This window comes from Apodemus sylvaticus, chromosome X (genome assembly GCF_947179515.1).
Source record: "Apodemus sylvaticus chromosome X, mApoSyl1.1, whole genome shotgun sequence".
Classification (NCBI taxonomy): Eukaryota; Metazoa; Chordata; class Mammalia; order Rodentia; family Muridae; genus Apodemus; species Apodemus sylvaticus.
Window position 1 is genome coordinate 62380739 of NC_067495.1, and position 142965 is coordinate 62523703.

A 142965-nucleotide genomic window follows, 5' to 3' on the forward strand; every position below is an offset into this window, starting at 1 on the left:
TTATGACAATCCTCCTGCCTTAGCCTCCAAGTACGTGAGCCACTACACACAGCTGAGGTTTCCTTATAAGAGATATTCTCCTTGTAAATGGTCTCATTAGTCTGTGCCTATGAATTCCAGACTGCCCTTTTCACACCCTGCCCAGTGCACTTGGAAATTGCTCTGCTAGCCCCTACACACACACACACACACACACACACACACACACAGAGAGAGAGAGAGAGAGAGAGAGAGAGAGAGAGAGAGAGAGAGAGAGAGAGAGAGGACACAATCTTCAATGCAGAGGTATTCCAAGTACCTGTGGATGCTGACCTCAAGGAGGTGGACATTACTCTCTAATATTTAGGTGTGTGCTGCATACAGTGACTTCCTTTAAAATAGCACTCTGGAAGGGGAGTATTTCATTTCATGGCAGAGAAACTTTCCTTCATTAAATATTTTGGGGGTTAGAGAGATGACCCAGCACCGGCTTTTCTTGAAGAAGATCTGGGTTTGGTTCCCAACACCTACATGGTGTTAACTCCAGTCCCAATGGATGTGACACGCTCTTCTGACCTCCTCCTGGCATGCATCCAGTAAGCAAAACATCCATCATACACACAAACTGTTTATTTAGTGTGGTGGGGCATGCATGCCACAATGTGAGGGAGAGGTTAGAGATCAGCGCTCTCCTTTGGACATGTGAATTCCAGGGTTTGAACTCAGGGCACCAGGCTTGGCAGCATGTGTATTTACCCACGGAGCCATCCGTAGCCATCCCTCTAGCACCTGAATAATTTTTGAAAAGTATATCAATTCATTTTTTTCAATAAGGTACGGTTTATTGAATGCTGCGTTTTGTAGTCACCTCAATAGAAAAACTTCATCTGCAAATAGAAGGTAGAGGGTTTTTTTTTCCCTCACATCTATAGGCTGTAGCATGGATTTCTCCAGATATCATTGGAGAACACAAAATATGTCACTCAATTCCAGATTCTTTTTTTTCCCCAAGACAGGATTTCATACTCCCTAGGAGTATTAAGATTCTAATTAGGGTTTGCTAGCTCATAAAGCCTACCTTTTCTTCTGTAATCATATGAATGGTGGCCCAACAGGAAACAGTAATCAAAAGAAATTAGAAACTAGAATAAATTATGTATGTATTATCGTGTTGCCTTACAGTATTGGTTTTTTTTTTAAACTAAGAGATAAATTAACATTTCAAAAGGCTTAGTTAGCCCTGGCTGTCCTGGAACTCAGTCTGTAGACCAGGCTGGCCTCGAACTCAGAAATCCGCCTGCCTCTGCCTCCCAAGTACTGGGATTAAAGGCCTGCGCCACCACTGCCCAGCCCTCAATTCCAGATTCTAAGAAAATAGTCCCAGGAGCCTGTAGCCACAGCCATGCCATCATCAGTCACACCCAAGCAGCTAACTCGGTTGTCATAACCAGCAAGGACACCTGCCTGGCCTCCTTTCAGAGCATCCCACACACTGCAGTTGAAGTCGCCATAGCTGGCTAGCAGGAGGCGCCCACTCTTTGAGAGGGCCAAGGAACTGATGCTACAGATGATACTGTCATGAGTGTGCAGCAGGAGCTCCTGGTCTGCACGGAGGTCAAAGAGTCAGCAGGTGGCATCATCAGAACCAGTGGCAAAGACATATCCACTCGGGCAAAGTATATCAATGCTAGTGGTTATAAAGTTGTGTTTCATTGTGAATTTGGATTATGTTTCTCTAATAACCAAAGATAATGACTGATTTTCTCTTTTTCTTTTCCCTTTCTCCCCCCTCCTCCCTCCCTCCTTTTGAGACAGTATCTCACTATGTATTCCCGACTGGCCTGGAACCCTCTATAGAGACTGCACTTGCCTCAGACTCACAAAGATTTACCTGCCTCTGCTTCCTGAAGGTTTGGATTAAAGGAGTGCAGTAACACACCTGTCCCCAGGGACAGCGTGTTTGTTTTGTTTCTCTAGGTTTTGAGATGGGGTTTTATTCCATAGCCAACATTGGTCTGGAACTCAATTTTAGCCTAAATAGCTCTTGAATTTGAAACAAGACCAGGCAGTGGTGGCACACCCGTGTAATACCAGCACTCAGGACACAGAGGCAGGCAGACGTCTGAGTTCAAGGCCAGCCTGGTCTACAGTGAGATCCAGGACAGCCAGGGCTACACAGAGAAACCCTCTGAGCCACCATGACAGATGTATGTGTATGTATCTATTTGTATGTGTGCACATGTTTTTAATTTTAAAAGAGATTTATTTATTTATTTATTTATTTATGTGTGGGTTTCTGTCTACATGTGTCCCTCTGTACTATATGTGTGCAGTGCTCACACAGAAGTTCCCCTAGAACTGGAGTTACAGATAGTTGTGAGCCAACATGTGGGTTCCAAACCATTCCTCCAGCCCTAATAACTTGTGTTTGTTTGTTTGTTTGGCTTTTTGGTTTTTGAGACAGGGTTTCCCTGTGTAGCCTTGGCTGTCCTGGAACTCACTCTGTAGACCAGGCTGGCCTCAACTCAGAAATCCACCTGCCTCTGCCTCCCAAGTGCTGGGACTACAGGCGTGTGCCACCACCGCCTGGATTTGTGTTTGTTTTTATGAATGTCTCTTTTAATGAAAGAGAGTTTCTCTGGCATAGACTGCCTCTCTTGCTCCATACTGTACTATTTGGGTCTACTGAAGTGTATATAATATTGTTATTCTGTAAGTCTAAAACTACTCATTATTCTATAAGTCTAACACTTTGCTTTAAAAATTAAATCTGGGGCTGGAGAGATGGCTCAGCAGTTAAGAGCACTGACTGCTCTTCCAGAGGCCCTGAGTTCAAATCCCAGCAACCACATGGTGGCTCACAGCCATATGTAATGAGATCTGACGCCCTCTTCTGCAGTGTCTGAAAACAGCTACAGTATACTTACATATAATAAATAAATACATCTTTTAAAAAAATAAAAATAAGATAAAAATGAAATCTATTAAAATAGATAGACAAAGGACTAACTAGATATTTCTCCAAAGAAGACAGACAGATGATTAACATGAAAACATACTTAACCTTTCTGAATTGGGCATGGTGGTATAGGCCTAAAGCCCAGCTATTCAAAGGACAAAGGCAGGAGGATTACTTGAGCCTAGGAGTTTGAGACCAAATTGAACAACAAAATGAGATGCCAATCTCGGAACAAACAAAACAAGAGCAATAAGAACTAAACAACTGGGGCTGGAGAGATGGCTCAGGGGTTAGGAACACTGCTCTTCCAGAGGTCCTGGCTTCAGTGCACAGCAACCACGTGGTGGCTCACAACCATCTGTAATGGGATCCGATGCTCTCTTCTGGTGTGTCTGAAAACAGTGACAGTGGACTCACATAAATAAAAATAAATGCAAAAGGAGAGATCTGTGGAAATTGCTTAGTGGTAGAGAACTTTCTTAGCTTGTCTAATGACCTACATCAGTCCCCAGTACTAAGGAAACTGGAAGGGAAGTGGTAATTGGCATAAACAGGAAGGATAAGAATCAAATGATTGGAAAATAAAAATAACAGGACTCGGACTCACTGGTTATATGTGTCCCTGGAGAGTCTGGAATGAGTCCAGATTCCTGTTTCATGATGAGATCTACATTTGTCACAGCTATTTGTTAACAGCGACAAAGACAAAGGCTGACTAAGCAGGAAAGACATTATTTTTAAAGAGCATGAGTGGGCTCCCAGAATGCAGGGAGCTGTGGAGAACCACGTTAGAGACTCAGCTTCCAGGAAGAATGCTCTCAAGCACTGCAGAAGCTGCAGAATGAATGACACCCATTTGCCCACACAACAGAAGTCAGCCTTGAAAAGACTTAAAATTTCCTCACTGAAGAAGGGGAAGGATAAGGAGGACAGAAGTTCCCCCTGCACAGGGTATTGTTCTTGTATTGGTTTGTGTGTGTCTTTGTGCCTCTGTGTGTGTGTGTGTGTGTGTGTGTGTGTGTGTGTGTGTGTGTGTAGAGTTCCATTTGAAGCATGTACTCTTTCCAGTGTCTGAAGAACCTAATACAGATGTCTAGCAGATGGTAGTATATTCGAAGTTCTTAGTATTCAGGTAGCACTTAAGAGAAGAATGTGGGGTGAGTCAGGGCTAGGATGACAAGTGAGATGGGAAGACAGAAAAGAGAATCCCGAATTTGGGAAGAAAACTTGCCTGGAATTCTCTGTGCCTGTGTAAAAAGCCTCAGTTGCTTACATGCCTAATCTAGCAAATGTTTTCGTTCATGTCAAGTAGGTACATTTCACTATTTATACACCATAAGAACAGGATCTCTAGTTCTATTTCACATTCACTGACCAAAGGAACAACATCTCTAGCCCTGTTTCTATCGATTTGTCTAGATCTAAAGGGATAGCTGTGATGGTTAACCTTTATTGTCAACTTGACTGGATTGAGATTCCCTAGGTGGGGGTGGAGAGGTGGCTTGGCAGCTAAGAGTACTTAGTGCTTTTACAGAGGACTCAATTTGGGTTTACAGCTTCCTGTAATTCCAACTCAAGTTTCCTCTGCTGGATTCCTGGGCAGCTGTATTCACAACATGCACATACTCACAGACACAGATACAGACACAGGCACAAAATTATATATAAAATAATTTTCTAAAAAAGAATCACCTACGGGGGGTGGGGGGGCTGGAGAGACGGCTCAGCAGTTAAGAGCACTGATTGCTCTCCCAAAGGTCCTGAGTTCAAATCCCAGCAACCACATGGTGGCTCACAACCATCTGTAATGAGATCTGATGCCCTCTTCTGGTGTGTCTGAAGACAGCTACAACATACTTACATATAATACATAAATCTTAAAAAAAAAAAAAAAAAGAATCACCTAGGAGACACACTTCTGGGCCTGCCATGAATTTGTTTCCAGAGATATTTAACTGAGACAGAAAAGACCCTTTATGAACATGGGCATTCCATGGACATCCCTTGGGATGGGATTAGAGAGACCCAGGAAGGAAGAATCTCAAGTGAGAAATTGCCCCAATTGGATTGGCTTATGGGCATGTCCGTGGTGCATTTTCTTGACTAATGACTGATGTGGAAGGGCTCAGTCTACTGTAGGCGGTATCATCCCTGGGGAAGTGGTACTTGAGTACTTAAGAAAGCAAACAGAGGCTGGGCAGTGGTGGCGCACACCTGTAATCCCAGCACTCTGGGAGGCAGAGGCAGGCAGATTTCTGAGTTCGAGGCCAGCCTGGTCTACACAGTGAGTTCCAGGACAGCCAGGACTATACAGAGTAACCCTGTCTTGAAAAAAACAAATCCAAAACACCAAAAAGAAGAAAGAGAGAGAGAGAGAGAAAGAAAGAAAGAAAGAAAGAAAGAAAGAAAGAAAGAAAGAAAGAAAGAAAGAAAGAAAGAAAGAAAGAAAGAAAGAAAGAAAGAAAGAAAGAAAGAAAGAAAGAAAGAGCAAACAGAGGGTCTGGAGAGATGGCTCAGTGATTAATAGCACTGACTCCTCTTCCAGAGGTCCTGAGTTCAATTCCCAGTGACTGCATGGTGGCTCACGCCATCTGTGATGACATCTGAGGCCCTTTGCGGGTGTGTCTGAAGACAGCTACAGTGTACTCACATATAACAGTAAGTCTTTGAAAAAGAAAAAAAGCAAACAGAGCAAACCATGGTGAGCAGCACTCACTCGCTCCGCCATGGTTTCTACTTCAGGCCCTGCCTCTGGGTTCCTGGTTTGAATTCCTGTCCTGGTTTCCCTTGATGACAGACAGTAATCATGGGCTAAAATAAACTCTTCCCTCTCCGACTCAGTGTTCTATCACTTAGAATACACACACAGAAAAGAAAGGGCTGGGCAGATGTTTCCAGTCCAGGAAGTGCTTGCTATGTGTGAGAACATGACTCAGATCCCCTGCAGCCATGCAAAAGCCAGATCCTGAGTGAGCTCCGGTAACTTCAGCCCTGAGGAGATGGAAACAGGAAGATTCCCAGGGCTTGTTGTCCATCCAGTTTGGCTGAATGGGTGAGTTCCTGGTTCACTGAAAGACCCTGTCTCAAAAGAACTGAATGAATAAACAAATGAGGGGAGAACAATTGAAAAGGGTATCTGATATGGACCTCCAGCCCTCCACCATCACCCCCACACATATGCACCCCACACACACAAACTCATGCAGACACATACATACAAAAAAAAAAGAAAGAAAGAAAGAAAAGGAAAAGAAAGAAAGGAAAGGAAACAAGAAGCCAGAGCAGCAGCGCCCAGCTCTCTGCTTCCTGACTGTGGAAACTTCCTGAAAGCCTGAAGCTACTGTAGCCCTGGCTAGCCTGTTCCCACGACCCATCTCCTTAGCACGAAGGGGCCTTATCTTCAAACTGTGAGCCAAGCAGACTTTTCTTTCTTTACGTTGCTTTTGTTGGGAATTTTTGTTGAAGCAACAAGAAAACTGACTACTACAACAGGAAAAAAATTGCCAGGTGTGGTCACATACACGTTTCACCCCAGCACCTAGGTGGCACAGGCAGGCAGACCTCTTAAATTCCAGGCCAGCCTCGTCTACATAGCTACTTCTAAGCTACCCATGGCTACACAGTAAGACCCTGTATCAAAACAAAGTGAACCAAAGGAAAAATATCCCACCATGAAACAGCAAAGCTTTCCAAATATTACAGTGAGTTCCAGGTCCTCACATGCCAGAAAGGCTTCAGCACTGTGTCCTTAGGTGTTCACGCTCTAGGAAGACTGAAGCCTCACCATGGGGACATCTCCAGTTGGAAAATCCTGAGTCCTAAGGCCTCTGAAATGGTGTGTTTTTTAAATAAAAAAAGAAAGAACTGGGCGGTGGTGGCGCATGCCTTTAATCCCAGCACTGGGGAGGCAGAGTCAGGTGGATTTCTGAGTTCGAGGCTAGCCTGGTCTATAGAGTGAGTTCCAGGACAGCCAGGGCTACACAGAGAAACCCAGTTTTGAAAAACCAAGAGAGGGGGGCGGGATCCGCTCAGTCCCATCTCTAAGGATCAAAATATTTCCTCTCCTTTTCCCTAAGGGATGGGGGTGGCTGTCTTTCCTATAAAACTGAGAAAAATTGTCCTTTATCTCTCATAGGAGCTAAAATTTGGCACTGAGAAAGTTTTCCATCATCGCTGCCTTTAATCCCAGCATTCAGGAGGCAGAGGCAGGTGAATCTCTGAGAGTTTGAGAACAGCCTGGTCTACAAGGCAAGTTCCAGGATAGCTAGGGCTACACAGAGAAAACTTGTCTCAAAAATATAAAATAAAATAAAATAAAAGGCATGTTATTTCTTCTTTAAATGTTCAATGTTCCAGGACAGCCAGAACTACACAGAGAAACCCTGTCTCGAAAAACCAAAAAAAAAAAAAATGTTCAACGTGCATACTTGCATGCACACGCTTGTGCTATTGTGGGAATATCCCTGAGTCCTTGCTTGTGTGCCTGCGTGCGTGCTTGCGTGCGTGCATGCGTGCCTGCATGCGTGCTTGCTTGCGCGCCTGCGCGTGCACCTGCGTGTGCGCCTGCGTGCGTGCTTACATGCATGCCTGTGTGCGTGCCTGCGTGCGTGTGTGTATGTACGTACATACGTATGTACTTGTGCACGTACGAACATGTATAAGTGTGTGTGTGTGTGTGTGTAAGGTATGTACGAACATACATGCAGATGCCCAAGGAGGCCAAAAGACAGCATCAGAGCTCCTGGAGCTGGGGTTTCATGCTGTTGTGGGTGCTGGGAACTGGACTCCGGTCCTCTGCAAGAACAGAATTTGCTCTTAACCACTGAGCTCTCTCCCCCCCACCTCGTGCCTTGGCTGAATATAAATGTAAATGTAAATGTAAAGCATCTCCCACATTCTTCAGAGATGAACAATGTTTTGCTTTTAGAATCATCAATGCTGAAAGCACTGTTTATATAAATAATCGCATAGTACAAAATGGCAGCAGTATGTTTAGGGCAGTTTGAGAAATTGTTAGAAATTCTACCCTAAGCTAAAATTCATTTCACAATATGCTTATGAAACTTAGATTAGCAACTCAAAAAGTAGTTATTAAAACCAAACTTTCTAACATTACAAACCAAGGATATGCTAATCTGATATATGCTGAGGAATAATAAAAATAGTAAAGGTAATTGTTTCCTATAATGAAACCATTGTTTCATTATATAAGACCAGAAAATGTTGTACATACAGTTAAAACACTGCCGTTCATAGATCTTGGGGGGGGGGGTTGTTTTGGAGAGGGGCTTTAAACAAGGGTTCTCTGTGCAGCCCGGGCTGTCCTGGAACTCACTCTGCAGACCAGACTGGCCTCAACTCAGAAATCCGCCTGCCTCTGTCTCCCAAGTGCTGGGATTACAGGCGTGTGCCACCACCACGAAGCATGATAGTCTTGACTCTGGGTTGAGGGGCTTCTGGGAGCATTTGTTGCCTTTGCTTGGTGTGAAGGCATGCACAGTGTATTCAGAACCAAGAATGTAGAGAAATCTCAGTTAACCTTTGGTCATGAAAAGCTGTGACTTTTTTTTTTTTTGTTACCATTGCTAATTTTTTTTTTTTTTTTGTGACCCACACTCTGGGTTTAAGAGGCTATGATTTGAAGATAGTCAAGATGGGATGGTAAGGAAAGCAATTTATCACAATAAAGATTCAGGATCATGGGGGTGTTTTGAGTTTGGGGTAAGCCATCACAGGTGGAAACAAGAGAGGGCAAGGATACCTAACAGAGCAGGGTTCTGAGGAGATACAGCATGAAAGGCTCGGGTAAATGGGTGGACTTGAACAGGAAGATAACACAGACAATAGGATGGACACATATGCAAGACTATTTATAGAGGATATTCAGGTGAGGTTTGTGACCAAGTATTTGGCCTGGGTTTGTGACTTAACAGGTTTTGGAGTACTCAGAGCGGAACCTGGGGGCTTATGCAAGCTAGGAAAGTTCCCTGTCACTCTAGGCTGTGGTGAATTTTTTTCTCTAGTGGGATCTAAGGATTCAGATGAAGATAGGATTTGTTTTGTGGATCCCGGGTTTGATGTTTGTGGGCTGCACAGAGACACAGAAGGAACTGGAGAGAGTAGTCGAGGTAATCAAGCATGGGGTTAGCTAGAAGGTGTCACAGGCCTGCAATCCCAGCTACTTGGGGACTTCGAGTTTAGGGTCTGTCTGGGCTGTAAGGCAAATTTCAATCTATCCTGGGTGATTTACCTAGACTTAGTCTTAGAGATGAGGGTGTGGTTCAGCTGTAGAGATGTCTTAAATTCAATCCCTAGCATCAGAGGGGGCTGGAGAGATGGCTCAGTAGTTAAGAACATGTACAGCTATTGGAGAGGACTAGAGTTCAGATACCACATCAGGTACTCAGAATTGCCTATAACTCCAGTCTCAAGGGATCCAGCACCCTCTTGCCTTGGAGGGCATCTGCACGCCAATGCACAGACAAGTATACACATGTGCAAAGGAGAAGAGACAGGTCAGATGGCATGCTGGAGTTGGGAGGTGTTAGAGGAAACTGCAAGATCTAGTGCTTTGGGTATGTGTAAAATAGGACTGAGAAATTCTCCATGAATAATGAGATCCATAGTTCTAAATCCATGACCTTGGATTAGAGTGAAGAGACTGTGGGTCAGGTCCACTCCCTTAGGAGCAGGAAGTGGTGAATATATGACTTCCTTCAGTAGGGCTAGGAGCACAGGAAGCCTGGGGACATTCTCACTGGAGAGCGATAGGTCCTGGCCTTTGAGCCTGTGGGCTGCAGGAGCAAGAGGTGAGGAGTCACTTTGAATGGCTGTGAACTTACTGAACAAATGAATATCCTGCTGGCTCTCTTGCATACCAGGCAAGTGTTGCAGATCACTCACACTGGAGAACAGAACAGTTATTCTTACAAACCCACCTTCTTTCTTTCTTTCTTTCTTTCTTTCTTTCTTTCTTTCTTTCTTTCTTTCTTTCTTTCTTTCTCCTTTTATTTGTTTACATTTCAAATGTTGTCCCCCCCCCTTCCCAGTCCCTTCTTCCCATCCTCTAGAGTACCTCTAGAGGGTGCTACCCCACCCACCTACTCCCACCTCACTGCCCTAGCATCCCCCTATGCTGGGATATCAAGCTTCCACAGGACAAAACTCCTCCCCTCCCACTGATGCCAGAAAAGGCCATCCTCTGCTACATATGCAGCTGGAGCCATGGTCCCTCCATGTGTACTTTTTGGTTGGTGGTTTAGTCCCTGGGAGCTCTGGGGTAGGGGGTCTGGTTGGTTAATAGTGTTGTTCTTCCTATGGTGTTGCAATTCCCTTCAGCTCCTTCAGTCCTTTCTCTAACTCCTCCATTGGGTTCTCCGTGCTCAGTACAATGGTTGGCTGTGAGTATCTGCCTCTGTCTTAGCCAGGTGCTGTCAGAGCCTCTCAGAGGACAGCCATACCAGGCTCCTGTCAGCAAGCACATCTTGGCATCAGCAATAGTGTCTGGGTTTGGTGTCTGCAGACGGAATGGATTGCATGATGGGGCAGTCTCTGGATGGCCTTACCTTCAGTCTCTGCTGCATTTTTAAAAGATTTATTTATTTTATGTATATGAGTTCACCATTGCTCTCTTCACACACTCCAGAAGAGGACATCAGATCCTATTACAGATAGTTGTGAGCCACAATGTGGTTGCTAGGAATTGAACTCAGGACCTCTGGAAGAACAGTTGCTACTCTTAACCACTGAGCCATCTCTTCAGCCCCGCTGCTCCATTTTTGTCCCTGCATTTCCATGTATGTCCTCTTGGGTCTGGGTTACCTCACTCAGGATGATATTTTCTAGTTCCATCTCATGAAGTCTTTTTTGTTTGTTTTGTTTTGTTTTGTTTTTCAAGACAGGGTTTCTCTGTGTAGCCCTGGCTGTCCTGAAACTCACTCTGTAGACCAGGCTGGCCTTGAACCAGAAAAAAATCCACCTGCCTCTGCCTCCCAAGTGCTGGGATTACAGGCATGTGCCACCACTGCCCGGCTCCAAATGTTGTCCTTTTTAAGACTTGCCATAGTCATAGTATCTGTTCACAGGAGTAAACCCTAAGACATGGAGTTAAAGATGGTTGTCAGCCACCATGTGTGTTCTCGGAAAAAAGCTAGGTCCTTCAGAAGAGCAAGTCATTTTGACCACTGAGCCCTCTAGTCCTCAATATCATCTTTTTTTCAGAGACAGGGTCTTTCTGCTATGTAGCTCTGACTGTTCTAGAACTCTATATAGACAGGCTAGCCTCGAACTCACAGAGATCTGCTAGCCTCTGCCTCCTGAATGTGGGGTTTAAAGGTGGGAATCTAAGGCATTTGCCACACCTATAAAAAAAACCCAAAAAACTATCACACACAATATATTTTTCATTAAGTGTAAACTATGGATATTTATGTCCAAAATTGGCAAATTCCATTCTGAAATGTAAAAAGTACTGCATGAGCTGACATTAAGGAACAGAGGATGGCCGGGCGGTGGTGGCGCACGCCTGTAATCCTAGCACTCTGGGAGGCAGAGGCAGGTGGATTTCTGAGTTCGAGGCCAGCCTGGTCTACAGAGTGAGTTCCAGGACAGCTAGGGCTACACAGAGAAACCCTGTCTCAAAAAAACAAAAAACAAAACAAAAAACAAAACAAAAAACAAAACAAAACAAAAAACAGAGGAGGGGGCCGGAAAAATGATTAAGGGCACTGACTGCTCTTCCAGAGGTTCCAAGTTCAATTCCCAGCAACCACATGGTGGCTCACAACCATCTGGTGTGTCTCAAGACAGCTACAGTGTACTCATATAAATAAAAACATCTTTGAAGGAAAGAAAGAAACTGAGGAGGGCCAGGCCATGGTGGTGCACAACTTTAGTCCCAGCACTTGGGAAGCAGAGGTAGGTGGATCTCTGAAGCCAGTTTTGAAAGCCAGGACAACCAGAGTTATACAGAGAAACCCTATTGAGAGAGAGAGAGAGAGAGAGAGAGAGAGAGAGAGAGAGAGAGAGAGAGAGAGATTGAGAGAGAGAGAGAGAGAGAGAGAGAGATATTACTCAGTGGTTAGAGCAGCACTGGCTGCTCTTCCATCCACGTGGCAGCTCACAACTGTCTGTAACTCTAGCTTCAGGGTAGGTGTGAAGGTTTGTATAAGCTTAGACAAGGAAGTAGCAAGATTAGAAATTGTGGCCCTGTTTGAGTAGGTGTGTCACTGGATTTGGGCTTTAAGACCCTCATCCTAGCTGACTTCTGGGTTATAAGTCTCTCACCCTAGCTGCCTGGAAGCCAGTATTCTGTTAGCAGCCTTCAGATGAAGATGTAGAGCTCTCAGCTCCTCCGGCACCACGCCTGCCTGGAAGCTGCCATGCTCCTGCCTTGATGATAATGGACTGAACCTCTGAACCTGGAAGGCAGCGCCAATTAAATGTTGTCCTTGTAAGAGTTGCCTTTGTCATGGTGTCTGTTTACAGCAGTAAAACCCTAAGATAGATAATATGTGGTGCTCATTTCTGGCATCCAGGGACATTGCATGCATATGGTGTTATACATATACATGCAGGCAAAGCACCCATACATACAAAATAATAAATACAACTTAAAAAGAAAATAAAAAGATTAGGTATGGTTGTCCAAACTTATAAAAATCCAAGAACTAGGGAGGTAAAGACAGAAGAATCAGAAGTTCGAAGCCATCAAGTTTGAGGCTAGCTTGGGGTGCATGGAAACCACGTGTCAAAAAAGAAATTAAAGAATTTGTCAAGCAGTCTAGGATGGAAGGGATGGGCATTCTGGCTTGAGGAGAAGGGAGGGAAAAGTAGCCCTATCTTTTTAGGGAGATGCAATGTGTATGAGTGAGGCTAAGTGTCAGCACAAGGACGTGTGGCAGCAGATGTGGCTACATAAGTAGGAGGGCTGACATCTGCGCATGAAGTAGATGATATATGACCACCCAGCACTTCTACACAGGGTATTGACTTCATTCTGGTTCGCACTTTAAGTGGCCTAAGGTCAAGTGTGGAAGAGCAGACAGGTAGTACTAGAGCTCAGAGATAGAGAGCACTTGTAGTTGATGAAGACCACAGGGAGCAGCACTGAACTGGAAGCCCAGGCTGAATTCCAGAGCTATTTTATACACCACATGTGTTCTTCTGGCTCCACACCCTTTCACCTATTTCCAGCATGCAATGGGAGGCCTGGTATGCTTTTCCTTCTCATTGATGCTATTTTATGGTCCCACTCTTTACTCCAGAAGCAGCTGCTAGGATCTTTAGGAATTGGCTATTACTGACATCTCTGTACTCCTGTTAAGGCCAGAGAATCAAGGATCTTCAAGTGCTAGCTAGGCCCAAGTTTAGTTCCCAGCATGTACATGGTAGCTCACAACCATTTGTAACTCCAGTTTTGAAGGATCTGATACCTTCTTTTGGCTTCCATAGGCACCAGGTGCATACAGACATACATGCAGAGAAAACTCCCACACGTGTAGAAAAAAAAATGTGATTAAGAAAAACTTCTAGGGCTGGGCAGTGCTGGCGCACAGCTTTAACCCCAACACTCAAGAGACAGAGGCAGCCAACTCTCTTGAGTTGGAGGCAAGCCTGACTTGCATAGTGAGTTCCAGGACAGCCAGGGCTATGCAGAGAGACCCTGTCTTGAAAGTGAATGAATAAATAAGTAAAAGTACCATATGTGGAGAGTAGTTTACTGGGCACATGTGCTTGGGACATGTAGATTCACATGGTGGAAGGAGCGGACTGACTGCCTCAGGTTGTCCTTTGACCTCCACAATTATTGCCTGGCATGCACGTGTTCCCTGTCCCGCCTCAGCCCCACCCCCACACATGCAGGTGCCTGTGATCACCATAAAAATCCATAAAATGTAATAAAAAAAGAAAGTTGAACTTAGTATATAACACTGCCTGGCAGCCTCTCTCCACTCAGTACTCTCCCTCTGTTTTCAGGGTTATTTATTGCCATTTATGGCTGAATTCTAGGACAGTACCAATATTCCTACCCAGCATAGACACATGTTCTTCAGTTACTTGCAACACTGGTGAAGGAACTGTTGTGAAGAGATGGTGCAGAAGTCATCAAGAAAAAGCTGACTTTTTTTTTTTTTTACTGTGTACCGTGTATTTTGCCTGCATGTATGTTTGTGCACTCTGTGTGTGTCTGATACCTGCTGAGGCCAGAAGAAATTATATGTCCAAGAACTGGAGAGATTGATGATTGCAAGCTGCCAGGGTTGCTGGGAATGGAATCGTGTGTCCCCTGGAAAAGCAGCCCATGCTTTTAACTGTTACACTGTTTGTCCAGCCCCAACTTGGGTTATGTATAGGACAAGACCATAAAGACATAAACATATAAATACTGGGGGTGGAATAGTTCATTTGTTAAGAGTTTGTACTTAGCATTCAATCCCTGGACCACATAAAGCCAAGCATAGAAATAAGTGCCTGTAAAATAAGGAAGCAGGAGGGCCAGAAAACACTACCCCTCCCCAACATCCAACATGTGAATGGTTTTTTTTTTTTTTTTTTTTTTTGAGACAGGGTTTCTCTGTGTAGCCCCGGTTGTCCTGGAAGTCACTCTGTAGACCAGGATGGCCTCGAACTCAGAAATTCGCCTGCCTCTGCCTCCCAAGTGCTGGGCTTACAGGCATGCGCTACCACTGCTTAGCAACCTTGGACTTCTGATACTCGATTTTTCTTCTCCTGAATGCTGGGCTTACAGGCGTGCCCCGCCTTTGTTTGATGCAGTGCATGAATGGAAAGCAGAACTCTACATTCAGCAAGCACTCACCAACCGAGCCACACCCTCATCCCTTAGAGCTGATCTGTAAATGGGTTAGAGTTTCCATTTCTTCTGGAGATCTGATGTATAACAATATGAACACATCTAACACATGTTTTAAATTTAAATGTTTTATTTATTGCTGATTTTAGTATGTGTATGTATGTATGTATGTATGTATGTATGACAGATGAGGCAGGCGAGCTTGTGAGCCCAATTTGGGGCCCAATTTGGTTTTTGTTTTGCACACCTGCCTTGTTCTAATGCACTTGGCAATCTGACTCTCACCAGTGCATGTTAATCATATACACACCTCCAAACAACGCACCTAGCAACTTTAGAACTCTTTGAACCCTGTCCCTCATTAGGCTACTAACACTCCAAGTCTCTAAACAATAGCTTTTTTTTTTTTTTTTAATATTTAAGCCGGGCAGTGGTGTGGCAGGCCTTTAAGCCCAGCACTTGGGAGGCAGAGGCGAGTAGGTCTTGAGGATTTCCAGGTGGATTTCTCTGGTCTACAGAATGAGTTCCAGGACATCCAGGGCTATACAGAGAAACCCTGTCTTGAAAAAGAAAAGCAAAACAGTCGGGCGGTGGTGGCGCAGGCCTTTTTAATCTCAGCACTTGTGAGGCAGAGGCAGGTGGATTTCTGAGTTTAAGGCCAGCCTGGTCTACAAAGTGAGTTCCAGGACAGCCAGGGCTACACAGAGAAACCCTGTCTTGAAAAAACCAAAACCAGGGCTGGAGAGATGGCTCAGTGGTTAAGAGCACTGACTATTCTTCTGAAGGTCCTGAGTTCAAATCCTAGCAACTACATGGTGGCTCACAACCATCCTTAATGAGATCTGACGCCTTCTTCTGGGGTGTCTGAAGACAGCTACAGTGTACTTACATATAATAAATAAATAAATATTAAAAAAAACCCAAAAACAAAAAATGAAAAAAACAACAAAAAAGAATATTTATTTATTTATTTTAGTTTTTTGAGACAGGGTTTCTCTGTGTAGACTAGGCTGTCCTGGAATTTGTTCTGTATGTAGACCAGGCTTGCTTCAAATGCAGCTATCTGCCTGCCTCTGCCTCCTGAGTGCTGGGACTAAAGGTACCACCATACCTGGCTGAAATTTAGGTAGTCTCTATTGAAATGCATTCCCAAATATCCAGGCAGGAAGAATAAAAAGGGTGTTCCAACTTGAGCTAGTTTTATGTGCTTGTGTAGTAATATAAAACCATGTCCTTTAAGAACTATTTAAGAGAGAAGCCTCTGTTTACCATCTGTTCTAGTTCATTTCTGTTGCTGTAACAGATTTTTTTTAAAAGCCAGGCTAATTCCAGCACTCCAGAGGCAGAGACAGGCAGATCTCTGTAAGTTCAAGGCCAGCCTGATCATCGGATTTACATAGCAACTGCTTTTGTCCAATTGAGCCATCTCTCAGGACCTGTACACTTAAAAGGGTTAAGATGTCAGGGATGGTAGTACATACCTTTTATCCCAGCACTTGGAAGGCAGAGTCAGGCAGACCCTTTGTGTGTTCTAGGCCAGCATGGTCTATGTAGAGAGCTCTAAGCCAGTCAAGACTATAATGAGACCCTATCTCAAAATACAAACAAAAATAGGTTAAGATGGTCTGGTAAAATGGCTCAGGTAGTAAAAGGCTGTTTCAGCTAAACCCGTAGGTAGCTTGAGTTTGATTCCCTGGGATCCACTTGGAGAAGGGAGAACCAACTTCCCAAAGTTGTCCTCTGACCTCCACAGGCATGCTGTGGCCCATGTCCCTCTGCCCTCATAAATAAGTAAGTAGATATAATTAAAAATGGCTAAGCCAGGTGTAATGGCTATACCTGGCTGTCAACTTGGCTATATCCAGAATGAACTACAATCCAGAATTGGAAGGCTCACCTGTGATCCATATCTTGAGACTGGGAGATACAAGTTTCTGACCTGGATTTTGGCATGGAGATCTTGAGGCAGAGTGACTATGAATCCCAGGAGACTAAGGCAAGGAAATCTGAGTTCAAAGTCAGCCAGGGACAAAACAAGTCCCAGATCCAGGCGTTGTGGTATACACTTTTAATCTGGGACACACCTTCTGCTGGAGACCTACACAAAGACATTGGAATAAGGAAGATTCCATCTTCATCACCTGCTTGCATTTACTTACCAGCACATCTGTTGGAATCTACTTGCCTTGTGGGACTGAGCAACTACTAGATCCTTGGACTTCCCATTCACAGTTGACCGTTGCTGGGGAGTTGGACTACAGATTGTAAGTCACCATAACAAATTCCCTAGCTATATAGAGACTATCTGTAAGTTTTGTGATTTTAGAGAACCCTGACATCTCTGATACACCCCTTTAATCCCAGCACTCAGGAAGGTGAAGCACGATGATGACTATGAGTTCTAGGACAGCCTGGTCTGCATAGTGAGTTCTAGGACAGCCAGGCTTACAAGGTAAGACACTGCCTCAAAAAAAAAAAAAGATGTTGTTTTGGGTGTGGAAAGATACTCAGCAGTTAATAGAGAGAACAAACTGTCCTTGAGAGGACTGGAGTTTGGAGGACCCAGGTTTGATTCCCAGTACCCTAATATGACTCATAAGCACCTGTAACTTGAGCTCTAAGGGAATCTGACACAGACACACAGACACACAGACACACACACACACACACACACACACACACAGAGAGAGAGAGAGAGAGAGAGAGAGAGAGAGAGAATTACACACACACACACAGAATTGAATTAAAACTACAACTAAATCTTAAAAAAATAATTAAAAAGTGTGTAGGTTTTTCTGTTTTTTTATTATTTTATTTTTAGTTTGCATGGACCTCTCTGAAGAGGTGATAAGATTGTGGGCTTTTTTTTTTTTTTTTTTTTTTTTGGCAATCAGACCAAAAGAATGAGCATCTGAATTTCCAAGACACTCTGAAAATTAGAAGTTAGAAATACACCAAAGACAGAACTGGACATTTTTGTTTAAATCACCAGAGATTAACAGTAAGAGACATTTAATCAACTCCTTTTTTTTCTAGCTGAAGTGTGGAAAGTGTAAATATAGGAGAACTAAAATTCACAATTGTTTTTAAAACTGGAATTCAAGTTTGGCTATTCAAACTTAATTTGTAAGTGGATTAATTTCCGAGCACAACATAAAAGAGGCAGTATTGTCAGATGTATAATTAAAGTCTTATAACAGACCTTCAACAAAGAATGGAGAAGTAGGCTTCTGGTTGAAAATTCCTTTTGTTGCCAGTAAATAGGACCACCTGAGTGTTTTTCCGACTCTTCACTTAAGGGCTATCCAGATTAATTGCTAGGAATACTAAATAGCTTTTGGGAAACTCAGCAAGGGCCATGCAGCTGTAGTATCTGCTTGTGAGGACATCATTACAGCAGATCCCAGAGTTATAGTTTTTTCTTGGTTTTTCTTTTTTGTTTTTAATTATTTTTCTAATCCCATTTCATGGAAGCCAGCTTCTTAGCAGTCTTTTTTGTTGGGATTTGGGAGTGAGGGGGTGGGAGGGATTGGACACGGAGAAGAAAGGAAAGAAGTATCTCAGAGTTATGGTTTCCATCTGAAAAGGAAACATTTTCCTTTGAAGCTGTGCAACTAGAACCGTTTCTGGACAAGGCCTCCTGCAGTGCTACATTGCAAGGCTGTGCTTTTGAAAATAGCAACTGATTGTCCTCCTGAAGAATGATTCAGAGGGAATAAATGACCTCAAATTACTAAATTAAAAAAAATAGGAACTATTTTTAAATTTTTTTATCTCTGTATGTATTTACACTTAAAACAATCTTATGTGCACGTGAGTGTGCCTGTGAGTGTGCCTGTGAGTGCAGGTGTTCATGAAGGCCCATGGAGCAGGAGCTATGCAGATAGTTGTGAGCCACCTGATACGGGTGCTGGCAATTGAGTTCTGGTGCCCTGGAAAAGCAGTGCATGCCCTTAACCACCAAGCCGTCTCTTCCATGCCACTCTTACACCCCCCACCCTTTTTTGAAACACTCTCATTGTGTGTAGCCCAGGCTTACCTGAAACTTGCTATATAGACCAGGTTACCCTTGAACTCTCAGAGCCTGCCTTTGCCTCTGTGTGTAGGGACTAAAGGCATGCACCGTAGCTCAGGCTATCCTGAAATCCCCCTCCATGGTTGTCTCAGCCTGTAGAGTGGCTGGGCTACAGGCATGCTCTACTGAACCCCCTATCTAGTTTCTTGGGAGGTAATTCATGTTGTTTTTCTGTGTTGGGCTCATTTGTTTTAGTTTAACAGCAGAAAAGGCATCATTTGCTACTTTGTTGGCATACATTTATGATATCTCTTGAGGTGAGGTCTTACAGTGTACCTGGGCTGGCCTGTAACTCGCTAGAAGGCCAGGCTGGCCTTGAACTTGCAACTCTTGCTGCCTTTGTCTTTCACTGCTGCAATCACTGATCCTTCTTATACTGGCAAGATTTAACAATGCACAAAGCATAGATGAAAATGTAAGCACAGAAAAATTCAACTTCTCAAAGTGGGTTATTTTTGAGACTGGATCTGTCTGCATAGCCCAGGCTGGCTTCCATCTCTGCATAGATAAAGACCTTGAACTCCTTACCCTCCTGCCCTGTCTCTGGGATTACAAGTAGGTACTAATATTCTCTGTTTATTTTTAAATTTAGTTAATGAATTAATTAATATTTGTTTTTTCAAGACAGGGTTTCTCTGTGTAGCCTTGGCTGTCCTGGAACTCACTCTGTAGACCAGGCTGGCCTCGAACTCAGAAATCCACCTGCCTCTGCCTCCTGAGTGCTTGCATCAAAAGTGTGTGCTACCACCGCCCAGCTATGCTGTGTTTATTATAAACACTCAGGAGGCAGAGTCAGACAGATCTTTGAGTTCGAGGCCAGCCTGATCTACAGAGTGAGTTCCAGGACAGCCAGGGCTACACAGAGAAACCCTGTCTCAACAAACAAACAAACAAACAAACCCCAACAAAACTAAACAAAACAAAAACAAGTGATAGCCTGTTGTTGATAGCACGAGTCTTTAACCTCAGGATCTCTTTGAGTTTGAGGTAAATCAGGGCTACACAGCAAGGATTACATAGAAAAACCCTGTCTCAAAATACATAAATAGATATGGCTACCTAAAAGAGACAATGTTTAGTTTAAAATTTTTATTTAACTTCTTGTTGGATACCCATGAAATGTGCTTCCAACAAATTAAAAAAATCATAATAGAGGAGCAAAGGACTAGGAGGAATAAAGTAGAATATAGTGATCTGTATTGTTTGTTCTGCACATTCCAAAATGATAGTTCATACTTCAAATATCATAAGATTTTCCTTCTTAAAGAGACAAAACAGCTGGCTGGGTATGGTGGCACATACCTTTATTCCCAGCACTTGGGAGACAGAGGTAGTTGGAGTTCAAGGCTAGCCTGGTCTACAGAGTGAGTTCCAGGACAGCCAGAGCTACACAGGTCTCAGAAAAAAAAAATAGCCAAAAACAACATCAAAACGATGTGTCTCTCAGGACAGTGATTAAAATTTCATATGTGTATATATATATATATATATATATATATATATATACATCTGAAATAGTTCCAGCAGCAAAAGATTTCTAGAGCACTGAAAGTTCATTACCTCTGCTTCAATCTCTTTTTCTTAATCACAAAGTGAAAGGTGCAGGGTTTTTTTCCTACAATCATTCAGCAGTACTAGAAAGTCCTTCACTTTGGTAAGGTAGATTTGTAAATAAGTCTATTAGGATGTGTTGACATTATGCAAATGGCACACGAATGGTGATATTGCATTGGCCAATCTAAGAGGAAATTGTACATTCAGACAAAGTAGGTCCTGAATAACAAAAAGCTCTATTTCTAGAGCCCCTTGTTGAATGTTCAATTAGACCAACCAATTGTCCTTCTACATCTGGTTGTTCATGAAAGCCCAATCTGCCTTTTGAGTGTTCCATTCTACTGTGAAGTGTTTCCCATGGACATGAAAGTTCAAGCTTAAAAAAAAAAAATCAATGCTCATCAGAGCCACCCAGAAAGAACAACAAAAGAACTGTCTAGCACCTGTGCTATTGTCTGCCTTCTAGTGCGATCTGCCCCCACTCCTATCCTTTTCTTTGCAAGTTTCTTTCAGCCCCTCAGGAAGGTTTCTCAGTGTCATATGATCATCCCTCCACTGAAATCACAGGAAGAGAGTCAGGATCAAAACCAGAAGGATAGCACCTACTTTCAGACATACAGATTCTGGGCTGGAGAACTCTCAGAGCTCCTTTGGATTTGCTTGGAGGTAGTGGGAGGTAAGATTAGTGGGACAGCATGACTCATTTCAGGGCTCTGCAATAAAAATCTTGGTGCAAATAAATATACCATGATTCTCTTTTTGAGAGAAGAGTTACTCCCACTTGAGATGAATCAGGAAGATAGCCGAGCGGACAATAGCCTCTCATCCATAAGCACAGAAAATACTGCCACAGGCACATCGCCATAAGAAGACTCAAGTCTCTGTTTTGAGATCCTGAGCTCTTTAGTGGATTTATTTAGTGTTCCTCGGTTGGTTCCCCTTTGTAAACAGTTTCAGGCTGTAGACCGTGAACATCTTTTTTGGACAACATTACATGATAGACCGGAATTGGAAGGACCAATCAAGGTTTTGACTTCTCACTTTTTGTTTTGTTCTCTTTTTGAAGCGGATCCCACATTGTAATCCGGTCTAATCTGGAACTCATTTATGTAGCCCTGGGTAGAGACGGTAGGATCCCTTCAACCTCCTAAGTGCTGGAATTCCAGGCCCGAAGGAATTTTCAGCTTTGCCTTATCATAGAGGTTATAGATCAAGGAAGCAAGTGATGATTGAAGAGGGAGGTGGACCTTAACTGGCCTTTGAGTCCTGACATCTTTATTTTTCTCAAATCTTTAAAGCCTACTGGCGCCTGAGAGAAGTACTCCCCTTGATTAGAGCACAGGAGGGTGCCTTCCCAGGCCTCTTCTCTTTTGTTTTGCAGAAAGGTACCTTTCCTAATGTATCTCTAAGCCTTTAGAAGTTACAGCTGTGTTGTTTTTTTCCTACGTTTTCACTGTTGTTTTTCCAGGTGGCTACTGTTTTCAGCACAGCAGCCACCAAATAAGAAATTCTCATTTCCCAAGTTCACTGGCTATGTTGGTTATACTATCATAAACCAGTTTAGTTTTCTTTAATCTTATTCCAAGTTGAAAAAAAATGGGGGAGGCCAGTGAGATGGTTCAGCAGGCAAAGGAGCTTGCTGTGTAAGGCTGGTTGGTGGCCTGCGTTCAATCCCCAAATGCAGAGTGAATGTCACAAAGTTTTCCTTTGACTTCCGCGCCCATACCTTCGCATATACACTGTGGCACCCTCGCCCCGCCCCCATAACAATAATAAATACACTAAAATATTTTGGAAGCTTTTTTCTTTCTTTCTGGAAGGTTTCAAGACCAGTTTTCTTTTTTTGTGAGTAGTTACCAAATCCTAGGGGCTCTAGAATGGTACCCCACGCATCTGGAGAGCCCGGGGCGCTGTGCCAGTGGATTCTGTTCAGCTTCCTCTATCCTCTGGGGCAATCTTCCAGTGACTGCAACTAGATGCACATCTCCAGCGCTCATGGTATTGCTGCAAAAAGTGCGCTTTAAATTAGCAGACTTCTGGGGGATGCTACAAAGGCTAGGGAACTGTTGCACAGGAAATGGTGTTAGAATATTGGAGTTTGGAACTAGCATGGAAGCAGTTGATGTATTTTACAAAGGACTCCAAATTTCAACTTGCTGCATAAAAAAGGAAAAGAAGAAAAGAGTAACTAGAATAAAAAAAATTGAAAGGAGTACAGAAGCACCACATTCCCAGCAATACCCAGTGCCAGCCTCCGTTGTCAGACCCTCTCTAGTCTGAGATTCCCTTTCCAGACAACAGAGTCAAATGGACTTCATTAAAATAATCCTCAGTATTATTCTTAAGCAACATTTTGGGTCTACTTAAGCAGACTTGAAATTCCTTGAGGGCAAAGAGTTTGTCTTTTTCATTTTATGTTTGTCACAGTGCCTTGAATATAGAGATTTTAGTAAATGTTGATTTACTGACTGAAGAATGTATGCTTGCCTGGTGAATCCCTGGAACCAAATCACCAAGGTACTATTATTGGAGGCTCCTGGACCAATTCTTTGAAGGAGTTTTTCTTCCTGAGTTACATAAGCGTCACAATCCACTTTTTCATAGCAGCATGAGACTCCTTTTTCAGATGAGGGAACCCCAGACCAGTTTTCTATGAGTCAAATAGCTATCTGACTGGGAGCATGACCTGACATTTAACGACTTTTACTTAATTAACTATTATGCACTCATCAAGAAGGCCTAAACATCTGCTTGAAGAATCTGAGATGCCTGTACTTAATGCAGGAAAGCTGAGTGCATTCACCAAAGGTGAAGCACTTGGTGGGAGAGGGGCTTGTCAGGTATAGCAAATGAAAAGATAAGGTCAATCAATGTCCAGGAGAGTTTGTATGGCAAACTTTCTTTTTCACTACATGTTGTGATTCTGTGGGGCAGAAGAAATTAACAATATTATCAACTTTCTCTGCACTCAGAATCCCATAGTTCATAGGTTGTTTGGTGATTTCAAGGAATTGAAGCAACTTTTGAATATTTTTTCTTATTTCACCAAGGAACTAGACAGCAAACATTTTTACACAAGCTCACTAATTTTTCCTACATCAGAGTTTTGAAACAGAAAGGCTCTAAGAGATCTAACTATAGTCCCTAGTGGCTTGTAATAATCACTTAGTGACATGATGAGCTATCTTAAAATTTTCAAGGAACAAGACAGGAAATATAAATTAATAACAATGTGACAAAAATGTCCACAGCTGGGCTTGAAACCACAAGAGGATCCTAAGAGCTGTTTTGTTAAAGGAAGGGAATTCGAAATTCAGTGTAGATGTGTGGTTTAGGCAGAAGGCAAAGGAACACATTTAGCATTGTTGAATTGCTTTAATTTAAGTTCAGACCTTAATGATTTGGGTGAAATGAAGTCACAATTCAGAATCAGGAATTTAGAGGAAAACGAATCCTCTTTAACATTTCTGTGGTTGCTTTTGGCATGCAAACGTGTAGTAGGTCCCTGAATAATTGAACATTCACCTTGTTACTAAACCGAATCTCACAAACGATTTAGAATTTTTGGGCTCTATGGTTCAAATCGAACAGGTTTGGGTTCACTCAGCTCATGGAGAGTATCTGTTTTTCTCATCAAAGTACTTAAATTCACGGGTGGAGTCTGAATCAAAAAGCATTCAAATCAGAACCGGCTCCCCCATCGTTTTGAACAGCTCTGTCTTTGAAACGCAAATATTCGCATTTACTTTCTTAGAACTAACACGTTGGACGTGTAAACTACCCATTTTCTTTCGAGTGGATATATTAAACTTTTCTAGACGCTCTGACATTCTAACTAACATCGACATCATTGACCAGGTAGTAGACTCCTACTTTAGCGCTTGCCAAAAAAAAAAAAAAAAAAAAAAAAAAAATGTAATCGACGGGCATTTTTTTGCGCTTCCGCCTTACTCTTAAAAACTTGCAGGCTCTTGCCCCACAGGGAGCCCTTAACCCGGAGTTGCCTAGATAGGGTTGTCGCATGCGCTCTTTATAGTCATGTTTGTCGCAATGGACCTTGGGCGGAAGGTTACGTAAGAGCAAATGACTTTGATCACAGTCACTTTGTCGGTAGTCTCGTTACGCGCTACCTCCGCGGGGTACTTGATTGTAACAGAAAGTAGTTCCGGCCGGCCTGTGTTGTTTCGGTCGAGGAGCCGTCGCCGCCATTTCAAGACAGTGAGAGGTAGATGTCTAACAAGAGTTCCTAAGATTCGAGTTCAGTATATTCTGCCGCCCCCTAAGACTTCCAAAACACTGATACGGCTGCTGCCCTTTTTCTGCTACCTCTAGAACCATTCTTGTCAGTAGTGGCGGCAGTAGAAGTAAATTACCCCCTTGTTCTATCTCAAGAAGCTCCAGATGGCGTCTTCCGTGGGCAACGTGGCCGACAGCACAGGTACCAGTGTCCCGTTCTACTCTGGCAGACGTCCCTTTGGGGTCTGGTGCCGTCTTGTATCTCTCATTACTTCCCTCTAACCATCCCCATTACATCAGTGGCGTTATTGAGCTCTCTTGAGTTCTACCGCGATCTGATCGGGGTTGGTGCTGCCGTCCGTTCCGTAAACATTCCCTAGTTGCTTGCTTACATTTTGTTTGCTTGGGGGCTTTTTCGTTGTTGCTTTATCCCATCAGTGTTGTAGCCTTCTCTCTCGGGACGATTCTGTAGCACACGTGCGCGCTTAGTGTGTCTTGGAATGGGCTGCATTGGAATCCCTGCTCTTTCTGTCTCCATCGCAACTGCTTTCTCCCTCAATTTCAGCTGGTCGCTCCCTCCCGTGCACTTCCATCTCCCCAAAGCCCCTCTCCCTTGACCACATTTGGTCCCCCTCTGCCAGTCTAGGGCGGGGATGCTATTTCGGTGTAATTCTAGCCTCACTTTGCATCAGGCAATGACTAGCGAAAGCTCCTCGATGTGCTTCCAAGTATCATCAAGAAGAGCTACTTGAGCTCGCACCCCGCCGGGGCAGCGCCTTCTGGTGTTCTTGGGTTGAGCGGCCCCGATTTAGGTTGGAAATTTCCAGGGGTTCTCTTAGCCATCACCCGATTGCACCCGCTGCCCCAGTCCCGAGTTTCCTACCCCGTCAGCCCTCCCTGCTTGTTGCAACCACACCCTTCCCCTGCGAACGTGCCAGCCCGACGGTCGTTTCTTATCCTTAGGGAAGAAACCACCTCGGTGCGTTGCTTGGCGTTGACCACCCTGCCCGCCCCCCTAATTCTCTCTTTGTGTTACTTTCTCCATGTATTCCTCCGCCGCAGCCTCTGGGTTTTCATCCCTATTCTTTAGCCCAGTATCTCTTTATTCATAGGGTGTGCTTTTTTTTTTTTTTTTTTAAGTTTCCATCCTTGCTTGAAGAGTTTGTAAAGCAACTGGAGTGTAGCTGCACAAGTGCAAAGCGGTTGCCCCTTTTCGACGATTCATTCCCAAGCCTGTGCTACAGAAAATAAGAAAACAACCAAATTGTAGGAGTGTCCTTCAACTGCCTTTCCAGATTGAGGCTGTTTGGGGCGGGAGGGAGTGGGGAACCAGACTACAGTTCTAAGGTTCCCGAGAGGTTATTGTTTTTATTGTTTAGCAGTGTCTATGTTTTAGTTGACGATTTTGAACATTGTGCGATAAATAGATGACTCTAAAATAGTATCTCATCCATAATTGACGGGAATGGGATCAATAATAGTCCGATTTTCACCTTTCCATTTTCCCATCGTGATTTTCAAAAATTTAAGATTCTGTGTTAGGTTTTTGTAAGAGTTTGCCCTTTTCTGACTGTTAACTTTATTTGAAGAAATGGTCATTTCCAGTATTAAAAGAGCAGATAAGCTACTTTGAAAAGTGACAGATAATGTGCTAAATTTAGGAGCTAGAAAGTACTATGTTCTTGTCTAAAATGTAATTTTCTAGTTGATCTTCTAGCTCCAGCCTCAGATTTGACACAAATCTTTCTGGTCTTTGTTTTTGCGGTTAGATGTGCATTCTGTTAGGAAATTGCTCTGGTAGTATGGGAGAGTTTGGCTCAAATTTGAGCTTGTCCCCTTGACCTTGGTTAAAATTAAGTATTAGATCTGTGGTTTCCCATTCTAACCATCTAGACTAGAGAGAGTTATCCTTCAATTCCTAATAATGTATTATTGTGGAGATAAATGTTTACAGCTGAGCCTTAGACATGCACCTGAATTTTGGCTTTTATTATGTTAACTAAACCAAGTCCCTCAGAACAAAAGCATTTTTATTATTTATTATGTTATATTTTATCCCGTGTTTTATATTGCAGAATTTTAAAGCTATTCCAATTGTAGATTGTTGCCTGGTTATTGAATAGAGTTGTTTTCAATGTCTTAATCCTCCAGTGAGAGCCATGAACACAGCAGAAAATGTAAGGCAGCGTGGGTGGGATTTAGCTAATTTGGTCGTCTTCTGAGTCCTTTCCAGTAGAGGAACAACGTTTGGATCTTTGTTTAAATGAACCCGTTAAATGCTTTAGCCCTTGACTGCTAACTCATCTTGTTTATCACCTGCTTTAAAAGTATCTCTTTGACTTTCAGCCATTTTCCTCAGTCTGGCTCTTTTAAAAAAAAGAAAGCTGTAAGATTCCCAAACATGAATATAAAGAGTTAAAGAGACACCCGGTGTCCCCACCCACAGTCCAGCTTGAAATGTGAGATGAAGTATTGTTAGCAATAGGTTATTCTGACAGTAAATCCTTGTAACTTTTGCAGAGTTCATGTTTAATGTTTTGTGTCAGCATACTAACTTAGTTTAGTGACTTTAGTGAATCTACCTATGATTTATAACTAAAAGTACAAAATATAAGAAAGGAATCTTATTTGGAAGTAAATATTCCTATGGAATTTAGAAAAGAAAGTATCAATAATGGGCAAATTTGAAAGAGATCAATTCTGTAGATTGGGCTTTTAAATAATAGGCAGAACACTCTAGTGCTTTACATAGTTTCAAGCATTTTCATCTTTAAGTTTAATTTACCATATTTTTACATTTTTTGGTTTGCATTTCTAACTTTTTGTTTTCCCCCCTCCTTCCCTCAAATGTTTTGATGATTCTCCAGAACCAACGAAACGTATGCTTTCCTTCCAAGGGTTAGCTGAGTTGGCACATCGAGAATATCAGGCAGGAGATTTTGAGGCAGCTGAGAGACACTGCATGCAGCTCTGGAGACAAGAGCCTGACAATACTGGTGTTCTTTTATTACTTTCATCTATACACTTCCAGTGTCGAAGGCTGGACAGGTAGGAGATGTTGGGGTAACCTGCCTCTTGGTGCTGTGAGCTTAAAAAATGATAATTAAATATTTGAACATCAGCGTTTTCCAGTGCTGGGTTTCTTCCGAGCCACCAATGCATGTGTGCTCTTTTGCTCACTTTTGACATGCCTAGCTGCTAGTTTCTCCCAGATTTTACCACTTGGGGAAATTCTTTTCAGGTAATTATTTTTAGTGTACATCTGAGCATACAGACCTGTCAGCTTGAGGGACTCTGGTAGGAGGGGTATATGTAGCTCAGATTGGAAATACCCTTATTAAATTGTTGCTTTTTTCAATTTTGTTCAATTTTGATTAATTGAATTAATCAAAAGAGAATAATTTGTGCTGTGGCTATTTTAGTAAATTATCACTTTGGCACACTTAAGCATTTGAATATGTGTCTTTTTTTTTTTTCTTCGAGACAGGTTTTCTCTGTGTATCCCTGGCTGTCCTGGAACTCATTCTGTAGAGCAGGCTGGCCTCAAACTCAGAAATCCACCTGCCTCTGCCTCCCAAGTGCACTAAAGGCATGCGCCACCACTACCCAGCTGAAGATGTATGTCTTTAAATCTTGCCACCAAATGGAAAATAAGAGTCATGTGCTATTTATTTATTTATTTATTTATTTTTTGGGGTTTTGGGTTTTTTTTTTTTTTTTTTTTTTGATTTGGTTTTTTCGAGGCAGGGTTTCTCTGTGTAGCCCTGGCTGTCCTGGAACTCACTCTGTAGACCAGGCTGGCCTCGATCGAACTCAGAAATCCACCTGCCTCTGCCTCCCAGAGTGCTAGGAATACAGGCGTTCGCCACCACCGCCTGGCGTGCTTTTTATTTTTAATCTTAATGATCATGTTATACAAAGTGGCAGTTTGGTAGTAGATTTTAATAAGAATTTTCTTAAATAAGAACCAACTTTCTTATATGAAATCTGGATAATGTCACCTTAGGAAAGTTTTAGCTTTCAAACTTTTTTCAGCTGTGTGCTAGGATAATGTTCCATAGAACAGGATTTTCGGGAACTGTTAAGTTGCATATGAGCCATGCCTCCTTTGCTCTAACATGCATATCCCTGCATCAACACTTTCCACTTTTCCAGATCTGCTCACTTTAGCACCTTGGCAATTAAACAGAATCCCCTTCTAGCAGAAGCCTATTCGAATTTGGGAAATGTGTACAAGGAAAGAGGGCAGTTGCAGGAAGCGATTGAGCATTATCGCCATGCCTTGCGGCTCAAGCCTGATTTCATTGATGGTTATATTAACCTGGCGGCAGCCTTGGTAGCAGCAGGCGACATGGAGGGAGCAGTGCAAGCATACGTCTCTGCTCTTCAGTACAATCCTGTAAGTAACTGGTTATTAGTTGTTTTCCTTTCACAGCAATCCAGAAGACAACCAACCATCCGTTGATACTTCAGACAATAGTTTTTTTTTTCATGAAAGTCAAGAGTTGAGAGAGATGTTTATTATGTACTTGAAATGATGAAATTGCTTTGACTTGGTCTGCATGACATTAAAAAAATCCATCCTATTTAGGAAGTTAAAAAGCATAAAAATTATCCTTACAAAAAATTCCATAAATTATAATGCTAATTAAAGCTTAATACATATGATGTTTGTGTGCTGTTTTAATGAACTTTGGATAAATTCTAATGGGTATTTATAGCAGTTATTGATTTTAGGGAATGCTGGGTAAAAGGTCTTAGGGAATGATATGTAAAAGGTATTAACTTTTTTTTTTTTTTTGGTTTTGGGTTTTTTTTTTCTTTGTTTTTTGTTATTTTGTTTTTCTGAAGCAGGGTTTCTCTGTGTAGCCCTGGCTGTCCTGGAATTCACTCTGTAGATCAGGCTGGTTTCTTGAATTCAGAAATCCGTCTGCCTCTGCCTCCCAAGTGCTGGGATTAAAGGTGTGCGCCACCACTGCCTGGCAGTCTTAATCTGTAATATACAAGTTTTTGAAGGTGCTAGTATATTAGTGACTACAAAATGTTTTTTAATACCTCCCCCCAATATAGTTACAAGTAGTAGAATTAAGGCAATTTCAGATCTAGACCAGACTTTGAATAGTTTAAATCTAAGTTGCATGTGTTTTCGGAGAACAAGTATCAGAGTCTGTGAAAGATCAAACTATAGTGTGTAAAACAAAAATAAAATAAAATTTAAAAAAAAAACCAGGGATATAAAAATTGCCCAGGAAACTGTTGATGTTATGAAGGGAAAGTGGCTGTAAACTTTTCAAGAGGTGAGTGATAGGGATGGGGGATGGGTCTTGGCATAAACTTGAGCTAAGTTGACATTGAGGGTGGAATCACCCTGGAAGTGCTTAATGATTAACTGCCTTTTTTTTTTTTTTTTTTTTTGGTTTTTTTGGATTTGTTTTTTTTTTTTCTGAGACAGGGTTTCTTTGAATAGCCCTTGCTGTCCTGGAACTCACTCTGTAGACCAGGCTGGCCCCAAACTCAGAAATCCACCTGCCTCTGCTTCCCAGAGTGCTGGGATTACAGGCGGGCACCACCACTGCCCGGCTTTAACTGCCATTATTGAAAGTCTTTTACAAGCTCAGATACTGCTACTTCAGATAAATATCTGAGTCTTTATCATGATCCTTTGGTGAGGATGGCATTATTTCTAGTTTTGCCAATAATAAATACCCTAGTAGACTTTGGGTTATGTAACATTTTTGAGATCACATAGCTAGCTAGCAGTGGTGAAGTGGATGTTGAAACTTGAAGTTGATTTATCAAAGCAAATGTTGACATGAATGAAAAATGAAAGCTAAAAAGGGCCTTCTTGCCCCAAGGCAGCTATTGAGCATAGCCAGGAAACCATTAGATATATAAGCTTGTCTCTTGACTCCAGTTTTTTTATTTTTGTTTTTGTTTTTGTTTTTTTGAGACAGGGTTTCTCTGTATAGCCCTGGCTATCCTGGAACTCACTCTGTAAACCAGGCTAGCCTCGAACTCAGAAATCCACCTACCTCTGCCTCCCAAGTACCGGAAGGTGTGCACCACCACTACCTGACTTTGACTCCAGTTTTATAGTTTAGGAAACTGAAGCTTATTTTTTAGTAGTTTGCCAAGGCTGTGATCATTTTTCATCCTAATATCTTTTTAGCAATTATTTTTAAATTTTTTTTTTAAGATTTATATATTATTCTATGTAAGTACATTGTAGCTGTCTTCAGACACACCAGAGGAGGGCATCAGATCTCATTACAGATGTTTGTGCGCCACCGTGTGGTTTCTGGGATTTGAACTCAGGACCTTTGGAAGAGTAATCAGTGCTTTTTAATCTAGTGAGAAACTGCATAGACTTGGAGATAATGAGAGTAATTTCTCATTCTTTCAGAGGTATTCAGTGTATATTTGAATTAGAGTGTATTTGCAATATTTTGTTTTAGACAGCTAACCTTAAATGTGCTGCCTGTGGGGTTTGGATTGATTCTTCCTAAGGCACAAACCTTTCTCTTGTGTGCCCAGTTGTCACATTCCTCTCCTTCGTTTGTCCTTAACCTGTTGACTGTAAACTTGAGCTTGGCTCTCTTGCATAGTTGTGATCTTGGTTAAGTTTATTTTGAGAGGGGATCTTTCAAATAGGTCTCTGTTAGTTTGGCCTCCAACTCACTAAGTAGCTGAGGATAATCTTGAAAGTTCTTTCCTGCCCCTGCTTCCCCAGTGTTGAGATATAGACTGTGCCACCACACCCAGTTCATGTGGTACTGTAGATAGAACCCAGGACTTTGTTGCACCCATTGGTGTGTCTTTTGTAGGGTCTCTGTTCTTCACAATAAGAATGAAAATGTGGTTGTATGAACTCTCTGGATCTCGTCTAAATACACCACAGTGGTTGTGTTTTAAGTTTTCCGTATCTAATCCTAACTAGGTGAAACTTCTGTCAAATGCCTGTTGCCAATTCAATGCTGCCTGTGTTTTGAGTCTGTTTCTTACAGTTTCTTTCTTTGTGCTGTATGCATTGTTACTGTAGTATGAGCTGGAATCAATGGTGCTATTTACAGTCTGAGAATTAAAGAAACTCAGGTTATTTTAGTTTTGTAGAAGTGAAAAATTAAAGCATCAGGCTCATTTTACTAGTTTTCAGCAGTGTTTCTCTTGTAAGTTTATAGATGCACCAAGGTAAAAGCTAGTTTGTGACTTGATTATAGAAGTTAGAGCCGTTTTATATATATATTTTTTTATATTTGGATCTGCCTTCGATAATGTTCTATGGCTTAATACATTTGCTGAAACTTTAGCTTGTCATATTTTAAGGTCCTGTTTCTTCTGGTGTTCTCTTAGAATTGCCTGTACTTGGCAATTCCTTTACAAATTATGCATACAATTCTCCTTTGTGTGATAGCTGTGAGCCTGAATTGCTGTTGCTAAGTGTGTAAGCTGTTGAGAAGCTGTTTCTGCTTTGATGGTAGATACACTGTGCTGAGAGCCGCTGACACCCCACCACGTATTGCTGTCCTGTTGGTTTTGTTCCTGCAAGAGTCCTAGCTAGCTGAATGATGAGAATACCTTTCATTTCTACTTCTCTCCACTCTGCTTTTTGTTAAGGTTGTTTGGCAAGGGTCACATTTAAATATTCAAGTGCTGATTGTTGTGTACAAAGCTTGGTGAGGAATTGGGGAATGTGTTCATGAGGGGTTATCATGTGAGACAGACCTGACTTATGAAGAGAAAAAAGTTGTAAGCTCCTTGGGTGATTATTGTTGGAGGGTATTAATCAGAAGATTCCCCTGAGAGGCTGCTAAGAACCTAAGCATTCTGTGGGAAGGTAAACAGTAAGTAGACTCACCAGGCTGAAGTGCTGAGTCAAGTAGTAACAAGACGGGAGTGGAGTAGAGCAGAGTCAATGGGAAGATCTCAAAAGAATAGAGGCTGTGGAGTTTGAATGTAATTTGAGAGGCAGTTGAGAAGCACTGTAGGTTTTTATCGTCCTGGCTTTCCTCAATGTGTGTATGTAGAGGGACGCCAAGGGGGTCCAGAGGTGGAACATTAAGAGGAAAATTGGGAAGCAGTTGTTATACTAGGGAAGGATAGTTAGTTATACAAGAACATCTTATTCCTGGTTCTTTACCTTTAGTCATACTGGGTTTTCCTTGTTTTTGATACCCTATTCCTTTGTTAAGTCTCTACTTAACAAAGTTATGAAGGTCCAGCTTAAATCTCTCCTTTGAATATGTTTCATTTTTATTAAATCAAGGTTTTCATGAAAGTTGTTAACTAGGGATGGGCAGAACTAACCAGATTTAAGCAAAGTGATTCTCTTAGCAGGTACTATTTTGACAGATAAAGTTGAATCTGATGCAGGGGTCTGAATGGACTTTATTTGAGAATTGTAACTTTCTTGAATTTTATGGTCATTAAGTATTTATTAGATGTATGCACATGAATGCATGTCTACATTTGGCTTTCATGGTTATGTTTATTTTGGTTTTTAAAATTCTGTAATGTGAACATGTTTTTTTTTTTTGTTTGTTTGTTTTGTTTTGGTTTTTTTTTTTTTTTTTTTTTGGTTTTTTGGATTTGGTTTTTTTCGAGACAGGGTTTCTCTGTATAGCCCTGGCTGTCCTGGAACTCACCAGCATGTGCTTACCAGCATGGAACTTACCAGCATGTGCTCTTAACCACTGAGCTATCTCTCCAGTCCTGTTTTACTGTCTTTGAGACTGATTGTCACTTAGTGTAAGCTGGCCTTGAACTGATTGATTATATAACTAAGGATGACCTTGAATTTGTGATTATCCTGCTCCCACCTCCCAAGTGCTGGGATTATTGACAAGTGCCACTATGGCTGCTAAAAGAGTTAGTTGTTTTGTTTATATTTGTGATACTAGGGATCAAACTCAGTGCTTTATAGAACAGGTATGTTCTGCTGTGGGGCTCTAGTCTCAGCCATTCTACCCTTCTACTGAATAGGGTATGTTTTGCCTTTTCCTAAAGTGGACTTATTCTTTTACTGTAACCTTGAAGGTATTTATAGTCTATTCTTATCTTTTTACAGCTCTGGAGAGCGAACAGGGCCTTTAGCATGCCAGATAATTTTTCTACCAATTGACCTACATTGGTAGTTCATAAGATAATCTATTTTTCTTGGAGTATGCAGTGATGAATGTAGATGATAAAACTAAATATAGCTAATCATCCATCCAAGAGTTTATAGAAACTAACTGGTAAAATTATTTAACAGTGGGTAAAGATATATAGATGGAACCAGAGAGATAGCTCAATGGTTAAGAGCACTGACTGTTCTTCCAGAGGTCCTGAGTTCAAATCCCAGCAACCACATGGTGGGTCACAACCATCTGTAATGGGATCTGATGCCCTCTTCTGGTGTGTCTGAAGACAGCTATAGTGTACTCACATAAGAAATGAATAAATCTTTCTAAAAAAATGCAGCCACTAGTCACTTAGTTATTGTGATTCTGAAATTTTTGGCTCAGAGCAGCCATAGAAATTAGTGAAAGTCTAAAGATGCTTATCACCCACTAAAATAGAAGGAGCTTGTATAAACACATTGGGTTCGATATTTAAACATAGCCTGATAAGGTTCAAAGGAAACCTACACACAGGTAGATAGTAAGACTATAAAATTCATTATTTCTCAGAATACAAATGGGATTCCAAAGTGCTTAGACTAATCACAGAAGATGATTAGTCTGTAATAAGATTAATGGTACCTGTGAATTGTTTGGTTATTTTATTTATTTATTCATTCATTCATTTATTCATTCACTCACCCACTCACTCATCTATTAGAGTGTGTGTGATTCTATAGTACAAGCTGGCTTGGAACACTATATGTTACTGAATGGGGGTGTAGGGGCTTGAACTCATGAACTTCCTGCCTCAGTTTCCCAAGCACTGGGATTACAAGTGCATGCTACTGTATCTGGCACACATTGATGCTTTGTGGATTTGTATCAACCTGTGCTTAAGGTTGTGAGGAGAGATAGGCCTACTCTTTCCAAAGCATCAGTCACTGCCTGAGGGACAGCACTAATTAAGGTGGATCATGGAATTGTCCCAGTTTAGCCAGCCATTACGTTATTGGCAGACTTCTTGGTTCATCCAGTGATTGACGATGTACAGTATAGAAACAGCTTTATCAGTAAAGCTAACCCATTCTGTTACCCATTAATCAGTTGCTGGAAGAATAATATACATGATAATTCTTTAGACTATTTGATAAAATTTCACTTTGTAGGATTTAATTTAAGGTTCTTTCACCCACATAACAGTTTGGGATGATAAACTTACTTCATATTGCCATCATTTCTGCTTGTTATTGACTGAAAAATTCCACTGACAAAAGCAGACTTTGCAAATAAAAATTTAAGCTTACAGTCTGTTGAGCATGTCATACTGATGAACAGACTGGTGAGTGACTCAGGACTAGCAACACAATTGAGCTGCTAATAAGCAGAGTCAACCGCTTTCATTATTCACCCACTCGGCTCTGATGGCACTTAATACTAATGAGTAATCTAGTGGCAGGATTGAGGCTGTGGTTGGATGGTAATCCTTTTGCCTAGGCAGAAGTGAAGGTTTCTAAATAAGCCTGAGAACCAAAGGGTCGGTTTGTTGACAGGTAATCACTTGCTAAGTGGACCACTGTTTTTCTCTGCTGTGGAAAATTTCTGGTCCTTGATACAGGAGTGATTCATCATAACCTTGAATAAAACAGTTGAATAAATATTCAATCATTTTTTCCAAAGGGTGACATTTGGAGAGGAGAGAGCTCGAGAAAGGTCCTGTAGTCTTGTGTTTGAAACTGATGAGGCCAAATGAATGCATTTGAAAGGATGTTCGACAGTAGTGTCTAACACTATTATAACTACTATATATAGATCTCTCATATATTACTAACTACTATATATAGATCTCTTAGCCAGGACTGGAGCAGCAGCTGATAGCAAAACACATTTATATCTGAGCAGCTAAAGATAGTATTCAGGGCTGGAGAGATGGCTCAGTGATTAAGAGCACTGGCTGCTCTTCCAGAGGTCCTGAGTTCAATTCCCAGCAACCACATGGTGGCTCACAACCATCTGTAATAGAATCTGATGCCCTCCTCTGGTGTGTCTGAAGTGTACTCACAGATTTTTTTTTTTTTTGGTTTTTTCGAGACAGGGTTTCTCTGTGTAGCCCTGGCTGTCCTGGAACTCACTCTGTAGACCAGGCTGGCCTTGAACTCAGAAATCCGCCTGCCTCTGCTTCCCAGAGTGCTGGGATTACAGGCGTGCGCCATCACCGCCCGGCTACAAATCTTAAAAAACAAAAACAAAACAAAACAAAACCAAAAAAACCATAGTATTTATACTAAGAAGAGAAATCAATTCTATAAACAATGTATTTTAAGTTCAGGTTAGGTTTTCACCATCAAATTAGTTTTAGATTTTCTGGGAACTAGATGGAGGAGTTGTGGGCCTATGCTTACATTTGTCAAGTGCTGCTCTTAATTGACATTAAAATGACAGAACTAAATGCATAGATGTGATGTTGGGATATTTTTGATGAGGAAACAGTATAATTAACGATACTGTCTCTGGGTTTCTAGGATTTGTACTGTGTTCGCAGTGACCTGGGGAACCTGCTCAAAGCCCTGGGTCGCTTGGAAGAAGCCAAGGTAGGTATTTGCTAGAACACATTTAAGCATTAGTTATGAAAACCTATACCTTTTGCCAAGTCTTCAACTCTTCATTGAGCTATCTTCACAAAATAGTCCTATGAAACTGAGAAAAACTATTGGCATGACTCGCCTCAGACTAGAGCAGGACCAGGCTTTTGGCATAATCTCTTTTAAATCTGGGGGTAAAGCAAGAGCGTGAGCCTTGTGGAGCCTTTCTACTGAGTTAGAGCATCTTTAATAACAGTGGGCTCCATCATGATCTTATGTGGGAATCAATAACATTCCTTCAAATCTGAGGCTTGCCTGCTAGTGACAAGCAGAGTGCCTGTGATTTGGCTCAAGACGCCTATATGATGCAGGTGCCTTTGAAAATGCTGCTCTTCTAAGTCCTTTGTGGCTTGTAAGTGGAGAAGAATTTCATCCAAATGTTACCCTGTAATACTGGCATTTAAAATTCTTATTTAACCTTCCTCCCTTCATCTTCCTCACCCCTTTACAGTGGAAGAAAGGCTGTTAAAACATTGCAAATTAATAATTGGAACATCCTGCCCTTCTTGCCCCCACTTCCTCCTCAAATTCCTTCCCCCTTTCCCCCAATCCTAGTTCTCTACCTTTTTTCCTCCTCACTTCCTTTTCTTTTATTCCTCCCCACCCCACCTCCTTAAAAAAAAAAAAAGTCAGAAGGACAAAGCTGGTTTGTTTGAGAAATGGACTGATCGAAAGAAAACTTGCCAAAGTGGAAAGGTGGCTTTTAGCATTCTGTGTTTCCAAATAATGAATTTGAACACCAGGTTGGGTTAATTAAAGCTTTTGGTATAATTTACAATTAAATTTATAAATGCAGTTGTCTTGTTACAAGCCACCTTACGCAACCGCGCTGCAGGGGTGAGGAGTGGGGAGAAACCAGAATGCTTCTGAAACTCCCACCTGTTGCTCTGAGCCCCACGCGCATGCTAATGCGTGGAGTGTATGCGCAGCGTAGCTGTCTGTTTGACTGCTCATCCAGGGAGGGAGAAGGCTTTTCAGCACCACCTAATGTTAAAAAGGCACTAGTTTTAAGTGCATAATAACTTCATAAATTCTGCCAACACTATGGATTAACCTTATGTAGGTTTCCAGCTGATGAGCTATGTTAATTTCAATCTTAGCTGATAAAGTGATTGGTAATTTCTAGAACAAATATTTGCTATGCTCCTATCAATTGTCACCCCACCAAGCGGACAGCTAACATGAATTGCACTTCACTGCAGCTTTAGACATCGGTTTAGGCTGAGACATTGCGCCTGCCTTAGGTTGCTGACTTCTTTATTTCAGAGCTCTGGAGACACCTAGTTTGAAAAATGTCATTCTGTTTTTTTTTTGTTTTTGTTTTTGTTTTTGTTTTTTTGTTTTTTGTTTTTTTTTTTTTTTGTGAGAACTTAGTAAACCAGAAAATACTCTTGAGTGAAATGCAATGTGTTTCTTTTGTAATCAGTGCATTTGAAAATTCAAGCCAGCATGTATTCCTAGTAGATGGAATCAAAATTAAGTTGTCTTTGTAGAAAGTGAAGAGCCTTTCTTCCAGCAAAACTCCCTGCTGTATGCAATAGCCCTGATTAACCCTCTCCCTTCTGCATGTTTCCCATGTTACAGACTTGAGACTGTCCTCATTCCCATATGTAATAGACATCCAAAGAATTTCAATTGCTTTGTTGAACTTTTACTAATGATCTTGTTTTTATTTTCTCTCTTGTTTTTGGTTTTTCACCATTGATATTGTATTTAGAAGGTTTCAGGTGGGTGAAACCTCCTATCCCATGCGTAAGGTGCCTCGCTGAAGGGAGCTCGAGGCCTGGATCTAGGGCAGACACACAACCTCCTCCTCCTCTTCCAGCAAGGAACGCACCGAAAAGTCACATGATGAGAAATATGGTAACGGGTTTGTAACTGCCACAGCAAAACAATTTGCCTCCATGCCTGAATCTTCTGTCTTGTGGCTTCAGAAACAGCTTAAAATAATTTTATTTACAAGCAAGTTATGTAAAAGAATGTTTTATACTATAGCCACAATTCTGTCAAAAATAAGTAAAAGTTAATTAAGATATTAAAATTATTAGATAATTTACTAGTAAAAGCTTCTAACTCTTCTTGTTGTTCATTTTTTTTCCTTTTTCTTCTTTGTTTGGATTGCAGCATTCTGCTCTTCTGATGATGCGCTGTGACCCTGCAGTAGCGCAAAGGCTGCGCAGCGTTAATGCGCATTGCGTGCGAATGAGCCCCTGTGAACGGTTGACTAGATGAATAATCTGATTGACTGGCTCTCTCAGTCCTAGTCTGTAGCCTTTTTGGATAAAATTGGGTTTTAACGTACCTTGAGTCCAACTAATCTCATTAAGCAAATATTCTCAATGAGCCTGTCTAGTAGATTAATGGATCTGGTTGGCCGTTTGCTGCGACTAGGGGTGTTCTATGTAGCGCAGCAGTTCGCAGCGACTGCGCAGTGCGATGCTGTTAGGTGGCGCCAGCGATGTTTGCGCTCGCATTACAGGGACCTCAACCTAGGTGCAATCCTGTCATGTGAGGTTTTATTTTCTTCCTCCTCTGAAGAGAGGGGTGTGGTGAGTCTGAACTGTAAAGCCTAAGTGATAATGACTGACTCAGCTGAAACATTTTTGTATGGCTCACGAGCTTACTTTTTGGTCTTAAGAAAGAACATTGTTATGAGCAGCAGTTTCCTCAGCTTTTTGGTTTTCTAACAAAATGCATGACAAGAGATCGAAGACTTGGGGAAGTAGTATAGGAAAGTTTTCTGTTGTTTGCTTTGTCTCATCATCACCCTGCAGCTCACTTAGTAGCTGAGATGAGCTAGAACTTAGGATCATCCTGCCTCTTCTACCCTCTTAGTGCTCAGATTACAGGCCTTTTCCCCCATACCTACTTTAAGAAACCTGTTCTCTATTTTTCTGTTTTACTTGATTATGAGATTTGTGCGTGTTTTGTTTTTATTGTTTGCTTTGGTTTTGGTTTTCCTGTGATGTCTTATTTAGCACTTTTCAAGAACAAATTTTTTGCTTTGGTTTTGGTTTTCCTGTGATCTCTTATTTAGCACTTTTCAAGAACACATTTTGGCAAAGTGTGGGCTGGGTAGCTTAGACTTCATGGTGTCCTCTTGATCATAATCTCTAGAGCCCATATAGGTGTCCAGATAAGAGGAGTCTGGCCGGGCGGTAGTGTTTAGCAGCGTCCAACCTCGCAGATGAGTCCCGGGATAAATAAGGATTGCTCTTGGTTGGCAGAACTGAACATGGTGGTTTGCACTTGGGTTCTGGTGGCGCAGGCGCAGGAGCAGCCAGCTGTGGCAGCGCATTAGTTTTGGCGCAAGCGAGCCTATGCTGCAGGGTCACTTTTGGCTGGTCAGAGAAGAAATAATGATATCACCTTCTTCCCCCTCCCCAATCTTTTTTTTTTTCCCCTTTACAAATTTTCCCCTTTCCCCTTATCTCCTTCCCCTCTCGTCTTCTTTCATTAAACCCTCCTAAGGCATGTTATTTGAAAGCAATTGAGACGCAACCAAACTTTGCAGTAGCCTGGAGTAATCTCGGCTGTGTTTTCAATGCACAAGGGGAGATTTGGCTGGCGATTCATCACTTTGAAAAGGTTAGTTATTAATAATTAATATTTTATGAAATGTTTATTGGTACTATAAAATGTTTATTTTTACTAGAAGAAAATTATAGGCATTTACTTAACCAGCTATGTAATATTTTTGTTTTCTGGACAGTATTGCAGCATTTGCAGATAGCATATGGTAGGGCAGATTTGAGATTGTATTGAGAGTATACTTCAGTAATTGAAATTTTTTTTTATCACTGTTAGCTTGGTGTATTTGAGAGAAGGTCTTACTCTGTATAATAGAATGGCTTGGAACTTACTGTGTGGCTCAGGTTGGCTCTTAGCCTACTGACAATCATCTTCAGCTTCCCGAGTGCTTAGACTACAGGCATGAACTACTCCCGTCTGGTTTGCAATGCCCTTTTCCCTAAAAGGAGTAGATATCTCTTCAGAGTGAAGCAATAGTCCAGGCTGTAGAGGGATCCATTGTGGAGAGTGACCTGAGGGAGAGGAGTAGGCTTTCGAGAGTCCTGATGGAAAGGCTGATCCAAGGCTGGAATAGGAAATGCAGCAGACCAGGAAGCAAGGAAGCACTTATTTACTTATTCATGCACTGGCTTGCTTTTTCTTTCTTTCTTTCTTTTTTTTAAAAGGTCTCATATAGCTGAGGATGGGTTTGAGTTCAACATTTTAAAGACTCATTTTTACTTTTTATTTGTATAAGTGTTTTCTGTCGCCATGTGAGTGCTGGGAACTGAACCAGGGTCCTCTAAGAGCAGCTAATGCTCTTAAGTTCTGATCAATCTCTCCAGCCCCAAATCTTGAACTTAATTCTATCTTAGCCTCTTCAGTGCTGGTGTTAGAGGTGGGTGCCACCACATCTGACTTTTATTTGAGAAATAACTATTCAGAGTTTTGGCCTATTTTTCAAATTTAAAATTTATTTACTCTTTTACTTTGAGTTTAGGCCCTCACATTTTATTAATATTAGTCCCTTCTCGGATGTATGGCATGCAGTATTTTTAGCTACCATCAATTGCCGTTTCACTCTGATATTTTTCTTAGCTGTGTATAGTTTTATATGATTGCATTTCTCTTTTTTGTTTTTTTTTCTGTTGCCTGTGCTTTATTCTTTTTTTTAAAGATTTATTTAATGTATGTAAGTACACTGTAGCTGTCTTCAGACACTCCAGAAGACAGCGTCAGATCTCATTTTGTCAGATGGTTCTGAGTTACCATGTGGTTGCTGAGGATTGAACTCAGGACCTTTAGAAGAGCAGTCAGTGCTTTTAACTGTTGAGCCATCTCTCCAGGCCCCCTGTACTTTATTCTTAATGCAAGCAGACCAAATACTATGTGTTGTCATAGTCTAAAAAAATATCGGGCTGGGAAGGTAGAGGTAGTAGGATCCTTGGAGTGCAGTGGCCAGCCAGCTAGCCTAGCCAGATTGGTGAGATCCAGGCTCAGTGAGAGACTTTGGCTCAAAGATAGTGTGAAAAATGGTTGAGGAAAGCAGCTCCAATCTCTGGCATCCACATGTATACTACCACATACGTGTACATATGCACAAATGTGTACATCTACATCAAACACGTGTGCAACACACCCTTCACATTCAGCAGTTTCACAGAAATAGTAAAAAGGTAGGTAACAGGTTCTAATGGGGATAGGGTTGAAATAGGAGCATCAAAATATTGGTTAAGGCTATACATAAATTTGCAGTTGACTGTGGAATTAGCTATTTATTATACTGGATGGTGACCACATTTGTATGTATGGTATATTTCAAAATTGATAGACATGGTTGTTTGAGCCCAGGAGTTCAAAGTGAGCCTGGGCAACATAAAAATTGTCTCACTTGACAAAATATACTGTGAAGAAAAAAAGCAAAGCAAAATGAAAATCCATATATGCTGCCACAGGCTAATAATTCTAGTATTTTGGGAGCTTACAGCAGGAGAAATCAGAGTTCACAGCTGGCCTGGGCTATACAGAAGGATTCTATGACAAATCACATGAGAGCAAGGAAATTTCTGAGGAGCACTAGTGAGGTGACTCAATGGGTAACAGTGGTTGCTCTATGAGCCTGTATGACAACCTGAGTTCAGTCCCCAGAACCCAAGGTAGAAAGAGAAAACTGACCGCAGAGCTGTCTTCAGGCTTCCACATGTGCAGTTAGCATGGATGAGCTCCACCATCCATGTGTACAGTACAGCAACAATAATAAAATAAAATTTCAAAAATATTTTTAAAAACCTTTCATGTATATTTATTTGATACATACATGTATCCCACACTGGCCTGGAACAGTTACCTCCTCAGTGCGGGGGATTTATAGGCATGCACTGCTAAGCCCGGTAAGAATAGATTTTTAAGGCAGGAAGTGATGGCACATGCTGTGAGCTCCAGCAAAGGCAGGTAGATCTCTGAGGTCCAAGCTGACCAGGGCTATGGAGTGAGATCCTATCTCAAAACCAAAACCAAAAGAGAATAGATTGTTAAGTGTTCATACATTTTTAAAAAAGGGAAGTTCAACCGGGCGGTGGTTGCGCACGCCAGTAATCCCAGCACTTGGACGGCAGAGGCAGAGAAACCCTGTCTCCAAAAACCAAATAAATAAATAAATAAATGAATGAATGAATGAATGAATGAATGAATGAATGAATAAATAAATAAATAAATAAATGGAAGTTCCTGAGGGGATGAATATATATGGCCTTGATTTGTTTTATTTATTATTTGGTATTTATTTTACTAGCTTTAATTTATGAGAGGCTAGATAGATGGCTCAGAAGTTTAAAAGCTTTGACTGGTTTTCTAGGGATCCAGGCTCAATTCCTAACACCCACATGGTAGCTTACAACCATTTGTAACTCCACTCTTAGGGGATCTTTGAAACAGGCTATTTTGGAGCTTACTGTGTAGACCAGGCTAGCCTAGAACTCACAGCTATATTCCTTCATCTGGCTTTGGAGTACTAGGATTAAAGGTGTATACTACCACACCTGGTTTTGATTGATCTTTACAGCATATACTGAATCAAACTATACAGTGCCCATAGTTAGCATACATTTTGGGGGTGGGGTGTTCTGGCAAAGCTTGTTTTTGTATATAATGGAAGGAATCAAGCCTGAGGCTTTATACATGCTGAACAAGCATTCTACCATTGAGATACACTTTGAAAAACTCTTTATAAATAATATTCTATGTAATAAATGAAGGAACAGTAGACTATTACCATTAATAGGTTTAGACATTTAACAATGGCAAAGAAAGATAGCATTGGATGCTGTTCCTTGTGAATAGCACTAAATTCCATTGTGAGCTGCCGCTCAAGGAAATGACGGAAATGAGGGCTGAGTGTGTAGCTGCATGGTAGGATGCTTGTCTAGTGTGGGCAAGGCCAAGGATTGTGATTCTTAAGACACACACAAACATCTTGGGGAGGTATTGGGGGAGACACAGATAGGTTTTGTGCTTCTAGTTTTAATAGGTTGAGAGGATAGATAGATAGATGGCTTGGGGGTTTTAAGAATATTGGCTAGCCGTGGTGGCACACACCTGTAATTCTAGCACTCTGGGAGGCAGAGGCAGGCGGATTTCTGAGTTCGAGGCCAGCCTGGTCTACAGAGTGAGCTTTAGGACAGCCAGGGCTATACAGAGAAACCCTGTCTTGAAAAAAAGGAAAACAAAAGAACATTGGCTGATTTTTTTTTTTTCCCCCCAAGAGGATCCAGGTTTGATTCCTAGAACACACATGGAAGTTTACAACCATTTATTTATTTATTTTTTAAAGATTTATTTATTTATTTAAGTGAGTACACTGTAGCTGTCTTCAGATGCACCAGAAGAGGGCATCAGATCTCATTATGGATGGTTGTGAGCCACCATGTGGTTGCTGGGATTTGAACTCAGGACCTTCGGGAGAGCAGTCAGTGCTCTTAACTGCTGAGCCATCTCTCCAGCCATTACAACCATTTATTACTCTAGTTCCAGGGGATCTGAAGCCCTCTTCTGTTCTCCAAGGGTAACAGAAACCCAAGTGCACAGATATACATGCAAACAAAACACCTATACATATAAATGAAAAAGAAAAAAAAAGTTTGTAGGAAATGTATGGAGTGGGTAACACATGTTAAAAGACACCAGAGGAATTTCATCAGCAAAATGTCAACTATGAGTTTGCATAGGACAGTGATCTGAGTTTTCTTTTCAGCAAAGTGTAGGAGTGAAAGAAGAGATTTAAATGAAATACATGGATGATTAAAAGAGATGGGCAGTTCTTTTAGGACTATTCCTACTGCTCTTTTTGCATTATATTATATTTATTTGATGATGTATTTGTGCCTGTGCCTGCACACGTGTGCAGATGCTCATTGAGATAACAGGAGGATGTGCAATCTCTTGATTGGAGTTAATAGGTTGTTGTGAGTCACAGTGATGTGGGCATTGGAACCAAACTTCAGTTCTCTGAAAGAACAGCAAGTACTCTTAACAGCTGAGCCATCTCTCTGTGTGTTTGTGTGCATGTGTGTTTCTAGAATTTAAAAAAATACCCTTGGGTGGTACCGTATGACTTTAGTTCCAAGTACTCAGAAGGCAGAGGCAGCTATCTCTTGAGTTCTACATATAGACCTGTCTGGTTTATATAGTGAGTTCTAGGACAACTAGGACTTTGTCTCAAAAAAGAAATAAAAAAGAAATTAAAAACCTCCTTGATGGGTCTGGAGAGATGGCTCAGTGGTTAAGAGCACTGACTGCTCTTCCAGAAGTTCTGAGTTCAGTTCCCAGCAACCACATGGTGGCTCACAACCATCTGTAATGGGATCTGATGCCCTCTTCTGGGGTGTCTGAAGACAGTTACAGTGTACTCATGTATATCAAATAAATATATCTTTTTTTCTTTTAAGGCTTGTTGATAACTTGTGTGGATCCTACTTGGATACTCATTGAAGTTAATCAGAAATGGGGTTACTGACTAGATATTTGGGGTTACCGTTTTCTGTTTATTTTTAAAAGATTTAAAATTTTTAATTATGTGTGGGTGTGGGTGTGTACATGCGTGAACAGGTACCATTGGAGGCCAGAAGAGAGTGCTGGAACCCCTTGTACCTGAAGTTACAGGTGGTTGTGAGTCTCCTGATAATGGATTTAAGAACCGAACTCAGGTCCTCTGCAAGATCATTTTGTGCTCTTAATTGTTGAGCTCTTTCTCTACCCTAGCCCCCTGACAAATTCCCCATGACTTCACTGCCCTGAAACTTGCTGTGTAGACTAGGCTGGTCTGGATTCATAGAGATCTACCCATCTCTGCCTCTGCCCCTGCCTCCCAAATGCTGGAATTAAAGGCACCATGCCCAACTCATTTTTAAAGGTATGGTAATGGTAGTATGGTTATGTTGGAGAGAAAAACCATTCTTGTCTGCTCCCTAGGATTCATAATTTTAAAGGGGATGAGATATTTGAGATTTGCTTAAATTATTGGGAGAAAGGGGGAGTAGGTTAGAATATATACTAATAAGAGCCAATATGATTTATGAATTATTAAAGATGGTAAGTCAAAACATGGGTTTATTGTCTTCCCTGCTTTTGTGTATTTTTGAAACTTTCCATAAAAAATTTATTTAAAAGGAGCAGGTATGGTTCATGCCTATAATCTCAGCCCTTGGGAGGTTGAGACAGGAGGATTGATTGCTGTGACTCCTGGGCCATACTTTCATATATATTGAATTCTAAGATAGCTTGGGCTGACAGCAGAGTTAGACTTTACCTCAAAACAAAAAGTTCAAAAGGTTTTCAGGGTAGATATCTATATGACAGTAGATAGTCTAAGCTAAATGTGTCACATCTTTATCTGATAGACTTGTCATCTATGTAAAGAAGTGTTTCTAAGGATCTTTAAAATACTTAATTATTTATTACCTTTCAGTGTTAAATTTGCATTTACTATTCTAGAGGATTATCTTTCTAGGGCCTTGGCTATGCTAGCCCAGCATTCTACTATTCAACTCCCCAGCACCAGAATATCATTTGCTTATTTTGTCAAAGTGTCTTATATAGCCCCAGGCTGCCTACATAGTGCAGCTGAGGATGACCTGAACTACTGCATGGTCCTCCTTATGCCTCCCAGCTGCTAGGATTATAGGATTTTGCCATCCTTGACTTAATATTACAACTCTAATTACATATCTTACTGAGGACTTGCTGAGCTGTGTTTATGGAACGAAGGATCATACATACTTTAAGAGCTCACTGCTTGTTTCTGCCACTATCTTTTAGAAGAGTTAAACTGACTGAATACTGTAGGGCCAAGCATTAGAAATACTCTGTATGGTAGCACAAGACTTTAATGGCAGCACTCGGGAGGCAGAGGCAGTGAATTTGAGGCAGCCAGGCCAGAATTACTTAATGAGACCCTGTCTCACAGAACAGACAAAACAAAAGGAGGAAGTACTCTGCTCAGTTAAATTGGATCTATTTTGTTCTTGAGAAGGTTTTGTTTGCTTGTGTTTTGTTTTGTTTTTTGTTTGCTTTCTTTCTCACAAGGTAGAGAATAGAATCCAGGTACTGGAGTATGCTAGATGAGGTCTTTGTCACTGAGCTACAGGGCCAGTCCCTCCTGCCAACCATTTTGATATTAATGAAAGTTTATAGATGAGAGGGAACTAAATAAGAAAAGCTTTTGAAAATAAACTGAGTTTTTAAAACGATATTATTTATTTTATAGATATGATGAGTACATTGTAACTGTCTTCAGACACAGCAGAAGAGGGCATCAGATCCCATTATAGATGGTTGTGAGCCACCCTGTGGTTGCTGGGAATTGAACTCAGGAAGAGCAGTCAGTGCTCTTAACCACTGAGCCATCTCTTGAGCCCCACAATCTGAGGTTTATTCTAGAAAATTATTATTATTATTATTATTATTATTATCATCATCATCATCATCATCATCGAGACAGGGTTTCTCTGTGTAGCCCTGGCTGTCCGGAAGCTCACTCTGTAGATCAGCCTGGCCTCGAACTCAGAAATCTACCTGCCTCTGCCTCCCAAGTGCTGGGACTAAAGGTGTGTGCCACCACTGCCAGCTGTAATTGGATATTTAAAATTACTTATGAATAAAAGCTGAGTGAGACGTTAATCTGATAAAATCATTTTCTAAGTACTGTCTTGTAATTTTAGGCTGTCACCCTTGACCCAAATTTTCTGGATGCTTATATCAATTTAGGAAATGTCTTGAAAGAGGCACGCATTTTTGACAGGTAAGAATGTTATGTTTCATCAATTTTCTTGTCTTTGTAGTTTGGACTAAAACATGGCAACAGCTTCCAGAAGGCCATTTCTCTAGAGGGTACTCCTCCCTCCTGCTTTGTTATGTGCTACTTAACAGATGGTGTCAGATGACTTTTCCTGTTGGTTCTCCTGAATCCTTTTATCCTTACACTTAATTCAGTTGACATTTCCTTTACTGTAAACCTGTTAGAAATGATTACCCTTTGGACTGAATTATTCCCTTGATCTGATTAAGAAAGCTTAGTAAAGCTTGACTTTTGACTTTTTTGTTTAAAAAACTGCTTTTCTTGTGTGTGTGTGTGTGTGTGTGTGTGTGTGTGTGTGTGTGTGTGTGTGTGTAGGGGGGTTATATGTACACATGTGTGCAGGTGAATGGCACATGGGAGTCCTGAAGTGAACATTGGTGTCTATCCCCATCCTATTACTCTGTACCTTATTTCTTTGAGGCACTCTGTCCCTGAACCCAGGGGTTTACATTTTTGGCTAGGTTGCCAGTTGGTAAGCCTCAGTGACTTCCTCTTATGGTCTCCTTCCCCCAGTGCTGAGGTTCCAGGCTTTACATGGCCATACCTAGTTTGTTAGGTGGGTTCAGGGATCTAAACTTGGGTCCTTATAAATGCACCAAACACTCTTAACCACTGATCATCTCTCCAGCCCCTTCATCTATTTGATTTTATGTGTATTGGTGTTTTGCCTGCATGTATGTCTATGGACCATGTTGGGAAGCCTGAAGAGAGGGCATCAGATCCTCTAGAACTGTAGCTATACATGGCTATAGTTATACCTGGCTGTTAGCTGCCATGTGGGTTCTAGGATTCCAACTAGGGTCCTCTGGAAGGGCAGCCAGTGCTCCTGTCCACTGAGCCATCTTTCCAGCCTTTGATTTGTAACATTCTTGTTGTTAGAGGAAAACCAAGCAGAAACACACAGATGTTTTTCTGTGAAAATTTGTTTTATAGTATGGCACTTGGGAGGCTGAAACAGGAGGATTGCTGTGAGTTCAAGGCCAGGCCCTTGATAGAGCAAGACCCTATCTCAAAAAAACATACTGGGCTTGGCTGTAGTTGCTTACACCTGTAATGCTTTCACTTGAGAGGCCAAGGGAGAAGGGGTTGCTCAGAGTTGGAGGCTAGCTAAAGCTGCAGAGTAAAATATTATCTTAAAAAAACAAAACAAACCCCCACAGATCCCAAAATAAAAATGCAGGGTCAACAATTTCAGTGGTAGAGCCCTTGCTTAGTTCTTAGCTCCATAAAAAATATATTTTATTAAAAATGAGATTTTGATATGCAATAAAACAGATCAAGTTAATTGTTTTTAGTTAAAATTAATTGACATTTCATTTAATAATATATCCATTTAATGTTAGTTGGGCAAGATGGCTCAGTGAGTAAAAGTGTAAGCCGATAATGATAACCTGACTTGGATCCCTGGACCCACAATGGAAGGAGAGAACCAACTTCACAGAGTTGTCTTCTGCCTTCTACATGTGCACTGTGGTCCATGCCAACCAGTACACATGTCATAAACGCTAATAATAATATGTTTAATTAGTTTCATTTTGTGTATATGTATTTGTTTTTGTTTTTCTTACAGAGCTGTGGCAGCATATCTTCGTGCCTTAAGTTTGAGCCCAAATCATGCAGTGGTGCATGGCAACCTGGCTTGTGTGTACTATGAGCAAGGCCTGATAGACCTGGCCATTGATACCTACAGGCGAGCTATAGAACTGCAGCCGCATTTCCCCGATGCTTACTGCAACTTAGCAAATGCTCTCAAAGAGAAGGGCAGTGTAAGGATTTTGTCTTATTTTTTTTCTTTATTATGTGCTAGAAAAGAAAAGAAAAGTCTTCATTGTACATATAACTATTGAGATGGTTATTGTTTCCTTTGGAGTTTTGGTTGCTGGGAAGGGGAGGATACTGAAAGGGATCCATTTTCTGGTGTGTTCCCAGCCATTAGACTCAATGATGCAGTTACTTGAATTATTAGAATAGCAGTGTTTCTGATTCTTCTGTGTAGTTTCTGAACAGTTTGTTTTATTTTCCAGGTTGCTGAAGCAGAAGATTGTTACAACACAGCTCTTCGTCTGTGTCCTACCCATGCAGACTCTTTGAATAACCTTGCCAACATCAAACGAGAGCAGGGCAACATTGAAGAGGCAGTTCGCCTATATCGCAAAGCATTAGAAGTATGTTCAATGCTGTGGCTGGAGGGTCTAGCCTGGCCCCTGTGACAGTAAAGGGAAGGCAGTTTAGTTTGCCTGCCTTTCACCTCTGGGTTTATTTTGTTTTTAAGGTTTTGGTTTTGGATTTTTGAGTCAGGGTTTCTCTGTGTAGCCCTGGCTGTGCTCAAACTCACCTGTGTAGACCAGACTGGCCTTGAACTCAGGGATTCCTGTGTTGGGATTAAAGGTGTGCACAACCGCTGCTCAGCTGCCATTCACCTCTTTAAGAGGATCATTCATTATTGATGTATGGTCCTATGGACATGCAACACACCCCTATATTGAGTTCATTATGCATAGGTGAGATCTGTATAAAGATATTGACTAGTAAACTAAGTAAAGCTGTTACAATGAAGAACTCAGGCCTGTGTCTAGTGGTTAGGAGGTGTGGTAGGAAAAGCAGCATTACTCAGCATGAGTAACAGGAAGAGAGGCATACCTCACATTTGAAATGAAGATAGGTATAAGGAGAAGCAGAAGAATTTGAGCTACTAGGCCTAGGAAAAGGTGGAGAGAAGTCACGGTACCTGGTGACATTCTCAGAGTTACAGAAAGTGAAGGACGGTTCTTTCTGTTATTTAATGTCTGCTGTGATCGTAACTCCGTAGGTCTTCCCAGAGTTTGCTGCTGCACATTCCAATTTAGCAAGTGTACTGCAACAGCAGGGCAAGCTGCAGGAAGCACTGATGCACTATAAGGAAGCCATACGGTAAGAAACTCAGCTTCTTTTTTTTGTTTTCATTTTTGAGATTATAATTACATCATTTTCTCTTTCCTGTCTCCAGAACCCTCCCATAAACCATATTTCCTTGCTCTCAAATCCATGGCCACCTTTTCCATGAATTGTTGTAACGTGTATATGTATTTATATGCATATATATTTCTAAATATAACTTGCACAACCTGCATAATGTTACTTGTATGTATGTTTTCAGGGTTGGCCATTTGGTATTGGAGAACCAATTGGTGTGCTCTTCCCTACTGAAGACTGTTTCTCTCACTCTCTCAGTATCACTTAGATGCCTGCATATCTTTGCATAGGATTGAAGCCTAACAGGTTTTCCCCCCCATTCAGTTTAGCATCTTTTTGTTTTTCTTTTTCGAGACAGGGTTTCTCTGTGTAGCCCTGGCTGTCTTAGAACTCACTCTGTAGACCAGGTTGACCTAGAGCTCAGATCCACCTGCTTCTGCCTCTCAAAATTCAGGGATTAAAGTTGTGTGCCACCACCATCTGGCATCTATTTTTTTAAGGCATAGCATAGTGGTATATGCTTTAACCCCAGCTCTCAGGAGCTTGGGTAGGTCAATCTCTGAGTTTTAAGGCCAGCCTAATCTACATAGCAAGAGCTAGGCCAGACAGGGATACATGGTAAGACCCTGTATAAAACAAAAATCTGGGCCTGGAGAGATGGCTCAGGGATTAAGGGTACTGTCTGCTCTTCAAGAATATCTAGGTTCAGTTCCTAGCATCCATGTAGTAGCGCAACCATCTGTAAATCTAATACCAGGAAATCCTGGCTTTCAAGGGCACCAGGCATGTGCATGTTACTTACATAACCATATGTGTGGGCAAAACATCCATACATATAAAATAATTTTTTAAAAGTAACTATATTAATCTTATTATGAGACAGGGTTTTATTATGTAGCTCTGGCTGTTCTGGAACTCACTATGTATATCAAGCTGGCCTTGAACTTACTGAAATCCACCTACCTCTGCCTCCCATGTCCTGGCTTTAAAGGCATGTACTGCCATACCTGGTTTCCTTATTTTAAACTTAAAAGTCATTAAAAATTATTCCTCTGTATATGGGTATATGCAGTGCATGTCGGTCCCTACTGAGGCTAGAAGAGGGAGGGTGTCAGGCAGTAGTAATCTGTCTCATGTGGATGCTGGAACCTAACCCAGGTCCTCCGGAAGAACAGTCAGTATTTCTAACTGTTCAGCCACCTCTTAGCCCCTTGCTATTTGTTTATTCATTTAGTTACTTATACTTTTTTTCCCTATGAGACAGGGCCTTCCTCTGTATCCCTGACTGTCCTGGAATTCCACGTGGATCAGGCTGGCCATAGAACTCACAGAGATGCCTCTGCCTTTGCCTCCCATGTACTGGGGTTAAAGGGATGCCCTGTTTTAATTTTTTAATCATTATATTTCATTTATTTGGACTATGTGATGAAATGTGGGCATGCATGCACTTCAGTGCCATGTGGGGGTCAGAAGACAACTTATCAGAGATGTTTTATTTTTTTCACTAGGTTCTGTGCTTGAACACATGTTCTCAAGCTTGATTGTAGGTTCCTTTACTTGCTGAGCCATCTCACTATCACTAACCTTTGAAAATTACTGCTGCTTTTTTTTCTTTTTAAAGACAGGGATCCTATCTCTATCACTGGCTGTCCTGAACTTGCACTGTAGAACAGGCTGGCCTCAAACTTACAGAGATCTGCCTGCCTCTGCCTTCCAAGTGCAGGGGACACACTCAGCTTATTGTTGTAATATTTTAAAAGATTACTTTACTCTTATTATGTGTGTATAGAATGCCCTTAAACTCCAGAAGTGGGTGCTTTATCCCCCTGGAGCTGGACATTGATGTTGGGACCAGAATTCAGGCTCTGGAAGAGCAGTGAGAGTTCTTAATTGCTGAGTCCCAGTTATTAAATAATTTGTTATTATTTACTAATTTATTATCTAATAAAGGTTTGACATTTGGCAGGTGCTTAGACTGTCCTTCCCTCCTTGGTGCTGGGGATTCAAACTAGGCCTCATGTTTGGTAGACAAGTATTATAGCACTAAACCGAGTGCCAAAGCCCCCAAGTGCTTTACAACAAGATTTTACATGAGATAATTGAACCTTTGTCTTCTTCAGAATCAGTCCTACATTTGCTGATGCTTATTCCAATATGGGAAACACTCTAAAGGAGATGCAGGATGTTCAGGGAGCTTTGCAGTGTTACACTCGTGCCATCCAGATTAATCCTGCCTTTGCTGATGCGCATAGCAATCTGGCGTCCATTCACAAGGTACTGCTGTTTATTCAAACATGGCTACCTTAGCACTGATGGCTTAATGGAGGAAACTCCTTACAAGTTTGTTTTCTTTCCAGGATTCAGGGAATATCCCAGAAGCAATAGCTTCTTACCGCACAGCTCTGAAACTTAAACCTGATTTTCCTGATGCCTATTGTAACTTGGCTCATTGCCTACAGGTAAAGAATAAATGGTTCATTGTTTTTCTTTCTGTATTGTTACCACTTTTTAATTGTGTGTCATAATAATCTAAGCCTGTCTAGGGACAAGAGACTGTTTTTATTTATTTTTATTTTTATTTTTACTCTCTTGGGCAAGTGGTAATCATAGGGCAGCTTTCAGGAGTCATTTCTTTTAGCACGTGGGTCCTAGACATTGGCCTCCAGTTGTCAGGCATGCAGGGCAAGCCCTTTTACTCACTGAGCCAGCCCTAAGACCATGCTTTTAAGAGGGTATCTAATACTACTCTAGGAGCTCAAATGCTTGTAAAATAAATCTTTGGGTAGGTTTTTTTGGGGTGATAATTTCTTTTTGCTTCCTTTAGATTGTCTGTGATTGGACAGACTATGATGAGCGGATGAAGAAATTGGTTAGTATTGTAGCTGAGCAGCTAGAGAAGAATAGGCTACCTTCTGTGCATCCTCACCATAGCATGCTGTACCCTCTTTCCCATGGCTTCAGGAAGGCTATTGCAGAGAGGCATGGGAATCTCTGCTTGGATAAGGTGACTCTTGTTTTAATCTTTTTGTTATAAAGTAAACTGCAGATAGAGAAAAATATTGTATAAATCAAATGTATGGCTTTACCAACTAGAAATGGAACTGTCTTAGCTACCCTTGAAGCCACTTTTCACTGTGTCCTATGGCCTGACTTCAGCTCAATTCTTCATTTCTAATGGTGGTGTTTTCCTTTAAGGTGGAATTTTAGGTTAGGCATGGTGGTGTAAAGCTATCCCAGTACTTCTGTAATCTCAACACTTAGAGGCAGAGGATGGTGAATGAAGCCAGCCTAGGCTACATAGCAAGCTCCTGCCTCAAAACCATAACTCAAGCAAAAGCTTCTCTATCTAAAAAGCAAACTAAAGGCAATGACAACAAAAGCCCACGTGGTGTGTGAATAGAGTGTGTAGTATTATATACTTAACTCTGAGAATTAGAGCATGACTTGATAGCGTTTAAAATCTGCTCTAGGAAACAGTGGGATATTTAAATTAATCTTTGTCTTTGTCTCTCTTTCCCTCTCCCTCTCCTCTTCTCTCTCCTCCTCTTCTCTCTCTCCCTCTCCCTTCTCTTTCCCTCCCTCCCTCCTCCTTTCCTTCCTTTTTCCCCCCAAAATTTCCTAACCTACTGTAAGGGTTATTACACTCCATTCACATTTCTTCATTCCTAGAAGTTTGAAATCTGTTCAGGGTGTTTCACAGGTCATGTATGAAGTATGCACATTGTGTAGCTGTCACATAACTGCTGACCTAAACTGCTAAGGTGACACCAAACTGGCCACATGAATTAAATGAAGTTTGCTGTCCCAAGTTTTTTTTTTTTAAGATTTATTTATTATATGTAAGTACACTGTCTTCAGACACACCAGAAGATGGCATCAGATCCCATTACAGATGGTTTTGTGCCATCATGTGGTTGCTGGGAATTGAACTCAGGACCTCTGGAAGAGCAGCTGTGCTCTTAACTGCTGAGCCATCTCTCCAGATCCAATTTTAGATTTCTGTCATCATTTATTTATTTTACATTTTTTTTGAGATAAGTTTCAGCTTCAGATCCTTTTTGTTTCCACTTCACAATTACAGGGTCCCAGGGGTGCACCAACATGTCCATTTATTTTGTTGTTGTTGTTGTTTTGTGTCACTACATCACATTGGATGTTTGGTAACCCAGTGTGTAGACTCAACGATCCATATGTCTTGGCCGAGGCTTGGGATTAAAGATGGGCAGCACATGCCTGGCTTTCTTATAGTTCTGGCATCAGAACCCACAGGGCTTTCTATGTGTGTGTTACCAACTGAGCTTTATCACTAGTCCCAGTTTTCAGGGTTTTCTTTTTAGATAAAAATTTGCACATGACTTGATTTTCCTAATGAACATTGTATTCTGCTGGTAGATTAATGTCCTTCATAAACCACCATATGAACATCCAAAAGACTTGAAGCTTAGTGATGGCCGATTGCGTGTAGGCTATGTGAGTTCGGACTTTGGGAACCACCCTACTTCACACCTTATGCAGTCTATTCCAGGCATGCACAATCCTGATAAATTTGAGGTAAGAATAGTTTTTTTTTTTTTTTTTTTTTTTTTTTTGTGGCTTTACTCCTTCATCTTCAGCATTAAGTTCACTATCTTTTGAGAAGGTTGGGGAGCAAAGGTTATTGAGTATGCTGTCTCCTCCCCTCCTTTCAGGTATTCTGCTATGCCTTGAGCCCAGATGACGGCACAAACTTCCGAGTGAAGGTGATGGCGGAAGCCAATCATTTCATTGATCTTTCTCAGGTAAAACTCTGATCCTTCCATTTTTTTCTAAAAGATTTCATATTTAATTTTATATGTGTGTTTATGTATGCATATATGTATGGATGAAGGCAGGTGCCCAAGGGATCAGGGTGTCAGATCTCCCACACTTGGACTTATAGGGGGTTACATAGGTGCTGGAAGCAGGGCCTCCACAAGTATAGCAAGTGTCTTTAACTTTAATTTTACAATTTTGAGCAAATTAAAAAAAGCTATGGATACAAACTGGGATTTTTTTTTTTTTTTTGGAATGAGGAATTGAACTGAGGGCCTCATGTATAAGATAGTTTGCAGTTTTTGATGATTTAAACAGGAGGAACTACTGTATATGGGCGGTTTGCCTTTATTTCTTTGTTGTTTACATTTACAATTGGCATGACTTTTGGTGAAGTTGCACATAACATGGAACTGTGGTATAATTGTTTTTGATGTATAATTGTTCTGGACATTGAGCCTGCATTCAAGACAGAAAAATACTTTTAAGACCTGCTGCATAAAGAAAAGAATAAATAGTTTAAAAAGAAAAATACATTTTCTGGTGTTAAGATGAGGATTTCTTTCAAAGATTAGCCTAGGCTCATTTAAAAAAAAGCAACAACACAACGGTAAAAAGTAAAAAGCCAATGTATTTCTTTCTCTTTCTCTCTCTCTCTCTCTCTCTCTCTCTCTCTCTCTCTCTCTCTGTGTGTGTGTGTGTGTTTAGTCTTTTGTAGGGTGGCAGGAGGAGCATTGAGGCAGAAACCCACTATGTAGCTAACCCTGTCTGGCCCAAAATTCACAATGTAGACCAGGTTGGCCTTTTGTGGTGATCCTCTTGCTTCAGCCCTCTATAAGTTCTGAGATTGTGGGCACGTGCCACCATGCCCTACTGGTTGGTTGACTTTATTTCTGTATTTGGATATATTTACTCTGTAAATTTTATGATGAATTAAAGTTGAAACCTGTGGGAGAATAAAATTTACTAAATATATAGACTTTTCCTGTAGGTTCTATTATTCACTTGGGTGACCAGTAAAGAAATATACCTTTAGACATGAATATGTGTAAGTATGCATGTAAGCACACATGTATAAATCACTGGATTGGGGACATAGTTAAGGTAGTATAGTGCTTTCCTATTATACACAAAACCCTGGGTTTGATTTGTAGCACTGCATAAATTGGATGGTATGGCTCATACCTATAATCTTAGCATTTTTTGAGATAGAGGCAGAGACAGTAGGATCAGGGCTCAAGGTCTGCCTGGACTAGAGACCCTGCCTCCAGGCATGCTCAGTCAACTGTGGAGATCTTGCTGTACTATTCTTGAACCTTATTTTTCTAAGACTGGGTCTTTCAGTGAACCTGGGGCTAGGCTGGAAGCTAGGAAACTCTGCATCCTCCTGTCTCCAACCTCCACAGACCTGAGGTTTGAGGTGCACATGTGTGGCCACATCTGGCTTTTTATATGGATACTGGAATCCACACTCAGGTCATCTTGCTTGCATAGCAAGCACTAGCACTCTTACTGAGTCTCTTATAGTCCTGTTTATAACATTTTCTATTGAGATTATATTATGTCAATATATGTCAAACTTTTAGTCATGTGTTTTGTGGCTTATCTGTCTGCCTATTTATTGAGACAGAGTCTAATTAAGTATTTATCTCTCGCTGGTTGCAAACTCATAATGCTTGCCTATCAGGCTCCTAACAATGTACTTGGCCTCTTGTTCGTCATCTTCAGAAGCCCATTTCAAATACTAGCTTCTTTCTAGAAGTCAGTTACTAAGCCATTCAATTTAGATAGAAGCTCAGCTTCCTTTATTTTCTATCTCTGTAATGCTTTGATATTCTAGCTGTCCTAAGCCCTGCGTTGCCTCCATTAACTTAGTTCATTGATTGTTCTCATCATCTCATCAGGGTCTCTCATAGCCAAGGCTGGTGTTTAACATCTGATCCTCCTGCTTCTATGTTCCAAGTGCTGGGACACAAGAATGCAAGAATGAGCCACTGTCCCTAGCTTTCCCATCTCTTTTTCTTCATCTAGGTCTCTAAATTCTGTTTAATGTCATGAAAACAAATTGAATTAATCTAAGATTCCATGTCGTTCTTACTGTCTATTCCATAGATTCCATGCAATGGAAAAGCAGCTGACCGCATCCACCAAGATGGAATTCACATCCTTGTGAATATGAACGGGTATACTAAGGGAGCTCGAAATGAGCTCTTTGCTCTCAGGCCAGCTCCTATTCAGGTAAAAGAACAACCACTCACAATGTCTCTTGGACTAAAAAGATAGTGGTTTTCAGTTTTTCTCCATCTGGCTAACTGCTCTCAAAAACAAAAATAGACATTCTTGATTTTAAAAGTGTTCTTGGAATGGACGATGATAGATTTTTGGGTGTAGACATAGTGCCTACTAGTAAAATGTCAGAGGAGACAGGCATTTCATGGTTTAATATTAATAGCTCCTTTGTTTTAACACATTTGAAGAAAACTTTAACACAAACTTATTTGGAAAGGCTGCTGGATTGTTTTTGACTAATGAAACTAGCCTCTCATGTATTTACATCTATGATTTGAAGATCCTCTTTTGAGTAAACTCCTTTGGGGAGATGGTTGCTATATCTGCAGTAAGTTGGTGTGTTTACAGATGAATAAACGTTAGTTTTTGATCTGATTTTTTTTTTTTTTTTTAAAGGCCATGTGGTTGGGCTACCCTGGGACTAGCGGTGCACTGTTCATGGATTACATTATCACTGATCAGGAAACTTCCCCAGCTGAAGTTGCAGAGCAGTATTCTGAGAAACTGGCTTATATGCCCCATACTTTCTTTATTGGTGATCATGCTAATATGTTCCCGCACCTGAAGGTAGGCAGAAAACAATGGTATGAGGAAATCCAGAGAACTGTGTTTGTTTCTCCCTTTGTTGTCCAGATACACTTTTACTAAAAGGGATATCTGAATTTTTTTTCCATTAGAAAAAAGCAGTCATTGATTTTAAATCCAATGGGCACATTTATGACAATCGGATAGTTCTGAATGGCATCGATCTCAAAGCATTTCTCGATAGTCTACCTGATGTGAAGATTGTCAAGGTCAGAACCTAGTCAGCATTTGTCATTTGAAGCAAACTGAATTTGTGATTTTTTTTTCTTATAGTGCATTTTTGTCTTGTTGATTTTTTTTTTCAGATGAAATGTCCTGATGGAGGTGACAATGCAGACAGCAGTAACACAGCTCTTAATATGCCCGTTATTCCCATGAACACAATTGCAGAAGCAGTAATTGAAATGATTAACAGAGGGCAGATTCAGATAACAATTAACGGATTCAGTATTAGCAATGGACTGGCGACTACACAGGTAAAGGAATGTAGTTATGTATCACACACAGGTAAAGGAATATAGTTATGTATCACATACATGACATCTTTTTCTTTAGGTCTTATGGCCACTCCAGTTTACAGAGTAAGAGATGAGCTCATTGGGAACTGGCTTTTTTGTTTTTTGTAGCTGTGTCTGGTTTTAAAAGTCATCTGGCTTCAGTCATCAGGTTCCTTAGTGAGCACCTACTGTGCTAATATTTTTTTTTTTTTACCTGTCTGTGCCATTACTCTCTTACCCTTTCTCTGGCCAAATCCTGCACAGCCTTTCAGTTCAGATCTTAAAGTCACCATTAATCTCTAGCCTCTTTTTCCATACTCATTGGTACCTGCTTGCTGTGCTTTTGTAGGATTGGTGACACATTATATTCAGCACAATGCAGTGTTAATTCCTTGTATTTGTATCTTTTAGCAAATGGAATTACTTAAGAGCTAATGTCTTAACCACTATAGTATAGTATGTTATTCCATGAGTATATATTATATTCTTGATTAGGTAAATCTATATAGCTCTATCAATTAGAGTATAAAGGGGCAGGAATCTTAGACCCTCAAGGTGTTAGCAATTATATTGAGATGTCCATGCTCATGTGACAGTGTAAGACGAAATTATCGGATTCTCCAGTAAAGACTATAGTGTGAAGAGAGTCTGAGGAGAAGAGGCCCTTAGAAGAGGAGTAATTGAGATTGACCTGGGAGAGTATGATTTGGAGAAGGCCATTTTATCCATGAACAGAGTAAAAAACAAAAGCTTACTTTTGGTTATAGGCTTTTAATTATTTCTGGTTGTTTTTTTGAGACAAAGTTTATCTGTGTAGCCCTGGCTGTCCTGGAACTCTATGAACTCTTAACTATGTCTGCCTGCTTCTGCCTCCCAAGGGCTGGGATTTAAAGACTACCATCACCAGCCCTTGTTTTTTTGTTTGTGTTTATTTTGATTTTATGACACAGGATCTGGCTATTTAAGCTATTTTAAAGCTTGGCAGCTCTCCTGCCCTTTCAGTATCTTGACTAAAGCAAAAATTTTTTCTTAAAGGCATTTAGTTCCTCCTAAATCAAAATAATGATGTAGCCTTTTTATATCCATCCATCTATCTAAATAAAATGTTAGACCAGGCTAGCATCAAGGTCATAAGAGACCTACCTGCCTACAAATTTGAGGCCACTTTGGACTATGTAGCAAGTTCCAGGCCACCCAAAGCTACCTGAGACCCTGCCTTAAACAAACAAAAAGGGCCAAGCCTTGAATAATGATACACCACTGTAATCCCAGCACTTGGGAAGTGTGACTATTGCAACCATTTATATTGAGAGGGGGAGTGGAGAGAGGGGGAGGAAGAGAAGAGAAAAAGGGTGTGTGTGTGTGTGTGTGCGCGCGCGTGTGCGCGCATGCATGTGTGTGTGTTGGGTCAAGCCCAGGACCTTATGCATTCTAGATAAGTACTCTGCTATATAAATATAACCCCATCCCTTGGCCTGTTCCCCTTTTTTTGGAAAGGCTTTTGTGGGTGGGGTTCTCATATAGCCCAGGCTAGCTTCAAACATTGATCTTTGATCCTCCTCCATCTATGCCCTGAGTGCTAGAATTATAGGTCAGTAAACCACCATGCCTTGTTTTATGCAGCACTTGACTCAAAACCAGGGCCCTTTGCATGCTTGGCAAGCCCTATACCAGCTAAACTACATCTACAACTCCCTTAGACTGTGTTAACTCTAAATGTAATCATCATGTTCTTTTCATTATTCTAGATCAATAATAAGGCTGCAACGGGAGAGGAAGTTCCCCGTACCATTATTGTAACCACCCGTTCCCAGTATGGGCTACCAGAAGATGCCATTGTATACTGTAACTTTAATCAGTTATATAAAATTGACCCTTCTACCCTGCAGATGTGGGCAAATGTGAGTATGTGTAGATTTATTATTAATGCCCATTGGAGAGTAAAGATTATCTATATAGGCTATCTTGCTGAAGTCCCTCCCCCAATTTTGTTTATGGACTGTTGTACTTATTTCTAATCTTCAAGAGTTGTGAATTTTTCAGTTTTAAATTTTTTTTTTTATGTTTTGAGATTATAAATAATATCATTTTTCCTTTTCTTCCCTCCAAACCCTCCCATACATACTCCATTTTCTCTTTTAAATTCATGGCTTTTTCTTTAGATGTTACTTTTATTCTTTACTAGTAGTTATTATCACTGTTGTTGTTAGTGGTGGTGTGGGTGGTATGTTTATTCATATGTACTCCTAATGCTCAGTCTGTATGCTACTTGTATTTGTTGTTTTTGAGATGAGGTCGCATGTATCCCAGGCTGGCCTTGTTACATAGCAGAGGGTAACTTTGAACTTGTATTCATTCTACCTCTAACTTCCAAGTGTTGGGAGTTAATCCAGGACTCCCTTCATGCCAGGAAAGTAACTGTACCAACTGAGCTATGTCCACAGCCATTTTCAGTTTGTATTTTGCCTTCTAATGTTGTCTTATTCCCCCCACCCCCACCCCCTTAAGGGATCACGCTCAGGGTATAATACACAGTATACAAGTTTTGTGCCAGTGAGCTTTGTCCCCATTCTTTTTTTTTTTTTTTGGGTTTTTTTTTTTTTTTTTTTTCGAGACAGGGTTTCTCTGCATAGCCCTGGCTGTCCTGGAACTCTCTCTGTAGACCAGGCTGGCCTCGAACTCAGAGATCCGCCTGCCTCTGCCTCCCAAGTGCTGGGATTACAGGCGTGCGCCACCACCGCCCGGCGTCCCCATTCTTTTTTTCAAGATTTATTTATGTATATGAGTAGTACACTGTAGCTGTCTTCGGTCATACAAGAGGGTGTCAGATCCCATTATGGATGGTTGTGAGCCACCATGTGGCTGCTGGGAATTGAACTCAGGACCTCTGGAAGGGCAGTCAGTGGTTTTAACCCACTGAGCCATTTCTCCAGCCTCTGTCCCCAGTCTTTTGTTGTGTTTTATTTCATTTTTAAAGAAAGGTTTTGTCTACATAGCCCTGGATGTTCTAGGATGCATCATCACATTCCAGTTTTGTGAATTTTAAATTTCATGCTATAAATAAAGCATTTATTTATTCAAAGTGTTCTGTCCAAAGGTCAACAAATTTAAAAAAAAATTTAAAAGATTTATTTAATTTTATGTGTATTGATGTTTTGACTGCATGTATGTCAGTATGAGAGTGTCAGATCCCTGGAACAGGGATTACACTGTAAGCTGCCATGTGTGTGCTAGGAATTAAACCCAGGTCTTCAGGAAGAGCAGCCAGTGTGAATGCATGTTGGCGTGCCACACGTGTACTTGGTACCCACGAAAGACAGATCCCTTGGAACTGGAGTTACAGGATTGATGCTGGGAGTTGAGATAGGATAATTGCTTGAGCCCCTGACTTTGTGCCCAGCCTGGGAAACTTAATGAGACCCCTGTTCCTTAAAAACAAAAAGAGAAGCTTTTTCTCCCTTAGTTCCACTCCTCCCTTAGGAACTATTGGCAATAATTGTTACTGGGAGATGGAGAATCTTTTTCTGTAGTGGTAATTATTTGCCCATGCCCCAGTTTATCACTTCTGTATTCTTATGCAAGCAATCTGGGTTAAATTCAGTGGATTGTCAACACACAAAACAATAACAATATACAGGAAGATGGGGGAGTCAGCAAAAATGGGAGGGCTGAGTAGGGGAGAGTGAAAATGAGACACACACACACACACACACACACAGAATTTTCAAAAGATTTTTCAACATGCAAATTAACAAGGCAAACAAAGACACCCTAAATTCCCACATTTGTGAACACCACTGCCTATATAATAGTTCCTGCCACATATAGTTGCCTCAAATTGTACCAGTAAGTTGGCGTTCGTCTTTATTCTTTTCTCTGTCTTCAAACACTCTGGGGACAGCTAAGAGAAAAGTTAAAACTCGAGTAATTTAATTCATCTGTTTGAAGGAAAGACCTAGATCCCAAGCAGGTTTACTTGTTTGAGACAGGGTCTCCTTGAATATAAGAACCTTTCAATTCAGCTCTGCCAGGAGTATAGGTGGGAGCCACGATGTCAGATCATGTGGTGTTGAGGATCAAACACAGGGCTTTGTGAGCACTCACAATAGGACTACATCACCATACCCCAAGGATACTTTTCAGTAGAAAGAATAAAGTGAAGTAGAATGACTTTGGGAAAGGCAGGTGTACTATTAATCTTCTCATTTTTCTTTTTCCTTTTTTAAAGATTCTGAAACGTGTGCCTAATAGCGTGCTTTGGCTGTTGCGTTTTCCAGCAGTAGGAGAACCCAATATTCAACAATATGCACAAAATATGGGCCTTCCCCAGAACCGTATCATTTTCTCACCCGTGGCTCCTAAAGAGGAGCATGTCAGGAGAGGTCAGCTGGCTGATGTCTGCCTGGATACTCCTCTGTGTAACGGGCACACCACAGGGATGGATGTTCTATGGGCAGGAACACCCATGGTGACTATGCCAGGTTAGTGGCTGATAAAATCATCACGCTCTTATTTATTCATTAAAACTTTTCTTTTGGGTCAAGAGGGAGGATACTTGAAGGAGAACTTGTATGTGGTAATTAAGGCAGGGTGATAGACAATCGGACTTATTCAGGCCTCCTCTCCATCTGTAATGTGTGGATACTTCAGTGCAATTAACAGTGATGATTATGTGACTTACAGTTCTAAGACAGACAATTACTTGTCTTTTTCTTTCTAGGAGAGACTCTTGCCTCTCGAGTTGCAGCTTCTCAGCTCACTTGTCTAGGATGTCTTGAGCTCATTGCTAAAAGCAGACAGGAATATGAAGACATAGCTGTGAAACTGGGAACCGATCTAGAATAGTAAGTAAACTGCCAGCAACAGACTATACATCTGAGACTGTGGCTAAAGTGAAGCCATAAGTTAAAAATAATATAAGATAGATAAATCGTTGTATGCTTTCTGGATGGGAAGATATGATGTAAACTCTTAGGGAATCATGAAAGTTTAATAACTTTCCAAAGTGTCAGATGTTCCGATCCTAATACTTCTTCACAGGAGGATAATTAAAAACAAAACAGAAGCAAAAAACCTTAGTTGCCTGAAAATGAGTGAGAATTAGAGAGATCATACTAAGGGAGATGGTACTTCACCCATCCAATGAAATAGTCTCTTTGTTCTATGGTGTTTATGTGTGGTGATCTCTGTGAGTTCGAGGCCAGCATGGTCTGAAGAGCACATTCAAGATAACTAAGGGCTTTATTACACATAGAAACCCTGTCTGGAAAACCAAACCAAACATTTTTGTGTATGTTTTTTTCTCATAAGTTTGTCCAGAATGCAGTTTCTTTCTCCTCACTCTACTCTTCCCAGTCCTTGTGTCCCCTGTCTTGTCTCTGTTTCGTTCTCTTCTGAAAGGAGCAGGATTATCAACTGAACATGGCATAACAAGATACAGTAGGACTAGGCTGGACAAGACAACCCAGTAGGAGGAAGAGAGTCCCAGGAAATAACCCCACTCCCACTGTTAAGACTCTCACAAGAGCACCAAGTTCCACAACCAGAACAATACATGCAGAGGACCCAGCTGAGACCCATCCGGGCTCCCTGCTTGGTGGTTCAGTCTCTGAGCTGCCATGAGCCCTGCTTAGTTGATTCTGTGGGCTGTGTTCCCCTGATGTCCTTGTCCCCTCTGGCTCCTGTGGTTCTTCCTCCCTCTCTCCTCTGACGTTCCTTGAGCTCCAAGGGGAGGAACCTGAAGGAGGTCTTCGGTTTGGTCTCTCTCCACCTAATGTTGCACCTGATCCCATCAGCTGCAGGAGGAAGCCACTCTGAGGACTGGGCTAGGCACTGATCTGTGGCTATAGCAGAATGTCATCAGGAATCATAACATTTCTAAACATTTATTTGTTTGCTATGTGTATATATGTGGAAATGGTGTACATGGGGAGTTCAGAGGACAACTTAGAGAAGCCAGGTTTCTCCTTCCACCATTTGAGTTCTGTTTGATAGGCGACTTTACCTGTGGTGTAGCTCAGGTTAACCTTGAACTTGATTCTCCTTGCCCTGGCTCCCCAGATTTGGGCACTATGACTGCCACCATACTAAGAGAAAACTATGCTTTCCTTTTACCACTGGCTTTTTCTTCTTTTGTTTTTGCTTTTTTGTTTGCTTTGGCTTTTTTTGTTTTGAGATGGGGTTGCTCTGTGTACCCATGGCTGTCCTGGAACTTGCTCTGTACACCAGGCTGGCCTCAATCTCAGAGATAAGCCTGCCTCTGCCTCTCATGTGAATCACTGTGCCTGGCTTCATAAATTTTTTTTAAGATTTATTTTATGTATGTAAGTACAGTGTCTCTGCCTTCTGACACACCAGAAGAGAGCATCCGATCCCATTACAGATGGTGTGAGCCACTATGTGGTTGCTGGGAATTGATCTCAGGACCTCTGAAAGAGCAGTCAGTGTTCTTAACCCCTGAGCTATTTCTCCAGCCCCCATAAAAATTTTTATCCCTACATTTAGTTATGAAGATTCCAATTTTACAATAAACACTATTACATCTGCTACTTAGATCATGCTGTTGTATTCTCATTTTATTGGTGTATTATATATATTTTTTACCTTTTCATATTCTCAATGAGCCACTCATTTTTTGGGTGCATTTTTAAGCAGTAGACATAAGGATAGAACACTTCAGAATAAGTATCATTCATTAGAATTCAATACTACGTTTTTAGGTGAGGTACTTTCTATATGCTAGGCGAACATTTTACCACAGAGTGCACCTTAGTAGTTTGTATGTATAGGCGCATATATATAAAAGAATTTCCAGATTGGGCATGGCGACCCATACGTGTAATCTCAGCATTAGGAATATATATATTCCAAACAATACACAATGGAATTAGAGCAGTGCGCTCTCTCTCTCTCTCCATACATACATACATACATACATACACACACACACACACACACACACACACACACACACACACATACACACACACACATATACATACATACATACGCACATATACGCATACACACACAGATACATACATATATGTGGTGTCTCTCTTCCCGGATGATTTTAGTTTGTGTTAAGTTGACAGGTTAATTGGAAAAAAGTATAACTTTGGTCTTATTTTGCCAGAAAAGTGGCTAGATATTTATACAATCTGGTTCTGAGTTTTCTGGTTTGTAAAAATTGGTTCTCTTTCTTTTTACCACCTAGCCTGAAGAAAATTCGTGGCAAAGTCTGGAAACAGAGAATATCTAGCCCTCTGTTCAACACCAAACAATACACAATGGAATTAGAGCGGCTCTATCTGCAGATGTGGGAGCATTATGCAGCTGGCAACAAACCTGACCACATGATTAAGCCTGTTGAAGTCACTGAATCAGCCTGAATAAAGACTGCCCACAGGAGAATTGATTACCCCTATACCTGAGCCTCAACCTTTTGGGGGAAAGGGAACTAGATAACATGCTTTGTGCTTATCTGTATAGTACTGTGTTACAGCCGGGTGATATATAATGATAATAGAATAGCACAGCCAGACTTAACTTCCTGCATGATAGGGAGACAAGAAATAAGAAACTGCTATTCCACAAGGAATCTCTAGAGTTTTGCAGCAAACAGTTGGTGCACAGGTCTGGAAGGTCTGGTCTCCCTGGGGTCTTCCATGGGATGCTTAGTGTGGAGGGAGATATAGATTAACCAGCCATCTTGTGATTCCGTGGATTAAGTCTTCTGATCCTTTTTTGTTGTTGTTGTTATATTTTGGGTTTTGGAGCTTTTAAAAATGTTTGCTTTCAGGTATTTTTACTCATGTGAAGTGATCTTGATTCTTCTGAGGTTTTAAACTAAAACGTTGCTTCCTGTTTTAGTGTCTGAACTCTTGACAGGGTGACAGGGACCTTGCTGGTGTAGTCTTTTTATAGGTTTTATAAACCACATGAGCCTATATCAGTCATTTTAGTGTCTGACCTAATGCTTGGCACTGTCAGTGCTTTGTTTAGATGATGACTTAAGATTTTTCAGCCTGTTTTCCACAGCCTACCTTCAGCCCCCAGCCCCCCTTTAAATTCTCCTGTGACTGCTAACAAAACCAAGTCTGCTTTCAGACATCCCAGAGTGTTTCTCTTAAACACGCCATCTGGTGCCAAATGAAAATTCTTAGGAGTGAATATTAATCATGAAGGTCACAGTTGTGGTACTGTTATTGATAATAATGTAGTTTTTTTTTCCTAAGTTTTACCTATTTCACCAGTGTTTCAGCCCTTGACTGCCCCTCCTATGCTGCTTCCAAAAGTGATAGTGTGTGATAAGATTTTTACCTTCCTTTCTAAAGTTTGTTTTTTTTTAAAGTGAGTCCTGTTCTTCCTATTTCTTTCAGCAGAAATGAAATCCCAGGTAAGTATATAAGTATTCAAATATTTGATTAGTAAGTTACAGCTCTCTCCAGTACATTACATAATATTCACTGACAGATTTAGAGGTAAAAGCTCTGAAGAACCATCTGTCTATACAGGCAGTTATTTTTTCGACCGTGTTAGGATATATTGTCTGGACTTAGTTTCAAAATCTGTGGATTCAGCCTTGGTAGTAGTGAACTGTACCACCGCTTGGTTTGGACTACCAATTAGACACTGGCCCTCATGGAGCTTGAGTTCTTGATGGTAAAATCCAGTTGCATTTCCATAAAGGGTGGAGGGCTTGAAGCTTAAACATATTCATGTTTGTGCTGCTCTACTGCACTTACATTCTCCAGTCACACGTCAGTCTTATCTGTTAGTAGTGCTGTAGATGTCGTCTTTCCAAAGCATCTAGGCACCTATTCCGGAGTGCAGCTATTGCCTGAATGTACCTTAGCTGACAAATTATTGATAATTAAGAACTTGAATTTGTGATTCGTACTGCTAATTAAAACCTAAGCAAGGAGTCTCATGTAATTCTGATAACAGAATTGCATTGTGTGAACTGTGTACCTTTAGTAATGTAAATCAAGGAACATCAGTTAAGAGATTTCTTAATTTATTTTTTAACTGAATAAATATCAGTTAAAAGATTGCCAGCATGGTTACAGGTAAACTGACTTTCAAAATTCACTGAACTACTAAGTGTGGGATTAGATAACAGACTTCCAGTGAGGCTGAGGCTGAGATCTCTGGCCGTTTACAGAGCACATCATTCCTCCTATAGGGGATGAACTTTTTTTTCTGGCACGAGAAGTAGCCACTGCGATTAAAGCTTTGCTTATTGTAACAGGCTTTATTTCCAGGTAACCTGTCTGTGGAAGACCTAATTCTGGATAGAGTAATAGATATTACTGGAAACTCATTTGTTTTTTTTTCTATTATACTCTGCTTTATTGAAAAAGTAAAGCCTTTAAAATTGTGCTCCAGAAATTCAGATGTTGTCTTGCGATCTTTAAAAAATAAATGGATGATTTCCCCTTAACATGGCTTGGTGTATTTTGTCTATTATAGTATTACTGATGAAACCTATTCTTTAATAGCTTGAAACAATACAACCAGAAGCGTCTGCTTACTTTAAGTTTATATTAGGAATTAAATTATTTTCTTTGTGATGGGACGGTTGGAGATGGTAAATAGTCCATTAAGGGGAAACAGAGCCCCAAATACCCATGTAGGTTTTCATGGGTTGTTGTTTACCGTCCATTCTGAAGATTATCAAGCAAGTATATTACTATTGGGCTGTAGCTCCAGCCTATATAGTCTCATTCTTTTTTTTTTTATTCGATATATTTTTTGATAGTCTCATTCTTTATATGGACTAGTCTTTTTTTTTTTAAAGCTATTTGCAGACAGAACTATTTTCCTTCTACTGTGTACAAACTTGGCCACAAGTTTGGCTTCCAGCTTTTTCAGAGACATAAAAGGGAAACATTTAGAGCTGGAGAGATTGCTTAGCAGTTGACAGCACTGGGTGTTCTTCCAGAGGCCTCAGGTTTGATTCCCAACATCTACTTGGCAAATTGTAATTCCAGATCTAGGGGATCTGACACCCTCTCTTTTGTCTTTTTATCTACTTACTTTCAATATTAAGGTTTATTTTTTCCAGGATGAATTAACAGTTTAAATAATTATCAGAATTATACATAAATGAACATTCATTCAGACAAAACATCACTGTTCACAAGTAGCTAAGAAATATTTTGCAATTTATATATCTCTGTTTAGGTAAACAGACACCATCTTGATAACAAAAGATTTAAAACCAATAAACATTCAAGAAAACAAGGTGTCTATATCTGAAATATGATACCGCCTTAAATGCTTTTCTTCATATAGCACCCAAATTTCCAAACTGTCTAGAAAGATTCTGAAAATATAACTTCTACCTTAAATCATTAAAATAACGTCCAAGAAAAGGGTCAACTGAAGACAGAATTTATAATCTATATTTGTAATTCTCCAATAAAATATCAATTACCCATTTATTAAAAGTCAGTGGATCGTATATATGCAATCTGTTAATGGTGAAAGCCTGAAATACACACAGTTACAAGTCTCTCTCCTGACAGGACTTCAGGAAACTCCCATGCACGGCAGCTGCTCTAGTCTGTGCATTCCACCGACACTCCTCTCCCTTCGACCTGTAAATATCCATCCAGTTTGGGAGCTTTTTTGGTAGTTTTGTCTGTTTGTTGTAAATACACTTATTAATATCCCAACATAAAACACTGATAATAATCCTTGATAAGGAAATCACAGGAAAGTCTATCCCACAGCTTTGCTCCCAAAGTGTGCCAACAAACTAGAAAACAGAAAAAGCAATCAATGGCCCTCATTCACACAGTCTGAGTGCTCCTGAGAGTCCAAGGCTGTCAGAGATTTTGCTGATGTAATCCTGAAGAAAGTGGCAAAGTGAGATTTTTGAAGACAAATATCAGAATATGTCTGGCAAAACTCATACACATTAAAAAGGGGGAAATAATCTTTCTATTTCCACCAAGGCAACTGAAAATACCACGAAAGCCTTCTCATCAGAGAAGTTAGCATAGATGTCAATTTCCTTTTCCTGTTTTCTCTCTTCCTCGCCATTTTTGGCGGATACATTTTTGGTCTTTCTCTTCCTTGTCTGATACGATCTGAATGGCTGTTACTTAAAGATCTCTTTCTGTTTTCTAAATCTTTATTTACTGTAGAATTTATCTTCTCTCATTCTCTCTGCCTCCTCTTGGCCTGGTGCTTGTTTTCTGTAGACAGTGGTGATTTCTCTGGATGTTTTGCATTTAGTAGTTTTCTGCTAATAAATACTTAACCACAGGGACATGATTTACACACAACAGGACTCTATTGGTCACACTCAGAGCACAATTTGGTGGCCATCTTCATATTCTTGGCTGGATTTGCAGACATGCTTCCCTCCTGAGCAGCTGTGGAAGCAGCACCATAGCTCCATAGCTCCACAGAGCGCGTCCTCACTCCAGCTGCGACCCGGCCCTGGAGGCATGCATGTGCGTGCACAGGGCTGTGTGCAGGTTGGAGGCTCTGACACCCTCTTTTGCCCTCCTGTGGCATACAGATATACATACAGGTTAAGTACTTATAAAATTAAAATTAACATGGTGCATATACACACATGCAGGCAAAACTCATACACATTAAAAAGGGAGGAAATGGGAGTGGGGTGGCAAATGCTTTTACTTCCAGCATTAGGGAGGAAGAAGCTGCCCAGCCTGCTCTACAGAGCTAGTTAGTTGTAGAACATAGACTATACAAGACCAAGACTATACTACCCCTGGCCTGGAAAACCAAAAAACCAAAACAAACCCATAGCTTTTTTGGTAGTTTTGTCTGTTGTAAATATACTTATTAACATCCCAACACAAAACACTGATAATAATCCTTGATAAGGAAATCACAGGAAAGTCTATCCCCACAGCTTTGCTCCCAAAGTGTGCCAACAAACTAGAAAACAGAAAAAGCAATCAATGGCCCTCATTCACACAGTCTGAGTGCTCCTGAGAGTCCAAGGCTGTCAGAGATTTTGCTGATGTAATCCTGAAGAAAGTGGCAAATGCTTTTAATTCGAGCATTAGGGAGGAAGAAGCTGCCCAGCCTGGTCTACAGAGCTAGTTAGTTCTAGGACATAAACTGTACAAGACCAAGAGTATACAAAACCTGGCTTGGAAAACCAAACAACCAAAACAAACCCATGCATAGTGGCACATGACTTTTACCCAAGTGCTCCAGAGGCAGGAGCAGGTGGACCTTTGTGAGTTTGACGTCAGCCTGGTCTATAAAGTTCCAGGACAGCTAGGGCTGTTACACAGAGAAACCATCTTGAAAACAAAAAAGGCAGAAATGGTTATTTCAAGTAAACTTTCAGATTTTCTTTTTTTTTAACTTACTTTATTGTGCGCCCAAAGCCCTAACATGGATATATGTTTGTTGGAAACTGGGTGCCGTGAGTCCGAATGATTAATAGTCTTGGGATCTATATATTCTGACTCAATTATAAAATCCCAGCACTGTGAGGCTGAGACAGGAGAATTACAAGAGGTTTCAAGGACATCCCAGGCTAAATAGTGAAACCCGGTCTTAAGCAAATAAGATGGTACAGGAGGAGAGGTTAGCCCCATCACAGCGGTACAGGATGAAGTCAGGTGGCCATCCTTCAGAGCCTGCACTTCATCCTCGCTGTTTACAGCAGCATCTCTTTCAGCATTGGCTCTGCCTGCATTCAAAGAATTGCCTGACAGAGTACAGTTCTATAACCTCTGAACTGCCTGTAATTTACCCTTTTTTGTTTTTTTTTTTTTGTTTTTGTTTGTTTGTTTGTTTTGAGACAGGGTTTCTCTGTATAGCCCTGGCTGTCCTGGAACTCACTCTGTAGACCAGGCTGGCCTCAAACTCAGAAATCTGCCTGCCTCTGCCTCCCAAGTGCTGGGATTAAAGGCATGCGCCACCACTGCCCGGCTTGTAATTTACCTTTTTGTGTGTTGATTTTAAACAGGATTCCATGTAGCTAAAGCTGGCCTTGGACTTCAGATCCTCCTGTGATGTGAAAGAGATCACAAGCCTTCCATCATGCCCTACTGTTTTGTTTTGTTTTGTTGATTTTGGTTTTAATAGCTACATAACCTTGGCTGACTTCAAACTTAAGATTTTGCTTCAAGTTCCTGAGTCCTGGAATTACAGGTATATGCCATTCCTGGCTGAGAATTAATTTGACTTATAACTTTTATTTGAAGATTTTTGTTTTTCAGAAAGTTTTTATAACATTGTTCAGACTTGTCTTGAATTTATCCTCCACATCTCAAGTTCTGGGAAGTATAGGTATGTACTACCACAGGTAGCTTAGGTTTTTCTTTATTTTATATATATATATATATACAAATATAATAATATAAAAATATAATAATGCAGAATACAATATATTATTATATTTGATAATATATTATATTAACATACCATATTAATATTATCAATATTATAATATAATATAATACTATATAAAATATAATATATAATATGATATATAATATATAATACCACAGGTGGCTTGTGTTTTTGTTTATTATATATAATAAAAATATAAATATATTTAGATATTTATAAATATAAATATAATATAATACACATTTATATATAAATATATATGAAATATATACATATAATATTTTATATATACACATTTTATTGATTAATTAGGAATTTTACATCATGAACCCTAGTCATACTCATTTCCCAGTCTTCCCAGTTCTGCTTCCTCCTGAAAAAGAAGAAGAAAGCAAATTCAGTTTGTATTTCCCATATAGTCACTGGAGTATGGTCAAACCCCCAGTGGCCAGCCCCTTAAAGAAAGTCCCCATCAGAACTACCAGAAGCCCTCAATTGTGGAGAATACTTATCACATCCTTATCACAAGTTTTAAGAGTTTTCTTTGATGGCTTCCTATGTAGGTTGTTACTTTTGGGGAGTGAGGTGGGGATAGGGTAGTTTCTTTTTTTGTTTGTTTGTTTGTTTGTTTGTTTTTTGGATTTGGTTTTTTCAAGACAGGGTTTCTTTGTGTAGCCCTGGCTGTCCTGGAACTCACTCTGTAGACCAGGCTGGCCTCGAACTCAGAAATCTGCCTGCCTCTGCCTCCCAGAGTGCTGGGATTACAAGCGTGTGTCATCACTGCCCAGCTGATAGGGTAGTTTCTTATACCTACTATTTAGATTCTTAGTTTATACTTCTAATCCATATAGTCAAGGATTCTCCATTTTTATGGAGGAGGGAGAAAGTTACCCATTTATTAGTTCAGGAAGCTGTTCATTCATTCATTCATTGGCAATTCAGTAAGGAATAGTACAGTTTGGAACTAGTGCTGTTAAAATCGAGTTCTAGCTATGCTACTTTTTAGTTGTTTGACCTTTTAATATAAGAGTGTTAACATTGCATTTTAATATTTTTTTTTTCGAGACAGGGTTTCTCTGTGTAGCCCTGGCTGTCCTGGAACTCACTCTGTAGACCAGGCTGGCCTCGAACTCAGAAATCTGCCTGCCTCTGCCTCCCAGAGTGCTGGGATTACTTACAGGCGTGCGCTACCACTGCCTGGCTATTTTAATATTTTTTATGTGCATGGGTGCACATGCATGTCCGTAAACCATGTACAGACAGAGGCCCAAAAGGGTGTTGGATCCCTGGACCTCGAGTTATAGAGAGTAGTGAGCTGCCATGTGGTTGCCAGGAATAACCCAGGAGCTCTGAAAGAGCAGACAGTTCTCTTAACCACCTCGCCTTCTCTTCAGCCCTACATATTTTAATTGTTAAGAGAGATGCAATGGTGTATGTATCATCTGTATGTGTGTAGGCCACAAATGGCTCTCTATCTTTTGAGGTTACTGTTTTGATTTTTTTATTGATATATTTACATTTCAAATTATTTCCCCTTTTCTGGACCCCCACTCCCCAAAAATATCTCTTGGTTGCCTACCTAGTCCCTCCTGCTGTACCCCATCTCCAAGCACTGAGATTAATGAGGTGCCTGGGTTTGGGGTCTGAAGATCTATGCTTACGATTGCTCAATGAGCATTTTATTTGCCGAACCATCTTCTCTGGCCCTAACATTGAATTTTTAATTGTTTCAAAACAAGACTTTACTTTTGTCTCGCTGGGCTCCTGGGCTCCTGGACTTCCTGTTCAAAGGATACTTTTGCCTCAGCTTCCTGAGGCCTGCTACTGCCCTTTGGGCTAGACTCAAGTTTTTTTTTTAATTATTTATTTATTTCATGTCTATGAGTACACTGTCACTGTTTTCAGACATACCAGAAGAGAGTATCAGATTCCATTACAGATGGTTGTGAGCCACCATGTGGTTGCTGTGATTTGAACTCAGGACCTCTGGAAGAGCATCCAGTGCTCCTAACCAAAGAGGCATCTCTCCAGCCTCCTGTATTTTTTTTTAAGATTTTTTTTAATTTTTAGATTTATTAGGTTATTTAGATTTTCTTTTTAAATTTATTTTCTATGTATGTGGTTTTGCTTGCATGTGTGTCTGTGTGTCATGTGTGTGCTTAGTGCCTTAGGAGGTCAGAAGAGGGCACTAGATTCCCTAGAACTGGAGTGGTGGTCGTGAGACACTGATTGGGTGCTGGGAATTGAACCCAGATCCTCTGTAAGAAAAACTGCTCTTAACCCACTGAACCAGGCATCTCTCCAGCCCCTCGGCTACCTTTTTTTCCAAGACAGGTTTCACTATGTGGTTGTTCTCAAACTCACTATGCAGACTCAGTAGTCTGCCTCCCTCTATTTCCCAAATCCTGGGATTAAAGGCTTAAAGGTCTGCAACACCATGCCTAGCCCCCTCAGGTTTAAGCCCACACAGAACACCTAGAATGATGCTTAGCACCTAAATGCATGGGATGTTTCTTTTGTATTATGCGGTCAAAAATAATCGTGAAGTATATAAGTGTCTGCCAGAGGAAGGAACGGTGTAAAAAGTACTGGCTTTTTCTTGTGTTTGGAATGGTCACTGCGAACTTTAAAGTAACCAACTTCCTTTTTTTTTTCTCCACGGTCTGACACCACAGTTCTGTGTCACTAGATATTTTTCCATTGCTCCTCCTTTCTCTTATCTAGGGGTCTAAATAGTCCTTTTCTGCAAGTGCTTAAGGTAGTTGGAAGATCACATAGACAAACTTTTAAAACATTTGGGAATTCAAGTAAGGTATGTCACCAGGCTTGGTGCCATGACTTTAATCCCAGCACTTGGGAGGCAGAGAGGCAGAGAGGCAGAGAGGCAGAGGCAGAGGCAGAGGCAGAGGCAGAGGCAGAGGGGCAGAGAGGCAGAGGGGCAGGGAGGCAGAGGCAGATGGATCTTTGAGTTCGAGGCCAGTCTGCTATTTTATAGCGCCAGTTCCAGGACAGCCAGTGCTACGCAGAAAAACCTTGCCTCAAAAGAACAAATAAAAAAGAAAAAAAAAAAAGACAATTTGGTGTTTTTCAGTCACTCAGAAAGTTGCTAGAAACCGGGCATAGTGGGTACACATTTGTAATCCCGTTACTCTAAAGGTTTGCCTTATGGATTATGCTGAATTCCCAGCTAGCCTGGTCTACAGAGACCAGATCTCAAAAACAAAATGGGTGCATGGGTTGCTCGAGACCTTTAGCCGTTAGCCACAGACTTGCTTCAGTTACAGCTTTATATTCAAATGGCGCACTTCAGTACTGAGCAGTATGGGAAGCACTGGAGCTGGTATCACACATTCATAGTTCTAGAATTTAAATTTGCTTTGTATTCAACCGTGATAGGTGGGGGCAGAAAGGGCGGGAATACGTCAGTTCCCATGTTCCCCGGGGGCACCCTATAAAAGGCGCTGTGCTGAGCGCGCCCATTTTAGAACGCTCGGGAGCCGTTGGCGGTCGTGAGCTGTCGCTGGACGCGGACGCCGACACAGGAAAGCCAGTTCTCAAATGGTGGACTAAGGTGGGCACTGGTCTCATTTTAGCGTAGTGGCTTTAATGAAAAGTACACAGACTTGAGTTCTGTGTTGAACTTGGCAACTTTAGTAATAATGCCGGGTAAGACCGGTTTCCCCCACAGAAAACAAGTGCAGAGTGGGACTGGGAGTGCGGCTGAGGCCTTGGGTTTGATGCGAAGGCCTTGAGAGGCTCCTGAGGAACTGAGGTGTGGGATGGGACATGGACAACCATTAGATATCAAGTGGGGTGATCTTGAGAGTCTTGAGCCGGCTGTGAGGATGCGGGGCGGACACAGCCGATGGCCAACTGTTAGCCGGCCTTGAGAAGGCCTTGGGGGGGCGGCGGCGGTGGGACGCGGACGACGGCGAAGGCCGAAGGCCGTGAAGGGGGGCGGCGGTGGGACGCGGACGACGGCGAAGGCCGAAGGCCGTGAAGGGGGGCGGCGGTGGGACGCGGACGACGGCGAAGGCCGAAGGCCGTGAAGGGGGGCGGCGGTGGGACGCGGACGACGGCGAAGGCCGAAGGCCGTGAAGGGGCGTGGCGGTGGGACACGGACGACGGCGAAGGCCGTGGGCGGGGCAGGGGGGAGGTGGCACGTGCGAATGCCAAAGGCCGTGAGGGGGCGCAGCGGCAGCACGGGATGACGTAAGGTGGAGCAGTGGCGGCACGGGGACGACTGCGAAGGCCGTGGAGGGGGGTGGGGGTGGGGGGGGGAGGCAGCAGCGGCACGGGATGATGGCGAAGGCCGTGAGGGGGCGCAGCGGTGGCACGCAGATGACGGCGAAAGCCGAAGGCGGTGAGGGGGGGCCGCGGCGGCACAGGGACGACGGCGAAGGCCGTGAGGGGCGACGGCGGTGGGACGCGGACGACGGCAAAAGCCGAAGGCCGTGAGGAGGGCCGTGGTGGGACGCAGTCGACGGCGAAGGCCGTGAGGGGGGCCGCGGTGGGCTGTGGTTGACGGCGAAGGCTGTGAGGGGAGCGGCGGTGGGCCGCGGACGACGGCAAAAGCCGAAGGCCGTGAGGGGGGCCGCGGTGGGACGCAGTCGACGGCGAAGGCCGTGAGGGGGGCCGCGGTGGGCTGTGGTTGACGGCGAAGGCCGTGAGGGGAGCGGCGGTGGGCCGGGCCGCGGACGACGGCAAAAGCCGAAGGCCGTGAGGGGGGCCGCGGTGGGACGCAGTCGACGGCGAAGGCCGTGAGGGGGGCCGCGGTGGGCTGTGGTTGACGGCGAAGGCCGTGAGGGGAGCAGCGGTGGGCCGGGCCGCGGACGACGGCAAAAGCCGAAGGCCGTGAGGGGGGCCGCGGTGGGACGCAGTCGACGGCGAAGGCCGAAGGCTGTGAAGGGGCGCAGCGGTGGGATGCAGACGATGGTGAAGGCCGAAAGGGGGCGCAGTGGTGGCACGGGGACGACGGCGAAGGCCGTGAGAGGAGCGGCGGTGGGCCGCGGACGACAGCAAAAGCCGAAGGCCGTGAGGGGGCCGCGGTGGGATGCGGACGTCGGCGAAGGCCGAAGGCTGTGAAGGGGCGCAGCGGTGGGATGCAGACGATGGTGAAGGCCGAAAGGGGGCGCAGTGGTGGCACGGGGACGACGGCGAAGGCCGTGAGGGAAGCCGCGGTGGGCCGCGGTTGACGGCGAAGGCCGTGAGGGGGGGCCGCGGTGGGCCGCGGTTGACGGCGAAGGCCGTGAGGGGGCCGGCGGTGGGCCGCGGACGACGGCAAAAGCCGAAGGCCGTGAGGGGGGGCCGCGGTGGGCCGCGGTTGACGGCGAAGGCCGTGAGGGGGGCCGCGGTGGGACGCAGACGACGGCAAAAGCCTAAGGCCGTGAGGGGGGCTGCGGTGGGCCGCGGTTGACGGCGAAGACCGTGAGGGGGGCCGCGGTGGGCCGCGGTTGACGGCGAAGGCTGTGAGGGGGGGCCGCGGTGGGCCGCGGTTGACAGCGAAGGCCGTGAGGGGGGCCGCGGTGGGCCGCGGACGACGGCAAAAGCCGAAGGCCGTGAGGGGGGCCGCGGTGGGATGCGGACGTCGGCGAAGGCCGAGAGGGGGCGCAGTGGTGGCACGGGACGACGGCGAAGGCCGAGAGGGGGCGCAGCGGTGGGAGGCAGACGACGGCAAAGGCCGAGAGGGGGCGCAGCGGTGGGAGGCAGACGACGGCAAAGGCCGAGAGGGGGCGCAGTGGTGGGAGGCAGACGACGGCAAAGGCCGAGAGGGGGCGCAGTGGTGGCACGGGGACGATGGTGAAGGCCGTGGGGGGCGGTGGTGGGACAGGGACGACGGTAAAAGCCGAAGGCCATGGGGGGGGGGGCGCGGTGGGACGCAGAGGACAGCGAAGGCATCAAACCCTAGGTTCAGTCACCAAGCTGGGCTTGGCAGGCATACTACTGTAATCCCAGTCCTTAAGAGGGGAAGGTAGGAGGATAAACATTTAAAGGTCATCTTCCATTATATGAGGGTTTAAAGCCAGCCCAGGGTCTAATCTAAGACATCCTTATTTTGCTTTGTGGGTAATGTCTTAATATTGAGACCAACTTGAACACATTTAAGGGCTTAAAGCATCTTCTGATGTTGCATTTCAGAAACTGGTTGTTCCCAACATTGATACCTTATGGCCTATGTTGTTGGTAACCCTCATTTAAAAAAAAAATCTCTTTTTTCCCCCTAGTTATTTTCTTAACATGGATTCAAGCAGCAGCGAAGAATGTGAGTAGAGCCTTCTTTCAACAGCAATGTGCATGGTTAAATGTCTTTGTAGAGATAACTGAAATGAGATTTGGGACACTTGGCTTGATTTGTTCCTAGGTTTGTCCAAAGTCTCTCTGGGTTGTTAAAGTTTAGTTCTCTGCTTTCAAGAGCAGGGGAAGATCTTCATGTTTCCCTTATGTGTTTTTGGTTCCTGGGTCTTTTTCATTTCTTCTCTGTCTCTCATGGGAGATAAAAATTCTTTGTCTCTTCTATTTCTATCCTCCCTTTGTCATTTTATTGCTAGACATAGAACCTAAGGTGTAAGTAAGTACAACTGACCTATGTCTCCAGTCTTAGGGAAATGTAAATTTTACTAGCATTAATTTGTAAACTATTTTTCAGGAGCTACTAGACAGGTGAGCTACTAGATTTTTATTTTTTGGATTTGATTTTTTTCGAGACAGGGTTTCTCTGTGTAGCCCCGGCTATCCTGGAACTCAGTCTGTAGACCAGGCTGGCCTCAAACTCAGAAATCTGCCTGCCTCTGCCTCCCAAGTGCTGGGATTAAAGGCTGTGCCACCACTACCTGGCCAAGCTACTAGATTTGATCATGCTTCTTAATGCTTTTTCTTTCTTTGACTTAGACATGCCTGAATTGCCAAGACAGAGAAAGACCAGGTAAGTGGGAGAATTGTTGAAACTTGACTTTTTTTTTTAGTTTTTGGCTTTTTTGAGACAGTCTGACTGTGTCACCCTGGCTGTCCTGGAACTCTCTGTAGACCACAGTGGACTCTAATAGAGTTCTGCCTGCTCCTGCCTCCTGATTTCTGGGATTAAAGGTCTGTACCAGCATGCTTGGCTAGTTTTTGGCTTTTTGAGTCTGGGTCTCACAATGTATCCCTGACTGACCTGCAACTCACAATATAGATAAGGTTGCATTTGAACTTGTAGCATCTGCTTAAGTGCTGATTATAGACATACACTATCATGCTCAGCTAATTAGTTTTCAAAATGACTTTGAGTCATGATTTTCTAGTCGCTCTCAGGTAAAAAAAAAAAAAAATAGATATTTTTTCCCTGGTCTTGTCTTCTGTGATCCTGCCTCCAGGTGATCTCTTCTGAGTGTACTGTGATTATTATTGATTCCCAATTCAAATACCTCACCTTAGGAGACAAGCTAGGCATGCTGCGAGGGTGGGGGTGGAGAAGCAACCCTTAGGAGGAGCCTAGAAGATCAGGACTGGATCCTAGACATTAGACAGGCAATTATTGACACACTTGAGAGTTTGGTTTTGTTTCATGTAGATTGCGACTCTGCACTAATTTTTCTTGAAGTTAGGAAGTTCTTACTACAATTTTGGTTTTAAAGAAGCCCATAGTTGAGAGATTTTTGAACTTAAAAGAGATTTTAGAATTTAGATATTAAAAGACTGGATAGTTTAAAAAGAGATTGTATTTTTAAGTGGTTGGAATTTTAAAGCCAGGGACTTTTAGATTTTTGAATGCTTATATTGCAGTGCTTATTAATATGTGATTTGGTGATGCACAAGGAAGGAAAGGTTATGGTTTAACAGTGATATGGTTGTGTCAAGTTGACAAGGGGTCAGAGTGAAAACCTTTCCTCTGTGACACTATACTCTTATACAAATTCGTGTCGAAGTTGATGAAGAATGATAATCTTCCTGATGAATTTTTCACTTCCACCAAAACTATTTGAGTACTGGCACTCTGACAAGGCCCAGTTTATTCTCAGTAACTGACAGATGCTTCCTTTTGGAAGGCTGCAAGAGGAGGAAATGTGTATAGAAAGATGGAAAATCAGGAATAATTGAAAGAGTAATTCCAATGAAGAGGGACAGAGTTGTGTAAGGAAACAACCAATTATCCTGCCTATTGTAGAAAATATGCCCTGAAGAGAAGACTACTATGCTCATATTTTCTTCCCCCCCCCCACCTTATTACTTAGCTGTGTCGTGATTGACTCGGACTCTGACAATCCCCATGATGAAAAGAGTGATAAGATCTGTGAAATCAGCAGTGGAGGCAAGTATCATTCCTGTTTAGAGGAACACCTGAGCTCTGAAGCCTTATTACATGCAGCAGTTTTAGAATCTGATTCTGAAAACTCAAAGTTTGTTGTGCTTTCATATCCAGGACCACCATTTCTTTCTCTATCATATACTGGATGTTGATATGGCTGGGTCCCTACACCTTGGTTTACTTCCTAACATAGTTAACTCTCTTCCTGCTGCCTTTGACTTTGGATAGAGTTCTGTCTAGAGATGTGTTCCTCCCTCTTCCTCTTTTTACATCCTTTAGAGGTGGGAATGACAAGGAAGAAGAGAGGGTAAAAGGCTCTACCTTCTTTCCAGCTTGGTGGAGACTGGCCTTGGGAGAGGTTAACAGTGTAAACAGGGCCATCTACTATCTCCATATATTATTGTCTAAGGTAGTGAGTTACAAACGTTCAGCCAGGTCACACATGACTAAACAAGTTTCTAAGCTAGAGAACTTTAACTTTTAGAGAACAATTCTTTCTTAGAACTTTAACTTTTGCTATACATGAAATCCAAATTTATTGAATCAATTGCCCTTATTTTGCTATGGACCACAAAATAGCAGATTTGTCTTTAAGAACAACTGAGCTCATGCTATTTAGACAATGTGATTTCAAAGTGGGCATAATACTTTCATTGCTAGTTTATCTGTAAATTGCTCTCAGTAATATACAAAATCGAGGGAAAACAATCTACAACTGATTTTTAACTGTGATTTATAATGTCCAAATACTCAGCCACTTTTAGTTTATTAATTTGTGCTCAATATTCTGCTAATGTCTACGTAGAGTGAATTGAAGGAGTGTATTTATAGATGTCTCTTGAATTTCAGGCGAGTCTTCTGACACTGATCATCCCGGAGATCAGAAGCTTCCAATAATTGTTATTGATGACGAAGATGGCAACCTCGGTTCAAAGGATTCTGAGCAGAAAAGTGATGAGGGCCAAATGCCTGTCCTTGAAAAGGAGGTGGTCGAATGTATTGATTCTGATCCACCTTCATCTCATGATGTTTGTGAAATATGGGATCTTTGTGGGAGTTCTAACCAACCATCAAGTGAGCTTGAGCAGGGAGGGGAGCCGGAGCGTGAGGGGGAGCCTGAGCGTGAGGGGGAGCCTGAGCGTGAGGGGGAGCCTGAGCTCAAGGGGCAGCTTGAATCTGAGCCCAAGGGGGAGCTTGAATCTGAGCCCAAGGGGGAGCTTGAATCTGTGCCCAAGGGGGAGCTTGAATCTGTGCCCAAGGGGGAGCTAGAATCTGATACCAAGGAGGAGCTAGAATCTGTGCCCAAGGGAGAGCTAGAATCTGTGCTCAAGGAGGAGCTTGAATCTGTGCCTAAGGGGGAGCTTGAATCTGTGCCCAAGGGGGAGCTTGAATCTGTGCCCAAGGGGGAGCTAGAATCTGACATCAAGGGGGAGCTTGAATCTGACATCAAGGGGGAGCTTGAATCTGACATCAAGGGGGAGCTTGAATCTGTGCCCAAGGGGGAACTAGAATCTGACATCAAGGGGGAGCTTGAATCTGTGCCCAAGGGAGAGCTAGAATCTGACATCAAGGGGGAGCTTGAATCTGTGCCCAAGGGGGAGCTGGAATCTGACATCAAGGGGGAGCTTGAATCTGTGCCCAAGGGGGAGCTGGAATCTGATATCAAGGGAGAGCTTGAATCTGTGCCCAAGGGGGAGCTAGAATCTGACATTAAGGGGGAGCTGGAATCTGATATCAAGGGGGAGCTTGAATCTGTGCCCAAGGGGGAGCTTGAATCTGACATCAAGGGGGAGCTTGAATCTGTGCCCAAGGAGGAGCTTGAATCTGTGCCCAAGGGGGAACTTGAATCTGTGCCCAAGGGGGAGCTAGAATCTGACATCAAGGGGGAGCTTGAATCTGTGCCCAAGGGGGAGCTAGAATCTGACACCAAGCAGGAGCTAGAATCTGACACCAAGCAGGAGCTAGAATCTGACACCAAGCAGGAGCTAGAATCTGACACCAAGGGGGAGCTAGAATCTGACACCAAGGGGGAGCTTGAATCTGACACCAAGGGGGAGCTAGAATCTGACACCAAGGAGGAGCTAGAATCTGACACCAAGGAGGAGGCAGAGCAAGAAATGACAGCTGAGGAAGCCAAGCAGAAAAGAGCTGCTTATCTGCTGGCACAACAAAGGAAAAGAAAGAGAAAGAACAGATTTATTTGCATGTCATCTAGTAAGCCACGTAGAAAACGCCGTAAGACTGACCCACAGGTTAAGACTGACCCACAGCCAAGTACATCTGAAAATACTAGTCCTCCTGATGAGCCCATTCCAATGGAACAGCCTGTTCCTTCCCCCAAAGGAATGGTTTTAAGGAAAGGGAGAGGCAAAGGGGCAAAGGCACGCAAGTGAAAAGGGGCCTTTTGCAAATGGAGTTGGGGAGCTCCAGTGCCCATTTTTCTTATGCTCCAGTATATTAGCACTTAACTCTTCAGTCCTCCTGGAGTGCGTTTTTCCTGAATACCCTGTCCATAGGATATCCTGAGTCATTATCCCCAAACCTGGACTCTGGATAATTATCAATTCCTATGCAGCCAGAAGAGGGGTTTCTCCCTCCAAGGTGCCCAGTTTTAGAGGTTTTTTGTTTTTTGTTTTTTTCAAGTATTGTAACTTTGCTGAATTTCTCCTCTCAGTCTGTTATTAAGAGGACTCTTTATGATTTATTCTGTGAGGGTCTAGCCTGGTGAGTGGCATGTAACAGACGTTTAATAAACTTGTTAAATAAACGGCACTTTTACTGGTTCCAAAGTCTCTGGTTGAAGTTATTGGTACTGTGGGTCTTGGAAGAAGGCAAAAAGGCAAGATTTCACTTAGAAATTGGGTGAAGGTGCTTCTGGGGATATGGACTTTAACATACTGTGGTCCCCACCCTCATGGATAGTTAGCTGATCCATTGAGGGCCTGGGGGTGGGGTTCAGAAGCTCTGTGAGTACATATGGTAAATGAGCACACCAGGGCCAGGTGTAAAGAGTCAGATCAACTTTTCTTTGGGTGATTTGAGGCTTAAACAGTTTTGGGGAACTGTGGGTAGAAACATCCAGGATGGACAAAGGCTTAGAGTACCAAAATTCCTCATTAGCATGAGGACACTTTTCAGGAATCTCAGATCCTAGCTGAACAGGTTCTTATTAGGAGAAAGGAAATTGATCCTGTACTCTTTATTGTTATAAATGTGGTGTGGCCCTTTTTATTTTTATAACCAGGAAAATAAGTCGCAAATTCTCAGTTCAAAGGCTGTAGTTGAACAACAGAAAGGGGGTAAAGAGTCAGAGAAAACAGGTACCAGGTACGACTTGGGGCCCTGGCCCACTCAGCCCAAAGAACCTCAGGTAGCCAGCACAGAAGTTCCAAGTCAGTAGTGTCCTCTGCTCTGGTCATTTCTCTTTTGGGGCTCAGCTTAGCCACTTGTACTCCAGTGTGGGGCTGCCCTGAGATGGGACTTGGGTGGGGGTAGACAACTCCTGATCACAGGTTGTGGGCTGTGGGACATGTGCAGGCCCAAAGGTGTCTCTCTAGTAGTAACAGGTGCCAGAATCAGGGCTGAAAACTATTATAATGGGAATAAAGAGTCCAGATACTGACTTTCAGTTGCCCTACGGTGCCTCTGGTGTGGAGGAAGAGCCCTGAGAGGTGGAGAAGCAGCCACTGAGTCACCACCCCTTCACATCTCTCATGTAGCTGCAGGATCTTCAAGTAGACACTACCATCATCCTACAGCAAAGGAAACTGACCTGAAACCTGGCCAATCAAATCGACAGTGTGGCCCTGAGTCACCTACACCATTGTGCTCAGGGGAAGGAATACACTGGTGGGAAGAGGGAGTGAGGGGGAGACGGGAGAGTAAGGCCTAGGCTGGCACTTCATCACACTTATCACCACATACAAGCATACATACATACACACCATTCATACCTGTACACATGCATGAGAGACTCAGAGGTATAAAGACAGTGTTGGCAATAGAGGCATTAAAAGATACTGAGGAATCCCAACAGCTCCAAGTCCTTAGGGCAGCTGTGTAACCTCTCCCAGGAGTTGTCCACCACAAAGCAGCACATGTGACGAGCACAGTAACACCAAGAGGCCCGATTGCCTTGGGGGGGACAGTGGGATGACATGAAGTTCATCTCTTTTGATGTGATGGGCCCAATCAGCCAAAGTAGTCTGGAAACAGCCTTGGGGCAGTCTTGGAAACCATTTTAGGCTTAAAGAGAGTTGGTTCTCACTAGTGTGGTCCAACTATGTATTGCACAACAAATTCACCCAGGACGTTCTCTACAAGCCTCAGGCTCCAGGACTCACAGATGGGATTTGGTGGACCACCCCTGTGGTAGTGTTGAGTCCACTGTGACCTCAAGGGTCTGAAGGGATGGCCCAATATCAAAGGCCAGGGATGACGAGCTGGCACCAGTCCCAGCAGAGACTGCTGTCTCAGCCCACAAAGGGGCCTCAGAAGAGGCTGGGGGGCCAGACCTGGTTACCCCAGAAGTAAAGAACGATCAGGAAGAGGAAGTAACTGTTGGGGTTTTCGAGACAGGTCTGGGCCCAGAAGTGACCGCAGGGGCTTCTTTGGGCCCATGAGGGGCTGTTTGGGTATGTGGGATTGCCCTGAGCTAAGACGTGGACACTTATGTTATTGTGGCTGTCTATGGCTCAGCAGGGAGGCTTGGGAGGACTAGTTTCTTCTGGGCCTTCAACTAATTGCTGAGGCTGCTTGGGGCCCACTGATGTCTGTGGTGAGCAGCTAGGCTGGCCCAGGAGGGATCTATGGGGCTGGCTCTGCTGATGGAAGGCCAAGAGTGGCCACTGGGGGCAGCAGCTCTGTCCTGAAAGACGGTTGAAAAAGAAAAAGGAAAGAAGGCTTGGTTGTAGGGTGAAAGTTGGAGGGCACTGCTGACACTAGACTAGCAGAGACTGTGGGGGCTGGCAGTGCTGCCCTGTGGTAGCCCTACCGGTCACAGGAACACAGTGTGGTCCATGACCGCAAAGGTTGGCAACTGTGCCATACGGTCAGTAGAGACAGGCAGAGATGACACGACATCAACAAGGACAGAAGTGGGCGGTAGCGATGCCATGGAGTCTGGCTGGACCGCAGGGGTTGTCTGGAGCCTGGAAGCGCTAATAGCGGCCTGTGGGGCTGAGCCAGGCATGAGCACTGGGTCTGGCTGAGCTGATCTGGGGCTGGAAGCAGTAGCTGGGGACGTTGGTGCTGACCAGGGCTGTCTCAAGTCTAGAAGTGATTGATGGGGCCAAGCACTGAGACCCAGGGGTGGCCGCTGGGGCTGGCAGGGCTGCCCCAGGGCTGGGAGGGGCCCCTGGGGTTGGCTGGTGCTGGGCAGGGCCTTTCTGGTGCTAGAGGCTGGCTGGGAGCAGGGGTGGGGGGTGGGGGGCCCTCCTGGGGAGCACACTTGTTTAGAGGGCTGCAATGGAACCTTCCTAGTCTCATCACAAGAGGGCTCCGCATCCTGCCCTGGACTGCCCACCTCCAGGGGCTGCCTGTTCTCACTCAGCTTTGCAGATGGACAGTTTTCTGACTCTCGGGTCTTCTTCACGAGACGTTGGTGTTAATTCCATTTCTCCTTCCGCTGATGTGGCTTCAGAGCCATATCCTTCTCCAGGGCCTCCAGGATGCTGAAGCTGGCTTTAGGGAAGCCTTCAATAATCTCTTGCAGGCTGGACTGGCGGTGCTGTGCGCCAGTGGAGCTCCATGGAGTCCCGCGTTCTCCTTGCCAGGACTAGGCTTTGACTCCTCACCCGACGACAGGCTCTGCGCGTGGGCGTCCACGGTGACCTTGACGTCCCACGCGGCCTGTTACACCGTGCCGCTGGGCTAAGAGGGCGCCGCGTGGGCTCGGGGCCGGGCTGGCTTGGGACCGGGCTGGCATGCGAAGTGCGCGCGGGCTAGGACCCCCGGGTCTGGCGCCTGGGAGTGCAGTGGGCTCTCAGAGGCCTTAAAGCAGTAAACCAGGCCCCCAGGGACACAGCCGATGGCGACCGGAAGGCAGGGGCAGAGGGCAGCAGATGGTGGTGCTTCTGAGATCCTGTACTCTTTTTTTTAAAAAATTAGATATATTCTTTATTTACATTTCAAATATCCACTTTCCTGGTTCCCCCCTCCCCCAAAAATCCCATAAGCAATCTCCCCTTCTCCAATCAACCCTCTCCCGCTTCCCTGTCCTGGTATTCCTCCACACTACGGATCCTGTATTCTTAACTAAGGCTACATGACATTCTTCAGGTAGAGACTTGTCTGGGGGCTTAGAATTTCTCAAACAAGGTCAGAGAAGGAGAAGCCCTGCCAATGAAGGGAATTCTCCATATTGCACTAAACTCAGAGGCTACCTAGTCTGGTGAACTTTGACCTTAGAGTTTTCCCACACTATACCAATCTTTAGACTGCACTTGTCTTACTAGATGCTCATGCAACCTAGTCTCCAAGAATGGTCATGATAGTTCTCTGTACCTGTGACAATCTTAGCTCAGTCTGCTGGTGGCTGCTGACCCTACATGGAGCCATCCAGAAGGTATACAGCCTGCCCATCAGTCTTGTTGATAGGTGCTGTATAGGCCCTGTGATAGCTCTTCTTGAGTGTCGCTTTCTGTCAGCTGCTTAACCATAACAATTTTCATTGTAAAAGTCAACTATTGTTTTTTCAGCTGATAGTGGACAAAAAAATTGGAGGGGTGGCTTTCTCAGAAAAAGCATATTGCGGTAACAGTTGAAAAATGTAAAACTAGATATGTGCCGCTCACATGCTTACTTGTATGGGATTTACACATTTTCGTTTGCATGTTCATCAGTCTGGTGGATACTGGAGACTCCAAGGGGATGAAGGACTCTGGCTGAATGAAACTTTCTGACCCTAAGTGGGTATGCACATGCAGAGTGATGGGGTCACCTGCTGGGTCCCCTCCTTTCTCTCCCTCTAGCCATCCAGTCAAAGGGCCAAGCCTATGTGCTCTACTTAAATCCTAGTAGTTAAGTGGCCAAGTGCTCCTTCAAACTCACAACAGCCCTGGCCTCTGAAGTTTTCTTTGTCCTTAAACTCAGGTCAAAGATGGATATATGGCCAAGATAATTTTAGGTTAGACATAGTCTAGTTTACACTGATGTAAGCCAACATAGTTGATTGTGATGGCACATTAATCCCAGCACTCAGAAGGCAGAGGCTGGACAATTAGGAGTTCAGGCCACTCACAACATATCAAGTTCAAGGTCAGTCTGAACTACTTTATACTCTTACCTCAAAAACCAACAAACAAGGCAATTACAGAGAAGATACAGCTTACTTGTTTTCATCTGAGATGGAGGGAAGGTAGTTAAAAATGTTTTCTGGGTTTTTCTAATGCTTTGCATGAACATACTTCTCCTTCTGTTTATGTTCTTGTCCTTTGTTTGGTAGACTTAGGATTAGAACCCTTGGCCTTAAACATACTGGCAAGCATTCCGCCACTGAGCCACATCCATGCTCTCCTGTGAATTTTCAAAGCATCACTGACTGTCTTAGTCAGGGTTTCTATTCCTGCACAAACACCATGACCAAGAAGCAAGTTGGGGAGGAAAGGGTTTATTGAGCTTACACTTCCACGTTGCAGTTCATCACTGAAGGAAGTCAGGACTGGAACTCAAGCAGGTCAGGAAGCAGGAGCTGATGCAGAGGCCATGGAGGGATGTTTCTTACTGGCTTGCTTCCCCTGGCTTGCTCAGCCTGCTCTCTTGTAGAACCCAAGAGCACCAGTCCAAAGGTGGAACCACCCACAAGGGGCCCTCCCCCTTGATCACTAATTGAGAAAATGCCCTACAGTTGGATCTCATGGAGGCACTTCCCCAACTGAAGCTCCTTTCTCTGTGATAACTCCAGCCTGTGTCAAGTTGACACACAGAACCAGCCCATACGCTGACTCAGGAAAAAAAGAGTTGGGGTGAGGTAGATGGCTTGGAGTGCTTCTATCTTCACTAAGCTATAGGGATCTATCAGAAGCAGGTGATTGCATGGGCCAAAGACATGTATACTCCAGCTCGAGGTCGATTCGTTTTCCCATTTAGGTTCTAAAATCTCATTTTCCCCTTAACTTATGATTTTTAATTTTATCTCTGGTTTTGCTTCCATTCATAAGTAATGCACATTTACATCTGGATTATCTTACAAGAGAAAGAACATATTTGAAGACGCGTATCTATGTGTGTGAGAGAGCATTTTGACTTTTGTGTGTGTGTTTGTTTTGAGGTACTAGGGATGGGACCGAGGGTTCATATAGATCTGCACAAATGTTCAACCACTGAACTATTTCTGCCTGGTAAAAACTTTCAAGCTTGTATTTTCAGAGAAAAAAATATTTCCAGGGAAGGAAAGGGAAAAAGTGATGTGTCAGGTGTGGGGTAGGGGAGATCAGCTTGGAGCTGAGAGAAAGGCCCTGTGTCCCTGTGCTTTTTGCCCACTGAAAATATTGAGGCAGCTCACCATGTGCTCTCCAACCCCCATGAGCAAGGAATCTTCTCTGGATTCGCTCTCTATATTTCAGCTGCTTTCCCTATAGGGATGCTTGTCTTGATAATATCCAGGTTGCTTTGCTAGAGACTGACAAAAGAAAGGAGAAGCTGGCTCTTAGTGTCCTCTTGCTACCTCTTCATCCAAATGGGAGCAACGGGTTTGAACTTCGTGCCTATCTTGTTCTTTATTGTTCTGGGACCCTCCTGTGGTACTTCATATAGTTCCTGTATAAACTGCCTGCAGGCCACAGTGTTGAATATATCCATTCTGAGGGTCTTGTTGGTTCATTTAATGTGAGGTGCATAGGCTTTGAGGGAAAGTTTGCTATACCCCGAGGCTAGCCTTTTCTGACTATACGCTGAGGTCCCATTCTCTGCTGAATCTGGCAGATAGTACAGGTTTTCATCTGCTGCCTTTGCTGATGCATACTGCTTTCAATACTAGGTGATTGAAAGCAGAAATGTTTCATGTCATTTGAATTGGGCTTTGACTCTTGAGAAGGTGTTTAGGGCTTCTAGCAGAATACTGCAGCTACTCACATACCCTTGCTGAAAAAGGTCCCTCCTTTACTAAAATGCCTCTGGCTTTGGCATCCATGTGGTGGCAGCCATCGGGGGAGTCAGTGCTTAGAGCCACTGACTAGGGTGGATTCAGTTACCTACAGGGGCTGCTGTTGAAGGCAGCCAGCGATTAGTGAGGCTCAGCAGACTTTTTTTTCTGAGGGAATAAAGCTTAATTTACTGGGGCTGGCACTCTCTGTGGCCAGCAGGAAAACTATGAATTCTTTTTTAACTCCTTGGTGCTGATGTGAAAGAGAAGGAAAGAGAAAATTCACACACACACACACACACACACACACACACACACATTGAATGGATAGAACAAAAGGCAGAGTCCACTACCTTCATACACACAAATATACATGCATACATATGCATACATACATGTATACAGACCTTGAGACAGTCATATACATAATCACACATAGAATTGTTAGAGCAAAGCTCCAACAAGCAGGCTCTAAGTGTTCCACACATACACACATAAACTCACACAACTGGTAGATGGAAGGAACAATGTTCCAACCCCCATTCGCACAAACTTTATACATACACACATGGATGGATGGGAGAGACAATACTTCAGCCACACCACGCCGCACCATTTGTATTCTTTCTTCCATAGCTTTTATATCCCAGCAAAATCTTTCAAGCAGTATACAATTACAATGTGATTACATTTTAGTTTTCTTCTGGTGAATGATTATGCAAAAAACTGTGTTTCCCAGTACCTTTACAAGAAATAACATTGCATAGTACAGGTAAAGAGAACAAATTATTCTAAAAAACCTATTTACCTTCACAACCAAACTACTTGTTATATAGATTAACAAAGTGTAAGCAAGCAAGGTGGTTTTCTCAGCCAGTTTCTTTTACTGGCAGGCAGCAATTTGTGGTTACAAAGAGAGGAGTAATCATTTTATTATTTATTGTTAAAAGTAATCGTACAAGAATCACAAATCTAAACTTTTATATAAAGATCAGTAATATCAACCTTAAATCCTCAAAATGCCTATCTACTCATCAGCAATTCTTAATAAATCATATCAGGAAGGTGAGGGCAAAACTGAGTATAAGAAATCAATCAGCAGCAGCCCAGCCTCAGTGAGAGTGAGCACAGCAGTCAGTGCGCTCAGCACAGCACTGACCAGAGAGCCCCGTGAGAGCGTGCATTTCTGAACTTCAGATTGTTCCCGAAGAGTTTCTACATCACAGCCAGGAGCAAAAAATCTCAACCTTGCTTCACTAACAACTGTATTTCTCCAAATCTTTTCCAAGGGTGGTGGTCATTGCTGACAATCTACCTCTCTAAGTCCTTTCCTCGGGTGGTGACTGAATCACTAATCTGCTCCAGCAGCAATGCCTGACAGAGATCAAGCCCTAGTGCTGTGAGTGCCAGAGATGCTGCCCAGTGAGGGGCTGGAAGCCCCCTTAGAGTTTTCATACAATTCTTAGATCAAGAGGGATGTGAGGACAGCAAGCCGAGCAGAACTCCATACCAGCATAAAGTCCCCAGGACACCATATATCCTCAGGGCTGTGCCACACCGAGGGCCACCCATGCGGCTGTGGTAACCCGTGGGCTGCACTCCATGAGTTCTAAAACCATTAGGCATTCTGCTGGTCTATGTTCCGAAGGCTATCCATGGAGATCTCTGGCCAGGCCAGGTGGGGAGGGTTCAGGTGAAGGGGAAAGGGCATGGGCAGGGAGGGAGAAGGGCAGGGAGGGAGAATTGCCCCTGCTACCTCGCCACGCCTCTGCCGGCTGCCACTTGCTCCAAGACATTGCACTGGCTGTGCTGAGCTGAGCAGAGCTGAGCAGGCAGGGGTGGGGTGGGGGGCTGACTAGCCAACAAGCGGAGTGCAGGGGAGCTTTTGGTGGTGAAAACTTCTGGAGAGCACCCTCTTCCCAGGAAGTGTTACAGCTCTTGTAACAGATGCTCGCAGGGGGTGGAGTAATTCTCACACACTCCCTTATTCTTTCTGGATAGGATCTTAGATACAGTTTTGGGGTGGGTTGGGGTCTGAGAGCAGGTGCTTCCTATTGGCTTGGTCTGAGATGTTAAGGATGCCTCATGTACAGGTGGAGGGACTTGGTGACTAAAGGTGACATGACAGGGGCCTAGTGCTGGGAGCAGGCGAAGCTGCTACTGTCCCTTCAGGGTCCCCAGGGCTTCAAGCCTTAGCTAGACCTTACCAGGCCTCCTCTCATGGGCCCACTGCCCAACACCAAGCCTCCCCATGGCCCTTGGCTCTGGGGAGAATCCTCCTCTACTGGGGAAGGTTATCCTCTTCAACCAACCTTAGGAAGGACTAAAACCTGTCGAGCCACCCAGATCACCTTCATGCCCCATATTAGGTTTAGAATTTAAGATCCTTCCATTAGCTTCATTTGTTTTGTTTATTGCTTTGCTTTCTCCCCACTCCAAGTTCCTTACACAGGGTTTTATTTTACAATTCAGTAGTTAGTAACTGTTCTGGAAAATTCTCCATCTCAGGAGCCTGTGAAGGTAGAAACTCACCATATTCCCATTTCCTTTTCTAGCTCTGTGGGCTTGTCTCTCTGACCACGGGTTACCCTCCAGGTATGCTGCCACATACTAACTTTTTTTTTTTTGAAAATTATCAAGAAAAATAATTTATTGAGAGGATTTAAGAGTTCCACATTATTCTTTGCCTCTGTTTTAGAAACTGCCTGTGTAATGTTTTCCTTTCATTGGCAAATGGAGATGAGATGTAATAGTATTGGTACCCACCTCATCCTATCACCACAGACAGTCCCACCCCACCCTGCCTTCCCAGAGTCACGTCTTACTCCCAGTCCATCCTCATTACTCAGTATAAGTTCATCTAGTCCCTGGGCTCCCCAAGCCTGCCCTGCCTGGGTCGGGAGCTCTGGTCTGGGCATCATCTCCCAAGCTTCGCTGAGCACAGTGATCACTCCAACTTTACTTTTTTTATTTTTCCTTTTCTTTTAATTTTATTTTTTACTTTTTATTATATTCAACACTATATATATATCATATATAGTGATATATATATATATATATATCATATATAGTGATATATATATATATATATATATATATATGATATACCATCATATATCATAAAAATGATGGACATGGAGCCAGGCAGTGGTGGCACACACCTGTAATCCCAGCACTTGGGAGGCAGAGGCAGGTGGATTCTGAGTTCAAGGACAGCCTGGTCTACAGAGTGAATTCCAGGACAGCCAGGGCTATACAGAGAAACCCTGTCTCGAAAAATAAAGTGATGGACATGTTATTAAATGAACATAAAAAGATAAAGTCTTTTTGTTTGTTTTGTTTTTAGTAGAAAACTTGTAAACTTTAGTAAAATCTTGGCTCTTACTGTGGTACAAACCCCAAATAAGAACAATTTTTAGACATTGGAGTTCATTGTGATAAGGCTGTACTTCAATGTCCCTCATATCACCAAAGAATTTTATTTCCATAGTAGCTAAGCTAAGAGTTGACAGTTCTGCTGCACCAAGGAATGAATTGTAGGCACAATTATTTGGATACAGATTTCCTGCTGTGCTCAAAGCTGTTTGACTTGAGTGATTGTCATCATTCTCAGCCCACAGGGACCAGGTTACATTCATATAAGAAATGGTATGTATATTAAGATGGTCTACCCATGAAGTCATTCATCAACTGTTTCAATAAACAATGGTTTTGCTTGGAGGGTGGCACAGACATTAGATGAGGGTAAGATTCTGGTTCATTGGCTGTGATGATTTTGAAAAACATTCATCTCAGAAAAAGAGTGACTTATAAGGCCATCTTCTTCAGAATTGATACAATAATTATAAATATAAAGCAAAACAATCAGTCTTACTCTTTGTTGTTCTCTTATAAGCCACCTCCCAAATTAATTGTCTGTTTCTTTTGGCTGTATAAATAAGTTTGAAATATGTAAGCTGTTCTGAAAACCATAGTATAGTGTAAAAACATCAAATAAACAATCCTACGTATAAAGAAGCTGAGATAAGAGAAGCTTGATTTCAAGACCATTATGTGGTACACAGCAAGACATTGTCCTGTACATTTTTTTTTTGTTTTTTAGATTTGTTTTTTCAAGACAGGGTTTCTCTGTATAGCCCTGGCTGTCCTGGGACTCACTCTGTAGACCAGGCTGGCCTCGAACTCAGAAATCCGCCTGCCTCTGCCTCTCAGAGTGCTGAGATTACAGGTGTGCGCCACCACCGCCCAGCCACATTGTCACATACAAACAAGCAGAAAGTGTATATGGATTGTACAATATTGGACATATCTCTCCAATTACCAAATTAGAGAGACCACGGGGTGAGAGCCAACAAATTTCTAATTACTCATATTTTTGAATTTCAACCAATTAGGATATGTTGATAATATTAATTCTCATATTAAGAGATATTAAGGAAAATGATTGTTACTTCCTGTTATTTTTGCTGTTAGAGGTGGAATGAATTATGTTTGTGTGGGTTTGTTGAAAGATTACTTTCTTGATTTTTCTAGGGTATAGTTTCCCTCCTTGTGTTGATGTTTTCCATATATTATCCTTTGAAAGGCTGTATTTGTGGAAAGATATTGTGTAAATTTGGTTTTGTCATGTAATATCTTGGTTTCTCCATCTATGGTAATTGAGAGCTTTGCTGGGTATAGTAGCCTGGGCTGGCATTTGTGTTCTCTTGGGGTCTGTATTAAATCTGCCCAGGATCTTGTAGCTTTCATAGACTCTGGTGAGAAGTCTGGTGTGATTCTGATAGGTCTGCCTTTATATGTTACTTGCCCTTTTTCCCTTACTGCTTTCAATATTCTTTCTTTGTTTAGTGAATTTGGTGTTTTGACTATTATGTGATGGGAGGAGTTCTGTAGGCTTCTTGTATGTTCATGGGCATCTCTTTCTTTAGGTTAGAGAAGCTTTCTATAATTTTGTTGAAGACATTTACTTGCCCTTTAAGCTGGAAATCTTCACTCTCTTCTATACCTATAATCCTTAGGTTTGGTCTTCTCATTGTGTCCTGGATTTCCTGGATGTTTTGGGTCAGGAGCTTTATGCATTTTCATTTTCTTTGACTGTTGTGTCAATGTTCTCTATGGCATCTTCTGTCCCTGAGATTCTCTCTTCTGTATCTTGTATTCTGTTGGTGATGCTTGCATCTATGATCTCTTTCCTAAGTTTTCTAGCTCCAGGGTTGTCTCACTTTGTGATTTCTTTATTGTTTCTAGTTCCATTTTTTACACTTGATCTTAGCCAAAAGGCCGAGAAGCGATCTAGTTCCATTTTTAGATCCTGGATGGTTTTGTTCAATTCCTTCCCCTGTTTTGTTGTGTTTTCCTGTAATTCTTTTTTTTTTTTTTTTGGTTTTTTGGATTTGGTTTGTTTGAGACAGGGTTTCTCTGTGTAACTCTGGCTGTCCTGGAACTCACTCTGTAGACCAGGCTGGCCTCGAACTCAGAAATCCACCTGCCTCTGCCTCCCAGAATGCTGGGATTATAGGCGTGTGCTCCAGTAATTAAGGGATTTTTGTGTTTCCTCTTTAAGGGCTTCTGCCTGTTTACCTATGATCCCCAGCATTTCTTTAATGGACTTATGTCCTTCTTAAAGTCCTCTATCATCATCATGAGAAGTGATTTTTAGAGCTGAATCTTGCTTTTCTGGTGTGATGGTGTATCCAGGACTTGTTATGGTGGGAGAATTGGGTTCTGATGTTGTTAAGTAACCTTGGTTTCTGTTGCTTATGTTCTTACGCTTGCCTTCTGCCATCTGGTTATCTCTAGTGCCACCTGCTCTCATTATATCTGACTGGAGCCTGTCCTTCCTGTGATCCTGGGTGTGTCAGAATTCCTAAGAAATCAGCTATCTCTGGGATCCTGGGATCCTGGGATCCTGAGATCCTGGGTATGTCTGAGCTCTTGTTAGTCAAGCTGCCTCTGGGACCCTGAGAACCTGGTGTGACCAAGATCCTGAGATCCTGGGATCCTGGGTGTGTTAGAGTGCCTGGGAGCGGAGCTTCTTCTCCGTGTTGTGGGACTGGCTGCAGAGTTGGCGCCAAGGTCTGTTTAGGGCACTGGCCCAGACTGGAAGGAACCTGTGCCACTGGTCTGGCGGAGTTCCTGCTTGCCTGGGTCCTGCTGGTCCCAGTTATTCCTGGTGTTGGGACAGATGCTGTGTCCTCTTCACCCCTGATCCTATGATCCTGGGCCAGTAGTAACTTCTTAGGTGGGTGGTTGTGAGAATTAAATGTGATGCAAAGAGAGGTTCTTTGCAAATTCTAAAATACTATTGATGTTTCTCAGTAAAGGTAGAGATGGGGTCACTCTGTGTCATGGGAAGGAATTGATGCCGAAGTACAAAGGTGGGAAATGATAGTTCACTCCAGGGAATGTTTGAGTTGCCCACTTTGGGCAGAGTAACCACATTGACTCAGACCTTGACTATCAGGCCAACCAAGCAAGGAAAAGCCAGAAGGAAAGAAAATGAATCTGGAGGTGAGTAGCTGGAGTGGAAGGAAAAGAGCGTGGCCGTTAGAGAGTGCCGGTGTAGAGGGGGAGATGGGGACTTGAATAGAGAGGGGACCTTGTGTTGCAAAGGAGATACTGGCTGGAAGAGACCATGGTGAGGAAGTAGCAGTCCACTTCCTAGTTGAACACAAGGACAGGGAAAAACAAACTTCAAATTCCTCTGAGGCTTTCAGTCAGTTGTGATGAAATTTCGATTTTGCAGTTTGTTATGCTAAATAGAGACTCCTAGATTTGTTGGAAATTTGAATTGAATAACCCTCAAATAAGATTCATCAAAGGAAAGCTTGCGACAAGTGTGGCGATTGGTCTTGAGGATGACACCTGGCCTCATACCTTTGAGACTGTTCCAAGAGTAAAGAGAAACACTGAATGGAAGCTTGGGAAATAATGTTCTTATCTAATGGGCATGTATACATGTATGCATGTGTATGTTCTCCTATTACTTTAGCCATGCAACAACTCACTTGAATTTACCTTTGTAGGACGTTTATGTGCAAAATACTTGAATGATTCTTTTCTTTTTTTTAAAGATGTATTTATTTATTATATGTGAGTACACTGTAGCTGTCTTTAGACACACCAGAAGAGGACACCAGATCTCATTGTGGATGGTTGTGAGCCACCATGTGGTTGCTGGGATTTGAACTCAGGACCTTTGGAGGGGCAAGCAGCGAGTCCTCTTCACCACTGAGCCATCTCTCCAACCTGATTCTTTTTTTAAAAAAAAGATTTATTTTATTTATTTATTATATGTGAGTACACTGTCACTGTCTTCAGACACTCCAGAAGAGGGTATCAGATCTTGTTACAGATGGTTGTGGGGCACCATGTGGTTTCTGGGATTTGAACTCAGGACTTTCAGAAGAGCAGTCAGTGCTCTTAACCACTGAGCCATCTCTCCAGACCTCCAACCTGATTCTTGAGTAACATTGAAAACTTAAAACAATACCCCAGAAGGAATTTCAAACAGAATAAGGAAGAACAAACTCAGAAAAGTCTATACACTACTTAACCACACCGTCTTTGATTGAAAGATAGAATGAATAAATAAGCATTTATTGAATACCCCTTGGATGCCAGCACTCTCGGCTGCTGCACTAACCATGTGTACTTCATGTCCTAGACATGTGTTAGTTTAAGCAGAATTGGACCACTCCATGGGTGGTGGTTTATTGGGGGCTCAAACTGCCAAGGCTATCTCTCAGAGCGGCAGAGAGAAGCAAAATTGTAGAAAAGGAGGCAGATTTTATGTGATAGTCAGTAGGAGATCTTTAGGCTGATACAGGCTGTTTGGATTAATCAGGAACTAAATGCCCTTGCCCCATAACAATTCTGTTTACCCAGTTAGAGCCCTTCTCTTTAGCACATTGTCACCAGCACTGCCATATCTGGGAGGGGCCATTTTGGACTTTACAGACATGCGAGATATGCTTACATGAAGGAGAAGTTTTTGTCTTGTGCTATATGGAACAGAGGGTTATTACAGCAGGGGATTAGCAGAGTGACAATGGCTGAAAAGTCAGAGAAGGAAAATAGAAAAAAGACACGAGGCTCCTGCTGCTGCTTAAGGAATGGTTAGTACTGAGAACAGCAATAGGGAGAGGACATGCATTGAGACAAAGAAGATGATAGGAAAGAGCTGGACAAGTTCTTGATCCTCCTTTTACCCATGCTTTCTGTGAAATGGGGCCAATAAGAGTACAGTCATTTTTCTGTGCTTGCATGGAACTGCTTCTGGTACTGGTCTGCCCCTCAATAAATGCCAAAACCTAAAGGCCTCACATACCTTATATAAAATGTCATCTACCTCTCCTCCTCTACACTTCAGCTCACCTGTATGCTGCTTACAATGCCCAATTCGGTGGAAATACCAGGCAGGAAATAGTGGAAAGGGAAGATACGGATATATTCAGAGCAGATGCAGTTTTGTGTTCTCGTTGTTTTATTTATTTTTGACAGTTTCATACATTTATATAATAAATTCAGTAACTTTTGATTTGCAGTTTGTCGAATCCACAATGCAGAACTCATGGATACAAGGCCAATTTTACTTACTACTTAGAATTACTGTTAGGACGACAGGATTTCATGTTCATAAAGTGCTTCGAATAGGTCCTAAGCAGAGCAAGCCCTTTTTTTATGATCATAGATACCCTTGAGGATTAGGTTAGGGGAGGTTAAGTTAAAATCAGTAGGCACAGGAAAGTGTGACAGGAACCGACTGCTGAATCAAGTTGGCCTGCTGGTCCCTTGGTGGTATGTGCTGGATTAGAAATCCAGAGGCAGACAAAAGGGATTGTGGGAGAAAGGCTTCTTCCTTTCCTCTGGCAGCAGCCATCAGGTGAGCCAAGATGGGTGCATACAAGTACATCCAGGAACTATGGAGGAAGAAGCAGTCCGACGTGATGCGCTTTCTTCTGAAGGTCTGCTGCTGGCAATACCGCCAGCTCTCCGTGCGCCGCACAGGGCTCCCCGCCCCACCCGGCCCGATAAAGCACGAAGACTGGGGTACAAGGCTAAGCAAGGCTACGTCATTTACAGGATTCATGTGCTCCGTGGTGGTCGCAAACGCCCCGTTCCTAAGGGTGCAACTTACGGCAAGCCTGTCCTCCGTGGTGTTAACCAGCTGAAATTTGCCGGAAGCCTCAGTCTGTTGCTGAGGAGAGAGCTGGGCGCCATTGTGGGGCTTTGAGAGCCCTGAATTCCTACTGGGTTGGTGAAGATTCCACATATAAATCTTTTGAGGTTATCCTTATTGATCCATTCTATAAAGCTATCAGAAAAATTCTTGACACCCAGTGGATCACCAAACCAGTCCACAAGCACAGAGAGATGCGTGGGCGGACATCTGCTGGCCGAAAGTGCCGTGGCCTCGGAAAGGGCCACAGGTTCCACCACACTATTGGTGGTTCTCGCCGTGCAGCCTGGAGAAGACGCAATACTCTCCAGTTCCACCCTTACCGCTGATACACGTGATAGTTGTATAATTCATATCCAGTAAACAATTTAGGAGAGTCCAAAAAAAAAAAAAAAAAAAAAAAAGGATATCCAGCTGGCCAGTGTTCTTTGTTTGTTCATTTTGGTGTTTGTTTGTTTGTTTGTTTTACCATGCTTCCTGCCTGTGCGAAAAGCACCCTATCACTGAGCTGTACTATCAGGCATAGGTCATTTGTTATTGTTCTTTTAAATCCAATTTTGTAGTTTTCTGATGCGGAGACTTTGCAGAGGGCAGTTATTACATCCTTACGGTTCTCCAGCCTTTGGTTCTCTTCCTCATGACACTGATGCTACATCAGCTGAGTGCAACCCCAAAGCATTCCGACTTGTGCAGATGTTTGCCTGTCTCAGCAGGCTTGCACTTCTCTCCTGAGGGCCCCACACTTGGACCCATGCATCTAAGCACAACATCCTACGTTTGTGTGGCCCCAACCATCTCCTCCCTTGGCTCTTGATTAGTTCTGTTAATGAAGTCCTTCCCAAGCCTTCAGCTCGGCCTCCATCCTTCCCAGAATGTTTAGATTTACATTTTATTTGAATACATTTCTCTTCAGTATATTCATGTACTCAGAATAAAAAAAAAAACTAGGGAAGATAGTTCCTCTTACCTTTTTAAAAAAATGTTCTCTTATTTTTTTTGAGAAACTCCACCCTAGAAAAAGCAAGAAAGTAATCTTTCAACAAACCCACACAAACATAATTCCACCTCTCACAGCAAAAATAACAGGAAGTAACAATCACTTTTCCTTAATATCTCTTAATATGAAAATTATTATTATCAGCCTTATAATTGATTGAAATTCACAAATATGAGTACTATATTTAAATCATTTCCACCACTCCCTGCTCCAGCCCCTTCCTCTCAAACTCATAACCTCTTTAATTGTGTGTGTGCGTGTGTGTGTGTGTGTGTGTGTGTGTGTGTGTGTGTGTGTGTGAAACCTACTGAGTCCTTAGGCACGTGGACATAGGGCAGGCCACTGGGGATTGTATAACCTATCAGGGGTTCATCCCTGGAGAAAAAAACCCTGTTTTTCAGGGCAGTTATTGCCTATAGCTTTTCATCTACAGGTCTTTTGAAATTTCTTTCATCTATGTTGGCATGTCCTCTTATTTTTTATTAGATGGAGAAAATTTATCATTATTTCCTGATCTGCTAAGAGTTGTTTTTTAGGGAGATGGCTCAGCAGTCATGAGCTCTTACTGCTCTTGCAAAGGACCCAGGTTTGGTTCCCAGCAAGCATAGAGCAGCTCACAACTGCTTCCTAATTCCAGTTCCAGGGAAACCGAGCACTCTCTTCTGGCCTCTTCTGTTACACATGTGGTACACATCAACACAGGCTTACACCCATACACATAAATTAAAAAAAAAAGAAGTAAACCTTTAGAACTACTTTTTGGTACTTGTGTTTGCTTTTAATTTTTAGTTGCCAGAGAAAATAGAAATCACTTAGAATAAAAAGATGTTGCAGACTGCTGCACTACCAATGAGATACAACAACCAAAGAGAGAGTGCTGTGCCAAGACTGGTATTTCTCTGAAAGTCTGGGACTTCCAGAAGGCCATCCCAGGAATATGGCAGCTTAACCTTAGTACCCTGTCCTTCTGATAAGAAACCTGACTGCCGAAGTCTGGGCAAACGCAAAGCCGAAGGACGGGTTGACAACTGCTTAGAGAGGGCATCTTGACCTTTGGATGCTGAGAGAACGGAGATGCTGGCTTTGGCAAGGGAAGTGAGCCGGTAGGCCTGGAAAGTCATCTCCTATGTTGACTTCCTAGGAATTGGTGAGAGATCCAATACTGATGTCCTCTGAGCAACGCACAGAAGGCCTGTCCCGCTAGAAATGACAGCTCAAAGCAGTGACACAGGCTGCCAGGTAACTGTAATTTAACAGATTTCTTCCATTTGCCCCCACCCTATTGGGACCCAGAGCCTCACACGTGCTCTGTCAGAGGTATGCCACCAAATAGTAGCTACAACCCTCATTAAGTTTCAGGATTCAAAGGTGTTTTTTTTTTTTCCTTGCTTCTGATATGGTGTCTTGCTATATTGCTCAGGCTGGTCTTGAAGCCCTGGCTCAAGCAGAGCTCTCACCTCAGCTTCCTGAGTAGCTGGAACTACATACAAGTGTCTACCAGCAACTCAGCTTATAACGATGTTAGTGGGGAGGGCCAGAGTACAAGTTGACACAGGGTCTCGTTGTGTAACCAAGGCTGGTCTCATACTCACTGTGTGACCTATACTATATTTGTATAGTCCTCCTTCCTCAGCCTTTCAGTGCTAGGATTACATGAGTAAGCTGCTGGGTTTTTGTTGCTGTTTATTTTAATTAAAAAATCTTTTTTCATAGAATATATTTTGATTAAAGTCTTTCCCCTTTCCCAGATCTGCCCTATCTACCCAACTTTCTGTGTGCTTGTGCTTACACTGGCTCTTAAAGAAACAAACAAACCAGGGACCAAAAATCAAAACAGACGGAAAAAAAAACCCTTTAAAAAATCAGTAAGACAAAAAATACTAAAGCAGACAAAATAGCGCTCTTATTGTTTTGAGACGGGCTCACTGTGTAACTTGGACTGATCTTTAGCTCAGGTCAGCCCCTTGCCTTAGTCCATCACAGGCTGAGGTCACAGGGTGATTATCGGCTTGGATGGCCTTTCTAATTCTAAAGTCAGTGAGTTGTTAAGAGTCCAGCTCAGAGCGGAGAGATGGCTCAGTGCTACCAAGCCTGCTGATGTGAGTTTGATCCTTGGGGTCTGCATCATAGAAAGAAAGAACTGACTCCCACGAAGTGTCTTCTGGCCTCCACATGTATGCGCATACACACATAATAAATCAATAAATGTATAATAGAGCTCAATTCAGATCTCTATCTTGCCCCAAGCTTCTGCTCACCAAATCTCATGGCCAGAGATAATCCATGAGCCCACTTTTGTTTATAGAAGGAAGAAACCAAGCTTTGTCCACGTACATTTGTAGCAATGCCCTACAAGAAGATGAACATGTTAGAGCTGCTCCCGACCTGACTTCTTAAGGTTCAGCTGAAACCCAAACCAGCTTGTCATGGGTGGAAGCTTCTCTCTCAGAATCCTGGGAAGGCAACCTTATGGCTGGCTGCCTGGATATGCTTCTGTGAGATGACCTTGGGTTTGGTGAGAGTGAAAGTCAAGGAGTTGCTGAGCAGCAGATCAGAAGAAAATCTACTTCAGTGCTCACGATTTCCTTTCATTCTTTCAAGATGGAATCCAGGACAGCATCCATGAGCTATGCCTCCTGACTGCTTGATGGCATCCAGGATTCTCATAGTGACTCATGGCAATATTGTGCTCAAAAATACAATTCAGCTCACCCGGAGCTGCCTAAGGTCATCTATTGCCATAACTACACAATTAGCTACAAGATCTATTATGAATGTATTCTGTACAAATACAGGTAAGATCTTTCTCATACTTTTTCAAATTACTTTGTCATTCCAGACTCCAGTAGCTCTTTGGTTTTGTTTGTTTGTTTGCTTTTCTGGTGCTGGGAATTGAACTGGGGGCTTCATGTGTGCTAGGCAAACACTACGCTGGACCTCTGCCTGAGCAATATCACCAGCTTTTTTCTTGTGGTTTTTGTTTTGTAGGAGGGTCTCAGCATGTTTTCCCTGATAGTCTTGAGCTAGCTTTGTAGCTCAGACAGGCCTTGAAGTTGTGACCCTCTTGCCTCAGCCTCCCAAGTGGCAGGACAAAGTAGATCTTTAGTTAAGACTATTGACTGTCTGACTATTTCTGTGTCCTCTTTCTCTATTACCCCCACACACCCACCCCGATGCCTAATTTGAGCAGGCTTGACCCTGTTCCTGCCTGGGACTCCTCAGAACCCACAGAAAATAGCTTTGGGCACAAGATTAAGGGGTTGGAACTGCTGTTGGAGTGTCATGTTTGATTGATTGATTGATTGATTGATTATGGTATTGAATCTCCTTCCTCAGCAGGGTTGACCACAACAGCAGATCCTTGAACACTGAGTGTTTCATCTGTGCCAGATGCAAGGGGCCTCTGGTCTTGCTGCCATCATTTTGGAAGAATGGAACCCCCATTGTGCTCCATTTGAGACCATTTGCTAAATATGTGCCTGAGAATTATATAGCAGTGTTTAATGGGACAAGGGGGATCAGCCATGAGGATGTGAAGAAAAGATTCAGCAAGGATTTTCATGCTAGTAAATCTTTAAGGGAAATCCTTAAGGCTGTTCTGGAGTACATTTATATGAGCTGAATCCTTTACTGGCAAGAAGTTTTAGAAATCCCTATTTCTGTAAAGGTTTAAATATTGGAGTTTAAATGTGTTTTCTGATTTGTTATTAATGGTGACTGGTTTTAACAAAAGGGATCTTTTGCTAACCATATATTCCGTGACATCACTTGAAGCCATTTGGAGTCACTTTGGGTTTTAACTTTGATTAGGTAGTTGGAAATGTAAAATTTCAGAAAACAATGATATTTTCTTGGGTGGGGGAGTGTTGAGAACATGAAAATATTGTCATAAAAGAGTAAGTTGTAATGGCACTGCCCCACAGCTAGGTTGCTGTCAGCCTATTACACTAGCCGCATTTGAAGAGCCAACGTGCTTCATGAATTCCAGCTTGTCATGGCTTGGAGTGAAGCTAAGTCATGTAATTACTCAGAAAATAAATATTTTCATTTCAGTTTACTGCTCTCTTATTCAGGTGTTCCAGCAGATCACTGACTGGGAGCTGTTGAGGGCGTGGATTGGATCCAAGATTGTATTTCCTGTGGAAACTGGAGAAGATGCTCACCAATTGAGTGGCTTAGACGTGCACGAATGTCTTAGAGTTCTGGAAGTGGTGAGCCTAGGATGAGTCACCTAGGTAACAGTCAATGTGTTGAGAGGACCATCCTCTCTGGAGAATGAATTTCTCTGTTTTTCTCAGTTCCTAGTTGCTCCCACAGCCCCTGCCTCATGGCTTCTTCAAAGACAAAACATCTTTTGCCCATTTCCTTCACTTTTTTTTTTTTTTTTTTTTTTGGTTTTTTGAGTCAGGGTTTCTCTGTATAGCCCTGGCTGTCCTGGAACTCACTCTGTAGACCAGGCTGGCCTCAAACTCAGAAATCCGCCTGCCTCTGCCTCCCAGGAGTGCGCCACCACTGCGCAGATTCCTTCACTTTTTATAGATTCCTGTGACACACTAGGTTCACTTGGAGGTAGTGGTGGTGGTGGCAGCTGCCTCCTCCTCCTCCTCTTCCTCTCGTCTGCTGCCACCGCCACAGTGCACCTGTGTGTGTGTGTGTGGGGTGTATTTGGCAGGCCACATGTATGCATATGCATGTGGAAGGCAGTGGCTAACCTTGGGTTTCATTCCCAGGAGCTGTCCACCTTGGTTATTTTTTTTGTTTTTTGTTTTTGTTTGAGTTTTGAGACAGACTTTCTCATGTGGCTGCAGGGCTTTCTGAGTAGGCTGGGCTGGCTAACTAGCACATAGCTGTGCTCTCCCCGTTGCCGCCTCCCCAGGACTGGGGTTACAAGTGCACACTACCATGCTTGGCTTTTCTTTTCTTTTTCTTTTTCTTTTTTCTTTTTTTCTTGTCTAGGACCAAATTCAGGTCATTGTGCTTACATGGTTAAGTACTTTACAAACTGAGCATCTCTTCAGCCCAGTATTATCATTTTAATTTCTATTATTTATTACCATTTTGATAAGTCTCATATATCCCAAGCTGACCTGGAATTTTTATAAAATTATTACATTTATTTTGGGGGAGGGGATACAATAATATCATAGCGCATATGTACAGGTCAGAGGGCAACTTTTGGGAGTCAGGTCTTCTACTCTGTAGGCCCCAGCTTGTCAGGCTTGGTGGCAAATACTCTTTTTTTTTTAAATTTTATTTATTTATTATATGTGAGTACACTGTCGCTGTTTTCAGACACCCCAGAAGATGGCATCAGACCCCATTACAGATGGTTGTGAGCCACCATGTGGTTGCTGGGATTTGAACTCAGAACCTTCTGAGGAGCAGTTGGCGCTCTTAACCACTGAGCCATCTCTCCAGCCCCAACAAATATTCTTATCTACTGAGCCATCTGGCTTGGCCCTGGCCTTGAACTCTTTAGGTAGCCAAGACAGGCCTTGGTTAGGGTTAGGACTTCTGTTCCCCGTCTCTGCCTTCCAAATCCTGGGGGCTATAGGCATACACCACTATGATCTGCCACGATCTTTTTTTTAAAAACCAGTTAGTTCACAGATTAGTAACCTCAGTTCCCTTTTGCCATCTTAGTTGGCTTGTTTTGTTGTTCTTGTTTGAGTGTTTGTTTTTGAGACAGGGTTTCACTGTGTATCTATGGCTGGTCTGGAAACTGCTAGGTAGATGAGGTTGGCTTCAGACTTACAGAGATGCTCTAGCTTCCTCCAAAAAGCTGAGATTAAAATTTGTGTACCACCTCACCCACCTCACCCACCTCACCCACCTCACCCACCTCACCCACCTCACCCCTTCTGCTTGCTTGACTTACTTGGCCCCAGGCTAGTCTAAATTCCACAGTGTCACCTAGGCTAGCCTCAAATTGTTGATCTTCCTGCCTTATCCTCCCAAGTACTCAGATTATAGGGATGGACCACCATGCTTGGCTAGCGCCCTTTACCTGATCACAGGCTCTGGGGATTAGAGCACAGGCATCTTGACCGGCCCAGTTTTTGTCCTGCTACAGATAATGCTTATCTTTATCTTTATTACTGATACTGTTTATAACCAGGATATAGTCTTCTGACATTTTCCTCTTGCTTCTCATTTTGTAGAAGGGTAGTCTAGTCTTTGGAACCCTGAGACTAGATGAGGCTGCAGGTATGTATATGGTAGGGCAAACTTCCCCAGCTAACTGCTTCCGTTCCTTCTTTCCCGAGCTTCAGCATTTCTGCAGCCTCATACAAGACCCAGTTTGTCATGGTGAGTCATGGCATGTCTGTGACTTCACTGGGAGAAACCGACAGTGTAGGGGGGTAGCCCTGTTACCTACTCTTCTGGAAAGCACTGGTTATTTTTTTCCACTCAACTTTAGACATGGAAAATGCTCCTTGCTGCCCACTTCTTTCTTGGTGGCTACATGCTAATGCCTTCTAGCAAATAAATCATCAGGCCCTGTTGCTGGTGTGGGGTGTGGGCTGTGTGTGGGGTGTTCGTGTCTGTGTGTGTATGTGCGTGCATGCGCGCATGTATGTGAAGGCCATTGGAGCATATTGGGTGTTCTCTATTACTTGCCACTTTATTTCTTTGAGACAGGAACCTGGAACTCACCCCCACCCTCAGGTTGGCAGTTAGCCAACCCAAACCAGTCCTATTATAAGCAGACATGGCCACACCCAGCTTTTACATAGGTGCTGGTGATCTGAACTTGAGTGTTCATGTTTGCTCAGCCAGCACTCTTACCAACTTAACCAGCTCCCCAGCCCCACCTTTTTTGTCAATCCCATCCTCACCCTCCCCCAATACTACCCAGATAACGAATATAACTTTCTCTGACTGGCCTGCGATCCCATTGCCTTATCCCAGACCTTTGTTATCAGCCCTTCCCCCTGCCCAAACCCTTAACTCCAGTCAGCTGAGACTATTTTTTTCTTTTCTTTTCTTTTCTTTTCTTTTTTCTTTTCTTTTCCTTTCCTTTCCTTTCTTTTCTTTTCTTTTCTTTTCTTTTCTTTTCTTTTCTTTTCTTTTCTTTTCTCTTTTTTCTTTTTAGACATGGTTTCTCACTGTTTAGCCCTGGCCGGCCTGGAACTCAATCTGTGGAATAGGCTGGCTTTGAACTCACAGAGATCAGCCTGCCTCTGCCTCCCAAATACCGGTATGTACCACCTCAGCTCTGGTCCAGCTGAGACCACTTATAGCCTTCCCAAAGCACTGCTGTCTTCAGCCTCTCTGCCTCTACTACTGCTCTCTTCTGCTTAGAAAAAAAAAAGACCACTTCCTTCTCTTAGCCACTTGCCCTTTAAGTCTCCAGAAAGCCATTTTGGATAGATCTTTGCCATCTTGCTGAGCCCAGGACTCAGCATGTGCTATCTATCCTCTTGCTCTGTAGTATAGATTGCTTGGTATTTTTCATTTTTACCACACCTTCTCTGCTGGCCTGAGCTTCTGGGATCTGGAAATTATGGCTTATTAATGCCTAGTGGCCCTAAAGTGTACCTAGACAGCCAGCTGTTGAACCTTTCACTGCTACCACCCAAACTTGTGACTGTGTCTAGCAATAGAGGGCACAGTAGAACCCAGGAGGGCAGAGAGACAGACTCTAAGCCAGGTAGAACGAGGCAGGAAATACACGCCAGAGCCCAGCCAGACCCAGTCCAAAGGATGACTGTGGTCCTCATTACCTTGTTTATTGAAAGTTTAAGCAGGGTTTCTAGACATAAAAATCGGGCAAATACTGAGATGCTGGAGACCATAGGCACATTGAGTGCTGAGAAAGGCCTGGCTCTCTATGCTCTTCGCCTCTTCCTCTTCTTGCACAGGGATGGCTGATTTAGAAGGGTGGTGGGGCTCCAGGCAGCTAGTTCTAAAACAGCAAGATAGGGCGTGGCGGCTAAGGTACAGTAAGGTGCTGTCCTTGGAGCTGAGAGTATAGTCCCCAGGAGACCTGGTTAGATGCTGAGCTGTCCGCGTGTCCTGGCAGCAAAATTGTAAGTTCGAGCTAGCCCAACTACAAGGAGGAGAAGAACCTGGAGTGTATTAGGACTTGGGTTGGGCAGGTTACAGTTCCATTCCAGAATTATAAGCCCAAGTAGGAGGCCTCGGTAGTCTCCGACCAGGATGATTCTCTCCGAGAAGATGAAGGCTGCCGCTGGGGCCCTCTCTGGTCAGAGCGGCCCAGGCGCAGGAACAACATCCACATTTGTTCTCTGAACTTCACTCCCACAAAGGCATAGAGCAGTGGGTTGAGGCAGCAGTGCATGTAGCCCATGCCTGAGGTGACTGACTTGGCCACATCCACGTGGCTTTCTCGACCACAGTTGCGGGCCAACACTCCCAGGTCCATGAGGATATCCACTAGCACCACCAGGTGATAGGGGGTCCAGCAGACAGCAAAGGCCGCCACCACCACCACCACTAGCCTCATAGCTCGAAAACGCCTCTGGCCTCTGGAGACCAGCAGCACAGCCAGGATATGGGCATAGCAGTAGGCCATGACTAGAAGGGGCAGCAGGAAACCAGCCACAAGCTGCAGTACACGCAGAGCATTGCGACCCACCTGTGGGAAGTTATACTGGCAATGGTTGGCATTGAGGCGCTGATCGTGGCTGGCTGACAAGAAGATGAAATCTGGGAGGGCAAAGAGCAGACAGAGACCCCATACAACTATGCAGGTGAGGGCTACACGTACCCGGGGGTCCCTGCGGTAGATCTGGGTGGCATGCACGATGCTCAGATAGCGGTCGAAGCTTATACAGGCCAGCAGGAAGGCCCCTGCATAGAAGTTGATGTTGAACAGGGCACCTGCCACTTTGCAGAGGCCAGAGCCGAAAACCCACTGGACAGCAGCATCCACTGCCCACAGTGGGAGGGTTAATACCAGCAGCACATCGGCCACGGCCAGGTGGAGCAGGAAGGTGTCGGTGCTGCTCAGGGCAGTGCGCTGGCTCAGTAGCACAGCAGCCACCGCCCCATTGCCTAGCAGCCCCAGCAAAAAGAGGAGGCTGTAGAGGACTGGCAGGAAGGTTCTGTCAAAGTTCAGGCTGAAGTCCTGTGGGCAGGGCGGGGAGTCCGAGAAGTCGCTCTCATTTTCCCCATAATCGTAGGGAGAGGTGCTGTTTTCCAGAAGAAAGGCAAAGTCCGAGGCATCTAGCACTTGGCGTTCTCTAACCTGCCCAAGGAAGGGGGAAAGAGGGAGGGGAGGCCATGCTCTGTAAAGGCCTGGCAACTGTCTTGCCCCTTTGTGCCCTGCCATTTATTCTGAGCCGGCTCTCTCTCTCTCTCTCTCTCTCTCTCTCTCTCTCTCTCTCTCTCTCTCTCCCCCCCCCCAGGCCCACTTCTCCTTAATCTCATCTAGTCAGACTGGGAAGGTAACCCCCCTTTTCAAAGGATGACAACCCCCGACTCACCACCCTAGACCCTTTCTGGATTATCACCCAGGGCAGGGATCCTCTTCAGGAGAGGAAGTTCCTCCCAGGGTCTGGAACCTTCCAATCCCTCCCTTCGTCTTCATTCTTGGTGGTTTGTCAGCCTCGATGCTATGGCCACCCCTGGATCAACCACTGGGCTCCCCAGGTGCTTCCTTACCCCATCATCTAGTCCCTGGCCCTTCTTTTCCCTCCTCAGCCCTTATCTGGTGGTCTTGACTTTCTGGTCTCACATAAGGATTTTCTACAAACCATTGTGCACCCTTACACATGCCGTGCATGCCTCTCTTCCCCTACCCAGAGCCTTGTGCAATCACTTAGGTACCCACTGAGCTTCCCACCCAAGCCCCAACTGGGTCTTCCCAAGACAACCGGGCTGATTTCAAACTCTAAGGCTCAGATGAGCTTTCTTGCCTCTCTGCCTCTCAAGCAGCTAGGGCAATGGGGCCATACCACTTCATCTGGATAGCAGGAATCTTCTTCACCTCTATAGCTTATCTATCCCGAACCATCTGAGAACTAGAGATCACCAAAGTTGAGTTTTTACAGCTTGACATTTTTAGATGAGGCTTCCAAGCCACAGCGGCAGGAGACGTGCCTGTGGTTAGTAGCCAGGCAGGGTTTCCCAATCGGCCAATGCTCTTAGCAGAACCTCTGCATTCCACGCTGCTTACTCAGCCTTCTGGTGCCCCTTGGCTGTAGGCCAGCCCGCACTTGTCCCTGGTATCAGAGTTCGGCCACTTGGCCACTGTATTGAAGCTGAGAAGAACTTACCTCAAGGTACATGGCTTGGCTGGTGCTCCGGCTGTGGCTGCTGGGGTCAGGTCTCGTGCTGCCTGCTTCTCTGCCTTTGGCACTTGTGGTTGGGAACTTGCAGTGAACAGAGGAAGTGAAGATTTCACGGCTCAGCACAGCCTCTTCCAAAGGGTGATCTATACCAGCCCTCCACAGAGGGCTTTTCTGCCTTTTCTGCCACTCCTGTGGCCAGGAGAACACACTTGCAAGGGGCTAGCCAGGAACTTGGGACTGTTACCAAGTCTGCAGTTCTCGTCCTACTCAATACCATTCATAAATAACTAAACAAAGGTCTATAAGCAGGCAGGAAGTGTGATCTGATAGCAGTGACTGCAGGAGGGAAGTCTACCTGAAGGGACCTTCTCCCCAGCAAGTCTGGGATTAGAGTCTCACTAGGACTGCGTTAGAGTAGGCTGTGGTATGGCTACTGCTATCATAACTGCATGGGAAGAGAGGATGTCTACAAGAGCAGCATGCCACCTCTTTTCTAATTTGGGGACGGTTGACCCAGACCTGGCATTGATGGGTATGTATGTATAAAATCATGATGGGATTATAATGAGCCCAAGGTCATCTGGAATAGCCACAGAATGCCCACATCAGATGGAGCTGTTCAGGAGCACACTCAGGACCTGGGAAATAGTTGCTAACTCAGTGTCTGGCAGCTGGGCTTGTGTGGCTATCAGGAATATTGGAGTTCCACCAGGTGAGAAAGCAAAAAAGCCAGGGTCCTAGGGAAGGGTCTGGGGTGGCCGGCTGGGGGAAGGTTCTTTGAGGAAAGGTCTGAAGCCACACAATGGGGAAGTAGAGGGCAGCCCTGTTGCCAGGTGCAAGGACTGCTTCTAAATCACACAGCTTGCTCCCTGCTCAGCGACCTTGGCTAGGTGCTGGTCTGTCCCAGGGTGGTGCCTGCTTTTACAGACCCATCTCAAAGTGGGTGGTCTGAAAAGGACGTTAGCACTCTTCAAATTGTGTTTTGGTTCTTTTCGGGATGGTCTCATTCTGTAGTCCAACCTGGCTTTGAACTCTCAGTGACCTTTGTAGCTCTGCCTCCCAAGAGCTGGGCTGATAGGAGGTTGGGAGTGGGGGTGGGGGTGGGGTGAGGGTGGTCCACTACCTTTTAAATGGACAAACTGATGCATTCATCCAGCTACACACAAGTGGACAGCCACATAGTTTTCATGAGGCTGAAGGCAGAGGAGCTCATGCCCATGTGAGAAGATGTGGTAGAAGAGGCGAGTAACAGAATACTGTATGTACTTTGGTACTGCCTACCTATGCGCATTGTAGAAATCGCCACACAAGGCAATAGTATGCGTGCATCAGTGCCGGGTAGTGGAAGTCAGGACTGGATAACTTTTTTTCAGGGTCTTACTATGTGACCCTGGCTGGACTAGAACTCCACAGACTAGCCTCAAGTTTGGGGATCTGCCTGCCTCTGCCTCCTGGGTGCTGGGATTAAAGTTGTGGGTGGAGCCAGGCGGTGGTGGTGCATGCCTGTAATCCCAGCACTCTGGGAGGCAGAGACAGGCAGATTTCTGAGTTCGAGGCCAACCTGGTCTACAGAGTGAGTTTCAGGATAGCCAGGGCTATACAGAGAGACCCTGTCTTGAAAAAAACAAATAAAATAAAATAAAATAAAATATAAAATAAAATAAAATAAAATAAAATAAAGTTGTGGGTGGGCTATCATGTTTATCTTAAATGGGATTTTCTTTTTTGAGATATGAACTTGCTATATAGCCCAGGCTAGATTTGAATTCATGATCCTCTCACCTTAGCCTCCTGAGTACTGAGATTACAGGTATGAGCCACCACATCGGGCTGACGCTCAGTTTTCAAAGAAACTGCTCCACCAATTCAGTCCAAGCTCAGTGCCATGGCTTGCAGCTGCCATCACTTGGCTTTCTTCTCTTCCTGTGGGCAGGTGGGACACTTCTCTGAAATCACCTCCCACCTGCAGGGCTCAGGTCAAAAGGACCCGAGGTCTTGGAGGAGGTCAGGAGCTGTGTGCATGGAGGGCTAAGCGGGTTCCTGAGGCCAGGCCAGTCAGGCTGTGTAAGCCTCAGTACTTGACTGCCTGCAGGGGCAGAGAAGACAGAAGCCTGGAAAACATAGCAACATGTCTTTAGTGCCCACAAGGACCATGGTTTCCTCATGCCTGTCTGGGACTTATGCAAATGAGAAAAATAACTGCAAAGGCTATATACACACTTGTTCATTTGCAAGGATGTAGTCTGCCATGGTGTTCCTCATCCCATTTTTTTTTTTTTTTTTTGGCATTAAAGGGAACTTTTGCTTTATAAAAGAAATGGTAGTGAAAACAGATGGTCATTTTAGAAACGCCTCGTGTTGGCAGATGCCGACCTCCCAGTGTGCATCTTCCCAGTGGCGGCTGAAATATTCCTGCTCTAGATGAAGTGTAACGGTCCAGGGTCCCCTAGTCTCCTTCCTGGCCCTTAGTCTCCCCATTTGTCCTTTCCAGGTTGCAGGGAGGGATGCTGGACTGAAGGTGGGGTGCAGAGAAGCCTTCCTTTCTGAGGCCTGGCAGCCAGATGTTAGCATCAGGCCCTGATCGACCGGGTGGGTCTCTTGGTGCTCTGGAGTGACTTGTACATCTGTCTCGCAGTTAACAAAGCACCTTGTCTGGACTCCAGGCCTAGTTCCACCCTACTGACCCTCTGAAATCTTGGACAGATCAGCACCATAACCAGGCAGTTCCCTCAGAAAAGCAGCTCTAAGATTAACGTAGATAACCACAGACTTTGGCATCTAGCAGGGGGGTATGGGGGTGGGGGAGTGGGGGGTGGGGGGGAGGGTGAGGTTGGGGTTGGGGGGGAAGGGCTTAGTACAGGTGCAGCTGAGGACCGGAAGTGAGTAAATACAGATCCAAGAACCAGAACTATCTAGAACTTTCCATGCCAAAAGATCCCATGATAGAGCTTATGGTACCTGTAAGTGTGGCTGTGTCCAGGGCCAGTGGGCTAGTCCTCTGTGAAAGTGGTTGGTCTCTGGTCTCAATTGATAGAGCGGGCTCGGCCGGTTCTGGATCTAGTCAAATTCCTTGGCTGTCCAGCTATTGACCCTGGGAAAGCATTTCATCACTCGGCTTCAGTTTCCTTATCTGAAGAGTGGGTCTGGAGGATGGCGTGCATTTGACAGGACTGCTCTGTGGACTGTGCGCCAATGTATGTGTGGAAAGCACGTGGCAAAGCCGGGTGCCCAGCTAGCAGCTCACTAGTCCTCTTCTGGGGCCAGCCCAACTCCCAGGCCTCAGAATTGCAGTGCTGGGGGCTTCAGCTGTTGCTTGCAGCTGAGATACCTTGGAAGGTTCCTGAGTCACATAGCAGAGCCAAGCCCTCACCTGGCCTTCTAATTTGGTCCTTTTCCATCCCAAGACTAGGTCAGAGGCAACTACCTAGCTAAAAGTTCACAGCCTGTGTTCTGGTGCCTGGGCCCTCCCTGTTGTGCAGCAGAGATGGCTGAGGAGGAAGTTAGTCAGAGTGAAGCTGCCTGGGGCCTCATCAGTGGTCAAGGTGTGAAATGTGCACCTGGCTCTTCTCTGCCTCCCCTCCCCCTGTTGTTTTTTCATTCTTTCACACCTCTGAGCTGTGGTTTGGGGACACAGGAGGCTGGGAGATAGACACCTTTGTGCCCAGACCCTCACAGGAAGGAGGGCCCCTTCATCAGGAGCAAGGGCCATTTCCTTCTCTCCCAGCCTGCTGCTTCACAGCCTCCTGAGGGCCACACAATGGCCTCCTAGCTGAATTTCCAAAAGCTCCCTAACTCAGTTACCAGCCCCAGGCTGCCTCAAAAGACTCGATTTGTGAAATGAGGAGTCTCATCTCTGGGCATCTGCCGTTCACACTCCTAGGTCTTTAGGCTTTCTTCCCGTGGCCCCCCAAATTTCCCAAGGGAAGGAGCACTCAAGTTACAAGAAGAGCCAGGGATGGGGAGACCCAGACACAGGGCTATTGGGTGGAGTGTGGGTCCGTCTCTCTGCCCATAAGATTGCTTCTTGAACCTCCTGGGATTTGAACCCCCTGGGATTCAAAGCCTTTCAAAGTGTGCTAGGGCCGAGGGACTGAGTGGGTCAGGCATATTTTGGCAATTGTACCAAGGCTGCTTCTATCTCAGGAGCTGGATGAGTCCCAGCAGGATGATAAGAATGAACACACGCCTTTTATTGTTGTTGGTGTTATTATTATTATTATTATTATTTTATCTGCTCTAAGTGGCTTGCTGTTGTTATTGTGTTAAGTTTGACATCGAATCCATTTAGCCCAGGCTGGCTTCACACCACCGTTATGTCCCAAGCGCTCCAAAATGGCACTGATAATGTCTCAGTCTGGACTTGGGACAGGGTAAACAGAAGGCTTGCTGGTGGACAAACAAAAGCTCACATTCAGCATTCCTCACAAAGCTGTGTCTGTGGTCAGGAGGAGCCACTACCTCTGGCAGCCTCCGCAAACAGGGCACCTGATTCCCTATCGCACATACCTGTACCACTCAGGAAAGCGCCCACACTAGCTCTCCGATTCTCCCCTCCCCTGCCCACTGCTCTAAACCTCCAGGTGACTCTGGCTGGCATACCCCCCCCCTCAGTTTCTCCCCCTTTACAACGGCCAAGGCCGTCTCTACCCCTTTGCTACCTTTGTTGTCCCTGAGAGGGAGCCTTAGCAGTCTGGGCTATTCTCTGCGCCCTCCCACAAGAGGTAGCCATGGCAATTTTGAACTTTTCCCAAATAAACTTTTCTCTTTTTTTCCCACCCGTGACAGAGTGGTTTCGCTGTACCCTTGCTTACAACCTCCTAGCAGTGCAAGGCATATGTTTTACCCAAACCAGTTTGGACTCCTGCATGTGAGATTTCCTTTTTTTCTCAGCAGTGGTTAGGGACTCATTTTCCTTCCCCTGTCTTTCTTTCTATCCTGGCTCACTTCAACTCTCTGAATTGCTAGAAAATGACTCAACTAATGAAAGCTAAGTTTCTACAAGCCCAGCAGAGCATTGCATTAGCCTTGGGAACCCTGTGCATGGTGTTGTGGCGCTGTGACACTAGCTCTGCCTTCTTACATCTGAACTCTTATTTCTTCATCCAGGCAGGAAGCCATCTGCATAAGGCACAGGCCACAGGGCTCTCTGCCAGAGCCCTGCCGTCCCTGTGAGGCAGTGTGATACCTAGTGAGTCAGCCCCTGGATTGTGAATCAGGCTGAGTTGGGTTACTGGCTCTGCCGTTTACCAGCAGCACGGCCATGTGTAGTTTATTTCATCTCCCTGTGCCTCGTTTTCCCCTCTGGTCTGTCTATTGAAAGGCACTCAGTGGTGGTGGCTGCGCAGCTTCTTTTGCCTTGAGTCATCACATGCTGGAAAATCAAAGCCTTGGGCTTGTCTGAGGTTTAGAATTGTAAAGGCCTTTGGCCTCGGGACCTGAGTGCCATCTTGAATTTCCGTACCCACATTTATGGGTATAAAGGTGGGTGGCTTCTCCAGCCAGGGTCCCTGTCAGTTAGATCTAGAGCACAGTAAAGGCAGAGTCCAGAAGCCGAACTTTGCCCCTGGGCACAGTATTTTACAGGAACTTGAGGGAAAACCCAGGACCTCAAATCTAGACAAAGAACTGGCAATTAAGGAATACTAAGTGTGGGGGAAATCAGAGCATACTAATTGGATATCCAATACTAATTGGTCAGCCCTGAAAACATACATACAAGAGACATATAGGCAGAGAAGGTGGTACTTATGTATTTAGGAATATATGTGCACTACATATATATATGACAACAATAAAAAAAAAAGAGAACATGAATTTGAAAGATAGGAAGGGTAGGTATCCAGGGAAGGTTTTGAGATACAAAGGGGAAGATGGAAATGATGTTATTTTTTTGTTTTTGTTTTTGTTTTTGTTTTTGTTTTTTTTCCAAGACAGGGTTTCTCTGTGTAGCCCTGGCTGTCCTAGAACTCACTTTGTAGACCAGGTTGACCTCAAACTTAGAAATCCACCTGCCTCTGCCTCCCAAGTGCTGGGATTAAAGGCAAAAACTCTCAAAAAATAAAAACACCACAAAGAGATATGAAATCAAAAGCATACACTCCTCTGTGGCTCCTAAGAGTTTGTCACTCACAGAATTCCAGGACAATTGCTGGTTTAACCAAAATGCCCAGAGGTGATCAGACAGATGTGTGGTAACAGGGTAACAGTAATATTCATCATTAACATTTATGTAATATTTACCATGTGCCAGCTACTGTTTGAGGCACTTACATACACAGAGATGCGCGCCCGCACACAGGCACACACACACACACACACCCCTTCAGAAAAGCGCAATTATTCTATTCTTACTTTAAAGACAGGAATCAAGTTTCAAGAGATTAATTTGAAAGCTCTATAGCAAATAAATATCAGAACCAGGATTTCAAGCCGGGCTGGCGTCAAAGTCCATCCCTACCCAGCCTGTTCAGCTCTGACCAGGGAACACATTTCATCTTGTGAATATTTTATTTAAAATTCAACAGGATTTGAAAGGCCTTTATGTGAATGTGGGAAGAGTAGGGAACAGTGAGAACTGTGCCTAGCATGGGGTGCTGCTCCCTTTACAAATCGCCAACGGGGGCTAGGGCTGTGTCCAAAGCTGTCCCCTTGTGGAAGCAGGAGAGCTCGTCCGAGTTCCACAGAGAGAGGGTGGAATAGGAAGAACAAGAGATACTGGAGTGGGAACCCGAGGTGGTTACCAAGGAAACCAGCAGTGTGGTGAAGCTCATAGCTGAGCCTGGCTAGTTGGGGGATGGGACAGAAGAGAAAAAGGAAATTATATCATTAAAACCTCGAGTTGTTTCGGAGAATGGCTTAGGACAGCCTGCTCCAATCCCCATTCACCTGGTGGATCTCAGGTCAATTTTTAGCTTATTTGCTAGTGAATAGAATCGTGTTCTCACATAACTGCCTGGCTAGTGAATAGAATCACGATCTCATATAACTGCCCAGAGAATTTATAAATCAGGACAGCTTCTGATCTAGCTAAGGAAGTGCTTGCATGGGATGATGAGTTGGAAGGCAGGGCATGCTGTGGTACCCCTGTAATCCTAGATCTTGGGAGATGGCAAGAGGGTCAGAAATTTAAGGTCATCCTCAGTTACACAGTGAATTCGAGGCTGGTCTGGGATCCATGAGACCTTTCCTTGGAAATTAAAAAAAAAAAATGAAAGAATGAAAAGCAGGGAGTGAGGGAAAAGGAGGCAGGGGCGGGGAGAGCATCGCGTGTGGTGATGAATGCCTGGACTCCTAGCACTACAGAGGCAGGGAATTTCAAGTTTTAGGCCAGCCTGGGTTATCTGACCCAGTGTTTGGGGAGGTAGGGATAGGGAGGTGAGTTTTGGGGGAGGGTGTTAGCTGAATCAAGAGTGACAGAGAAAGGGGAGGATGGGGGGGAATGTGGTCGGGGTATAATAAATGAGAGGAATTTTTATGAAAGAGCAAAAAGGATAATGAGGAAGCAAGAGAAAATGATTGGCAGATGAATCCATAGGATTGTGATTGACATCCCAGTCTGGTCTGCCTTTAGCAGGTCCTCGTGTACACTTGCCATGAGGGTGGCTCCATTGTGCTCCATTATCTTGCTCTCAGAGTGAAGCAAAGGAAGTAAAGTAAAGACAGAGAGAGCATCCTTTTCAGATTCAAGGAGATAGAGGCAAGCAGGAGAAAGCAGGTATATATCCAAGTGTGGATATCAACTTCTCAAGAGTGAGCAATGCTTCTGTGTCTTCACAATGGCTCTTCACACGATTCTGTGGCTAAATTACATTACTCAAAGAATGTGATTTACAACAAGGGTTTCAGGTGAAGCAAATTTATTTATTTATTTTTTATTTTATTTTATTAGATATTTGCTTTATTTACATTTCAAATGGTATCCCCCTTCCTTGTTATCCCTCCGAAAACCATATCTCTAATTAAGAATGCTTGCTACTCTTGCAAAGGACCTGAGTTTGTGCTGCAGACCAAACTCAGCCGCGGGATAACCAGGATTCTTTTGGTCCAGGAAGACAAGGGTTCGGTGAAAATGACACACAGACACCGAGGTGGTTTTTGGATCTGAGTGTATTTTTTGTTTTGAGGCATGAGCCTTTAAGCATGAGGGATTGACATTTACATATCAAAAGATGTATCCAGTAAAGCAGGCACAAGGAACAATTAGCATAACCATTTGGCACAAGGAAGTATAGAATCAACCAGGTAAAACATTTATCCATGTAACAAATTTAGAAGCTCGAACATAGACAACATTAATCTTCTTGATATAAACTTTTAAAGAGACTTTAAAGTACATTTTGTCAAACTCCCTGAGTCTAAATGAGTCTCCATGAGTAATAAGTATCCTGAATCACACCTGGATAAGTTAAGAATGTTGTTTTGTCCAAAGACCCCCTTGGTGGGGTCTTCAAGACAAAAGCAGCTCCTCACAAACTTCCATTGAGGCATCTCTGAGCTTTGCACCAACTCAAATGTCAATTCGTTCTAATTTGCCCAACACCCACCTGTTCGGCAAGGGCATTATATAAGGTTTTTCAGATGTAAATATTCTAGTCTGGGCCTTTTGTTTCAAATCCACCTGTCCTGCAAGGGTGACTATGAGGGTCAAAAAACAAAAGAAACTTGTACTTTTCATGTGTCTCTGGTTAAACTAACCTCTTTTTTTTTTTATATAAGATTTATTTTATTTATATGCGTACACTGTCGCTGTCTTCAGACACACCAGAAGAGGGCATCAGATCCCGTTACAGATGGTTGTGAGCCACCATGTGGTTGCTGAGAATTGAATTCAGGACCTCTGGAAGAGCAGTCAGTGCTCTTAACTGCTGAGCCATCTCTCCAGCCCCAAACTAACCTCTTCTTAATAACATTATATCTTTTAGATTATGTCCAATGGCTTATAAGCCAATATACAGTCAAGACACGTGAAATATACTTATACCACTGTGCTAATTAATGCTTTTCATATCACAGTGTCAGAGCCATACTTCATTTACATACTGTTGGGAGGTAAATGTAATTATGTAAATGACTGGAGCAAAGTGTTGCAGAATTTTCTGGCTAGTGACTTACTTCAAGATGGATTCTTTTACATCTTAATTTGCTTGGTTTTTCTTAGTCTTGGCTACTAAGAAGGAGGAGAGTTTAGAAAATTGCCAAGGGAGATTTTCGGTTTCTGAATAGGGGTGTTCCAGAGAGCCCCAGGAGGCATTTCTCACCTCAGTCTGTAAAACTTTGTCTTACAGAGTTTACTGGAGCTGCTGTCTGGCAGCTCACAACTGCCTGTTACTCCAGCTCCAGGGGGATCTGACATTCTCCTCTGGCCTCCGAGGGCACCTGCATGCATATGCGTATACTCACCCACAGACACATACGTATACTTTAAAATAAAATAAAATAAAATAAATCCTTTAAAATGTATATGGTTTACTTATTATTTTAAAACATTTCCCGAAGGCTGCTGTAGGAAACCCTGAGTATGTGAGGTACTGAGTGAATGTGTGTGGTTGCCCTGGGCATGGCCATGTCAAGGACCCTAGCCTCAGATACAGAGGGAAATGGCAACTCCTTCCTCCAGGTCATGTGTGGATATTAATAGCGTGTCCAGAAAATGTCCACAGTAGTTCCCTACCTCTAACAGCTATGGCCTGAAGACAGTTTTGCCTACAGAGAGACTGCTCATACTGACATTAGCTCATCTTGTCTCCTTGGCCCAGCTATATGCTACAAATCCTGCCTCCTTATTTGTGTATGCAATAACTCTCTTTTTTCAGCCGTGTACAGTACCCATTCTCTATTCTCTGTCGACTCTATATAATAAACACCCTGTACTTGCTCTGGTTACTCCATCTAAGAGCCCAGACCACAAGATCTTAGTTTTCTTTCTTTCTTTCTTTCTTTCTTTCTTTCTTTCTTTCTTTCTTTCTTTCTTTCTTTCTTTCTTTCTTTCTTTCTTTCTTTCTTTCTTTCTTCTCTCTCTCTCTCTCTCTCTCTCTTTCTTTCTTTCTTTCTTTCTTTCTTTCTTTCTTTCTTTCTTTCTTTCTTTCTTGCAATAAATAAAACATCTTTATTGACCTTTTGATCCTCTTGCCTCTGCCTCCTATGCTAGGAACACAAGCACATACACCAGACCCCAGTTCATGCTGTCCTGATTAAACCCAGGGCCACATGCAGTTTACACAAGAGCTCTGTCAACTGAGCTACATTCCCAACCTGCAGGGTTAAGAAAGACTGCAGGAACAGACCTGCCTGGGATGGCAAGTGATTGAAGAAAAGAGACAGATGGACACATGATAGAATGTATGTGACCTGTCTCAACAACAACAAAGACACCAACAATAACATTTTTTCTTTTGTAAATAAAATTGTAAGATGGTTTAATGATGGGCAAATCAGGTGGGCTGGAAAGATGGCTCATTGGTTAAAAGCATGTATTGTTCATGCATAGGACATGAGTTTGATTCCCAGCACCACATCAGGCAGCTTACAACTACCTGGAACTCTAGCTCCAGGGCATCTGATACCCTAATGACTTCCTCATACACAGACAAGTACATTTATAAATAAATAAATAAATAAATAAATAAATAAATAAAATGGTATTTTAAAATGCAAACTATAACCCAAGGATGAGGGTTTTCTCTTTACTTTGGTTTCTCTCTCTCCACCCCCACCACAGTCTCACATGACCCATGTGAAGTGGAAACTTAAGTGTTCTTTGGAAAGTCAATTGTGTTGGATGGTGTTTTGCTGGGGCAAACATGTGAAGGAGTGTTTTCTGAAGCAGACACAAGTGAAAGAATGTTTTGCTAAGCCAGGCAGTGGTGGCGCACGCCTGTAATCCCAGCACTTGGAAGGCAGAGGCAGGCGGATCTCTGAGTTCGAGGCCAGCCTGGTCTACACAGTGCGTTCCAGGACAGCCAGAGCTACACAGAGAAACCCTGTCTCACAAAAAAAAAAAAAAAAAAAAGAGAGAGAATGTTTTGCTAAAGCAAGTACGTGAAAGGACATGTGATGACGGATTCTTTGCCAAGGACATGCATGTATTGGTCCACCTTACATTGTGTAGCTGACTCCATTTGTCGTGACTCCATAGAGAGAAATTCATCAAGGAACTTCTCTTTCTTTTTTTTAAAAAAAGATTTATTAATTATAATGTGTTAAGTGCACTGGAGCTGTGTTCAGACACCCCAGAAGAGGGTGTCAGATCTCTTTACAGATGGTTGTGAGCCACCATGTGGGTGCTGGGATTTGAGAGGAACTTCTCAAGAGGTTCCTGTGGCTTCTTGCTGCTTTTGTGGACTCAGGCCAATTGTCAGCTGAGATAGGCTCATATGTTTTGCTCACTCATGAGTGCTGAGGCAAGACACGTGGTGAGGCAAGACTTATGGAGGGCGTGGGATGTGTGGAGAGAGTATAAATAGGACTGAAGGGACAGTGACAAAAGCTTGCCTGGGCTTTCTTATAGAACGAACTGTGCAATGCATGTAGGTCTCTCATCTTCGCTGACTTTGCTTCCCTGTGAGAAGTACAACCAAGAACTTTTCCTGGTATCCATGGTGGTCCTGGTTCCTTCTGCCGATCCCAGCCAATTCAGCTGAGGTCTGGCTGTTCCTGCAGGTAGTGCCACAGCTGCTGCTATCCTGACTCTGACAAACTGAACTGTTGGTATATCTGTGAAGAGTTTTCAAGTGGGTCACGCTGCCAATGCTGACCTGTGAACTAAATTGCTGATTTCCTGACAACACAGATGGGAGTTGCTTCAAAGAACCATTTCTAAATAGGTTCACTTCTCCTGTATCCTTTCTTTTCCACCACTTCTGGTGTGCTAGAAGGGAGGTTAAAGCATTTAAGAACCATCATTAAGAATATGCTTTGAAAAAAAATAAAAGTTCCACCCATGTTGGCTTCAAACTCCCTATGTAGGCAAAGATGATCTTGAATTTCTGATGACCTTGCCTCCACCTTCAAAGTGGGCAGTGGATCTTGGGGAAAGGGAAGGTAAGGAGGAGCTGGGAGGAGTGGAGGAAGGAACAACTATGGTCTCGATTTATTGTATGAGAGAACAATTTATTTCCAAGAAAAAATGAATAAAAATTTAAAAAATAAAAAAAAATCAATGTTTTAGTCTCATTATGCACTTGAAGAAATGAAAACAAAGTAACTTCCTCTTGAATTAGTTTGATCAAAAGGAACCCCAAATTTGAATGTTTCATGTCTTTTCCTGTCTTCTGTCTCTATATTGTGATAACTGGACTGTCTGTGTATCCAAACTGTCTATTGCCCTGTATTGTGCCTGTGTGTCTGTCTGAATCTGTGCCTGTCCCTAACAAAGGAATAAGTTATTTTACTAACTCCCAATGTACCCAGAATAGCACTCATGACCACAAACTAATGCTTTCAACCTATATGTACATGTGGTCTTCAAAATTTTTGCTGTATTTGTTGTATACATTTGCTGTTCAACCTGCTGGTTGCTTCTAGCAAATGATTACAGCACAAAGCTCTGGGTCAGGAGCATAAAAGGGAACATAACTCAAGATGAAAGCTGATTATATGGGGAAAAAAACCAAGGCATAGTGAGATTGGTTACATTGTTCTATTTCTTTACACTTATTTTTATATTATGTTCATTGGTGTTTTGCCTGCATGTACAGAAAGATGTGAACTACCATGTGGGGTGCTGGGAATTGAACCTGGGTCCTCTGGAAAAGCATCCATTGCTCTTAACTCCTGAGCCAGCTTCCTACATTGTTCTCTTAAAGGCAAGTTAAACTTAGACAGGCTTTGTACACAGTAGGACAGCAGGTTAAGTACATAGCCTTAAATGATCTCAAGTCATGTTACTAAATTGGCTTCAAGATCTGGCAATAGTTCAGTCTTGTGGAGTTGTCAGAAAAAAATGGATTACCCAACTTTAAATTCTACCTTATTTGACAAAACATTTTCTCATTCTCACCAAACCCCATTTCTTTCTTTTCTTTTCTTTTTTTTTTCAAGACAGGTTTTTTTTTTTTTCTATGTATCTATGGCTGTCCCAGAACTTGCTCTGTAGACCAGGCTGGCCTCAAACTCAGAGATCTGTCTGCCTCTGCCACCCGAGTGCTGGGATAAAAGGCGTGCGCCACCACCGCCCGGCTCACCATAGCCCATTTCTGCTTGTTTTTACTATGCCAACATGCAGGCTGTCTGCAGGGCACATCTCAGCAAACATCAGTCAAAACCCGAGGCTGGCTGCTGGCCATGAAGGTCTTGTGCGATCTGGCCCCAGCTGCCTGTCCAGCATAACTCTCTGATTTGTTCTCGCACCCTATAGTCTGCTCACACTGGACTTAGGGTCATTGGAAGCCTGTCCCCGGCTTGGCTGCTCTCTGTTTCAGGCCCACTTGCTACTCAGAACTCAGAAATGCAGTTCAGAGCCTCAAAGGCACAAATAATTGTTTATGGTGGATTCGTTGGCTCTGTCTGAGGGCCAAATGTGACAGGGCAGGCCAGCCAGGAAAGGTGATGAGACCCAGGGAAGGAAGCAGGGAGTTTCGGTACCTCATGCTGTACTGTGGAGCAAGTCTCTTGACTAGAAGTGCCTTTGCCATCTGATTTTGTTTCTGCCTTTGAATTTTCTCACTCATTGATTCTTCTGGGTATCAGCAAATGAACATAGAAAGCTCAAGTCAGCTCTGTGAATTCATATGAATTCAATCATCCTTGCAGGAGTGAAGATAGACTTTTTTTTTTCTTTTCTTTTTTTTTTTTTTAACTTTTTATTTTTTGGTTTTTCGAGACAGGGTTTCTTTGTATAGTCCTGGCTGTCCTGGAACTCACTCTGTAGATCAGGCTGTTCTCGAACTCAGAAATCCGCCTGCCTCTGCCTCCTAAGTGCTGGGATTACAGGCGTGCGCCACCACCACCTGGCTGAGTGAAGATATTCTATAGAGTCACCTCTTCCTGTGACTATCAGAAATTGTACATTTTTCCAAGAATCTTGTGCTGGAAGAAAAGACTGAAGCCTGGAGCCAGTCAAAGGAAGAGATTTCCCGCAGTTCTGACAACTTATCAGGAGAGAAAGAGAGAGCCGAGAGCATGAGGCTGCGGCGGTGGCGAGAGCTTGCGGATGTGGCAGGAGTGCACCTTGGCCAGGGCCGCTTACTTATTCATACCCGTGGCCTCATCTCCACGGCAAGACCAGGAAAGATAGACTTAGGATCACTGAACCTCTTTATTTGCCCTTCTTCCAATGTTGCTATGCTAAAGTTAATGAACCTTTTTTACCTTTTTTTTTTTTTTTTTTTTTTTTTTTTGTGCCGGGCTGGGCATTCGATTCCCATGTTAGTAGTTGTGTGATCCTTTCCATCACCTGCAAAAGTAACTCACCTGGTGAAGCACCTGGCCTTTTGGACCACCCACTCCGAGCTGCCCCCATCCTTCTCTATCCCTTTAGCCTGGTTTATATTCCTCATAGCTCACATAACTATCTGCTGTTTGCACTTATTTAGTTAACTTATATTTTGCTTTGGTTTCTCTGGAGCGTGGGTGGGCCAGCTTGGCTTTGAACTTGTTGCAGTTTTCTTGCTTCAGTGTACTGGCCAGTTCTGTGTGTCAACTTGACACAGCCAGGGTCATCAGAGGGGTAAGTCTCATTTGAAGAAACGCTGTCAGGAGATCCAGCTGTAAGACATTTTTTTTTTTGATTTTTTGGTTTTTTTCAAGACAGGGTTTTTCTGTGTAGCCCTGGCTGTCCTGGAACTCACTCTGTAGACCAGACTGGCCTCAAACTCAGAAATCCACCTGCCTCTGCCTCCCAGAGTGCTGGGATTACAGGCGTGTACCACCACTCCCCAGTAATGTAAGACATTTTTAAAATTAGATTATTGAAGGGAGGGACCAGACCATTTTGGGTAGTGCCATCCCTAGCCTGGTGGTCCTGGGTTCTATAAGTAATCCAGGCTGACGGGTCGGTGTAGCTCACTGCCGGTGACCCTGTGACACTCATGGGTGGTGTGTTTGGCTTTTCCTGTCTGCTTCAGTGCACCAATGCAATTCCGACCTCAGGTCTGACGTGTCACGGCATGGCTTCTGCTTTGGAGGACCTAGAAGAGGTCAAAGTATTGCTGGAAAAGATGACGTGACACTCTTACAAGTGAAAAAAATCCAAGACTGAGATGGAAGTAAAGAACAAGATGCAACAGAAGTTGCACAAGAAACCAGAACTTGATAATGAAAAGCTAGCTGCTGTGGTTGCTTCTCTTACACAAGGATACACCGTGAAAATCAGTAATTATGGATGGGATCAGTCAGATAAGTTTGTGAAAACCTGCATTACCTTAACTGGAGTTCATCGGGTTCCCACTGAGAATGTGCAGGTACACTTCACAGAGAGGTCATTTGATCTTTTTGTAAAGAAAACTTAATGGCAAAAACTACTCCATGATTGTGAACAATCTTTTGAAACTGATCTCTGTGGAAAGCAGTTCAAAAAAAGTCAACACTGATACAGTTATTATTCTATGGAGAAAGAAAGCAGAAAACACAGGATGGGTGTTGTTCCTGGGTTTCAGCACCAAATGTTGGGTTCATAAAAAGAGAAAGAGGTTTAGAGAATGGTATACGGCGGTGTGGGAAAGGGGGTGCCCCAGAGGGCCCATGCCCAGGCACCCCACCCCATCCCCCTGAGGGACCAAACACACACAGACATGGAATAGAATAGAGTTTATTCAGGACAGAGGATGGGAGTTAATGGGGTAGTGGAGGCAGAGAAAGGCAGAGAGAGAGAGTAGAGAAGTGGAGGCCGGCCATGACCACATGGAGAGAGGGGAGAGGGGAGGAGAGCCCAAGAGGGGCAGAGAGGAGAGAGTGCCAAGAGGAGGGAGGGAGAGAGAGAGAGAGAGAGAGAGAGAGAGAGAGAGAGAGAGAGAGAGAGAGAGAGAGAGAGAGAAGGGGCAAGCAGCCCCTTTTATAGTGGGCCAGGCCTACCTGGCTGTTGCCAGGCAACTATGGGGCAGGGCATACCTGGCTGTTGCCAGGTAACTGTGGAGTGGAGTTTAGACAGAATCCTAACAATGGGATTACTTAACTCAGGTGGGAAAAGAATGCAGAAAGAAAAGGCTTCCTATGACACTGAGGTAGATCCTAGTGAGGCTTAATGAATGTTATAAAGAAAATTTATGAAGATGGAGATGATGACATGAAATAAACATTAATAAAGCGTAGATGGAATCCAGAGAGAAGCAAGCCAGAGAAGACACAGGATTTTGAGGCTTTTAAGTCCTCATGGGGACCGTGATGTGGAAGGCTCAGGTTTCCAGTAAGGGGGTGTGGTTGAACTGCACATATTTGTTCATGTGGGTATGTAGTTTTGACAGATAACTATTTACACAGCCTTTAAAGTAAAGACAGCAGATTCTCCATTTCTTGCTGGAGGATTTGATTTAAATGACTAAGTTTATTAAACTTTTTCCTTCATTGGTACCCCAGACATTTTCTTTCAGAAAAGGCTTTATGGCATTCTTACTGAAATGTAAGAAGGAATTCGTGCTTAATGAAAATGTTACATCACAGAGTTTTGTCCTGGATGGGAGATTGAAAACAGAAATATTTGTCTATCTGTAATTGACATTAGGTCCCAGTAATGTAAAAAATAAAAGCAAAATTGTTGCATAAAATTCAAATTTGTCCATGAACTTGCAAAGTTACTGTAGAGCTACTCTGTTATTACCAGCTTAAGCAACATGTGAACCACGTGTTACCATATACTACTAATTGATTTTTAAGTATATTTATGAATATAAAAGTAAGCAAAATACAAATGACAAAAATAGACAAACATCTTGTGTTGATAAGTACTGTCATGGATCAGATGGCTTAAAAATAACCATGATGCAAAAACTTGAAAACCCCATTTATTCCTTTGTTCAATAAAGTTAAAAGATGAAACAACAACAACAACAAAAAAAAACAATAACAAAAAGAAACCAGGCTGAGAAAGCCATGGAGAGCAAGCCAGTAAGCAGTATTCCTCCTCTGCATGGCCTCTGCATCAGCTCCTGCCTCTAGGTTCTTGCCCTGTCTGAGTTCCTGTCCTGACTTCCATGGATGATAAACAGCGATATGGAAGTGTAAGTCAAATAAACCCTTTTGTCCTTGGCTTGCTTTTAGGTCATTGTGTTTTGTTGAAGCAATAGAGACCTTAACACATTCAGCATCTGGAGGGAATGACATTACAGATGTGCACCACAAACACAGCTTCTGCTTGTTAGAAAACAAAGTAGAAAGTTGAGGAAGGAGATTAATTCAATGTGGTAATGTTCTGAAGAAAGACAAAGATGTTCAATGATCCTAAGTCCACCCCTGTAAGACAGTAGTTACTCTTTAAGAAGCCAATTCCTATAACTTGAAGAGATCATGCCTTTCCTAGCTGCACCTTCCTAGGATGAAGGATTAGGCTATATTTGCTGTGGCCTAACAGCAGCCCTATTAACAGTCCGAACCAGGACCTGACTCCTCCATGCTCTTTTTTTTTTTTTTTCTGGGACAGGGTTTCTCTGTGTAGCCATGGCTGCCCTGGAACTCACTCTGTAGACCAAGCTGGCCTCAAACTCCGAAATCCACCTGCCTTTGCCTCCAGAAGGCAGCTGTGAACTGCTTGATTTGTATACTTAATAATGCTTCTTCATTGGCTAATTGGCCCACTAGCACATATGGTCACCAGATTATAATTTTAGAGTGTGTTAAGTATATGTTCTGCTACCCATGATTTAGATTTATTTATTTTTACTTTTTGAGATATGATGTGCCTGGGCTATTCTTGACCCATGATTTGGGGCTTTTAAATCCTTATAATCCCTGTGCTTTAACTATTAAGTTCTCCTTTGGTAAATATTTATTTATTTATTTATACATTCAATAAATATCCTTTTGTCATCTTTTGTGTGTATGTTCATGATTGAGTACATGTGCATATATGTGCAAATGTTTGTGATAGCCAGAGGTCAACTTTGGTGTCATTACCCAGGCACTGTCCACCTTTTTTTTTTTTTTTTTTTTTTTTTTGAGACACTGTCTCTCACTGGCCTGGTGAGCCCTAAGGATCAGTTTTGTCTCCACTTCCTCAGGTGCTCAAATTACAAGTGCATACCATCATATGAGACAATTTTTACATGTAGGTTCTGGGGAAAGGAAATCAACTCTTTACGCTTGCAAAGCAAGTCCTTTACCAATCGAGTACCATTTCCTGAGCCATTTTGCTGCTTTTTTTTGAGATAGGGTCTTTCTTTATTCAAGGGTAGCGTAGAATTTACTATGTATTTCAGATAGGCTTTTGTGGCAATCCTCCTGTATCAGCCTTCCAAGTGCTGAGGTTGCAGGTATAAGACTCCACAATGGGATCAATGAGTGGGTGTTGATTGAGTTTGAAGATGGGTGAATAGGAGGTTATAAAAGGTATGCGCTGTAGATAGCACACCAGCAACTCTCCTGCATGGAAATCTCTTGCACCTGCAGCATGCAGTGCTGAGACCTTGGTCCATGGTGTTGGTTAGAACTGGACTTGACATAAGGTCTGTTCTAGGGAGCTACCAAGCCCCTTTGCTCGCTCTATTAGGTTTCTAATGTTCCTGTTTGCCATAACAAATTATCAATAGACAAGGCAGCATAACACAATGGAAGTATTCTCTCATAGCTCTGGAGGCCAGAAGTCCAAAACCAAGAGGGTAAGGGCGCATTCTCTCCTGAGCATTAAAATCCCAGAGCAGATGTTGCTCAAGCCACATCCATTTGCAGCCTCCTGCATCTCCATCTCCATCTCCATCTCCATCTCCATCTCCATCTCCATCCCTGTAGCTGATTCTGGGATCCCTTCTGCTACAGATAGCCTGTCTATGAGTCTGTAAACAGATTCCATAGGTAGGCAGATTCCAGGAGGACAGCAGACATCATTCTCACTACCCCAAGAAACCACATAGATATGAGGTTGCCAGACTTCCAGAGGCATCAGAGTGACCAGTGGTGACATATCCTTGGAGTCACATATTCCTTCCTTGGAATTCCCCCACCTGCTGCTCAGGAACTAGGGTCAATCTGGCTGCAGACCCATGCTGTAAAACCTTACCATTTCTCTGAAACCTTTAAGAAGGGACCCGCCCACACACACAACCTTACCTTATAGGCATGAATTTTCCTGAGTCCCCACAGTAAAGCTGTCTCCCCATGGTGTTAATGGCTCTTTCAATAAACTTCTTACCCCAAAGAACAATCCATCTTAGCATCCCTGTTGAGCTCCCAAACCAAGATCTGCCACTGGAGTCCTAGTGACGGATCCACTGTTGATTCTTTCATCTTTCAGCTGCGTCCCTCCAGTTTCTGCCTTCATCTCTATGATAACTCCCTGCCCCCATCTGAAAAGAAATTTCAGGAGGGTCTAGTCATCTCAGATCTTTAATAACTTCTGCAAACATGCCTTTTTTTTCTTAAAGATTTATTTTCTGGTCCTTCAACAACTGGAGCAGGGGCTGTCCCTGAATCTGTTGCTTGCCTACCTGCGAAGCCCATTCCCCTAACTGTGCCACCTTGTCTGGCTTCAGTGGGATAGGATGTGTCCAGCCCTGCAGGGACTTGATTTGTCAGGGTGGGAGTGATACCTAGGGGGCCTCCCCCTTTTCAGGGGAGCAGGAGAGTGGGGAATGGGAAAGGGGTGTGTGATGAGAGGATTGGGAGGAGAGGGGGGGCTGTGTTCTGAATGTAAATTGAATAAAAAAATAAATTTAAAAAAGAGCAAAAATGTTATATTTTATTATTTTATGTGTATAGGTATTTTGCTTGCATAATATATCTGTGCACCACATAGATGCCTGGTCCGCAGGGAGGCTAGAAGAGGTTATTGGATTCCCCGGAACTGGCATTACAGAGGTTGTGATATGGTTTTGTGTGCTGGGAATTGAACCTGAGTCCTCTGAAAGAGCAGTCATTGCTGAGCCATCTCTCTAGCCCCAAGACCCCATTTTTTTCAAATAAAGTATAATTCATGGTTTCCTGAGGTTAGGTCCAGACCTGTTAGGGAGCCTATTAAAACCAACCCGTTGCTGAGTGCTCTGTTATTCACAACTCATCTACAGCTTATAGTTTGAGAACTTGGGACTTAAGGGAGTGGGCTTGTAGGGAATAATGGGGCTGGACTATGAGCAGAGTTTGGGACTGAACAATGTGAAAATTCAAATGAATCCTACCGTTGTCGGGCTGGCTGCAAAGCGGGAGAGAGGGGGCTGGGTATCGACTAAGCTCAGCTAATTCTTTTTGTGTGTCAAGGACCGAGACCACCACAGACAAAGACATGGAGAGGCAATTATGCTTGATGGAGAGTAATGACTACTCTGTGCTTCTGGGTCATTCGGCCTTGGGTCTGTGGAGTTCGGTGGTTCTCAAGAGCTCTCCAGGTAATTGTCATGCACATGGAGAGCAGAAAACCACTAGACAATAGCGGTCTAGGAATGACAATTTTGCAACAGCTGTTAATGCAGATTATCTTTAAGAGTAGTAACAAAGTTCATAGTGTCGACATCAATAATTAACCCTCTTGACCTTCTCAGTGAGCGAATAATTAAGTAAAAGAGCCAGAGGCAGTGGCTGCTGACAGGAGAAGGTGCTCAGCTGTAGGTGCAGCAGGCGGCATGAGCTTGCTCCCGGAGCAGACAGCAACCACAGAGGGGAACGGGCGTGAGATGACATAACCCAGAGGACAGAAGCCACTCTCAGTTTCTCCCCAGCCTGCCTGCAGTACCAAAACAATCTGCAGAACAGACAACACAAAATCCAGGAAATGCAAATCTGTCTAGCTAGCTGGAGAGTTCCCAGTACTGTGAGGAATCTTCATAGGGAGGCAGTGTCTCTTCTGGCCCTGAAGTAAGATAAAGACAGGGAAAGAAGCCCAGTGCCCTGGGGTCTAGTCTCCCTTCCCTGCTGACAGTCAGGCTTACCCATGAAGACAATGTACATTTTCCTAAGTATCTCAAATGAGGATGTTAAAAACAACAAATGAGAAGTTTATTTCAGCTCTTGTTGATTCCAGATGTAGTAGGCTTATAGGTTTGAATCTTTAGTGAAGGGGGCTTAAAAAGAGAGAATGGGGGTTAAGGGAGTGTGGCATGGCGGTGTGGGGGAAGGAGTGCCCAGGCAGGCCCTTGTCCAGGTACCTCTTCCCCCTGACGGACCACACGCACACAGACATGGTATAGAATAGAGTTTATTCAGGGCAGAGGATGGGAGTTAGAGAGAGAGAGAGAGAGAGAGAGAGAGAGAGAGAGAGAGAATAGAGAATAGAGAAGTGGAAGCCGGCCATGACCATGTGGAGAGAGGGGGGAGGGGAGGAGAGCTCAAGGGGCAGAGAGGTGAGAGCGATGAGAGAGAGCGGGGAGAGAGAGGAGGGGCAAGGAGCCCCTTTTATAGTGGGCCAGGTCTATGGGGCGGGGCATACCTGGCTGTGGCCAGGTAAGTGTGGGGTGAAGCTTAGACAGAATACCAACACTTGGTCCCTAGTTGGTAGAACTTCTTGGGAAGGATTAGGAGGTGTGGCCTTGTCGAAGGAGGTACGTCACTGGGGGTGGGCTTTGAAGTTTCAAAACACTTCCCCTTACCAACATGTTCTGTCTCCTGCTTGCAGATAAAAATGTGAGCTCTCCTCAGCTGTTCCTGCTGCCAAGACTTTGCTCTGCCGCCGCCATGGACTCTAATCCCCTGAAACTGTAAACCCAATTAAATGTTTTCTTTTATGATTTGTCTTGGCCATGATGTTTTTTCATAGCAATAAAAAAAAAGGGGTAACCAATACAGAAGTTGGTACCTGGAGTGGGCTGATGCAGTGGAAGACCCAACTGTGTTAGTCAACGCTTAGTTTTGCAAAGCCGAGATCCCTGAGGCAGATGGACCTCCTTGGGCTACTGGTAGCACTGAAACTCTCCCCAGAACTGCTTTGTTGTGAAGCTCAAACTGCTCTTCTCCCAAGCACTGGGTGTCCTGTACTGCCCTGTCCTTGCAGCGCTTGGGTCCTGGAACCCTAACTATGGCTGGTGAGGAAGTGAAGAAATGACAGGGACAGGGACAGGGACACAGTAAAGCTGGATCCAGTAGTTTGAAGATGCCACAGCACTCCAGAAACTCAGCTTGTTTATTCTACACACTGAGCAAGGAAGCAGGGTTTAGAGCAGACAGCTGGGCAGGGGGCATGCTTGGCTAACCTCAGTAGGCACAGACTACAGTGAAGGAGCTTCAGGTTGTGACTATCCGGGAGGAGAAAACTATGGAGGACATTTTCCACACCCTGACTATCAACGTTCACACTTGAGGGGATAAGGGGAGCGTTGCTGTTTTCCTGTGAGTCTGAGGCTATAGTCCTTGACATGGCCTTGTCTGCGTCGACAACATAGACTCACCTGGGGCTTCATCGGCTCCCGGGATCTCCACCTTTTTTACTTCATAGGTGTTCACACTTATTCCGGGGGTGATTTGCTGCAAATGTAATACCAGACTGTAATGATGATAAGAAGGAGGATCATAACAGCTGCGATGCCCAACAAAAACAGCAGGAGATGTTAACAGGTTAAAGGGACTGCGGCTGTAGAATTCAGCAGGGACCGTCTGTTGCAGTATCAGTAAGAGAAACTGATCTGGTCATAAGCCTCTTCTAGGTTGTCCTGACATAACTGGGTCACATCCACTTTATTATTGTGGGTCCAAGGACCCAGGAAGCAGGTCCTAATTAATTCCTAGTTACATTTGTTCTCATTGTAGGAGTTGCTGCCACACATGTGTGGGACATATTAAGTCCTGTTTAAATTGTAGAACCTGCCCCCCCCCGATAGTTGGATGTAGCCCACTGGGACTCTAGATGGCTAGAAAAATGTCCCCCTCACCAAAAAGTGAGGGAATCACTAGGATAAATAGTTGTCAAAGAGTATGACCGAGTCACTGTAAAAAAGCATAGGTCCAGCAGGTTTCTCCCCTGACCAGTCTTACCTGCATGGATACAATTACCAGACACCTCAGAAACAGGGCCATGGGGTGATCTGAATCAGGTTGTTAAAAAAAAAAAGAAACTGGGTAACATTTAAGACGGTGAGACTTTTCCCTTTGGCCACCTGCTTGCCTTAGGCACACTGCTACTCTCGTGGCACCGAGACAATAAGCTAGGGCCAACCATGTCTTCGCTGCGGAGGTGGCTAAGACCTTCTTCCCCCACACTGAGCCAGCAGGCCTGGACTCCACCACCTGCCTGTTGCTCAATTTTTACCAAATATAACACTTTGAAAGCAGTTAATCCGAAAGCAAAAAACGGGAACAGGCTAGACCCCTCAGCTGTGTGTCCACCCGTCAGTTTTTATCGCCTTTTAAGTTCATTTCCAGTAGCCAAGTTCATCACTCCCTTCCCTGGAAGGCAAGGGAACCTCTCAGGAACCACTGAAGCTGAAATGCCATCACCCCACTTCCAGAATTTCTCAAAATCTCCCCCAATGCGCCACCATAGCTACATATGCATAGATTCTTTGTTCCCCAAATCTCTAAGTACTAACACATAGCTGCAGTGTCCTTGTCCAAAGGCTTTTATGCCTGGCAGACTGAACCCTGTGCCCTTTACCACTTTGTTCTTTTATCTTTATGTCTTTATGTTGTTTCTTCCTTTCCCTTTATTATTGAACTTGTCTGACTGATCTAAGTTCCATGCAGTCTATGTCCACAGTCCTTGCCCCTGTTTGGATTCCAATTTGCCATGTTCTGCACAGCTCTAGGGACTGACTTAACTGGGACATCGAGGGAATAAAGAACCACAGACACACACGGAAAAGCTGGGCTTTTAGATAGAGAAGCCACAGCACCCCTGAAACTCAACGTGTTTATCACATACAGTTGGACAAAGTTGGGGTCACTGCATATAGCTGAACAAGGACACAAGGTTATTTGCATATAGATACACAAGGAGGCACTTTATGGTATGTAGCTGGACCAAGGGGACAGGTTTAGCTTATCTTCATAGCTAGTCTCTCTAGGGGGACAGTAGGAGGAGAAACATCCAGGAGGAGAAAGCTATGGCCGGCATATCCTATACACACTGTGGACATCCTCCACAGAGCACAGGAAGGCTTTGCCATCCCTCTGAGCCCCGCTCATGGATCTGAGTCATTGGTCCCTGACATGGCTATGCTCATGTCAACAACAGACCTTTACCCAGGACTTCACTTTCTCCCTGCCTTGGAGAAATGTCAATTCTTTAGGGTCTATGGTAGCACTGCTATATCTGGAGCCATAGATGTTCCATAAGATCGGTCACCAACTTCGGACCACAGGGCCAGAAGATGTGCGGACTTAGGGAACCTGCCCAGAGCTGACAACAGTTCCTGGGAAAGAGAGACAAAGAGATGGGGAGAGTGCTGAGGACAGAGCACAGGAACCTCTGTGTGCCAGCTTCTTTTCTTTCCTTTCCTTCCCTTTTCTTTTCTTTTCCTTTTTCTTTCTTTTTTTTTTTTTAAAGAAGACAGTCTCATTCTGTAGTTGAGGCTGGCTGGCCTTAAACTCACAGACATTCTCCTGCCTTAGGCTTCTGAGTATTGGGACTTGGACTATGAGCCCCTATTCCAGGCTTTTGACATTTTATATTTGGTTTTTATTTGTTTGGTTGGTTTTTGAGATAGAGTTTCAGTCCGTCATCCTGGCTCGTCTGGAAGTAGATTTGTGGACCAGGCTGGCCTCAAATTCATGGAGTTCTCCCTGCCTCTGCCTCCCAGATACTGGCATTAAAGCTATGCATCATCATGCCTAGCCTTTGCTTTTTGTTTTGTTTTGTTTTTTTGTTTTTTTGTTTTTTTGTTTTGTTTTGTTTTGAGACAGGGTCTTCTATAGCTCAAGCTGGCCTCAAATCCACAATGGTAGTGAAGGTTGACCTGGAACCTCTGATCTTCCCCTCCTGAATGCTGGGACCACAGGCATGTGCCATCACACCTAGGGTTATTTGTTGTTGTTGTTTTTGGTTTGGGTTTTGGGTTTTTGTTTTTTGTTTTTTGGGGTTTTTTTTGTTTTGTTTTTTGGTTTTTTGCTTTTGGTTTTTTTAGAGACAGGGTTTCTCTGTTTAGCCCTGGCTGTCCTGGAACTCACTCTGTAGACCAGGCTGGCCTTGAACTCAGAAATCTGCCTGCCTCTGCCTCCCAAGTGCTGGGATTATAGGTGTGCAGCACCACTGCCTGGTTCATCGCACCTAGTTTTGTGTGGTGCTAGTTAGGGATCAAACTGAATACTAGGTACTCTATCAATTGAGCTACATCATTAGCAGTGTGTGTGTGTGTGTGTGTGTGTGTGTGTGTGTGTTGTTATAGACAGACACACATGCCTGAGCGTACTGGGGGGTGGGGCGCAGAAGAGGTTGTTAGCTGTCCTCTATCTGTTTCTGCCTTATTCCTTTAAAATCTGAAGCTAGGCTTATGAGCAGTAAGCCCCCAGTGATGCTCCTGTTCTCACCCCACAGCACTGCCTTCGCTCCATAGAACTCACATACAAAGCTGAGTGAAGCCACTGTGTTTGCCAAGCAAGCACTCTTAACTGCTGAGCCATTTTTCAGCCCTTGGGCTTCCCCCACCCCACCCTTTTTCTTTTTTGGAGCAGGCTAGCTTCAAACACACGACCGCCCCCCCCCCCCCCTTTAGCTTCCTAAGTACTGCTGGGATTACATACAATCACCACAGAGCAATTACACTCTCAGGTCTTCAGGTCTCTACTTCCAAGTGCTGGGAGAGCAGCCATGTGCCACCAAACCCAGCTGTCCCTTGGTTTTGTTTAAGGAAAACAAACCTCTTTGCCATGCTCAGGGATCAGCTACTTCTGTTATGTTTTGCCCCTGGAGAACCCAGAAAGTCCAGTCGCAGCTACTGGGGCAAGAGGTGAGGGACTGCAGAGGGGCTTCAATAGCTTTCTCTCTGCTAGAGAAGGTGGCCTTTAGGATGGGCCGAATAGAAAGCATTCGATGTCCACTTTGGGTTTAAGCTGAGTATCCTAGATCCTCACAAAGGACCCAGCCTTCTTGAGGTTGTTGATTCCAAAGGAGTAGAGACAATCTTCCCTATCTGTGGAGGATTTATTTTTTATTTTATTTTTTAACTGTTCATGTAGAAAGTATTTTTTGAAAAAAAATATTAGATGTTTTATTTATTTACATTTCAAATGTTATCCCCTTTCCTGGTTTCCCCTCTGAAAACCCCTATCCCACCCCCCCCCTCCTGCTTCTATGAGGGTGCCTCCCCATCCCCCACCCACTCCTGTCTTCCCCATCCTGGCATTATACCAAGACCGCCGTGGGTGCCTGGAACTTCAGAAACCACTCAGCCCCACATGTACCATATTTTCCTATACCAATGATAAAGTTAAATTTATAAATTAGGGAGATTAAACACAATAACTAGCAAATAGAACAAGTATATCAATGAACTATAATAAAAGTTAAGTGAATGTAGTTTGTCTCAAGTGAGCTTATTGTAATTTTCCACTAATTAAAGGAAGGACTTCGGACTATCTCTTTGGCATATCCAAACCCCCAGCACCACTGCTCTATGCTTGGAGGCCAGTGCCTAGCCTGGCCTAGTGCAGGTCAGCTCTCAGCTACTCAAGAGCTCAAGGCAGGATGACTTCTGTGAGTCTGTGGCTAGCCTAGCTACATGGTGAGTTCCAGGTCAGCCTGAGCTAAAGAGATTCAACAGCAGCAGCAGCAGCAGCAATAACAACAACAACAATAATAATAAGGATGATGATGATGGTGGCCAGCAACCCGGTAGCCTGCCAGCTGGGCTGCTAGCCATGCTGGCTGCTGCATGAGTAGCCGGCTAAACACACTGCATGGATTCCCCTGTGAAGATGTGGTTCATGTGCTCAGGAAAGTGGGTGGCATGAGATTTTTATCACACTACTCTGAAGGGACACAATTTTAAAAATTTTAAATTAATCCCTAGTGTTGCAAGGGAAAAAAGGACAGTATGAAACTTTGGAATAATTTTTGGAATTTTCATTTTTATATTTTCAGACCAAGTTTGGATGCAGGTCACTGAAATCATAGAAAGCAAACAAGGGATGATTCTAGCCTTTCTGGTCTACCCTGGATTGGATCCAGGAGTCTCCTAGCCTGGCTTCCTAAGTATCTCAGCTGCCTAGGAAGGTAAGGCAGGCAGACTTTTCTATTCCCTTTTTAATATTTTATTATTTTATGTGCATGGGTATTTTACCCATGTATAGGCGTGTGTACCACATGCATGCTTGGTCCCTGCAGAAGTGGAAGAGAATGTTGGATCCCCTGGGGCCAGAGTTATAGGCAGCATGAGTTGCCAAATGGGTGCAAGGAATTGAACCCTGGTCCTCTGGAAAGGCAGCCAGTGCTCTTAACCAGAGTCAACTCTCCAGCTCTCTTTTATTTCTTAATTTTTGATTGTCAGAAAAATGCATGATATAAAACCTACTACTATAGTAAAGACTTCTTGAACTCATAGACATACTTTGTGATATCAATGTATTCTATCCATGCAGAATATTGTGCTTACTAGCCAAGCAGTGGTGGCATATGCCTCTAATCCCAGCATTCTGGAGGAAGGGGCTGGCAGATCTCTGAGTTTGAGGCCGGCATGATTTACAGAGTGAGATCCAGGACAGCCAGGGCTACACAGAGAAACCTTGTCTCAAAAACAAACAAGCAAACAACAACAACAACAATAAAAACAAAAGAATATTGCACTTACATCCAAGTCCCAAATTAAACCATTTTTGTATATCGTGAACATTACATGGGATGACTGTTATGTTTTATAAAAAGAAAGAGAAAGAATATGTTTGCTGGAGGGATATGTTTGGTGTGGGGGAGGGGGCGCCTCTGTGGGCCCATACTGAGGCATCCTTTCCCTCTGAGGGACCAGCCACATGATGATATAACATAGAATAGAGTTTATTTAGGACATGGGGAGGGGAATTGAGAAGGCAGTAGAGGCAGAGAAAGGCAGAAAGGGAGAGTAGAGGAAAAGAGGCCAGCCATGAGTACATGGAGAGAGGGGGGAGGATAATGGGGAGAGAGGGTAAGGAGCAGGAGTGAGAGGAGAAGAGAAGGGAGCAAGAGAGCAAGAGGGAGAGGAGGGGGTGAGCTGTTGCTAGGTAACTGTGGGACAAAGCCTAGACACAATGCCAACAATGGCAGGTTCAGAGCTGCTTTCTTCAAACTTTAAAACTCTTGATTATTTGGAATAATTTTAAATACCAGGAAGACGACACTATTAAATGTTATCCCTCCTTCTTGGCTGCCATTGTGAAGTCAAACAAAGACTCAAAACAGGTTCAATGGCAGTTAGTACATTCCCACTGCTGCGAAGCCGTAATCACTATCCATTGTCAGAACACTGCTAGTCACCTTGTGAAACTGACTTTCTGCATTCATCAAATACTAATTCATGACACGGTGACTCATGCTTGTAATCTCAACACTGAGGAAGGAGGTTGCAGCAGGAGCACGGATTTGAGAACAACCTGTGTTACACAGAGACTTCCAAGACAGCCTTTGCTAATGAATGAGAGCCGGTCTCAAAAGTCAGACCAAAGCAAACCACCACCACCACCACCACAACCACCACCACCACCACCACCACCACCACCACCACCACCACCGAAAACAGCCCAGGCATGGGGTACGGTAATTGTACCTGCTTGTAACTGAGGAAGGATGAGGAATTCAATGCCAGCCTTGATTACATGATGAGTTCTAGCCCAACCTGAGCCACATGAAACCCTATTTTAAAAACAAAAACAGCCGGGTGGTGGTGGTGCACGCCTGTAATCCCAGCACTCTGGGAGGTAGAGGCAGGCGGATTTCTGAGTTCGAGGCCAGCCAGGTCTACAGAGTGAGTTCCAGGACAGCCAGGGCTACACAGAGAAACCCTGTCTTGAAAAAACCAAATCCAAAAAAACCAAAAAAAAAAAAAAAAAAAAAAAAAAGAACAAAAACCAACCAACCAAACAAACAAACAAACCAAACAGCCGGGCAGTGGTGGCGCACACCTTTAATTCCAGCACTTGGGAGGCAGAGGCAGGTGGATTTCTGAGTTCGAGGCAGGTGGATTTCTGAGTTCGAGGCCAGCCTGGTCTACAGAGTAAGTTCCAGGACAGCCAGGGCTACACAGAGAAACCATGTCTTGAAAAAACAAAAAACAAAACAAAACAAAAAAACCAAAAAACAAACAAAAACCAACCAACCAAAAACAGGAGCTAAGGATGCTGGTTCAGTCAGAAGCATGCTTGCATAGCATTACAAAGTCCTGGGTTTGATTGTAGCCATATACATCAGGCATGGTGGTACACGCCTGTAAGGACAGCACTTGGGAGGTAGAGGAAGGAGGACCGGAAGAAGTTCAAGGACATCCTCACTTATACAGTGAGTTACAGGCCAACCCTTGAATATGTCCGATTTCAAAAACAGAACACTATCACAGGCTTTCACACTTCTGGCCTCTGACAACCGCCACGAATTTGTCTGTGCTGGGTATTCTTTCTCTGTAGGGCTGCAGGCCATACTTAGCACTTCCAACACTGAAGGCTGGTGTTCTACCACTCAACTCCAGCCCCAGGCCTCTGAGTATTTCTCACATGTGGAAACTGTCCATTTTCTTCTGCTTTCTTTCCTTCTGTCTCATTTATGCTGCATCACATAGCAAAATTTTCTTTCATTTTAAGGCTTAATAACGTACTCTCGTGTGAATATGCACTTTTTGTGTGTTTGGTTTTTCAGGCTTTGCTAGGAGCAATGACTTTACCACTGGGCCACATGCCCAGAAATATTTCCACTTTTGTTTATTTATTCTTCAATGGACATTTAGGCTGCTTCCATCTTGTGGCTATTAAGAATAATTCTGGGGCCAAGAAGATAGCCTGGTGGTTACCAGTACTTACTGCTTTTCTAGACGACTGATATTTGATTTCTACTACCCACATTACCCAGTTCACAGTTGCTCCAGGTCCAGGGAATTCAAACACACATGGTATACATTTATCTAGACACAGAAATAAAAATAAAAATGAAATCTTTTTTTTTTCTTTTTAAAAAGGAATGCTGGGGCTGACAGTATAGATCAGTTGCCTAGAATATATTAGGCCATGGGTTCATTCCTCAGTAGCCAGATGTGGCAGTACATGTCTGCAATCCCAGCACTCAAGATGTGAATTTAAGGCCAGCCTAGGATACCCATCAACGCTCTGTGTTGGGAGCCATCCCCGGCAGAGGTGTTATTTTCTTCTTGGTTCTTCTTGAGGCAGCGGAGGGAGGAAGAGCATCGGTGGGGGTAAGACTTTGTCTTACGAACTTCTGGGGTAAGACTTGGTCTTACAGAAAATTTAGCGTTGCTGTATATAATAAAAAGTTTACTTATCTAAATCTAAGTTACTAGGCTAACATAGCTGACCTGCCTTCTGCGTTCCTCTGAAGCCGGAGACTGCAGTCTCAGGCATTTAACACCTCATCCTAAAACAGCAGGAGATTAAGTAAAGGATTAGTTGCTAGAGCCTTTTCCCTATTGTCCAGATGCTTCTTGCTTGTCAGTCTAGGGGGAAGTTAGGAACAATAAACTTGTACTGAACCAGGAGAAGAGAATAACACTTGCAGAAAGAAAAACTTCTACATAAGTAAATATGCATAATCTCACATAAATTCATACATACAGCTTCATACATATTTTCACGCAGTCAGCTGGGCCCAGCTTGCATGCATTCTCACAATTTCATACTTACACACATACATACATTCTCACAATTACATACTTATACACACATCCATACTTACATATGAATATGGAGCAAAAGACCAAGCAATGGTGCAGAAAGAACTCACTCACTCTGGATGAAAGATGGACTCCAGTATTTATTGTATCGAGAAAGAAAAAGCTTCCACCCTTTAAATGCTAAATGAATTAAATCCACGTTTGTAAGAAAAAGGCTTTGTTTCTCTTAATAAGCCTAAGCCCACCTTGTCCTGTCCCATGGTGAGGAGAAGCCTGCCTGATCCTTCTGCTCTCTGCAACATTTTCTTTTTTCCTCTTTCCCTCTGCCTCCTGCACATTGTTCTCTTAGTTATTTTATGTTACCTATAGTTTCTAAGTTATTCCACTCTGCATTCTCCTTCTAATCTTGTTCTCTTCTGACTAAAACCTTCTCCTCAGTTCAGTTCTTCTCTCAGCTCTGTTCCTCTCACTCAATTCTTCTGGTCTCTCTTCTCTTGTCCTCAGACCTTAAACAACTTTCAGAATACATGATCACATGTTACAAAGTTCATCATAAGTTCACACAAAATACCAAGTCATAAACTGAAACAGGAGTTTACAACAGAGAATGTTTACATGCATATCCATTAGGAGTAATTATCTATCCATCATTTGTCTTTTCTACAGGTTTTTAGAAAGTTTAAAACCATAACTAAGTTATAAGTGAAGTTTTGCATAGATAAACCCAGTCAATATTTTATCTTCTGTCCTAACACCTATAATAAATCCTAGTTCCCTTTTTATGACCTTTGTTTAATTGTTTTACAACCTCTTGGAATGTGCTCTGAGTAGCAGAAAGTCTGTCTGGTTGCCATCTAAGAGGAATTAACTTGTGACACTTGGTTAGACTGGCAGAGTTCTCATTGCAGTGTTGACTATCCGAAAAAGATCCTATTAGCAGCCTCATTATAAAATAACTTAATAATCACAGATATAATTTTAGGAATTCTTATAGGATCATCATTAAAAGCTAAGTCACCTATTTGTCTACATAGCATCGCTATAAGACAATACATCTTCATGGATCTGCAGAAAGAAAGGACTTCACTAAAAGTATTATGCCAGTTGGAAAAGTCCCACAGCTAGGTGTAGTGGTGCACACCTTTTAATCCCAGCGCTTAGGAGACAGAGGCAGGTAGATCTCTGTGAGTTTGAGGCCAGCCTGGTCTACAGTGAGTTCCAGGACAGTCAGACCTTCATAGTGAGACCCTGTTTCCAAAATTAAATATATATGAAAAAAGAGAAGCCCTTCACATCTAAGTGAATGAGAAAGGTTCCAAAGGTTAGGATATTTTCCCGGTCCACCTTTCTGAAGTTTCAGCCCCTCCAAAAAACACAAAAATCAGAGGCACTGGAATTCCTTCAGGACTGGCATCTTCAGCTACAAGTTGGTATATAGATTGTGTCTCAAGCAGGTGGTTCAGATTATAAGCTAAGGTGCATGGGAAGGAGTTGGAGGACTGAGTTCCCTTCCTCCAAGAGGACTTGGGAGTGCCCCCATCTGGAGTCTGAAAGGAGCAACTGTCCCAAGAAAATGCTCCCCCCTCCCCTCGCAGAGAGACTAAGCAGAAGATACCTACATAGCTGAGTCACATTGATGCACGCAGCTCTCCCGTGCTGGCTCGTGGTAGGATGACTGCAGGTAATAATATGTATTTCAAATCCCGGAGAGGGAAGTTTGCAAGTTTCTGCAGCAAAGAAATGATGTTTAGGAAATAAATATGTCTAGCCTCATTTAGTTTTTTTTTTTGTTTGTTTGTTTGTTTTGTTTTGTTCTGTTTTCTTTTGATTTTCGAGACAGGGTTTCTCTGGCTGTCCTGGCTGTCCTGGAACCCACTTTGTAGACCAGGCTGTCCTCGAACTCAGAAATTCACCTGTCTCTGTTTAGCCTCATTTAAACAGCATTACATATGAAAATATTCCATAGTTCCATGTGCTGGGCACGTTGGTACTTGTGTTTAATCACAGAACTCAGGAGGTTGGAGACAGGATCATAATGACTTCAAGGTTAGCCTCAGGTATGTACGGAGTTCAGCGCCAGCCTAGGCTTCCTTTAACTTTCAAAGAAAGTGCTCCCATGCAGACCCAGGCTAGTAGTTGTGGCAAAATGATGGCTGTTCACCTTAGCCTTGGCTTGCTCTCCACGAAGTGCCTTTCTGCTGGGGACTGTAGCTCTCTAGCACTTGTTCAGGAGGCATGAAGTCAATCCCAGGTATGGGCACAAAACCAACCAACCAACCAAAACCCAACAAACACCCTCAAACAGAAACCCAAAGCAAACTAACAAATGACGCAAATGGCCTTTGTCCCAAAGTGCAGGTTGTAAATACCGGCTGGTCACTTTGCCAGGCTGTCTTGTGGGTAATGACTTAAATTCTGGAAAATGAGACTGGAGGAGAAATGATACCGAGGTAGTCATGGAAACGATTCTATGTTTCAAAAAGAGAAATGGAGCTGGGGAGTTAGCTTAGTTGGTAAAGAGCTTACTTACCATGTAAGCATGAAGACCTGAGCCTAGTTTCCAGAACCTATATGAAAACGTCAGGCTAAGTGGAGTAGGCAGGATCCCGGAGCGTACTCAGCAGCTGGCCTAGCCAGGCAATGAGCTCCTGGTCAGAGTGCAGAGACCTTATCTCA

At 43.4% G+C, this 142965-nt stretch overlaps 4 protein-coding genes and 4 pseudogenes across 11 annotated transcripts; 4 read left to right on the plus strand and 4 right to left on the minus strand.

Moving 5' to 3' along the window:
* Positions 1–24501: 24501 nt before the first annotated feature.
* Ogt (O-linked N-acetylglucosamine (GlcNAc) transferase) lies at positions 24502–67775 on the plus strand. Of its 3 annotated transcripts, XM_052171831.1 has the most exons (23): positions 24502–24604; positions 24712–24817; positions 27483–27663; positions 28771–29014; positions 36236–36304; positions 39827–39943; positions 47080–47159; positions 48787–48982; positions 49241–49381; positions 50026–50126; positions 52289–52442; positions 52526–52627; positions 52993–53172; positions 54561–54719; positions 54857–54946; positions 57072–57197; positions 57645–57815; positions 57926–58042; positions 58139–58309; positions 60079–60231; positions 62559–62811; positions 63051–63174; positions 65547–67775. In XM_052171831.1, the coding sequence occupies exons 2-23, from the start codon at positions 24781–24783 to the stop codon at positions 65719–65721; spliced, it is 3141 nt and encodes a 1046-aa protein (XP_052027791.1). In that variant the 5' UTR covers positions 24502–24604; positions 24712–24780; the 3' UTR covers positions 65722–67775. The 3 variants fall into 3 exon arrangements, with proteins under 3 accessions (XP_052027791.1, XP_052027790.1, XP_052027792.1); XM_052171830.1 differs by having other exon boundaries at positions 24565–24817; XM_052171832.1 differs by having other exon boundaries at positions 24565–24817; positions 27513–27663.
* A 1482-nt stretch (positions 67776–69257) lies between these two features.
* LOC127674506 (UPF0547 protein C16orf87 homolog) lies at positions 69258–69700 on the minus strand (annotated as a pseudogene).
* Positions 69701–75562: 5862 nt separating this feature from the next.
* LOC127674507 (uncharacterized) lies at positions 75563–77542 on the minus strand. Its single transcript, XM_052170255.1, has one exon. The coding sequence runs from the start codon at positions 77540–77542 to the stop codon at positions 75563–75565; it is 1980 nt and encodes a 659-aa protein (XP_052026215.1).
* A 381-nt stretch (positions 77543–77923) lies between these two features.
* Positions 77924–82363, plus strand: LOC127674508 (germ cell nuclear acidic protein-like). The gene is made up of 6 exons (XM_052170256.1): positions 77924–77948; positions 78575–78608; positions 79897–79973; positions 80820–81196; positions 81305–81772; positions 82070–82363. Exons 1-6 carry the CDS (start codon positions 77924–77926, stop codon positions 82361–82363), a joined length of 1275 nt encoding a protein of 424 aa, XP_052026216.1.
* A 1932-nt stretch (positions 82364–84295) lies between these two features.
* LOC127674509 (uncharacterized) lies at positions 84296–91409 on the minus strand (annotated as a pseudogene).
* A 6472-nt stretch (positions 91410–97881) lies between these two features.
* Positions 97882–98562, plus strand: LOC127674995 (60S ribosomal protein L15-like; annotated as a pseudogene).
* An 8380-nt stretch (positions 98563–106942) lies between these two features.
* On the minus strand, positions 106943–112960 carry Cxcr3 (C-X-C motif chemokine receptor 3). Of its 6 annotated transcripts, XM_052171202.1 has the most exons (5): positions 112860–112958; positions 112448–112580; positions 111272–111600; positions 109475–109678; positions 106943–108444 (listed from the first exon to the last, which is right to left on the minus strand). In XM_052171202.1, exons 4-5 carry the CDS (start codon positions 109484–109486, stop codon positions 107353–107355), a joined length of 1104 nt encoding a protein of 367 aa, XP_052027162.1. In that variant the 5' UTR covers positions 109487–109678; positions 111272–111600; positions 112448–112580; positions 112860–112958; the 3' UTR covers positions 106943–107352. The 6 variants fall into 6 exon arrangements, with proteins under 6 accessions (XP_052027162.1, XP_052027160.1, XP_052027159.1 ...); XM_052171200.1 differs by having other exon boundaries at positions 111272–111412; positions 112448–112960; XM_052171199.1 differs by having other exon boundaries at positions 109475–109570; positions 112448–112960.
* Positions 112961–124578: 11618 nt separating this feature from the next.
* Positions 124579–125779, plus strand: LOC127675506 (calcyclin-binding protein-like; annotated as a pseudogene).
* Positions 125780–142965: the final 17186 nt, after the last annotated feature.

What these genes read in the sequence shown, in the direction of transcription:
- Ogt (XM_052171831.1), top strand. Translation starts at nt 24,781, where the DNA reads ATGGCGTCTTCCGTGGGCAACGTGGCCGACAGCACAG. An exon ending in CTGCTCTTCAGTACAATCCT is followed by an intron (nt 29,015 to 36,235) that starts GTAAGTAACTGG and finishes CTGGGTTTCTAG; the next exon opens with GATTTGTACTGTGTTCGCAG. An exon ending in ATTTCATTGATCTTTCTCAG is followed by an intron (nt 54,947 to 57,071) that starts GTAAAACTCTGA and finishes TCTATTCCATAG; the next exon opens with ATTCCATGCAATGGAAAAGC.
- LOC127674507 (XM_052170255.1), bottom strand. Translation starts at nt 77,542, where the DNA reads ATGGCCTTCGGCTTTTACCGTCGTCCCTGTCCCACCACCGCCCCCCAC.
- LOC127674508 (XM_052170256.1), top strand. Translation starts at nt 77,924, where the DNA reads ATGGATTCAAGCAGCAGCGAAGAAT. An exon ending in TTCAAGCAGCAGCGAAGAAT is followed by an intron (nt 77,949 to 78,574) that starts GTGAGTAGAGCC and finishes TCTTTGACTTAG; the next exon opens with ACATGCCTGAATTGCCAAGA. An exon ending in CTGTGAAATCAGCAGTGGAG is followed by an intron (nt 79,974 to 80,819) that starts GCAAGTATCATT and finishes CTTGAATTTCAG; the next exon opens with GCGAGTCTTCTGACACTGAT.